The sequence below is a fragment of the Panthera uncia genome, chromosome D2 (genome assembly GCF_023721935.1).
Source record: "Panthera uncia isolate 11264 chromosome D2, Puncia_PCG_1.0, whole genome shotgun sequence".
Taxonomy (NCBI): domain Eukaryota; kingdom Metazoa; phylum Chordata; class Mammalia; order Carnivora; family Felidae; genus Panthera; species Panthera uncia.
This window is the reverse complement of record NC_064818.1, coordinates 42502847-42625774: the sequence shown is the minus strand read 5'-3', so window position 1 is coordinate 42625774 and position 122928 is coordinate 42502847. Positions and strand designations below refer to the sequence as shown.

Sequence of the window (122928 nt, the reverse complement as noted above, 5' to 3'; positions counted from 1 at the left end):
AGAGTGATTCTAAAAGCATGAAATCTACAAGGATACTGTGAAGTCTTCCAGTTAGGTTTAGAACCCTCTGGATCAGTACAGGGTATAGAAGGGAGGTAGGGGAGTATGTGTGTGTGTGCATGTGTGTGTAAACGCCTCATTTAAAAAAAATACATTCTTGGGGGTTGAAAGTGATACAACTGGGTGTGTGCTGTGCAGTCTCCAGGAAGGTGCTGGCTTGACCTGCACCAGTAGAAGCAACAGTGGTACAAAGGTTAAGGTGAAGAAGTCCCTGTCCTCCTGGCATGCTTGTCTGGCTCCCAGCCTCCACAGGTCACTGGTCCTACAACTGGAGCCACTTGAATGTGTCTGTAGATCAAGCTAGACACTGCCGGTGCTCACACTAGAAGATGGGGACTCTAGGTTAACTTGATGCTTTGTCATCTGCCTTGTCCTGTGCACCTTCACCTTTTGCCTGAGGTAAGCCCTTGCCTGATCCCTCTTCACTCCCGTGATCACTGATCTCTTCCAAACTTTTAGGACTTACCTATCTGACTTCCTGCTGTCCAGGAGGTTATGCCTGAATTAATGTTCTTCACTGAGCCTGATCCACCTTCTGTTTTTATGTGATTGCATCTAGTGTCATTTCTGATTTCTTTTTGTCCTTCACACCTCGCTCAATTTCCAACTGATGACCATATCCTGTTAATGTTTTTCTTTTAAACATTTCACACCCCATCCCTTCTGCTCCAGCCTGGTGACCTCACTCTGTTCTGGCCCTCACCACCAGCTTTCTAGACCACTGGGACTGCTTCCCAACTGATTCCCTACACTTCTCATGCTTGTGAACTTCCATGTGGCCAGTCTGGCCCATCTGGAATTCACATCGACCATATACTTCCCATCCGAATGTCCTCTCCCAGACTCCCAAGGCCTGGAGTACCATTTATTCCACCCCGTACTGTTTGCAACCTTAGTATCCTGTGAAATACCTGTATGTTCCTTGAACAAAGAAACTTAGTATTCCAGGGAGATGGGTTTGATAAACATGGGGTTCAGCCAAGTTCGATGATTTTCTGTAATATGAGGACTTTTCTGTTAGTGTGCTTTGTGGTTCTTCAAACTTTCTGATCACAATTTGTTTTCAAGACAACTTTTAGCATCAGTTTGCTAGGACTGCCGTAACGAAGTACCAAGTCGGGGTTGCTTAAACCACAAAAATATATTGTCCTATAGTTCTGGGAGCCAGAAGTCCAAGATCAAGGTGCCTGGTGGGTTGGTTTCTTTCGAGGCCTCCTTTCCTGCTTTGTAGATGGCTGTCATCTCCCCATGTCCTCACATGGCCTTTTCTCTGTGAGCATGTAACCCTGGCATCTCTTACTCTTCTTATAAGGGCACCAGTCATATTGGATTAAGCCCACCCTAATGGCCTCATTTTACCTTAATCACTACTTTAAATACCTTATCTCCAAATACAGTTATGTTCTGAGGGACTGAGGATTGGGACTTGAACATATGAATGTTCTGGAGGGTCCACAACGTAGCCCTTAAAGTTCTAAGGATGTTTCTGTTAGTGTCCTTTGCGTTTCTTCAGGGTGCAGTATATCCCACACTTTCTGAGCATAGATTTTTTTTTCTTTTACAATAGGAGAACTCTTGGAAACTCCTAAGCCTCTTCTCTTCCATAGGACACAATCTGGGGCTCCCATTTAACAGAGTAAAAGCCAGGCTCCACTGCATAGGCCCTGCTGTGTGGGACCTGGCAGTATTTCAGGTCAGAGCTCATGCCTCATGCCACTGATCCTCCCTCCTTTGATTTTCAGCCACAGAATAACCACTTGTGGGGATGCTTCATGTGCAGATTTAACTCTAGACAATAGGTACTTAGGCCAGACAATTCTCAATTGACCTCATCAATAGACAATGGACACAGTAGAGCTGGACACAGTAAAAGAAAGTGGTAGAAAGAATGCATGCATAGTGTCCAGGGCTTCTCCACATGGCCCATCTGACCTCTCTGGAATGCAGATCTCCCATCTTCACTTGTAGGGTAGGAAGAGGTTCCAAAGCTATCTGGTTCAATTGACTGGACAGAACAGCAATCTGACAGGACAGGATTGGGAGCATGGCTTTCGAGGGCTGGACAAGGGTCGAGGATGATAGTTTAGTCGATACACTCAGGGAAGAAAATGAAGCTCTAATTGAGGGTGAGAAAGAAACGTTGATTAATAAAGGTGAGGGGAATGGATCCAGGATTCTTTACACAAATTATATTTTCTGTACTACACTTTATCCATGAGCTAAGAAGTCTTCATGGCTAATTTTGATTATAATTGATTTTTGGCTCCCCTACTAACTTCAGAATCAAATTTTTATTCACAAGATGTGACTCAGCCACCATTCCCTAACCTAATGGCCCCTCTCACCTTCAGGCTTACACATGCTGTCAATTTAGACTGGGATAGCCATCTGCCCCACTACTGCCTAGCCCCAGCATGGGGACTTCTACTCTCCAGGAGGAAGTTGGTATCTCGATCCTCATTAACTGAACATTCCCCAATCACTGCAATCTCTCCTTTTATCTAGTAGAATTTTCTCTCTGGATGGGTCGTCTCTCGAAATGGGTTGGATTCACTCAAAGATAAGGCCCAAGACTCCCTTACTTCCTTTTCCAGATTGATTATAGCACCTGGCCCCTCCTAGGAGCCCAGGTACCTGGTTGTTAAATGGGTGGGTGGACCCTGCTGTTGTGTCTCTCATACCTGCTCATGGATTTTCTCAAGGTTGACACCTGCTTCTTTAACTTTTTAATCCCATGATTCCCCAAAGTGGATGAATCCAAAAAGCCTCTTTTTCACCTCTGGGCCTCCCTGAAGCCTTGCTCTTTCTCTAGATAAGGCAGATTCCTTAGGAAGCTTATAGGGACTGGGTCCCTTTCTAGCCTGAGGCCTCTTGGCTTGTGCCAGTTGTCCTCCCCCTCCCCACCCCCCCAAGCCCTGAACTGCCAGACCAGCACTGGTTGGCACTTGGCCCTTCCCTTGGGCTATAGCCAACCTGGTACTAGGAAGTACAGAGTCAAGAAACATCAAGTCTACACTGAATGACTGGAGGGGAGGGGCTGAGACCTCATGCGTCTCCCCATCCTTGGTGTCTGGTGGGACACACAGCTACTCCAGATGTGCTCACAGGCTATCTCGTGCTATCATTATTTGAGCTGTGCTCCTGAGTTCTCCAGTCTGGGCAGAGATGATGCTCTTCCTGTCTGTGAACCCAAAGAGCTAGCTATTTGGACATTTATTATTTTGTAAGCTTCACCTTCTTCTTCTTTCAAAGGGGATCATAAATGGTCACCTTTCAGGATTTGTTGCAAGAAATAGTGCCGATATAGATAGAAAACTTACATTTTGGAATAAGCACCTTGGAGGCCATGTGGAACATTTGGTCATGAAAACAAGAAAGACCAGTGTGAATCTGACATAGGAATTTGGTAGGGATGCAATAATGCCTACCCCTGGCATTTTGTGCCTGTTGTTTCATTGATCTTTTTACTTGTGCCCCATTTCCCCCTATAAGGTGTATGAAGTGGAATTATTTGTGTGTGTGTGTGTGTGTGTGTGTGTGTGTGTGTGTGTGTGTGTTTGTATATGTGTGTGCGCACATGGATGGGAGTATTTGGAGAGTTCAAGGTTTAGAGTTGCCCTGGGGGTCAGATAGGATTGCCTCCTACTCTTATGCTTGTCACCGAGATCATCAAATTAGATGAAACCAGTGTAGTGCTTCAGATCTGCAGCTCTAAGGCAAGTGTAGGACATGGTTATGGTAAGTTTTCTCACTGCTTTTTCTACTCGAGATACTGAGCCTGGAAGCCCTGTGCCCAGAGTTTTATCTCCAAGCAATGCCTCATTCATGGGTAGGGCCTTTCTAAGTGCTTTGTGCTATCCAAGGGGGTTGAGGGTGGGGTAGGTGGGCCACACCCCCCTGAGGACAAAGCTTATGTGTATTTGGCTTCTGTGTCTACCCCTTCTAGCAGCTGAATGTAGAGTTACATGGCTTTATTAATTTTTTTAATGTTTATTTATTTTTCAGGAGCAAGAGAGAGACAGTGTGTGAGTGGAGGAGGGGCAGAGAGAGGGGGAGACACAGAATCCAAAGCCAGCTCCAGACTCTGAGCTGTCAGCACAGAGCCTGATGTGGGGCTCCAACTCACTAACCATGAGATCATGACCTGAGCTGAAGTCGGATGCTCAACCGACTGAGCCACCCAGATACCCCAAGAGTTAACGTGTCTTTATTGTTGGGCCCAGAGGATTTGGGGCTAAAATTAGGTTCCTGGCCATGTCCAGGTCTGGGACCCAACTGCACAGAGGCTTTGTACTTGGAGAGAAACTGTCTCAAAGGTTGTAGAATAGTTTATATTGTGGATTCTAAAGGAAATAGATCCTCCCCTTTCTCTTTTCAGTGAATTTGCAATATCCTCTCTTCCTTACTCCCCAGGACCTCACAGCCCCGCCCATGGCCCCTTAGAAGCATTTTCACTAGGGCCAGAATGCCTGGGTAAGCTTTATGCCCCCTCTCCAATGCAGGGCACCTCCCTGGCTTTCCCATGTCACAAATCAGGGACTTGTTTCCTGACAATTCCTGAGCCAGAGAACTCCTCCCCGGCACTCTGAGGAAGAAGCAGCTCTTGTCTCCAGAACTGAAAAGAAGATATTTTTCTTTCTATTCCATTCTCCAAAAAGTCAGGCTCATAAAAAAGAATACAAATTACACCCAGCAGCTCGTATCAGCTTGGTAAAGAATTGCTACTTTCAACTTTATTGCCTTAAAAAGAATTCAAACGCTTCCATCTTTTAAAAACAATTTAGGTTGAGAAAAGGAATTAAATCCGTGTGCAGAAGCCGCTTGCCTGGCAGGATTTGAAGGGGTCACGGTATTAACCTTGAACGCTGATGCTTTAATTGAGCAGCCCCGGCAGTGTAGATATTCTCCCAGTGGATGTCTGCTGTGGGTCTGGTCTCTGGGGCTGACAGCCACACAGGGGGGCAGGTCTGTGGGGCCTTATGTGACCCAGTGGCCCTAGGAGGGAGTTTTCTGCCCCAGATGGTCCCCACCCCTTCCTTTCCTTTCATAGCCCCTCATGCTGCGAGTCCCTAGAGCCAGTCTTTGGATGCAGGCAGCACCTTCTCAAGCTCCAGCATGAACGTGTAAATACTCCTGGGAGGGAGAAGAAAACATTTTTAATCAGGTTTGGACCTTGCTTTGCTTATATCTGAAAATCACTTAAGCTAGAGCTGAACAGCAGGGCGTATGAGAAATGGCTCAGCGCAGCCACCTGCCACCCAAGAGCTGTGTCCCCTGGCCTCTGGGGGACTGCGTCACGAGATTGTTCACAGCCCGCTGCAGAGGCTGGCGGCTGTTCTCGCCAAACCGGAGTGTAAATAAGCTCAGAAGTGATTTGTTCTCTTGTACCTCTCCGTCCTCAAAAGGAATTGTGCGGTCGTGGCCATGCGGCCAATGGTGGGAATGCCCTTCTTCTCCGTGAGACAAGATCCGATAGAAAAGCCGGCTCCCGTTGCCCTCCCAGCAGGACAAAGCCTGGGTGTCTGTGAGAGTCGAACATGGGAGGGTCTTATTTGGCGTCTGTGCCCTCCAGATGGTGGGGAAATTATGGACCATTTATTAAAATCCGAGTATCCATCAGTTGCTACTTATCGGCAGCGCCTGGCTTTACTTTCTCCAAGTTGCTCTTATTAAGCAGGTCGTGCCTGTGAGCAGACTCCATTTCATTTTTCTGCTGATATTAACGTTTCCTCATAAATTGTCCACATGTAGCATATTCTCACTTTTTATTACAGTAAATTGCACTTCCAGCACAGCCCTGGAACCTGTCTCTATTTCATCTGAAGGATCCACAAATGATCTGTAATGAATCTTCATCCCCGGAGGCTGTGAGCTGGCACTTCTGCCCTCCACACAGAGTGGGAAGGCGGTTTGAAAGAGCTGTTTATCTCAAACTTGGTAAACAGTGAAGACGAAGGCCAGGGAGGTCTAATGATCGACGAGAAATTGTCCAGATCTATCAGATTTTTACATGTGTTTAGTCAATTATGCTTGCTTGCTTGCTTTTTTTTTTCAATAGCAACATAATAGTTTTTCTGAGATCAAAGCCAGTGTAAAAAACAAACAACAACAACAACGACGATACAAAAAAACCCAAAAAACCTAACAATGAGTATCCTTTCTTCAGTGTTACAGTGCTTTTAAAATGCCAGCTGATTGACCAAACTACATTACAGGGCTGTCTTTTTTTTTTTTTTTTTTTTGAGTTTAAGTCTTTCTTATTTATTTATTTATTTATTATTATTTTTTTTTTAATTTATGAAATTTATTGTCAAATTGGTTTCCATACAACACCCAGTGCTCATCCCAAAAGGTGCCCTCCTCAATACCCATCACCCACCCTCCCCTCCCTCAAATGCCATTTGATTGACCAGACTACTCCAGAACTTACTATGTTGTTAAGCAGGATATAAGGGAGCTTACATCAGGAGTTCCAGCACTCAGCCCAAATGAGGAAACAGTTATATCCCCATACAGAACTCTAAAATGTGATCATGTTTCCAAAGGTCACCATGTCTTGCATTTATCCACCTTTCAAGTTCACTTTGTTTCATTTCACCTTCTCTCAGATGTGTAGGAAAAGGGTGCTATTTTCAAATAGGCGGTACTTTTTTGACAGAACAGTGTTAACCAAAACTCAAGTGCATATCCAAATGGTGCAAAATGAGGACACAGGTCCTGGATGCATGGGTTTCTGTTAACATAGTACCATGCAAAGGAAAAAATACCTGTATGTCAGTACCCCTTCTGAGTACTGGGGGCTTCCTATTGATGTCCCTGGCCTTTGTCGTACTCAGCACCAGGGAAGTATTGCGGGAGTGTGAATCCACTTATTCATTGATTCCATGGACATCTTTCAAAGTTCATTGTCTGTCAGGTGCCATATTGGGAAGGGGCTGCATGGTATCTAGACCAGGCCTTAGCCCTTAGTGAGGGACTGGAGGCTCCTCCCCATGTACGACCAGAGGACCACGTGACCCAGGAGTTTGGAGGATCACGGCATTGACGGTGGCAGGAAACTGTAGAATCCGGGACCCAACTTTGCAGAAGTCTCTGTGGCTTCCCAGATTTCCTATCCGGGCCTCATCACTATCTGCATTGCCTTCCATCTCGACTCTTGCTTCTGTATGAAACATCCCCAAGAAGTGGCCAGAGTGAGTTTGTCCTCAAGTTGGCATGACACACTAGAAGGGCTGGTTGTGTGCCTCTGTGATGCTGACTTGCAGGGAGGCTTTGGGCAAGTTTCCCCATCTCTCTGTTCAGATCAGAAGCCACTTTCAGTGGACAGTTGTGAGGACTCATTGAAGTATTGTGTGCAGAAGGCTTAATTCAGGGTCTGGGTAGAGGGGGGTGTTCACAAAGTGCCAACAATTGCACCCAGTCTGCAGCCAGCACCTTCCCCAGACTCCCAATAGCAGGCTCAGATTTCCCTCAGCAAATGCCCTCTTAGTGTCCCCCAGAGTCGGGTTGGAAAGCCACACAGGCTTAATTCTGTCACACTTTCCCCAGATGGCCTTGTGTAGCCTGGTGCAATTGCCTTGTCTTCACCATCCTCCAGCAACCAACCTTCCCAACAACTCACACAGGCTAAACTGCCTGTCTGTGTGCTCAGGTGGCTGTGTTTCCTGCTTCCACCAAGGGTGAGGGCCCTCGGCTTCAAGAAAGCTCTAGCAGAGTGATGGGTGAGGTGGGAACAGGTAACTCCTGCTTGGTCAGGAGGAGCTGTTTCCTGGGAAGAGACTGGGAGAAGAAACTAGAAAAGAAACCCACATATGGTCCAGGATTCCCCAGTAGGACCTAGGAGTAAGGATGGAGCCAGCAGTAAGAGCCATCGACTTGGGAAGAACATTAAGGCAGTTTTCCAGTAAGAGCAAGGCCCCAGGAAGTTCTGGAAACAAGGCTAGGGTAAACAGGAGAAGTAGCTGGGCCAGCATCTCGGGCCCTTTTCTTGAGGAGGCAAGTCTCTGGAAAGCCCAGAGTGACCAGAAGTAGTTCAGCAGTGGCTGCCCTCTATGGGTTTGCTCATGGTTCTGGGCATAGCTTCTGAAGTTGGGCCACATGGTGGCTGCTTTGCTGATTTCCTTGTAAAGGGGCTCCTTGAATCATCCGTAGTCTTGTAGCCAGCTACTCCCCTTCTTTGCCGATGGGGGGCATTGCACTCCCTCATGCTCCGGAAGGGTGACATCGCACACAGAGAATTGTTCCTAAATAGCATGTTGTTGCAAAGGCAGCAGTGGGTCTTTAAAGTTAGCGTGCTATCTGTCCTTGGGAAAATGCCAGGCTGTGCGCTCCATGGAGGGAATGTTCTGAAATGTTACAAGCTGGGGTTTTAAAAAGATGCTAATTGTTGACAAGTTTTCATTATCTCAGGCTCCCAGTGTTGGGGGGTGCCTAGAGAAGAGTGGCCAACAATTAACACATACATAAATAATCGGTGGCATTTGCACTTTGTGAAATAAATCCTCAGCTATGCTGCTGGAAGGCTTCCATGTGGAGGTTTCTTTCCACTCCATTTACTATTCCTTTAGGCCAAGATAAAGTGAAACAGGCTCATACTTAAGAAATGCAAGTAGAATAATGGTCTCAGGCTTATGAGAACAAGTTAACCTGGAGAAGGAAGGCACTGCCGCTCCTAACGGTGTTTTCTCGGTTATGAGAAAAAAGATCATCTTGTCCCCATTGTCAGGGGCTGGGCACAGTCCCAAAGGCTCACATTCTTGCTCTGATAGCTATGTGGGCCTGTTGAGGAGCAGCGTGACTGATGGAAAAGAACTCAGGATTTGGAGACTGAGAGACCCGAGTTCAAATCCAGTCTCTGCCAGGTACTAGCGGAGGGACCTGTGTGAGCTACGAGGCCAGATCTAGGTCCCGGCTCCCCGCCACACAGACGGGGATGAGAACGCTGCCTGGCTCATTAGGGCGTGTGAGTAAAGGAAAGTGTGTGTGTTGTGAAGTGGGGGAGATGTAGTATCGAAGAGTCTGGTGGGGTGCTTGATTGGAGGAAATGGCCCTGACTTGGTCCTGTGCGAAAGGCTGCAGGCAGAGGCAGGGGACTGGACTGGAGGTGCTTCCTCCGGCCCCTCAGAACTGCTGTCTTCTCAGCCTCCTTAGAGGGATTTGGATATTAGAACTGATCTCCACCTGTATGTGGCCAAGACGGGCCACCCTGCATATACGATTCCCGTTAGCACTAGGGACTGCTTCCTGTCCAGAGCTTTGGGGAGCTGGGAGCAGGGGCTTTGGTCTGTATCTACTTCTCTAGGGAAACTGTGGAACCAGAGTGGCTGAATAGCCAGGACAGGATTCAAATGTCCCCTGGCCTCCAGGGGGCCTGCAGGATGGCCTGTTGGTGTCCTGCATCACCTATACGAGAGCTCTGGTGATGCGATTGGAGCAAGGTTCAGACAGGGGCTGCTGCTCATGGATGAGGGGACACTTTCTCTTCTCTAGGTGTGGGAGGGACAGATGCCTTCCACTTCCCTAAGAGGCGTGTAGCTATGACAGTGTGCTTTTCTCTCAAGAAGGTGGTGTGTGGGTGTCAGGACAAGTGTAGACACCTGGCTCTGTCTCTATAGGTGATGCCCCTCACCGCTGGCTACCTGTGTCCACCATCCCAGCCCTTTCTATGAGCTACGTGCCATGGTAAGCTCCTTGGGTCTTCTATTTAAAAGGGGCTCAGGGCACCTGGATGGCTCAGTTGGTCTAGCGTCTGACTCTTGATTTCGTCTCAGGTCATGACCTTGTGGTTGTAGGATCAAACCTTGCATTGGGCTCCATGCTGATAGCATGAAGCCTGCTTGGGATTCTCTCTCTCTCTCTCTCTCTCTCTCTCTCTCTCTCTCTCAAAATAAATGAATAAACATTTTAGAAAAATAAAAGTGTCTCAAACAGGAGTCAGCATGAGCCTTGGAAGGTTCCACCTCCTCAGCTCTTCTTCTAAAGTTCTGTGTTGGCCAAGCTACTGATGGACCACAAGAGCTGGGAAGTCGGCCACTGATGGTTTGGCCAGGCCTTGTGGGACTCACAGCAGCAACTTAACCAGGGCTGCTGGTGCTGTGTCAAGGCATCGTGACACTGCAGGGACTCCTTGGGGTCACTGCGACCTCGTTCCTGCCTCCCACAGGGTCTAGGTGGAGCTCCTACTGTTGCGCAGGACTCTATTGCCTACCATTGTGTTATTTTGAGGGTTGCCCCACAGTCCTGGTGCCCAGCTCCTGCAGAGAAGCCCAGCTGTAGGAACGTAGCCTCCCTACTTGCTGGAGACGAGTGACCAGAACCCACCCAGAGCAAATAGCCCGCTCCACTCCCTTCCCCACCCACAGAATGAAGGGCTGCCCTTTGTTTGTCTAGTCAGCTCAACACTTCTCTGCCCGTGCCGATGGTGTTTCATAGCAATGGACTCACAGCGTTGCCGAGGTGAAGGGAGGCCCCACGTTGTGCTGCCTTAAAGGGTCTGTGGATTCCTGGAGGAGAGGGCACTTATCACACTCGCCACATTGTGTTTATTGTCGGTTATCTTGGTACTGTTGGCTCCATGATGGCACGGACGAGGCTCCTGGCTCATACCCGTATTGAGGAGAGTTAGGACAATAGCTGGTGTGTGGCAGGCACAGTGTGTTGAGTGAAGGAGGGAATAGATGAGAGACTATACATGTCTACACATTCAAGAAACCATTGAACAAAGACCAGGCTGGGGTCTTGAGTGGAAGGAATGAGGACACCTTCATGTTCACTCATTATCTGTAGTGAGCAACTCTCTGGGCTGGAAGCTTCACATAATTTCATTGAATTCCCATGATAACCCCAGGGTGGGAGGTGTGTGTCTCAGGTTGGGTTCCCAGAAGCAGACTCTGGAGTGAGGATTTGTGTGACAATGATTTATTAAGAAGTGTTCCCAGGGGAATTAAAAAAAAAAAAAAAAAGAAAGAAAGAAAGACAGCAGGGGAGTGGGAATGTGGCAGGGAAATGAAGGAAGCCAGAGCTGGTGTGCTAGCAATGAGGCAGTTTGGGCTCAGTCCATGGAGAAATTCTGTAACCAGCAGAGCTCACACTTGAAGCAGTCCCCATCTGGGAACAGGGCATCTGGGACTTGTATATGTGACACTCTCTGTCCTTGCTGAGAGGTGTAAATTCCCAGGCACAGTGAGTGCTGTGCGGGGTTCCGGCAGCCTGAGCCACGGGTATCTGCTGTTGGGCGTGAATGCACACAGGGAGCCAGTGTGCTCAAAAACCCTAATGCGATTCAGGGGGAATGTGGGCAGAGCATCGATAGCACTGTTGGCATTCGAACGCCTTAAAGGCGTGGAGCTGCCACTCAGGGAGGTGGAGTAGCTCAGCCAGCAGCCCGCAACCAAGCAGTGCCAGAACTGGGATTAGAACATGCTCTGCCTGCCTGCTTCCCCCTTACCCTGCTGGCCCTGCCACGGAAGGGAGGACTCAGCTGCACCTGCTGCAGACATGGCTGAGGAGGAAGAGGAAAGGATAGCGCTTAGACGGGGAATTAGTGGTGCTGCGAGGGGCACTGCCCACTGGGCTGTGAGCATTTAGGGCTCTTCCCACAGAGCTGGCAGCTCACCAGTAACTAGGGGGTAGGGGGGGAGGTGTTCTTTCCAAATCTGCAGTAGCTTCTCCTTCTTACAGTCTAGCTCAGCTTCTGGGTGAGTTGCATCCTCTGGAAAAGGCTACAGCCAAATGCTATTTATCTCTGTGTGGGGAAAAGAGGCTTAACAAATTAGCTGAGCTTAATTGATGAGGAAAGTAGGACAGAAAAGTTGGCCAGTTGTCCTGTGGGGTTTTCTGATCAATTCTCTCCATCAATATATTTCATGTATGAGTCTGAGACCAGATAGAAAAACTCCTGAGGGTAGCCAGGGTCCCACCTGTTCCCTGGGATGTCCCAGCAGCTGTGGCAGGTCCTCTGCACTGCTGGCTCTGTGGGTACACAGAGGACCATTCTCCTGCACAGGTGCACCTGTACCTTCAGATTCACAGAACCAAACATTCTGGAGCAGTGTTCCCAGCTGCAGAGGCCAAGAGTCAGGGTCAGAGCTCTGAAATAACACAGGATTCAGGCATATCACCATTCCCAGTGAATTAGGATCCCAAGGAATTGGGCCCCAAAGTCTACATTTGTTAAAAATACATCTTTTTAAAAATTTTTAAAGGTTTTTATTTGAGAGAGAGAGAGAGAGAGAGAGAGAGAGAGAGAGACCAAGCAAGCGGGGGAGGGGGAGAGAGCGAGGGAGACAGATTACCAAGTAGGCTCCATGCTGTCAGCTCAGAGCCCCATGCTGGGCTCGAACTCATGAACTGTGAGATCATGACCTGAGCCAAAATCAAGAGTCAGATGCTTAACCAACTGAGCCACCCAGGTACCCCTCAAGGTCTTCACTTTTAAAAGCTCCCTAGGAGATTCCTACATGCAGCCAGACTTGAAAATCATTGCTTTGGAATGTCAGTGTGTGATTAAGTCTTGCCTTTTGCCCATGGTCAGCTTCTATGCTGATACTTAAATACCTTTCAGGGACACGCTGTTCACCTTCCACTAAGGCACTTCCCCTGATGAGACCTCACTGCTCCTGAGGCAGCCCCATTCCATCTTGAACTACTTGGAAAATCAGAAAATTCTGTCTTACATAGTGTTGATACCTGCCTCCCAGATTACTGGAGACCTTGGTCCTAAATAAACTCTGAGAGGCTGCAAAGAGCAATTCCAGTCTCTCTTGCCCATGACAGTTCTTCATGTGCCTAAAGACACCTATACTTTCACTGGCCTACTCCGTGACCAAGTCTAATTTGTGGTGTCCTCCATTAAGTGGTGTAGCCCAGTAGTCAACTCCCGGCCCCAGCAGTGTTTCTTCTAAGTCTCCTCTCCCCAGTTGCCCTTCTGTTCCTGGAAACCCAGAGCAGGCCTTTGAGTGCAGCCTTGTTAACCTACATCTCTTTAGATTCAGTTCAGTGTTACAGTGTTCTGGAACCTATAAGTTCCCTGATAGTTACCTCCTCTGAGGATCTGAGGCTCCTCAGAGGGCAACTGGCCCTTAAGTCCTCATAGCTTCTAGGGAGAGGGCCTGGTTTGTGGAGTTTGTAGAATGGGGAGAAAGTATCTTTGGGACATGGCCCCACAGGAGTTTGGCATCTCTGGAGATCCTTTCTTTCAGGGGCAGAACAGAGAAGACTTGGAGCCTCCTTCCTGAGGTGGGGGATGGAGCAGCCTAGGAGGGGAGAGTTTTGTGGGGGCACGGCTCATAAGGAGGAGGACTTGTGTGGCTCCAGAAGACTTCCAGGTTCCAAGAATGTGATGGATCAAGGAATAAGGGTGGAACCTACAAAAGGTGGGAGATGGCCACTTCCCTTCTCTGCTTTGTGAAAAAGGCTTGGGATTTGTATGGACGCCATTTTGTATTTGCTGCTTCTTGAGATTGAGGACTGAAGATATTGGCAGACAAGAGGAAGCAAGCGTTATATATGTCTTACAGATGAACAAACTGAGACCAGAGGGGTTAAATGACAGCTGGTGGAGGCAGTCCTTTCCAGCCCAGTCCAGACTCCCATCCTAATTTGTCTTCACAGGGGCTGGCACCCTCTCACTTCTAGGCTGGAGAAGGGGAGTTTGTGTCTTTAACCCCCAGATGGCCCAGAAAGACCCCTGTGCCCACCATTGGTGTCCTGTGGGAGCTTTCTGTAAAGGACTGGGATGCTAGAGCTGGGACACTCACACAGACTCTATTTCCACATGCTTGTTGTGCTGGCCAACAAACGTGTCCATTCTTTGTGTGGATGAAGTTTTAACAGAAGCCCGTGCACAGACAGTGCAATGATGTACCTCCCACATATAGCTGGGTTGCTGGTGCAGGCAGGCTCTTTAGTCCTCTATGCCTCATGGTTAAGGAGAAAGAGTCAGAGCTCTGTGTACTGATGAGGAAAGATATTCTTGATATATTGATAAGTAAAAAAATGATAGTTGTAACCTGATGCATATTTCGTGATCTCATTTAAATAAAAACATCTGTCTGATATGGGTACATAGATATGTACTTGCAGATGTGACCACAACCTTCTAGAAGGGGACACCTTAACAATCTCTGGAGGATAAATGCGGAGGGGTAAAAGGGACATTTCACCATTTAGCATATTTTATTTTATCTTTTAAAGTTTATTTTTTAAAGTTTGAGAGAGAGAGAGAAAGCGTGCGCATGTGAGGCAGGGGAGGGGCAGACAGAGCGGGAGAGAGAGAATCCTAAGCAAGCTCTGTGCTGCCAGCATGGAGCCTAACATGGAGCTCAAACCCACGAGCCCTGAGATCATGACCTGAGCTGAAATCAAGAGTCGGACACTTATCCGACTGAGCTACCCAGGCACCCTATTTAGCACATTGTTAAAAAGGGGGCAAGGTTATGGGATGATTTTGAACATTTTTACTTCTCTGTGTTTTTTTTCAAATAAAAAAGAGTAATAAAAATTACATCACAAAAATACACACAAAAAAGTAAAAATAAAAGAGGACTACAATCTGATAGTTCTCTCCCACGTTCATAGGTGGCCTGGCACAGTGCCTGGTACTCAGCAAGTACTTGACACATGCTAGCTGTGAGAGCTCTCACAGGACATGCTTGACAATGATCAGTTCCTTCTCTCCTTTCAATCTGATGGCTTTCCAGTTAAAGGAGGATAAAAGCACCCATAAAACATATGAGAAACGAAATAAGGAACCCTTATTTTCACCCTCTTCCACTTTCTTCACGTATTCAACAGCAATATTCACTCATATATTGAACACTATGTGCCAGTTAAAGGGTAAGGTTCTGGGATACCACACAAGATGTGGCCCCTGTCGTCATGGAGACCCCAACTTGGTGAAAGAGATAGATAGTACGAAATAAATAAGCCACTAATATTCAAGCACAGAAATAGCACGTGCTATAAAGAAACAGAACAAAGTGCTAGAAGAGAGAATGATGGGAGTAGGGTCATTGCCCAGAAGCAAGAAAGAGCCAGTTCTATGGGTCCTTTATGGGTTCTTTAGAACTGAAGGCAGCTCAGAACCCCAGCTGTGAGCTGCTGTTCTCCCAGGTGTCATTCATTGCAGCTGGACAAGCTGCCATAAATCCCTCATTCCAGATTTCGGATTTTTAGCCTCTGGCAGTAATGAGAATCATCCCCCTAAGCTCCCCTTCAGAAAAGCATTTGCAGGTACTCTTTTGAGAGGGGAGAGGAAAGCCCTCACCTTTGGTGGCCCTGTGATGCCTGTAGGAACCAGAGCTTCGACCTTGCTGAGGGCTACTGCGTAAGAGCTTGGAAAACAGCAGGAAATCAGATATCTGTGTTCAAATGATGCGTCTTGTAGCTAAGGCAGGGAAAGCTCAGGGGATGGCATGTTTTGTGAAGAAAAAAATCTCCAAGAACAATGTTTATCAAACCCCATCTCGGCAATCATCTTGCGTGTCTACCAGCTTCTGGCTTGCTTCTATTCATGTTTGTTTTCTTTTTCTTTCTGCAGGCCGTAGAGACCAATCTGGCTTCCAAGGACAGCCACTGGGTCTTTGTGAATGAGGTAAGAGCCCCAGAGTGGGAAGGGGTGCAGCCTGCACTGAGCCCCCAGCCCCTTGAGAAAGCTCAGTGGGAAGCTGTTGGGGCCAATTCTGACTTGGGATGCTGGAGTGAATTCCAGGGCCCCACCGTGCAGCACAGGGTCTCAGAGAGTTGGACCTGACCTGCCAAGATGCTCAGGGGAGCAGGTGAGAACCAGGGAAAGAGTCAAGATTGGAGTACATGAAGTCAGAAGAGAAGTGGTTTCAGGCATTAGATGTGCAGAGTGAGGAGAGACAGCTGGTCAGGGGGTTGGGGGCTGGAGAGATTGGGGCAGGTTAAAAGATGGGATGGAGAGGGAGTGGGGCAGAGGAGTGAGGGGGGATGGAGGAGGCTGCATTTCATGCAGGAGTTTGCAGTTCTGTGTGTTACGTGACTGTGAATGTGTGTATGTATGAGTGCCTGCATGTGGGAGTATATGTGAAAACACGTATGTCAGCATATGTGACAGTGTAGATGTATATGTGTGTGAGTGTGTACGTGTGTGCACACGCCCCTGGACCTAGCGGGGGCAGGAATCAGTGTAGCCATTTAAAGGGGGTAGATGAGAAGTCTCTCCCATGACAGGCCATCCCACTGCTTTGGGTGCTGGGAAGAAGGGGAACACCAAGTTTTCACTGTGGCCCGGTCCTCTCTTCACCTGTTTTACCTGCCTGGCTCTGACCTCCTCCACACTGCAGACATTCCAAGTGAGTGGTCTTTAACCACATGCCCATTCAGGAAACACCACTAGGGCAGCCTGTGTGACCCCAGCATGCTGTTAACAGAGCTGATTCTGGAAGACGGTTCCTGGTGCATGCTTTCATCAGGGCTTTGGCCTTCAGCTTCTCCTAAATTAACTGATCAATTTCTAATGGCCTCATTCTAGAAGATGCAAGGTTTATTATAGAGGTAATTTATTCTTTTATGATGTGTGTTTCTTCATTAGCTCAGTGCTCTATGGCTGGAAGAGTTTTGGGTGGCTTATTTTAATAATTTTGCAGGTAGTATCAGATAGTAACTTTTGCAAGGCCCACTTTTCATGGCTTTCCTCCATAAATTCACATCTTATTAGCTCTACCTGGGCCTGTTGGACAATGCAAGTTAACTGTCCATTTACCTCGGGTTGTGGCTGGTTGTGCTGCTAATTAGAAGGGACATGTTGGCCACCTCCCCGTTCTTCAGAGCCTGCTGGAGTCCTCCTTGGTCCTGGGAAGTTTTGATCCTCTGGGCTTTGTCATCTTCTCTATGGGTTCTTCAAAGTCTGTTTTTCTTTGTTCCAGAGAAGGGATGCATTTCATGTGCCTCTTAAGGCAAATGTCTGGTGTTAGCTTGAATATTTTGGTGACTCCTCCAAACTGAATCGTCAGTGTTCCTCTGTTGTCAGTCTTCAAAAAGCACTCCGATTTTCCATCTTTAACCTGTATGCTTTTTTCTCCGCTGCATCCTGACTCACCTCCAGGGTCCTCTGTCCCTCCTGAGCCCCTCTTCATGGCTAGGAGTGACTTCAGAATGGTTAGTGCTGAAGTGCCCGCAAGGGCATTGCTGGGGCAGCTGGACCCCAGGACTTACTTAGGGTCACCAGGAGTAGTCAGGCTGACAGATGTCAGCCACACTAGAACAGCCTCATCCAAGAGGATAGCTGTGCCCCACGACAGTCAGCAGCACATTGTGGGCTGGGGCACACATCATGTGAATATCCCCGGGCTAAGTGTATCCTCCTCCAGAAGTGATCTCCTTTCTTGGCTTTCTTTTCTATAGGAGGCTATTCTTCTTCAGAATGAAAGGGTAACACCTACCATTTCTTATTTATTTATTTTTATTTTTTATGTTTTTTTTTTACTTTTATATTTGAGAGAGAGAGAGAGAGACAGACAGACAGACACAGCATGAGTGCAGGAGGGGCAGAGAGAGAGGAAGACACAGGATCCGAAGCAGGCTCCAGGCTCTGAGCTGTCAGCATAGAGCCTGACGTGGGGCTCGAACTCACAAACCTTGAGATCGTGACCTGATCATGAGCTGAAGTTGGATGCTTAACCGACTGAGCTAGCAGGCATCCCTTACTTATTTAATTTTTAAAGTTTATTTATTTATTTTGAAGGAGAGAGAGAGAGGAAGCACACATAGGGGAGGGGCAGAGAGAAGGCTAGAGAGAGGATTCAAAGCAGGCTCTGCACTGTCAGCTTGGAGCCCGATGCAGGGCTCAATCTCATGACTGTGGGATCATGACCTGAGCTAAAATCAAGAGTCCGAAGTTTAACCAACTGAGCCACCCAGGCACTCCAACACCTACCATTTCTTGATCACCTATTATATGCCAGGCACTTGTCAGAGCGTTTTATATTTGGGACCATCCTTAGACCTCATCAACAACCCTATATGACAGTTATTATCATCCCCATTTTACAGTTGGGAAAGGGCAGGCCCAAGAGGTTAAATCACTTGCCCAAGGTCATACAATGATTAAATGGTGCATTTGGGATTCTGTATGAAGACTGACTACAAAGCCATTTCTACCAAATGATGGTATTATGCATACGGCCCTGACAAAGATCCTTAAACTATGGTCAAGGTCTAATTCAGTGAGGCCAGTAGGTAGGACTCAGGTATGCACACTTATGGAGACACTCTTGGCTTTGGTGTCAGCTCATGTACATTCTTGAAGTCTGTGATCTGGAGGTATGTCGTCCTATAAAGCTTTGACCCTTAGGTCCCAGTGTGGCCTTTGGTTAATGAGCAAGCTGTTCTCTCAATTGTATGTAGATTTACCCTTAGGATCCAGCCATATTCAGAACTGCTGTTTCCTGTTACATAATGGCCCCACTGGAAACAAAAGTCCTATTATTCTTATGATAGTTGTATCATTCTAGACTCTATCTAAATACAGAGCCACAGACAATGTTTACCAGTTGCTTTGCTGTTTGTCATATGTGATGGATAGGATAAAATAAAGTGGGAAGAAGAGAAGCAGGGGAAGGCATTTGGTGCTTCCGACATGGTCTCCAGAATTCAGCAACAGTATCGGGGCCCCATCTTCTCATTTCCTGAGCTGCTCCCTACTTCTTTAGAAGCAAGTTCAGTTTGTTTGACAAACTCAGGTTGGTGCCTCTTCCCCTCATGTCTTTCCCCCAAGGAGGCCTGCACTGTGGTCCCCAGCTCTGCCCCTGCTCACTCATTCCTCACAGGCTGTGTCTTCTAGTTTCTCCCTCTATATCTGACTTCCTTAATGAATTTTCCTGGATTCAAGAGAAACACTCAAAGGCACGTGATTTTGTTTTGTTTTGTTTTTTCCTTAATCTGGTGGTTTTCTTAATACATATACTCCTTCACTGGTGAATATTGGTGTTGTATACATGAGGTCTATTTCATTTGGAGAAGGGGTAATTGGATGCAGAGAAAGGCTTGTGAGCATGTGAGCCTCACTGATAGTTTTTAGATTTTGCAGGTCTCTGGGCTTGACTGTGGGAACACTGGCAAGCAGATGTACTTTTGGGTCTAAACTATATTTTCATTGATTATTTAAATTATATGTTAGTTTGGAGGAGGGTGGGGGATTTGAAAAAACCTGTGGAAAGCAAATTGAACCAGTTGTCAAGGTGGCCACTAGGTCATGAGTCCCTAGAAGACATGGTCAGAATTTAGCTAATCACTGAATCCTAGTGCCTTATGCAAAGAGTAGGTTCTTTTCTTTTTTAAGTTTATTTAATTATTTTGAGTGAGAGAGAGAGAGAATGATAGCACATGTATATATGCTTGAGGGGAGGTTGGGTGAGGCAGAGAGAGAGAGAGAGAGAGAGAGAGAGAGAGAGAGAGAATCCCAAGCAGTCTCCCTGGTGTCAGCACAGAGCCCTACATGGGGCTTGAATTCATGAACTGTGAGATCATGACTTGAGCCGAAATCACAACTAGGACACTTAACCAACTGAGCCACCCAAACATTCCCCAAATAATAGGTTCCTAATAAGGTTTGGTTGAAGGCAGGTTGATATACTTAGGATAAAGCAAGTTCCTTTGAAGAACATTTCTCAGTAGGCTTTCAAGGAAAGACAAAGGCAACAATTGAACTCGAGGCTTAGGGATGGAGGGGACTAGTCTGGGTCATTCACCAGAAGTTGCTAGTTGAGGACCAGTCACACATGGCTCTGGATGAGCTAGGTAGCTTCCAGAACCTCTTCACCAGCTGGTCTGGAGTGTCTCTTCTCCATATGGCTTTCAGCAGATCCCAGGTGAGCCAGTGTGCAGGACAGGTGTCCTCAATGCAAGGTGGAGTCTGAATGCAGAAGAGAATGCCCTTTCCATGAGGATATGTCTTTTGGGAACTTTTTGGAGGAAATTCTTTTATGGAATATATATATATATAATTTTCAGCATTTTCCGGAACTAAGTGTGATGGGACTTGGAGTGCTCTGTTTGTTGCTGAACAGCTCAGACTGTTAGAGTAGTTCTTCCAGACATGCACCCAAAGCATGTTTTGATGGAAATGGTTTAAGATGTTTAGAAAGCAGTTCAGAAGCTCATATGTAACCCTTGTTCTTAGGTTTCTCAGTGAGTGAGGCTCTGGGCTGTGTAGGTGGAAGAGACAGAATTGGCAGGCACCCCTGCCACATTTCCAGCAGACATCAATGACCACCACATCCCATGCCCATTTCAGAACTTGTGTCTGAGCTCCAGATCCAGAGGTCCAGATGCCTTCTAGACTCAGCTGCTTGGAAGCCTTGTGACCACTTCCAGCTCAATGCATCTCTCCCCAATGCTCCCTCACTCAGCGTTCCATTCCCAGGGGCCCATGTCTCCACCCCTCTGGTTGGCTTCCTACTCAGTGAAGAAAAGCCAACATCATGGGCCCTGCCTCAGAACCTGTCTAGGATGACCCTGACTGCACCTGTACACCTTCATGTACTTCTTACCCTTCTACTCACTCTCCCATGACTCATCCCTGCAAGCAGAGGAGTGACTTGTTTTCTCTATTTATTTTCCTTTCCTGGCTCTGTCTTTGCCAGGATCTCCATTTATACCTGGCATGCTCTTCCTGAATGTCTGATTGCCAAGGTCTTACATTCCAGCAGGGGTCTGCTAAACATCTCCTTTGCCAAAAAGTCTTCCTGGATTTCCCCATTAGAGTTATTCATTGTCTTACTGTCGTACACTCCTTGCCCCAACTATGATGCTCTGTGCCTGATTCCCTGTGCATGCAACTATGATGCATGTGCCTGATTCTCTGAACAACCTGTAAGTGGACCTCCTTTCTGTCAGGCTGCCTAGAGTTCCCAGCACAAGGGAGTCACACACAGAGAATTTGTGTGCATTAAGGCTCCTGCTGCTGGCCGGCCTCCTGCTTCCTCACCTTGACTCTGCTTGTCTAATTGCCTACATGTGGAAGAAGAGCATTTATAACTGTCCCTATCTTTCATGGACTCAGAAAGCTGTCATTCTGCTCTATGAGCTACAGCTGTCAGCACCCCCTGGTCTTGGCATCCCCTTTCCCTGCACTTATGAGTCCCATGGGGCACAAGCTCTTCCTCTGAGGCACACGCATGCTCCCTTCAGCCCCAGTCCAAGCCATTAGCCGATGGCGGAGCAGCCAGGGAGAAGGGCAGGGGAAGTGCTGGCTGGGCTTCCTACAGCAGTCTCCAAATTGCATTTGGGAGCATATGTTCTGCTAATTTGTAGGTGCTTTGTGGAAAAAGGATTCTGTGATCAAAGAGGGTGGCTAAGTTAGAGTTAAAGAGTGAGAAATGGGTGTCTCCTACAGGCATCTTCGGTCTCTGAAGCCGGCTGTGCTTTCCAAGGATGGGGCCGTGCACACTGTCACGTGCATTTGTTCCAATTGCACTCGTGCATTTTCTCTCAGTGTGCTCCCCTCTGCTCTTGAATAGGTTGTTGGCAGGTGGTGGAGTGTCAGGACCCGGAGGCTAGAGTGCACATTCTTCCACATGACTCATGAGGTTGCTCATGTGCTGACCTCAGAGCCCTCTCTGGTCTTAGTTCCAACCACCTCTTATCTTACAGGGCTGCTCTGAGTGTATCCTAAGAGATCACTACCCCAAGCACAGGGTCATCCTAAGGTCTGGACCTCTTCAGAGAGCCTCTGCCCAGAATGCTGTTGTGTTGTGACCCCTCAGGCCTCAGCCCCCACCTTATTACTTTCACTGGTTTGCCACCAACACATACTCTATGAGGATCCCTGGGTGCAGACGTCGGCTTGCCCCAAAGGCATTTCTGTCAGCAGTCCAGAAAAACGTTAGTCCAGACTTCCAAATCTTCCCCACCCACAAACACATGCTGAGTTAAAATAAATGAAAATGAGATGAGGCTATACATGAATAATGAGGGGGAAAGAAATGCTAATACACTAATTGAAGAAAACAAGAAGAAAGACCATGATATGAACATGGAATCAAATAGCTTTAAGAAATCTCTATTTGGGACACAGAGAAAGGTCGGGAGAAGATTTAATTTTTTTCTTCCTTTCATTTTGAAGATTCCAATTCTGCTTGGATATGAAGTCCCTGTACCATTTACTGTCTACAAATTTAATTTAGGAACACTCAAAACCAATTATGTTTGTTGTAATTGGGTCGCTTGTTTCTCTCCTCAGCCCCACTGAGGAGCCCTTGAGGACAGGGGCCACATCCTATCCACCTCTGAAACCCCAGCGGATCTATCAGACATTACAGATGCAGACACTTTTTTTTTTTTCATGTTTATTTATTTTTGAGAGAGGGCGAGAGAGCGTGCACAGGGGATGGGCAGAGAGAGCGGGGGCAGAAGATCTGAAGCAGGCTCCGTGCTGAGAGTAGAGAGCCCAGTTCAGGGCTTGAACTCATGAACCATGAGATCATGACCTGAGCCCAAGTCAGTCACTTAACCAACTGAGCCACCCAAGCACCCAGCACTGTTGTTTTGAGCATTCCTTTCTTCATCTATTTTTTCACTTAAATTTTACAACTTTATTGAGATTTAATTCATGTACAGTAAATGCATATATTTAAGTGTACAATTTACATTTGACATATGAGTCACCCATGAACTCTTACCACAATGAAGATAGTGAACATGTCCGTGACCCACAAAGTGCCCCTTGGTAATCCCACCTCCAGCCCCACCTTCTCCCACTCCCCAAGCAATTACTGATCTGTTCCTGGCACTTACAGATTATTCCTACTTTCCAGGGTTTTATACAAATGGAATCACACAGTATGTACTCTTTTTCCTATTTTACTATGGCTATTTCCATCCAGATAATTATTTTGAGATTCACCCATATTGCAATGTATACCAATAGTTCTTTTTTTAATTGAGGAGTATTCAAATGTATGAATTCATCACAATTTGAGTATCTGTTTGTTCACTGATGGACATTTGGGTTGTTCTAGATTTTTTAGTGATTACAAATAAGGCCGTTGTGGATGTTCATGTACAAGCCTTTGTATGGACATATGCTTTCATTTTTCTTGGGTACATATTTACAAGTGGAATTGCTGGGCCATATGGTAGATGTATGTTTAACTTTTTAAGAATCTTTCAAGTGGTATGAGAATTCCAATTGCTTCACATTATGTTAAGTAGCTGGTTTGATCAGGTTTTTGATATTAGCCATTATAGTGGTATGTAATGGTACCTCATTATGATTGTAATTTTAATTTCCCTACTAACTAATGATACTGAGCATATTTTCATGTGTCTATTTGCCATCTATATCTATGTCTCTCTTGGGGGGGGAGCTGAGATCATTGATTTGAGAACTTTTTCTTTAGTGCTATAAACTTTCCCTCAAGTGACTTAATGGCATCCCCCAAAGTTTGCTATGTTGTGTTTTCACTGTTATTCAGTTTAAAATACTTTCTATATTACCCTTTGATTTCTTCTTTGACTCATGGGTTATTTAGAAGTGTGTTATTTAGTTTCCAAATATTTGGGGATTTTTAAAGGATTTTTCTCTTATTGATTTTTAATTCAGTTCCACTGTGGTCAAAGAATATAGTTTCTCATACTTACACCTTTTAAAATTTATTGAGACTTATTTGATAGTCCAGTACACTTTCTGTCTTGATAAATGTTTTATGTGCACTTGAAAAAGATGTGTAATCTATTGTTGTTGTGTGGAATGTTCTATAAATGTCAATTAGGTCAATTTAGTTGATAGGGTTGTTTATGTCTTCTGTATCCTTGATGACTTTTTGTCTATTTGTTCTATCATTTATTGAGAGGGGAGTATCAAAATATTCAACTTTAATTGTGAGTTTGTCTGTTCTCCTTGTAGTTTTATCCGTTGTTGTTTAATGTATTTTTAAGCTTCGTTACAAGAGGCATAAATGTTTAGGATTTTATGTCCTGTTGATTAATTGATCTGTTATCATTACAAAATGACCGTCTTTATCCTTCTGCTCTGAAATGTTCTCCACTCTGAAATATAATTTGATATTACTGCAGCTATTACAGATCTATTTTGACTAGTGTTAGCCTAATATATCTTTTTCCATTCTTTTACTTTTAACCTACTTGTTTCCTTGTGCTTAAAATATAGCATGTTTCTTGAAAGCCACTCATACTTTGATATTGCTATTTTATCTGTTGTAACACTTGGCCTTTTAATTGCAGTGCTTAGATGATTTAAATTTAATGTGAATATTAATATGATTAGTATCTATGGTTTCTTTACCTGGAAGTCAAATGAAAAAAACATTTCTGAGGTGAGGGAGAGAACATTGGTGCCAAGTGCTATTGTTATGAGGATGTGATGACCTGTGGGGTCAATGGTTGGAAAGAGTTGGAGGACCAAGTCTCCATGTACCTCAACTTATATTATTCCATTTTACAGATAAGGAAACATAGGCTCAGAGAGATGGACTGACTTTTCAATGTCACTTAGGAAGTGGCAGTCAGGATATGAACTTAGGTGTAGGTGACTCCAAATTTAAGAAATAAATACCTATGCCACACTGCCCCTCTCTTACCTTTCCTCCTCATACTCAGTACTAACTAAACACTAAGTACGTGACTGAACCCCAGTAATATTAGAATGTTTTTACCATTTGGAAGTGGTAATACAGTTCTCATTTATGGAAATTTCTTCTTATAAAACCTTTATTAGAGTTCTTCCCTTTATGTTACTTTACATAGTACCACCTTTTTTTGTTTGTTTGTTTTAGATTTCCTGTGGAAATAATGAAAGAGCCCTGCAAAAGCCCATACAATTAAGCTAATACCTGTCACATGAGTAGTATCTGAAGGGAACAAACCATATTTGCTAAAAATGTACTTCCAGTCATTACTCAGAATGTACCTATTATCCTTCCTCAGCCAAAAGGAATCTATGAAATTTAACACTTATGGTTATAGATACATGAGGAAATTGTCATGTGTATAACGTTAACATCATTCTCCAGCCCTTTTCAGAGCCCCATGGGAAGAGTACTTAGAGCTGTACAGATGAGTTGGGGGATAGTACTAAGAGAGTAGTGATGTACCCTTGTGTTTTAGATCAATCTTTGGGAACACGCAATGGATACTTCCTTCCTTAAGCCTTATTTTCTTCATCTGCTCAATGGGGTTCATGATACTACCTCCTAGGAAAGTTGTGAAGATTAGGTGAGATAACTCACCAGAAGTGACCCATCACAGGGTCTGGCACACAGCAAGTACTCTTGAAGGAGCGTTCCTCTTATTAACCAATCACTAATGTCCTGCAGGGGAGTTCATCTTTGGAACTTAAGGAAATACCCAGATTTGAGGAATTGATAACAGGTCAGTGCATGTCTTCATGAGGAGTGCCAGGGGACAGAGCCATGGCTTAACTCATCGTCTGGGTGACCTCGGATTGGAACATTTCTAACTGTGCTTGGGGCTTCCTGGGGCCCTAGTTCTCCCTTTCAGACTCCTATACATCCTTTAAAACTCCATCCAATTACCCTCCCCTCACTTTGCAACACCTATGAATTTCTTCCATAACCTTTCTTTTTTCCAACTCCCCCAGAGAACTCAGGCAGTGATTCTTCATTGGTCCTTAACTTCTTCCTCCATGTCCTGTCTCCCTACCAGGATCTGCAACTCTTGACAATCTATAATTCGTTTGTCATACATGTACTGACCACCCCTGAGGCATTGGGATGCTCATGCACATTTGAGAGATATCCTCCTCACTCTCAGAGAGCTTATGGCATCATGGGTGAGAAACATGTACTCTTGGATCACAAACCTACAGCTAGGCAATGCTTGTAGGGGCCACTCCAGATCCTCTACCTTTTGCAACCAAGTTCAAGCTTCCTGCAGACAGAACGGCTCAGCTAGATTCCTGCCATTGATGTGGAATCAGACTCCATGTTTTAGATGTGAATCAATTGTCCCCAACAAGTACGTTATCCTTTTGCAGAGTTTTGACAGAAGGATGCTTGGGAAAGGGAGTACTGACACTTAGGGAGTTTTAAAAATAGCTTTACTCCCCATGTGCAGCAAATGCATCCAAAAACTAAAGGTTAGCGTCTACCTTTGTGCATTCCCATCCATTGCTCTTCTCACAAATGGGTTCTGATGGATTCTGATGAACTCACTGCTTATGCCAGAAAGATCCTATTATCTGTGCCTTCTAGTCTGTTATTACACCTCCTGTGCCAGGCTGGTTAATCACCGTGTACCACATGGAGAGGTGAGCAGCAAGCACATGCGCGCATGCTCATGCGCCACGCAGCTACCGCCTTTACGCAGCGTGGGGCGGGGGAGGGATAGGAGGCTCCTGGTGGGGTTCCCAAGGAGTGTGCTTTCAAAACTGGAACATAGAAGCAGAGGTGGAGGCAGGAGACAATTCAGAACACCAAAACTTTTTGTGAAGTGTCTTAAATAATGTTCAAGGGCTCATAAAGACAGTAGGCTTTGCTTTGGTTATTTTTTCCACTGTCTCAAACCAGAAGATGTTCTGTGGACTGGGGAAGACTGTCTCTTAAGCTGGTTGAAGAATCCCATATGAATATTGTCCAATTTCAGCAAGAGGAGGGAAGAAACCCTTTACTTGTCATTGATCAGTACTAGGCCGCAGTTTCCTGCAGCCCTGAAGACTGGCTTGCTGGCTGCCAAGGTGATGAGGGGCTGAAGAGCCAAGTGCTCCTCCTGTCCAGCTGCAGAGTGGGGCTTCTGGTCAAGAATTGCTAAAGAGCCCACCTTGTGAGGCCAGTGGGGTCTGAATGGCCTCCTTTCTTACCCTCAGATCTCTGCTTATCTGCTGTGGGGTACTGCAGGAACAGTGAGCCAAGTGGTTGCTCCCCGAAGCAGGAAACTTACATTTGAGTACCTACTATGTGCCAGGCCCTGCTTTGGATGCTTTGTAGACATTATTTCAAAACAAATTAAATTTATCCGTGAAATCCCATTTAAAGGGATGGCAAGAAATTTGAACCCATTACAACAGGATAGCTTCCTCCTTTTCCTCTTGAAGGTTGTGCAAAGGTCCTTGGATTTTGCACTGTCAAGATCAATCATAGAGAATCTGTCTAGATACTCAGGAAGTTTCAACCCACTTTGGGTCTCAAGCTTGGACATGGTGTTTTTTGTTTTGTTTTGTTTTGTTTTTTTTTCTGAGCCTGAAGGACCCCAGGCATTGGGCTCAGGCTTCCTACATGGCTACCAGCCACTCCTGTCTGATACCCCATCCTGGATTATCACGTATCAGGGAATGGGAAGACCCACAGACCCCTCTACTGTCCCCTTTCTATCTTAACTGGAAGCTTCCCAGCTGAAGCCACTTTGACTATTCCCATTCTCTAAGCCACAGAAACTTCCCAGCCAATATCATTGTCAGTTCACATCTTTGTTGAAAGAAAATATCTTGGGAGAAAGAAGAGCACAAACTTTCTAGAGTCTGTAGTATTGCTTACTTCCATGTATATATGTGGGCACATGCATGGTAGGGAGGGAAGGACACGGGTAGAAGGAAAGCAGGGGGAAATTGCTCTATTCTTTTCTGAATCTTCTACAATAGTAAAACAAAATACAAATTAAGATGCTAATGAATTATCCTTTCCAATAGCCTTATATATGTAGTTTATTTTGCCAAATTGAGGTTTCTCTGTTATGTTCAGCTTTGTATCTTATTGTTTTCAATTAAGAATGTATCATTCACAATTTATCCTGTCAGTAATTAGCATTCAGAATAATATTTAATGGTCTTGTAGTAGTCTGTCATTTGGAGGAATCATAATTTTTGCAAACCTTCTCCACTTTTGGAAACTTAGGTTGGTTAATGCTGTTGTAAATAATGCTGCAGTCAACATACTTCAACCTAGATCTGACATGTCTGATTCCTAGTGATGGTAAAAATACTGTTTCAAAGTATGGGAGCCCTCAATGAGCCTAAGCTTCTTTTATCAGAGTGCCTGTCTCGTCCCACTCTTGTGTTTTATGAACACGACTATCATTGTTTTTCATCTTTATCAATATTATAGATAAAAAGGCTCACTGCATTGTGTTAATTTGTATTTCTTTGCTTATTAGCCAAGCCAAACACTTTGGACATTTAATTTTTGATCATGCATGTTTCTAATTTTGTGACTTTAGTTGCTCATGTCTTTTGTGCAGAGATATTAGTCTTTTGTTATATGACTGACCCTTGCATCCACCTTCTGAGAGAGATGTTACTAACACTGGAATAAAGATTATAAACTTGAGGGTCAGAAAAGGACTAAGGTCTCACAACTGTATAAAGACAAGCTGGAATTTTAAGCTCAAGTTGGTCTTGTTCAATGTGGTGCTGCCTTTGAGCCAGTCCAGTCCTACCTTAAATGGAGATGCATGTTCATTTATCTTATAAGGGACAAAATTTCTGCACTGAAGAAATAAATCTTCCAATTGTTATATTGGATTAGATCAATTCCTGAATCAAAAGTTGGTTTTACAACTTAAAGTGGCATAGAATTTTCTTTTTTTTAAAAAAGTTTATTTTTGGGATGAGCACTGGGTGTTGTATGGAAACCAATTTGACAATAAATTACATATTTAAAAAAAGTTTATTTATTTATTTTGAGAGAGAGAGAGAGAGAGGGAGAGAGAAAGTGAGCAGGGGAGGGGCAGAAAGAGAAGGAGAGAGAGATTCCCAAGCAGGCTTTGCACTGTCAGCTCCGAGCCCAAGTCAGGGCTTAATCTCGGGAACGGTGAGATCATGACTTGCCAAAATCAAGAGTCTTGAGCTAAATCAAGACACTTAACTGACTGAGCCACCCAAGTACCCAGACAGAATTTTCTGTTAACCTTGGGGCACCTGGGTGGCTCAGCTGGTTAAGTGTCCAACTCTTGATTTTGGTCCAGGTCATAGTCTCACAGTTCATGAGTTCGAGCCCCACATGGGGCTCTACTCTGACAGTGCAGAGCCTACTTGGGATTCTCTTTCTCTCCCACTCTTTCTTCCCTTCCCCTGCTCGCTCTCTCTCTCTCTCTCTCTCTCTCTCTCAAAATAAATAAACTTTAAAAAAAGAATTTTCTATTAACCTTGGTTAATACACAGAAAAGTCATGAAAATTTCTCTAATTTTTATCCAATAGAAGGGAATGAGCAGCATCAGTGGGCTCATAGAAGACACATAAAGTAGCTTTTATGATTAAACTCACAGTATTGTGCTTAAGGCCCTGGCTCTGTTTTGTGAGAGTCTTCAATGGCCCCAGTGAAGCTCCCCCAAGCAGACTTGCAGTGAGGGAGCAGGCGCCCTCCTTCCTTTCATGAGGAGTGGAATCACATCCCTGTTCCCCTTTCCCCCTCAAGGAAACGTTCCTCACTAAATCATCTTTCCCTCGATTTTGACTCTTCTGGTTTTTTAGTCAAGAAATTAATTCTCATTTTCCTTGGCGAATCTGCATGTGTGCCAGGCTCTTCACTATGGAATTTCATATCATTAAAGCTTGGTGCCTCCAAGGGAAATTCCAATTTAGCATAATGGTTTCGTTTAATATGAAATGCTGTTTCCTCTTCCAGATATTGGTTTCAGGAAGAAGGGATCTATTATCCATTAAGTTTTTGTACCTCTGCTCACATAACACAGCCCAGGGAAGGATGCACCCCTCAGGTGAAAAGTAGTCACAGCAACGAGCTGTAGGCCTGGGCAGTGTGGTGAGCTTGAGGGATGAAATTATGGGTAGACCTCTAACTGGGCAGTGGTTTGGAGTGCAGCGTGCTAATATGTGAGGAGGGGCACGAGGAGATTCTGCTGAATCTGCTCCTACAAGGATTTGGGCTTTTAACCTGAGTGAGCTGAGGCGCCACTGGAGCATTTTGAGCTGAGGAGTGATGCCATCTGAGTTATGGTTTGGAAGGACCACCCTAAATTCTGTGTTGAAAATACACTGTAGGCATTAAGGTGGGAAAGGACAGAAAAAGGAAAAAGAAAGCTTAAAAATTAGTGCCTTTAATTAGCGATGATGATGGCTTGGACCAGGATGAGATAAGTGAGCAGAGGTAGTAAGATGCACTCAGATTCTGAAAGTTTGAAGACAGGGCTGACAGACACTGCTGACCAAACTGATATACACAGAGGACAAATGACTAGCCAAAGGGCAAGCATGTAGCAAGTGTTAAAGCTGAGGAAGGGAAAAGGAGGCTTTAGGGTGTTTGTGGGGGGGAGTGGTATTTTATGTAGGGTGTTCTTGATTTTAACCAGGCAGTATGACTCTAGTGCATACACTCTTATTATTTCACAAACTTTTTGAAGTGTAACTGACATTAAAGATACTGCACAGTTTGATGAGTTATGTCTTGGCGTTTTGACATATACATTTGTGAAACTATCACAGTAATCATGAAAATGCACCTTTCTATTACCCACAAAAGTTTTCTCCTGTTCCCACGTAACCAGTTTCTCTCTCTCTCCACCCAATCCCAGGTAACCTCTGATCCATTTTCTGTCAGTGTAGATTACTTTGCATTTTCTAGGATTTTAGATCAGTGGAATCATACAGTACATACTCTTTTTTGTCTAGCTTATTTCACTCAGAATAATTTTGAAATGCATTCATGTTGTTATGTATATTTGTTGGTTAATTTTTTTATATGGTGTGAAGTAAGGGCTGAGATTAATTTTTATTTTCTTCTGATTTATTTTCTGCATTAATATTTAATTTTTCCAGTACCATTTGTTGAAAATAGTACTCTTTCCCCTTTGGATCATTCATTGAGTATCAATTGGCCTTCAATGTTTGGATCTATTCCTAGGGTCTCTCTTCTATTTCATTGACCTATATGTCTATCTTCACACTGGTACCATGCTGTCTTTATGCTTGTAGCTTTATAGTTAGTATTGAAATCAAGTAGAGTAAGTTTTTCACCTTTTTCTTCTTTAAAAATGTGCTTTTACCCATCTACATCCTTCACATTTTCACAGGCCTGGGACTAGGATGAGGCAAGTGAGGCACCTAATAAGGCAAAAAATTTAAGGGGGAACTCACCCTCAAGTTTGTGCAAGTACCTCACCTTAGTTCTTGCCTTGCATCTCCATATACATTTTATTTTTAAAAAGTGTTTATTTATTTTGAGACACACACACACGTGCCCGCGTGCATGCGCGTGCGCGCACGCGCGCGCACACACACACACACACACACACACAGGGCAAGGAAGGGACAGAGAGAGAGAGAGAGCAGTGAGAAAATTCCAAGCAGGCTCCATGCTGGTGCTGGAAGCACAGAGCCCAATGTGGGGCTTGACTCATGAACCGTTAGATCAGGACCCGAGCCAAAATCAAGAGTTGAATACCTAACTGACTGAGCCACCCAGGTGCCCCGACCATATAAATTTTAGAATTAACTTGTCAGTTTGTAGAAAAGGCCTGCTAAGATTTTAATTTCAATTGTATTGAGTCTAGAGATCATTTGAGGGAGAATTGAGAGCTTCACAACATTGAGTCTTCTGATCTATGAACAAGGTATATATTTTCATTTATGTATATCCTCAATTATTTTTAGCAATGTTCTGCAATGTTAAATGCACAGGTCTTGTTAAATTCATCCCTATGTTTCTAATATTTTTGATATAATTGTAAATGGTGTTGCTTTTTCAATTTAAGTTTACAGTTGTTTCTAGCATGTAGAAAATACAAATGTCTTTTGAATATTGACCTTGCATCTGTGTCATAACCTTGCTAAACTTATACATTAGTTCTAGTGGCTTTATTTTGTAGATTTACAGTTTTCTACATAGACAATCATGTCATGTGTGAATAAAGACAGTTCTACTTCTTCCTTTCAAATCCAGATCTTTTTTATTTCTTTTCTTGCCCTACTGCATTGGCTAGAACCTCCAGCACAATGTTGAATAGAACTATTAAGACTGCACATATTTGGGGATGCCTGGGTGGCTCAGTTGGTTAAGAGTCCAACTTCAGCTCAGGTCATTATCTCACGGTTCATGAGTTTGAGCCCTGCATTGGGCTCTGTGCTGACAGCTCAGAGCCTGGAGCCTGCTTTGGACTCTTTGTCTCCCTCTCTTTCTGCCCCTCCCCCACTCACTCCCTGTCTCTGTCTCTCTCAAAAGTAAATAAACATTAGAAAATTAAACAAAAAAAGACTGCACATCTTTACTTCTTTACTGATTTTAGGGCTATACATTTAGCTTTATACCATTAATTATGATAGGTATAGGTTGATCATACATATGCTTGATAAGGTTGAAGAAGTTCTCTTTTATTATTAGTTTCCTGAAGGTTTTTAACAGAATTAGAGACTGGATTGTGCCAATTTTTTAATGCATCTATTGATATATTCACATGGTTTTCTTTTTTTATTCTGTTGATATGGAGTACTAAATTAATTCATTTTCAAATGTGAAACCAACCTTACAGACTGGAGATAAACCCCACTTGCCCTCATCATGTTTCTGGGTTTTATTTTGTTTTGTTTTAAGTTGTTGGATTTACACTTACCTAAAATATTAGCAAAGATATTTTAAGGAAGTTTTGTATCTGTGTTCATGAGGGATGTTCATCTGTAGTTTTCTTACCTTGTAAACCCTTTGTCTAGTTTTGTTATCAGGGTAGTACTAGCCTCCTGAAACAAGAATCTGTTTCGTCTCTTCAGTTTTCTGAAAGAATTTGTGTAGAATTGATATGTAGAATTCACCAGTGAAGATACCTGGGCCTTGAAATTTCCTCACCTACCCATCTACCTCCACCATGGGAAGATTTTTAACAACAAGTCCAGCTTTATTAGTAGATATATTTAGGTTATACATTTTTTTTTCTAAGTGAGGTTTGGTAGTTTGCACCTTTCAAGGAAGTTGTCCATTGTATCTAAGTTTCTCATAGTTCTGATCTGCTTCTGATAAATTCTTCACCTTCTGTTTTTCATTCCTTAAAGGTGTCATTTTACTGACTTATGGTTCACCTTGTTTCTGATGAGAAATCAGCTATCATTCTTATCTTCATTTTTCTCTGCATATTGGATCTTTTTCCTCTGGTTGTTTTAAGATTTTTCTTTTTCTCTGATTGTGTGTTTAGGTGTGGATGTCATCAAATTTAGAAACTGTTTAACCATTATTTCTCCCAATATTTTTTCTGTCTTTCCCTTTCTCTCTTTTATTTCCTGGACTTAAATGACATGTATATTAGGTTGCTTTAAATTGTTCCATTGCTCACTAATGCTCTGTTGATTTTTCCCAGTCTTTTTTTTTCCCCTCTGTGATTCATTTTGGGAGTTTTTGTTTTGGTACTTTCAGGTTCATTTATTTTTCTTCTAATCTGCTGTTGATTTCATCTAGAGTAATTTTCATTGCAGACATTGCATATTTTATTTGTAGAAATTCAATTTGCGTCTTTTATTTTTCTCCCTGTCATGTACATACTTTCCTCTATGTTCTTGAACATATGGTGTGTGTTTATACTATTTATAATATCTGTTTTAATGTCCTGTTCTACTAATTCTGCCATCTGTATTATTTCTGGGTCTGTTTCCACTGATTGATTTTTCTTCTCATTATGGAGAGTATTTTCCTATTTCTTTGCATGCCTGGTAATTTTAGATTAGATGCCAGACATTGTGAATTTTACATGGTTGGGTGCTTGATTCCTTTTCTTCTTTAAGTATGCCCCACCCCCACCTCTATTCTTCCCCCAGGACAGGGTTAAGTTATTTTGGAACATTTTGATTTTTTTGAGAATTGCTTTGAAGCCTTGTTAGGTCAAAAACAGTTTTAGTCTGTTGCTGTTGCTAATGTGACCCATCATTACGGATTGTTAAACCTGATCCTTCCAGGTGGTTCTTTCCTTAGACTCAGGTAGTTACCTCACTCACATGCACTAACCAATACTCAGCTGAAGATTCAAAGGGAACTTTCAGTAGATTTCTGGAGGGCATTTTCTGTGTAGCTCTCACTTCTCTGGAATTCTGCCTTATGAATTGCAATTGTTTTGGCTTCCTCAAAACCCAGACTCTCTCTTCAACTCATGGAGGCCATCAGGTTCTGCCTAGGTTTCCCTTTCCTTTGCTGCAACCTGGAAAGTCTCTGTTAGCATGAAGTTCAGGCTCACTTCATTTGTTTCTTTTTTTGGGGGGTAACACTTTTTAGTTATGCCTGTTGTCTAATGTCTGAAAACTGTCATTTCATGTTTTGTTTTTTATTTAAAGTGAATGGTAAGTTCAGTCCCTATGAGTCCATCATGGTCATTTAAGTACCATGCTACATACCTTCTATTCTTCCAAATTTATATTCTCAGATCTTTACATTTAAATCTACACAGTGGGCTCCAGTTCAGATGTAAGGGCTTTGATATGGTAAACATGGGGCTGTAAACTTGAGAGCCATCCAGTCCAGGGCTCTGAGTCATGAAGTCTTATTTTAAAATCATATTTGGAAATTTTTTAAGTAATATTTCAGGATTTTAAATTATAATGCAATTAACAATTATAATTTTCTATCAGCTCCTTGGGGATTAAAAAACCATGAAGTGGTAATGTGAAACATTTTCCTGGTGGTGGGGAGAGTTGTGCACAAATAAAAGCAGATTTAAATATTCTCCTGAGACAAACAAATAGGTATTGCAAACAAAATAATTGAAGTGGTTTGTAGCAAGCAAGCAAATGAATGCCATGAAGGATCAGCGGCTATTATATTTATTTTTCTGTTTGAATATTTGCCTGGGGAGTAAGCTGAAAATTGAAACCCCGATCAGCTTTTAAAAATTTAACAACAGACTGAAGAGCGTTGGCTTTATGTTAGAGAATTACTTAGGTCAGAGTTTCAAATACTAAAATTTTTGAGGGTCACTTTTGCTTCCTTTCTCTCTTCCTCCCTCCTCTCCTTCCCTCCCTCCCTTCTTCTCCCTTTTCCTCCTTCTTTCCTTCCTCCTTCTCTTCCCTTCTTTCTTCCTAAGTGTTTACCAGGCCTGGTGCTCAGTATCAGAAAGACAACAGAATATGAGAGACATACACCTTGGCCTCAAGGAGCTGGTTTTAGTTCTGAGCCCAGTGTAGATGGAGCAATGGATTAGCACCTGCAGCTTCCTTCTGGTTCTGTGGGGAACACAGAATTCACAGTGCCTCCACATCTGAATCAGGGTTGTGGGTATACAATAAAGGGCCAGAGGCTCATTATGGATTTTGGATCTAAGTTAATGGAGTTGCCTTATTCAGCTCTTGACACCCGTTTTTCCAGGTGACGTCTGTAGTGTTCTCCTGGGGGCATATGGTTGCGTGAAGGATCACTTTTCTGCCTGTGACTGCCTGCCGGGTTTGTTACCTGGAGAACTCTTACTCAGACTCTGACCTGAGTTGTTGAACTGTATAGACACTAGATTTGCTCCTCCCTCCAAATGGCAGACTAACTATTTTTAGCTTGTCCCTACAATTATTAGTGCTTTTAATACACGGGCCTAGACCCGCAGAAGAATAGGTTTCAGGCCCAATATAGAGGATATTTCAGGCATATCCCATCTGAAGAAGTGAGGGTAAGGTTAGCAGTCAGCGAACCACTTCTGGGAATTGCTTTGACCTACCTCAGATGTTCTGAGTCCCTTGGAATTAAGGGAAACTGCCTGAGCAGAGGTGAGTGATACCGGTTGTGGGAATTCAGAACTTGCAAGGTTTCTGGGAGCAGGAAGACCTGAGAAGATGGGGGCAGGGCACACAGGGAAGAAGGAAGAGTGAGATCCAGGAGAGGGAGTTGAAATGGAAAAGGAGAAAGTGGAAGTAAGAGACATGAAAGAAAAAAAAGGAGAGAGAGCAGGGGTAAATCTCACAGACAGCCCAGTCCAGCCCAGCTGTCATCCATAAATAACTTGCAGCCAGAAGCTTTACCGACTGTCTCCAGTAAATGTTGGGGACATGTGTGGGTCCCCTGGCTCATTGGAGGGCAGATGTCCACCTTGTGTTCATGGTCAAATATAATAGAATAAAATGTGATGAAATAAAAACTCAATTAAATGAAATAGAACAAAAGAGCCACTAAAAATGCAAGACCCCAGGGGACTTTTTGGTCTTCTCTGGGTGAGATTGCAGATTCTCCTGATAAGCCGGTAGGCCTGGGGAGAACCTGAGGGGACATCTGTTTCACCCTAGGGTCAAGGTTAGGGGCAGGTCTTTAGGGAACAGGGCCAGCTGCTCACTACTGGCCGTTCTGACTGGACCACTCAGGAAAATGGACTGTGATGGAGGCGGTGGGATGGGGGGAGAGCTCTGCCGCCTGTCTGGGCAGCCCTGGGTAAAAAGGGCAGGCAGAATAGGACGCTGGCTTTCCTGTGAACAGAACCCATTTGTGTCATTTATGAAAATAAAAGAAGCCATATGAATTTTCAATTAATGGGCCATTATATTTAGTGATAGGATGGCTGAGTTCTGATTTGATGTCTTGGCAGGGAGTCAAGTGAACCCCAGGATCTCTTGGAGAGGAGGGACAGGAAAGAGCTCCGTATGTGCAGATTGGGGTGGTCTGCTATGGGCTCCCTTAGGGGTGTGCATGAGGCTGCATGGGGCCATGGAGTGGAAAGAGGGGCAGAAAGAGGGCTGGTCTGTCTTCATTGAGGCCAGGCTGTGGCAGATGTTTTGCCGGCCTTCAAAGGCTGGACAGAGAGCTTTAGCTTCTGAGGTAGAAGGATAAGAAGTACTCACCGCAAGACTCTGTGCTAGACATGTTGGGTCCCATTGGATGAAAGTCTTTGAATTAAGGCAGAGCTCCTGGGGAAGTAGTTACCCCATTTCCAGATGACACTCAAAGGAATTAAGTTCCTTGTCCAAGTTCTACAACCAGGGAGAGGAGAAGCTAGGACTGGAGCCCATACACACTTGATTCCAGATTCGACACTCTTTTCACTTCACTGTATAATATAGACCAGTGCTTCTTAAATTTGAACATGCCTATGAGTCACCTGAGAATCTTGTCAAAATGCAGATTCTGGGTAGATAGGTCCAGCGTGGGGCCTGAGATTCTGCCTTTTTTTTTTTTTTAACAAACTCCCAGTTGATACTGATGCTGTTGGCTCTTGGACCACACTTTGGGGAGCAAGGGCATCCTCTATGGCAACTTTCCATATCCTGTGTAAAATAGGGAGACTGCTGCATACCCCATGAGTTTTTAGGGGATGATGAATGAGACAGGATGTCTCTGGTCAGAACCACCATGCAGAAAGTGCCCTCCTCCCACCTTCTCTGTCTTGGAAATGTAACCAGCACCAAGCTTCGGCAGCTTCCTCCCACCCTCTCCACCTCACCAGGATGTCCTAGTCTCTATGGAGCCTTAGCTTGCCTTGCCTTAAGCACTCTGTGGGGATCTGAAAACAGCAGACATTCTAAAAAGCCTGTTGACTTCAGTGGGAGGAAATCTTTAATCACGACTTTATTGAATCTTCCTTCTGTTTTTCTCAACTTCTCTCAAGCCAGCTTTGTCTGTGAAGTTTTCCTTACTATCATCAACTTTAGATTACTGGCACTATGGTTGTTAGGAGGGAAACAAACTTTATTATTTCTCCAGCAATGGAATAATGCTGGTATCACACAGATGTTTGATAGATCTAGGCCTTTCTAAAGAATAAAAGGAAATGACTAATAATGTGATTACACAGCCCTATATAAGTTTAGAGCTCTATATAAATGTTTAATAATATTTTCCCCTGGTATCAGAGGGTTCAGAAATTTTACTGAAGTCTTAAAGATCAGACAGAAACTTATTTGTGCATGAGTTTTGCATCAGGTTTGCCAAAGCGTGTATTTAGAAAAAGGAGATCCTTACCATTTTAATTGCTATTTTGAAGATTTCTCCTCATTATGAAAATTTATCCTCTTTGCTACTCAAGCAGACATGGAGTGAGGCTTCTTCAGTGATTCTCTCTGTTTTAAATAAAAATTTCCAAGAGGTACAGGGCATGATATCTAAACACCTTGTCCATCATTCAAATGTTGCCATATTTGAGATCTCAATTTTTAAGAAGCTGACCATTTCAGATATAATTGTCTATACACACTTACATTAAGTCCCATTAAATTCTGTGTCAGTCAGGTTGTTTTTTTTTTTTTTTTTTTTACCACAAGTAATAGAAAAGTATGAATCTAGTTTCGTTAAATGGTCTGAAGCTTTATCGTTTCACCTTAGAGGAGGCTCATAGGTAGGTCATGAGGTTACAGGGCAGGGTGATTCAGAAGCTAACTAGTTTCCTCAGGGGTCTGTTGTGTTCAGTGTGCTTGGCCCACCATCAAATGGAATTTCCCCATGAGTCAACCTCCAGAGGCTGAAAGGTGCTGTCTTTTCTTGGTGGTCATTTTAGGATTGAACAAACCATCTCAGAATCCTTCCAGGAGAACCCCCTTCACATCTGAACAGAAATAGAGTTGTGTCCCCTCTCCAAGGACTGCCTAAAGTAGTAGGACCATCCAGGTTGGCTCAGAGCAAGCAGGATGCACCTGTGGCTGTGGGTGCAGCGGTCATGACGTCCCACCACCCCAAATCCCATGGTGGAGGGAAGGGCAGCTGTTCACCCTAGGGTTATGGCAGCATAGGGGAGGAGGGGCAAGACTGCAAGTGAGGCAGCAAATCGGTTTGCTCTTCCCCTCTATTTCCCCTATGGCAACCATTCTCTTGAAGCTGCCATGTGTCCTTCACATTTGTTTTTACTGCATTACACATATCTCTACTATAAATGTACCGTATTTGATGTATCATTCTGTAACTTGCTCTTCCTTTTTTTCCTTTCTGGTCTGTCTTCCTTAACTCTATTATATGCATGGTGCAGGTGATACTGTAGTATTATGGGTTTACTCAGTGATTTTTATAGCTGCATCATAGTTCATCATGTAAATCCCATTGCCTCTGGTTTTTGTTATTACCTCAGAGGCCTGTGTGGAAGTGAGGAGGAAGCAGAGGAATCTGAAAGACATGAAAACTCCCAATTTTTCTGTTGATGTTTCCTCATCGTTTTTGTTCTTCCCATAGTTAGCAACAAGGGGCACTTTCAAAACCATTACTGGCTTTGGTATTGCCTGTTCCTCAGCTTTTTGGGGTCAAAGGCCTCTTTGAAAATTGAATACAGCTCATGGGCTTTCTCCACAGGAAAATTCACACATACTTGTATGCTTAACATTTTTTTTGGAATGGCAGCCCCCCCACCCTCCGCCACCCCCAGCCCCAAGCAGCCAGAGGCCCTGGCTAGAGACACAGGTTGTCTCTGAATGGAGACAATCAGGTCTCATTTGGTTCCTTATTGTGCCCTCTATGAAGGACAATTTTGCTTTCAATCAGTGAATTAAGTAATGCCTTCTGAGAGGATGTGAGGATTGGTTTTTCTTTCGAATTTGTCAGACTTTTCTTTAGTCTTACCTCTTTGTACAAGGAGATGTGTGGAGGTTTCCTGATAATTTACTTGCCTCCAAATGAAGATAGTCTAGGTTTCAGTGTGCATGTTCAGGACAAAATTAGAGGCAGTGAGTATTTTTATTATTCGGTCTCACATTTTATTGTGTTCATAGAAATCTTCCTTTAAGTATGCTACAAAGCATAAGAGTCTTTCTTCCCCGCTGATAACTTGAAGAATGGGGTGTTCACTGGCAATTCTATCCCCGTTTTCTTCCTCTGCTTGTTTTAGCTGTTACAATGTTTTTGTTATCAAACTTCAAAATTTCTTACATTGAAAAAAGATTCAGCGATCTTTGCCATCGCTCTCTTCCAATCCCATAGTCAGCATGTGCTCTAGCTTCAGCATTTAAGCTCTGTCTAAAGATGGTCCATTTGCAACAACCCTAGTCCAAGATGCCATCATCTTTCACAGAGATGATCTCTTGAGTGAGCAATATTGATGAGAGATGATTTATGGGGGGAAGCTATTAGGTTGCAGGAGGGCAAGGTAACAGTAATTTAGGGAAATGTTTCTGGAGCAAGAGACAAAATATTAATTTGGGACCTGCAGAATATTTACCTTTTTGTATGCACAATGGGAGATGATTGAAGAATACAGTTGGGATTTGAGCAAATGGAGAAGATTGCACGTGCTTCTCTTGGGTCCCTCAGAAATGGCTCTCCTTCCAATATTAATGACAAAGAACTTAGAGAAAGGCAGTCAAATGAAGTAAATAGAAATTGTATCATGATAACTGAGGTTTAGTTAGTCACACAGCCAAAACATATGAGGAGTTTGGGAGGTGGGTGTGTGTCCCAGGAAAAGGGTGGAGTCATTCTTCTAAGAAAAGAAAATTCTGTATAAAAGGATTAGTAGTATTTAGCCTGAATGATGCCCCCAAATGCAAAAGAACTAGAAAAGCAGGGTATAATATACTTTAAAAGTATTTTGAAATGGATCACTTAGCAGTCAAAAGTAATGTCTACAGAGGACTAATATGAGGTGAAAATTGAAACTTTGGGAAATACATGAGCTTCAGATTTAGTTTTGGCCTTGAATCTATTGGTCAAACTGCAGAAACCTTGAACGTTTATTTTTCTGGCTGTTTGGGGGCACAAAACACATGAGATCAGTGTAAGAACCAATCAGATGTGGGGCCTAATGAGAGATTTCCTCATAAAGCTAGAAACTTAGATCCTTGGTATACAGGCTAACTAGAAATGAACTCACTGCACAGAAGGGAATAGCAAGGAAATGTGTTCTCTTGACTTTGGAGTTGCATAATGGGAATGAATTTTCTTGACAATTGATGAGTCTCATGTGAGTTTGTGACCCAAGTCATACCACCTGTGGTGCCTAATGAAGCTCTGAAGAAGGTTTAATATTAAATTCAATGGCTGTAGGTCAGTAGTGCTCTAACCTTAGTAGATTAGGTTGTAGAAGTGAATGCAAATAAAGTAATGTGAATTCCAGTCAGACTTCAAGGAATTCATAAGGAAGTTCTAAGGAAACTAAGAGTACACACAAGAGAAGGAAAGAAAGAAAAAAAGAAAAAGAGAGAGAAAGAGAGAAGGAAGGAAAGAGGAATATAGAGACAAAGGAAAGAAAGAAGGAAACAAACCACCATGAGTGAGAGCCAGGGAGGAGAAAAGAACAGTTTAATCAGATCTCAAATAACTTTAGATATTATAACTATCTGACATAGACTATTAAGTAAGTATGCTGAAATATGTTTAAAAATAGATGCTGGAAACATAAGCAAGGAATAAAAGCTATTTAAAAATGAGGCAGAATTGAAAAATAAACAGTTTCAGGAAATTAAAAAAACTAATAGTTGATGTTAAAAAATGTGAAGGATGAATTAACTATCAAAGTGGACACATACGTAGGGAGAATTGGTGAACTGGAAAATGTGAAGACATTATTTAGAAGACATATCAGAGATACAAAGAGATGGAAAATATGAAAGGGAGATATAGACACATGGAAGATAGAATGATAATATTAGATTTCTAGTAGGAAATAGGAAATGATGGGGAAGAAATAACATGAAAGGATATTATGGTCAAGAATTCTCAGGAATTATTGACAGAAACTAAACCCCAGATCTAGGAATCCTAAGGATAAAAATAAAAGTAAAACATCCATGCCTAGAGACGTCATTAGACAGAGAAAAATCTAGAAAGCATGCAGGGAGAAAACACAGGTCTTCTTCAAAGACATGGCAGTTAAATGGATTCCTAATGTCTGGAGTTAGTGGGCTGAATAATGGCTCCCAAAGATATCCAGGGCCTAAATCCCTGGAAATTGTGTGTTACCTTACATGGCAGAAGAGATTTTGCAGAAGTGTTTAAATTAATGATCTTGAGGTAGAGAGATTATCTTGGATTATCTGAGTGGGTCCTAAATGCAATTTCAAGTGTCCTTATAAAAGGAGGCATGGGGAGATTTAAGAATACAGAAGAGAAGGCAATTGGTCACAGAGGAAGAGGCTGGAGTGATGTGGCCACAAGCCAAGCACTGCTGGAAGCCATTAGAAGCTGTGGAAGGCAGGGAACCGTCTCTTGTAGAGCCTCTGGAAGGAGCACATCCCTGCCAACATCTGATTCCAGCCCAGTGAAACAGATTTTGGACTTCTAGCCTTCAGAACTGTGTAGAATAAAATTCTGTTGTTCTGAGCTGCTAAGTCTGTGATAATTTGGTATTACAACCATAGGAAACAGATATAGTGGACAAAAATGGAAGGCAGATGATAGTGTCATATGAAATTCAGAGTGCTAAGAGAAACTAGTAATCAACTGTGATTTTTATCTTTCAAGAGTGAGATTACAAAAGGTATTTTCCAGCAAATAAAAACTAAGTTTATCACTAACAAACCGACATTAAAGGAAATTCTAAAAGTAATGGGAAATTAATAGGAATTATATGTAATAGGAAGGCATAAAGAAAGAATTAAAATGCTGGATATTATTATCACATTAGTCAGGATGATGGTGATTGGAAAGAAATGTTGAAGAGAAGAGAATAAAATACTGATTAGCCTCATGCTTTGTTCAGTATGCATTTAAAAATATCTAAGATAACCAAGAAAAAAATAATATAGAGAACAAAACTTCCAAAAGAGGGTAAAATAATGAAAATAGGGGGAAAATCATTCTAAGGGGAAGTAAAAAAACACACAAAAAAGAAACAATAAGATGTAATGTAAATAATATGGTACAAATCAATGTAAATGTATAGATAATCATAGTCCAATACAAATGGATTGAGATTTCTACTAAAAAGTCAAAGATGGATGTAAAAAACATGTAGTATATTTTGTTTATAATAGTCTCCAACTTAAGTGTGAGACAGAGAAAGATGGATGATGGCAAAGAGGCGGAAGACGTTAGAGCAGGCAGCTCGTAACCAAAATAAAACTGGTATCACTGTATTAATATTGGACACAATACAGTAGGAGGCAAGATGAATTACTAGAAATAAAGAGGATATCTAAATAATGATAAAAGATTCAATTCAGGAAGGAGTTTTAGTTCTCCACTTATGCATAACTAATAAAACACTGAGAATATGTTTTTTGAATTTTTGAAAATATAGGCTGAATACAGAAAGAAATAGACTAATTCCTAATCTAATGGACCTAAAAGTAGACCACAGAAACCAACAACAGCAGGACAGTTAATGCACATGAAACATTCATGCAGACTGACCACGTGATAAGCCACAGAGCAAAAGTTCAATACATTTTAAAAGATTAGCTTCAAACAGTCCATGTTCTCAGGGCACAATGCATTTAAATTAGAAATCAATAGGATGATATAAAAAGAATACCCTAATGTTTGGAAAATTTTGAAAAATCCCTAGTAAATTACTTATGGGTCAAAAATATATCAAAATGGGATTTTAAAATGAGTGATACAATTTGTATGTATAATTTATGGGACACAGCTAAAGCAATGTTTGGATGTAGATTTATTGTCTTAACCACTTTATTAGAAAAGAAAAAAATGTGTAAGATTCCACAGCTGAGCTGCATACCTTAACAGTTGGAGAAATAACACCTAATAAATCCAAAGAAACTAGAAAAATAATAGAGTGGAAATTAATGAAACAGAAGACTAACACATAAAAAAGTATCAGTTAAGTCAAAACTTACCTTTTAAAAAGTATTTATAAAATAAACTTCTGTCATCAGAGGGCACAAATAAATATTGTTAGCAATGGATGGGAGCACATGGCTTTGGATACATTAGAGAGTGAGGAAGTAGAGAGACATTGTGAACAACATATGCCAATCAACTGGAAAGTTTGGACAACATAGCTGAATTTTTGGAAGAAAACATGACTAAGGACAGAAGGAAAAATGAGCAAAATCCCTATATACAAAAGGAAAGTTAATGAGTAATAAAGCAACTTCCTACAAAGAACATACCAGGTTAGATGAGTTTATAGGCCAATTCTACTAAACGTTCTAGAAACTGGAGAAGATAATTATAACATGTGACAAAGAATTATCTGGAATTAAAAAAAAAAGGTCCCATGAATCCATATGCAAGAGACCCAACCCAATGGAAATTGGACAAAAACACAAATACAAGAAAAGAAACACAAATAATTCATAAACATATGAAAGATATTTAATATTATTAAGAATTAGGGAAGTAGAAATCAAAATCCAATGATGCACCAATTCATACTCACCAGGATGACAAATATTAGGAAGTCCTACAATAATGTCAGGTGCAGGGAAGGGTGCAGGAAATCTCTTTACCAGACATGATTATAAATTGGTACAATAACTTTGGAGATTTGATATTACTATGTAAATTTGAACATATTTATGTTCTCCTATTGAGGAATTCTAATTTTAGGTATATATCCTAGAGAAATTCTCATACAAGTCACCAACACACGTGCACAAGGAAAACGTGCACAGAAGCTTTGTAGTAGCAAATGGACACAAATGTTCCAATGGTAAGCAACACTCGAGTGGATTAATGGTGACAGAGGCATACAGGGCAGTAGGGTACAGCTAAGAAAACGATGAAACTAAGCTGTACCCATTGCCATGAACAGATTAGGAAAATGTTAAACCAGTGGGTTTTAAATGTTTGTTGAATATTGGAATTATCTGGAGAGCTCATGGAGAAAACAGAAAACTTTGCTGGGTGAAGAATGGGACCTGCATTTTATCAAGTTCCTGAGGTGATGCAGATACACAACAAAGTTTGAGAACCAATTGTGTCAAAACACAATCACAGGGGACCTGCAGGTGGTTTAGTTTGCACAAAGCTAAACAAAAATGTGTAAGGCAAAGTTATACGTTATTTGGGCTATACACATAACTCATCGCATGACAAAGTTAGCTGCTGGTAAGGAGGAAGGGGTAAGCATTTGGGGGGAGGGATCCAACCAAGATGCAAGGTATACTTTATTTCTTAGTTTGGCAGAAGGCACACTGATCATTTGATTATTCATACTTAATGTATGTAATGTTTGTGCCTAATATATATTTCGCGGTGTAAACTTACAAAGTCATAAAACAAAAGCAAGATTTATTTTGAGCCTGTGCACCCCAGTAGGCATCTGGGTATGACACATTATTGCTGCTACTGCAGACTTGCTGATTTTAGTGAGGGTAGTGGAGGTCACACAGTATATATATACACATTATCTTTCTTCTGCGGCTCATCACCAGCACTCTCTGGAAGGAATGTTTAACTGGGACAAAGAGAAAGTTTGTTCTCCAGGTGGGTTGTATAAAGTGACTGTGTGGATAGCCTTCTGCATCCATAGGAAGGCCCAGAGGTTGGATGTCTTCACATGGGTCCAGAGGCTGGCCCACTGGAGGCTGGGTGCAGGGAGTGAGTGAACCCCTGTCTGTACTCTGTTGGTACACAGTGGTACCAACAGCACGGGAGAGAGCCTGACACAGAGCTCCTGGAATTGACAGATGGTGTAGGGTTGGAATTCTCCAAGGGGAGGGACACATCCTTGGGAGAAGAGGTGACTCTTTTCATTGCCCTCAAGGGACCCGAGGGAGTTGCTTCTGTTCTTCTGTTCTTTTACCTGCACTTCTTACATTCTGATTGCAACTATCTCTGTGTTGGACACTAAGAATAGGCCCAGAAGGATGGGGAGGCAGGGAGGAGTACACTGGAAGATGGTGTGTGTGCTTTGACCCAGAGGGGGTGGATGAGAACTGGGCCATAGGAGATGGGGTCTGCAGAGATCCTCATTGATGCAGCTAATGGGTTGGGTTGAACTGTGCCAAGTTTGTAAGGATTTCTGGGCAGGAAGAATGGAGAAAGAACAGTATAGAGACCACAGCAGCTGGGAGCAGAAGCAAAGTCCCCCACCCCATTATGTTGGGGCTGCCCTTGGCTCACTTAGCCACTCACCCCTGATTCTGCTGCAGGTTGCCAGGGAAGATGATGGGCGTGCTTTCCAGAAAGGTATTATGTACCCTGTAAGTCAGACTCCCTACAGAGTTGCAGGGTCCCGCTTGGGGTGCAGTGTCACTGACCTACCAGGAAGTTGAGAATGCAGGAGAGGTTCAATAAAAGAGCCTCTACAATGGCTCTGCAATCAATGAGTATGTGAGAAAAACAAAAGGTATGTGACTTCCCGTTTCCTCTCCAAGGTGTGCGGGCTCTGATTAACCCTCTTATGCATAGTTCAAATTATGTTCTTCCTGACCTCATGGTTTTTTGAGTTAAAAACAATTTCCTCCCCCAATCTTCTGTATTCCTTCTCCAAGTAGAGCTAACTGGCCCATCGTTGCCCTTTCGTACGGTCCTACATACTGTTTGATCAGAATGTGATTTCCCTCACCCCACTGTTGGATGCTCAGGGCAGGGGACCTGTTAGCAAGGCAGCTATGAGCAGAGTACAAACATCCTGCTCAACTATAGTCTGTCTTCTGTTTCCTGAAGCCTAGCTGGTTCTGGGCCCATCTCACCTTTGCACTTTCCCCCACCTCTGGGCTTTTGGTCCCAATCCAACAAGATTATCTTCCCTGAAATAGTCTTTGGTCTGAAATACAAAGTTTAGTAGTTTAAACCCAGATTTACTTGAATTCTTTTGAGATTACTGCATTTCCACATCCTTGGGAACTATATCTATCGATCATTCTAAAAGGATATGACTCTCAATGTCTTACTTTCTCCCAGATCCAGCATGTTGTTTCAACTGGTCAGTCTTCATGCTTACGTCAGGTTCCTAAGAGGGTTCCTGGAACAGAGACTTTACCCCAGTTCACCCATCAACATTCTTGTTTAAGTGATTTGAACCCTCCCCATCACTAATTTCTAACCTTATTACCTCCACTTATACCAGTTCATTGCCTCAAAGCTAGAATGTGTCATCTGTAATGAGGAAGATTTAAGACCTATTTTATTTTATTTTATTTTATTTATTTTTTTTAACGTTTATTTATTTTTGAGACAGAGAGAGACAGAGCATGAATGGGGGAGGGTCAGAGAGAGGGAGACACAGAATTGAAACAGGCTCCGGGCTCTGAGCTGTCAGCACAGGGGCCCGATGCGGGGCTCAAACTCACGGACCGCGAGATCGTGACCTGAGGCGAAGTCGGCGCTCAACCGACTGAGCCACCCAGGCGCCCCAAGACCTATTTTAAAACACAGATAGTCACAGTTCAAATTTTGACTTGCAACCAACCACTGATTTAGCCATCCCTTTTGAGAGACAATAAACAAGAACTTTTCTTAACTTGACTCCACCTCTAAAACCCTTTATTTGTGTTAGTTTGTATTTTTTGTCATTCCTGTGTTGCTCCTAGCCTTGAAGCAATTCTAATTCCTTCTTGTCTTCTCATATCATTGTATGGCAAGCAGCCACAGGGTTTTGAAATGGAAATCTGAGTGTAGCTGCTTTGTACCTAAACCTTGCCAGAGCTCCTCACTGCCCTTAGCTGGGTCTATTCTCCCTTCCCCCACATCTGGCCCTGAACAGGAGCTTGAGGGTTGCGTCTGACCACTGCACCTTTCTGCCCGAGGCACTCACATGCCCTGCTGCCGCTCCAGGAATCCGGTGCCACAGGGTGTCACCCGCTGCCTCTGTCTTCAGCAGCACTGCCACCGACTCAGCTCTGAACTGCCCCTTCCCTCTACATATACTTCTGAGCACTTTGCCTAACAAGTTCATCTTTCAGGTTCAGCTTCAGTGCTAATTCCTCATCGAAGCCTCGTTCTGGAAGGAGCTCCCTGTGGCCAGCTGCCTTTACTATTTCCATGCTTGAAAGTGCTCAGTCAAAATGGGATAGTAATAGGATGTACCTCCTAGAATTCCTGAAATTGTTGTGAGCACCAAATGAGATAATGTGTGTAAAGAGCTTAGCAGACATCTAACATGGAAGCACAATGGGTTTCCTGTGCCCCTAGATTTCCTTATTGCAGCACTCAGCCTATTTCATGCTACGAAAACCTTGAGCTTTACTGGGTGGGATTAGGCCTGACTCATTCAAGGCTGTGTCCCCAGTGCTTAGTACAGAACAAACCACACAGGAGATGTTGGGCAGATTTTGTGCAATGAATGAGTGAATGAATGAGTGGATATATTTTCAAAATTTGTATGCGGATCTTAAAAAGCAAAGCTAATCATTAAAGAATTAGGGGAAACTCATGGCATTTTGGTCAGTTTTGTCTGAGAAAACCAGTTCTGTTTCTCTCAGGGAGATGACCCCCAACAGGAAGTTTAGCTTTTACTTCCAACTGATGCCTACCACGACATTGACAGCATGGGTTCTTCAGAGCTACCCCCAACAGGAAGTTTAGCTTTTACTTCCAACTGATGCCTACCACGACATTGACAGCATGGGTTCTTCAGAGCTTGACCCTATAGAAGCTAACGCACTGGTGGCTTGACCACAGACATCTTTTTCTGGTCTTCAGGACAGCTGTTGAGTAATTCTGTGTGGGTTTTGAGGGTTAGCAAGTATTATTTAAAAATAACCTATTAATGAACTGTGTGACGTGGGCCCAGTCCCTTGATCCCTTTGTCTATTTAGGCTGTTGGCCATTGATACCTCCTGATGGGCCTTTTGCAGGCACAGTTTGTGAGTCTATGGTAAGCATGGGTCTGATTATCTTCCCAGGAAATCAGCGACCCAGAGATCCTGGATCTGGTGCACAGCGCCCTTGGCAGGATGACTGTGGTCAGGCAGATCTTCCCATCTGCAAAGGACAACCAGAAATGCATGAGGAACAACCATCGCATCTCCTCCCTGCTCTGTGACCCCCAGGAAGGCTACCTCCAGATGCTGCAGGTCAGTGTTCGCCTGTCAAGCTCCCTCCAGAAGGGAGTCTCACTCATGCCCTTGGCCTGCCGCAGGTAATGGGCAAAGATGTGCCACAGCTTCAGCTGAGCACTATTGCCCACCAACTTTAATTACTGGAACCCTGTCATTTGCTGAAATTGAAACCAGTCAACTGGGCAGTGCCTCTGAGCCGCATTAGCAGGCAGTTATGCCTGTTGTCAGCAGACGGGCCATATGAGCTCACTGGGTGCCTCTTGTATTTAAAAGTTACATGTTCAGGGAGTAAAGACATTACTGTCTCTCAGGCTTCTGCGCTGACTACTTTGTGGGTGATGGGTTCGTCTGGCAGGATTGGAGATGGAGCCTTCCTGTGGGGAGTCAGCATTTTGAAACTGTTTTAGGGTCTTCCCTGTAGAAAGTCAGTAATACAGACATAGCTCTTGTGAAACAACTAGGGAGTGTCCCAGCTCATCTGCTGAGTGCTAAGGTGTAGGCCAACCAGGACATTCCTGGAGTCCCAGCTGAGCGGGGGGAGGCCCGAAGGCAGGACCATGACATGCCTAGCTCTTGTACTCCATCCAACGCAACAGGTACAGAGTGCTTCCGGTTAGTGCTTCTACCACACCTGATGCCATATATGCAATCAGTGTTAGCTTCCCCTGGGGCCAGGGAGTAGGATGGCGAGTTGTGTACCTATTGTGAGAGGTTGTCTTCCCTCTGGATGTTTGAGGATAGCAATGAAACACAGTGGAGACTGCCCATTGGCAGCTCAGAATCCACTTCTCCATTAAGACTTCCATGCATAAGGAAACTTTCGCTTGATGCTTGGTGGGAGACACATAACAGAAGGAAATTTCTCCCAGTTGGGTTTGCAGAAATTACCCAGAAGTTTGTGCATGTGATATGCTTGCCATTCAGCATTTGAAACTAGTTATACCTTCTTTACCCAGCCAGGCATGACGAGTGGAAATCAGGTTTCAGGACAGAGATATGCTGTATTTACCACCTGAGTATCTGTTGCATCCCAGGACATTTTGGTATTAACCTTATCAGGAGGCACACATTTTGGGGAGGGGGATTATTAGAATCTCTGGAGTGGTCTGGGTACATGTGTAATTTGCCAAAGCATCAAATCCATTCTATAATCTTATGTTTGGGGAGGGGGAAGGGAAACATGCCCTAAAAGATGGTAAACACTAGAAATATGTTCTTGGTTGAGGAGGGAATGTAGCAGACACAGATTTTAGCTGGAGTAATTCCCACTACCCCCATGTCCACTGCTCCCGGGAGCCACCACAACGTCTGGGGTCTTTCTAACATGGTGAAGGATTGGCCAAGAGAGCGGACCAAGGCCCCTACAGGGCTCATGGACCCGAGAGTCCTGGGCATATGGGTCAGGGGTGGAAGGTGCTTAATGCAAGATTTTATATGTTTGGATGCTGCTGGCCTGTTCTGCCTTCTTCCTTTTTTGGAGCTTGGAAGAAGAGGTCAGGACCAAGTAAGTCACCTTCACTGGGCCTCTGCATTTATCTCCACACTCTTGACATGGATGGAAGCAGAGTGAGATGATTGACTCCAGTCAGTGTGTGCCCATCCCTGTATCCTCGCCTGGGGCAGGAGGGTGCGGGGACCCCATCACTCTCTGGGTGGTCAGACCCTAGGAGGGTCTTACTCCCAGGTGTGGTCTCCCCTTGATGGGCTTCATCCTTCTCCAGCCTTGTCCCTGCTCCACGCCACCGCCGCATCAATTTTTCCCAGTTCTTGCCTGGTCACTGCACTCTTTCTACTTGAGGAGAGCAGGAGGGGCCCCTTTCCACTGCACAAGTATGTGTTGTATAGGTTGTGGGTGGTGGGAGAATGGAAGTTCTTCTTATTAAGGCCTATGATTGCTTATTTTTTCACGGACTAAAATGTGGGCTCTTTGGTGGCATACTAGATACTCTAGATGCAAAGCATGTGTCCAGGAGGACAGGAGAGAAAAGGAGACCGGCAGGCTGGATGAGGAATCTGGCAGAGAGCATACTAACATGACCCACAGCTGTGAAGAGGGTAAACAAAGGCACAGCTCCGAGGTGTGTGGCTGGTTATTATCAAATATGGTAAATGCAATATCACACCTGGAACCCTGGCCACCCTACCTCCCTCTGTCTGTTCCTGCTGATACCCAGGCACTCCATCAAGAGCAAGATGGAAGAGTGACATCAGAGACATCTTGTGGTGGTGGAAGCGACAGCAGTGGTAGTAGCAGGAGTGGTGTTAGTAGTAGCAACAGTAGTAATAACAGCAAGAGTAGTAATAGCAGTGCAGTAACAGTACTGGTAGTAATAGCAGTAGCAGCAATAATAGTAAGAGTAGCAGCCGCACAGCAGCAGCAGCTCAAGAGCCATACTGTGTGGGTTCAAATCCCAGGAACTCTAGTAACTAACGAAATATTTATTATTTACTTGTCATTTTGTGCCTCCATTTCCTGTCCCATAAATTGGAATGTAAAGTGTCTACCCCCTAGGGACATAATAAAAATTAAGTGAGGGAATGTATAGAAAGCATTTAGAATAAGACTGACCTGTTCATGTCATTACAGAGGAGGTGGTCAGGTGTGTTCGGGGTTTCCAGCAAACATGGTCTCATTTAAAAAAATAAATTTTTTAATCTTTATTTATTTTGAGACAGAGAGACAGAGCATGAGCGGGGGAGGGGCAGAGAGAGAGGGAGACACAGAATCCGAAGCAGGCTCCAGGCCCTGAGCTGTCAGCACAGAGCCCGATGCGGGGCTCAAACTCACAAACTGTGAGATCATGACCTGAGCCGAAGTCGGACACTTAAACGACTGAGCCACCCAGGCACCCCTCATTTTTTTTTTTAATTTTGTAAGGTATAATCCACTTGTCTTCCTGAGCATGCTCTTTAAAATTTATTTATTTATTTTGTGAGAGAGAGGGAGAGAGAGAGAACCCCTGGAGGTAGGGCAGAGAGAGAGGGGGACAGAGGCTCCAAAGCACTGATAGCAGAGAGACCGATGCGGGACTTGAACTCGTGAACCGTGAGATCATGACTAGAGGCTAAGTCAGAAGCTTAACTGACTGAGCCACCCAGGCACCCCCCTGAGCATGCTCTGTAAGAGCAACACAGCAGGTAGGAGAGCGTTTCCTTTGGGTCTAGACCCATATCACAGGCCTTGTGTACTGCTTTCTGTCCACACCACTCCTGCAGGCACTCAGGCAGAGCTGCCTTTTGTGGGAGAGGAGAGGCCATGTCTGGGGAGACCCATTGAGCCCTTTTTACAAGACTCTGCTCATTTGAAACCCTCAGTAAGGACTGATGGGGTGGATCTGTTAATAATGCAGATCTTAACACAAGTTAAATTGTCTCTAGAAGTCTCTTTATATATATTTATATAAATGAAAAACTTTATGAAAAGAATCTCCATCTCCATTTGTTGCCTCTGCCTCGAGAAGGGGTGTGGTGAGAGGAAAATACATGGATTTACTTTACTCACCCCGCCCAACAACCATTTGGGCAGCTCCTAGATTCATCTCATTTATAAGCCATTCTATTCGTGTTTCCCAAGTAGCTATTACCACTTCTTTATTTCTTAATGACAGTATAGAAGACAAACTAATTTCTACTAGCCTCTAGCTGTGAGATTTATCGAGAAGACTCTAACATGTTTAGAACAACTAACTCAAGAAAAAATAAAACATTTGTGTCATGGATTATTAACTTTGTCTTGATGAAATTAATGAAGATCCTTTGGGAAGTGGAGCTCTCAAGTCCATTTTTTAGTTCTTCCCCCGGACAGCTGCTCTTGGGATGATAATTCTGGGTTAGATGTTTTCAGGAGAACCATCAAGAATGGGGAGTTTTTACAAGATCGTCCATCTCTTGGCTTCTCCACTGCACTGGTCTCAGAAACTCCATCTTCTTCTATTAGTCCTGTGGTCAGAGCTTTCTGTGCTCCAGAGCCAACCAAGCACTATTATAGCAAATCAATTTGATTCCTATTTAGTACAAAGTCCCTTGGAGGAAAAATACCAAAATAAGTGACTTGTAGTAGCTCCAAAAGCTTTGCATTTGCCGGTGTGCTGTTGTTTATTTTCCCCTACAAAGCACTGTCTCATTTGGGTATTTCTCATTCTTGTTCCCTTGACAAGTTGGTTTAGAGCTTGTCTGACTCAGCCAGTAATAAAAGTGATAACCAGTCTGGAAGAACCTTGAGACTTTGCTAAGATTTCACGGGCAGCCTTGCTGAGAGGAGAATCTGTAAAGCACTCGGTCTCCATGACTGCCCTGTCCGGTGACTTCAGGGCTGCAACAGACATATTGTCACATTGTCATGTCATTTCTATTCAAATGGGCTTCCAAAGGGGGACAGACAACTGATAGAAGTTGTGTTGTCTGGTCACCATGGAGCCTGATCCTTGAATTAAGCTGTGGGGGCTAATGTGGTATTATTATAAAATGCTCCCTCGGGTTGGAATTTCTCCTCTTTGTGAATTTCTAGATTGTTGAATGGCTTGATAGATGGAATAATTCTTCCCTTGCTCAGTCTACTAAAACATGTGGAAACCCCCCCTTCCCACATGCCCCTATTTCGTTAGGGCTTTCTATATTCTTCTCTGGCTACAAGTTGTTTGTCAGCCTGCCAGTAGAATCCTTTTCTCTGGAGTAGCAGCGGGCCACCCCACACCATAGCTATCTTGGACTTTATGTCACTTTCACTGGTTTCCTTTTTTACCCTAAACACCCTGGTGGAATATGTAGCAACAGTCAGTCATGAAGCATAACAGGAGCATGGCGGGGCACGATCCTCAATGCCTTTGTCAGAGACAATTGCGCAGGTGGTCTCTCTGGCTGCAGTCGGTTGCTGTTCTGGCCACAGATGTCCACATGCACATTTGGAGGCCAGAGAGCCTCAGGTACGGACAAATGCCCTTCCCCACTCTGCCTTCCATCCCCTTGGATTCACCGATGAGCAGAGAGCCCCAGCTCCTTTGCCCTCTGCCACCATCTGCTCCCTCGCCAGGCCTGGCTGTGGTGCCCTGTCTCAGGATGGGCAGGCTGGCAGCAGTCTGGCAGAAAGGCCTCGCCTGGAGATGGATTTCTCAAGCTGCGACATCTGGGCGTCAGCTTGTCCTCCCAGCTGGACCCTCTGCCGGCTGTTTGTCTGACTTTGCTGGTTGACCAGAGCCTGTCTGAGGATCTGGTCGGAGGTCAGTTCCTGCTGTTTGCCCCTGTGAGGTCTCCCTGAACAGTCCACTTGGCTTGATTAATGATGGAGGGAAGAGAAAACTGGGCTCTTTAGAAGCCTGGAGGAAATGCAGACTTCCTTAATGAAAACATTTCTTATGTTTCTATCTTTGGTGTGGGGTGGATAATGGTCTGGTGTTATGATGCAGCTGGCTCGCGTGGCTGTGACCCTGGCCTGCCATTCATCTTCCTTTGCTTTCAAGCATGATTCTTCCCCTGATAGTGTGGCTGCACAGCAAATACCCTGGGCCCTGGAGTATAACGGAGACACGGCTGGAGCACCCTCACACTTACTACAGGGAAACATGCACGGAGCACTGGGAAGTCAAGCAGCTGGCTCCACAACGGGGCCATTGTCTTTTGGGGGCCTGTCTCTTCCAGTCTGTTGGAGGTGGACACAAGTCTTGGCCTGCAGGGTCCAAATAGGATCCGAAGAGTATAGGTCTCCTTAGCATATTTTATGAGTGGGGTGGGGGTGGGGGGCTTATCTTTTCATTACTCCTGGTCCTAGTGCTGCTTCTGGGGACTCATGTAAGTAAACAGATCATCCAGCCTTCTCATGGGGCTGCCTTCAAATTAGGGTTGACTCAGGTGTGAAACCAGCACCTTTCCTGGCTTTGCCTACAAATCTGTCTTGAATATGCTGTCACATATGGTAAGAGTCAGGGTAGGGTATTGGCATTGTAGTGGCACAGACAGCCTGTGATGTCCTCAGTCCTTTCCTGCTGAGGAATGTTCTCTGCCTGTCCCCCCACCCCGGGACCTCACACTCTCTTTCCTGCTGACTTCTCTATCCATCCTCTATTTTCTTCCTCTGGGTCTTGACTCCAAAGTAAATTCTCCTTATTTTTTCATGAAGATAAACTTAACAATCTTTCTGGTAGCCTTTGCCCCTGCTAACACAGGAATATAAAATATAACTATATAAAATATAATTACTGATGTAGTGGGGATTCTGGTGCCAACTCTTAAAAGAATAAAATCTGTTTTTCCATATCCAAGGTCCTCAGTTGGCTTCATGGGATTGGTCTTTGATCATTGGGCAGCCAAGAGGCCTACCTGGGTCTCTCAAGGGCTGCAAGCCCCAATCAAGGCCTCCTGGCCAAATTCTCTCCTCTACCTCCGAGAAATGTGTCCTCACATTTCCCATTTCCCTTCCAAAGACCCACTTCCTGCACAGGTTATTGGCTTTGGAAATACAAGTTTGCTAGGATGCTCCCATCTCCTGGAAATGCATACCCCAGATTCTGATTGGAGATGGACACTTCCCCACGGAATATATTGGTCCAGAGCTCCTATACCCTTTTCTCAGCATGGCTTGTATCCTCCATCAATGATATTCTTTTTTTTTTTAATGTTTATTATTTTTGAGAGAGAGACAGAGAGACAGAGCGTGAGCAGAGGAGGGGCAGAGAGAGGAGAAGACAGAGCATTTGAAGCAGGCTCCTGGTTCTGAGCTGTCAGCACGAAGCCTGACTCCAGGCACGAACTCATGGATTGTGAGATCGTGATCTGAGCCAAAGTCAGATGCTTAACCGATTGAGCCACCCAGGTGCCCCCTCCATCAGTCGTATTCTGAGAAGCATTCTTTTTGCAAATACCTTGGTATATCTTTACTTTGGTGTTCTTTTTCCTAAAAACAGATTTAAATCTATTCATTCAGCATTCACTAATTCCACAAACCCTCTTTATCCGCTGATTATGTGACAGTTCCTATGTTAGACATTCAAAAATGCTCTCTCTCTTAATTCCCACAAACTCTGCATAAATGGGGAAGTTTCATCTCTATTCCGTAGCAAGTACCAGTTAGGAAGAATGGCATATACAAAAGCCCAGGGGCCCAGGAGAACAGGGACAGAGTTCAGTGTGTCTGAGGCTAGAGGTGGGAGGTGGGAAATGTTGGGAATTCAGTCAGAAAGGGGGATAGCCGCCAGGGTGCCGAGGACCAGGGTGTGGCCTTTGGAGATGTGACAGGGCAGGATGTGCATCCAGGAAAGACAACTCTGTGCAGGGGTGGGGGAGGGCCCAAGGCTGGGAGACAAGGTAACCAGTAGTTACTATTTCCTCAGGGAGAAATGAGGGCACTTGAACCATGCTGTGGTTGTAGGAGATGACCACATAGACAGGACATAAGGAAGCTTCCTTGGGATTGAAGCCCCTAAGCCTGGGCGAGGGACAGGTGACAGGGCAGAGTACAGAGCATGGTGCTTCCCACAGGGCTGGGCTGGAACTGCCCCTGTTCTAGCCCTGCTTGCCTGCCTCCCTCTTTCTCCTCCATACCTGGGTGGTCTCCTGTGGTTGAGCCAGCCCTGCAGGACACATGTCAGACCTTCAACTGCAATGGGCCAAGCCACCTCCCTTTCAGGAGCCTGAGTCAGGCATAGTGAGGCCCCCACTCTGGGCCTTCCGATATTGGAACCTTTTACAGAACACCCCAGAGGCAGAGGAGTGGCTTTTCCCATAAAGGGATGCTCTGCAGCGCCTCAGCCCTTGCAGACCCGAAAGGTCTGGCTCAGGCCAGGGGGCTATGGCAGCTGTGACGGGGCTGCTGGGGCCAGGAGGAGACCAGGGACATGTGTCCAGGTGAGCAGTGTGCAGGCAGAACTGGGGATATAATGCTCAGGGGGATCTTTGCTCAGTCTTCCCAGCCACAAGCTACAAATCCAGATACAACTCCTGCTCCTCCTTGAAAAGCATTCAGGCCAAGGGGCATTGGGGAAGAGGGCGAGTGGTGTTGGCAGATACAAGTTCTTTTCCCAGTGGTTCTGAGGCTTCTGTGTCCCAGACTCATGCTGGGCTCAGAGATGGGGCACCTTGGAGGAGCTCTCAGACCATCCACATTGAAGTCAGCAGCCTGTGTAGGTCTTGTATTCCCCCTTCCATTTCTTCCTGTTTCTTCTCCTTCCTAAAATAAAGCTGCACACAAAGAAGTTAGGACAGTACTTGGCACGCATGAGTACTACAATCCCGCAGTTCTCAGGGGAGTTATTCAGGGCCACCCCTCCAGGGTGCACCTCTCCAGGGCTGCTGATCACATTGTATTTTCTTGTCATCAAGGTGAGTCTTAAGCATTAAATGACTTGTTCAACATCACTCTGCATGAGTGCAAGTGGAGATTCAATTCACTAATTCAATAAGCATTTATTGAGCACCTGCTGTCTCCATGCACTGGAGGAGGAATAGCAGTGAGCAGAGCTGGCCCAGGCTGGGATGAATCCAAAACTCTTGCTCATCCTGCAAGGCCACCCGGCTAAGCTGCACACTCAGTACAGTAAGAGTTGTGCTATACGGCAGTGAAAGAGGGATCAGGCATACACCTCTAAGGTGGCTAACTGAACCAGCTGGGTTCCATTCTAGCTCTGTCCCCACTCAGAATGGAGGCCATAGGCTCCAGCCTCAGGCCCCTTGCCTGGCTGTGGCTTTTGTCTGCCTCTGACTTTATATTGTCTGACCTGGTCCCAGGTCATTTGCTTTGCATCCAGGTCTTTATTCTGCCATGCCCTTGGCCTCAAACTTTGGTCTGTCTTTTTTTCAGGTCTACTTTCACCTGAAATGTCTTTTTTTTTTTTTTTTTTTTTTTTGGTTCCTTGTCACTTTTGTGCTGCAATGTCCCTAGGCCAGCCAGAGGGGATGAGGGTTTAAATAGTGACAGTATCTGCTCTGCTTGTCTGTCTGCTCTGAATGAACTGTGCTGTGTCTTACCTGAGAAGTGAGGGAAAAGAGGCAAGCATTCCCTCAAACCAGGCCCCTTTTCTCTGCCCTTGTGGCCTGGGGCTCCCAGCTTGGGTTGTTAGCCCCTTGAACCTGACATTGAGTGAGTGTTCATACAGTTGGGAGCCTCTCTCCTTCCAGACCACTCTTGGCTCAGGGGCTGGTCGTGACCATGCCCTGATGCTGGTCTCCACCCACCCACCCTGAGAAAAGGCTTGCCTTATATTTATCAGGACCCAGACAGAGCCCCAAGCAGAGGCTGCCTTTCTGCTATCTGCTCTTGATCTTTTCCCCTAAAGGTCCCGTCTCCAGTCTCCAGACAACAAGACTGTGAGGGTAGTGCTCTCCCTTTGCATCCCCACACATGTCTTCTCAGTGTGAGGATGCTGAAGTTGAACAGCAGAGATAGGGCCACAGATCAACACAGGGTGTTAGTGTCTGCCCACAGCAGGGAGAAGTACTGACATAGCATCTTATCAGAAGGGACAGGAGTGAGAGAAGGTGGAGCTCCAAGTGGGGATCGAGAAGACATTTTGAGCAGGCTGTAAATGAAAAGCAAGATGCTGTTTGAACAAAGGAGGTTCTCTGCCAAGTCAAAGTGGAGGCGCCCAATCTCTTCTTCCTACTGTTTTCTCTTTTGGGGAACCAAGATCATTGTGTATCCTCTTAGCGGGAGATCCATCCATCCATCCATCCATCCATCCATCCATCCACCCATCCATCTCCCCCTCTATCCTTCCATCCATCCACTCCTCCTCCCTTTCACCTACCCATCCCCTCATTCATCTATTCATTTAGCCTTCCATCCATCCATCCATCCATCCATCCATCCATCCATCAAACGTATATTAAACACCACCTGTATGCTTTGGTTGGTGCTGGATGCTGTGTTTAGAGATAGTAAGAAAAAAGTTGTATACATACATACATTATGTACACACACACACACACACACATATTTCATTTATAAAAGTTATATACGAGTTATATATGAATATATACATATTTATATAAAAGTTGTATATATGCATGTTTGAGATATATATATATATATATATATATATATATATATATTTCCAGATACATATATCTATCTGGAAAAGAACATTGCTAAAGCCTTTGAACTGAAAGCTTGTTCCTTTGAACTAAAATGTGTTCATCCTTCCCAGCAGACATACTTGTGGGAAGGCTGAGGGCTTCCTTTGGCCTTTCTGAGTCACATCCTGTTTTTGCCTCTTCATTGCCAGCCTCTTTGCATTCATTCATTTGTCAAGTACCTTAATTCCTTGTGAATAGAAGTGCTGGAGGCAAAAAGGGATTCCTTTGGGTGCTGGTCTGGGTCACAACTGGGGCTGTGCTGTTCCAAGTGGCCTAAAACAACATCTCCATTATGAGTTTGTATTCCAGAGGGGAGGTGGACTTGTCAAAAATAATTTTGCAGTGGTAGGGGCTCCTGAGGGTTGGGGATTTGACAAGCACAGAGAGTGGGTTAGTCCTTCTCAGGAGGGAAATGCTTGCTCAGGGCTCGAGCATCGAGAGGTACGGTTCTACCCTGGTGTTGCCTGTAAGGCAGGAGGTCAATTCTTCGTGATGGCAGTGACTTCTCTCTGCTGTCAGGTAAGCACACGTGTATTTCAGGGCCCCGGAAAATGTCACCAGGCACCAAAATACTTGGAGGCCTTGGTTAAGTCAGCGGTGCTCAGGTGTCCCAGACACACTCCTGCCACATCTGCAACATCGCCTGTCCATCCTCCACCCATTTCTTATGAAGGCCTTAGTGGCATACATCCCTGTGTCCACTGTAAGGACATAGGTTGAAGGTGGATAAGGCAGGGCTCTGTAGGAATGGGCAGGACACAGGGACACCCACAGAAGAAATAGCTCTGCTTGACATGGTGTAGCAGAAATGCCCCTGAGGGTTGGTTAGCATGAGTTACTGGACAGTTGTGATGGAGCAGATAGTTTTGATGTCCAGTACCGGCTCTCTTAGCCCATCTCTGATTTCACTTGTAGAAAACGGTCCATGCTACCCAAGCTCTTGCCTGGGGCTGTGCTTTGGGAGCACCCAGTCCAAGACAGGTGAGGAAAGAAACTGCAGGTGGAGAATAAGACATGTAGATACTGGGGTGTGAGGGCCATACTGGGGAGTGGTGAGGGGTAAAGTTGGAGGGCAGCAGGGGTTCGTCCTGCAGACCAAGGATCTTATTTGATTCTCCCAGGAGTCCTAAGAGGTTGACACATTTTCCTATTTATATCCAGTGATTTTGTTTTTCTGAAATATTTTTAGCAGACACCTTGCTGCTTAGGTGTGCAGAGAATCATCCCCTTGACCCACTTTGGCTGATGGTTGTTTGTGCACCAGTTACCCAGGAGGGACCACACACCTGAACAAGGGTGGACATTACCTCCTACCCATGCCCTCCCCTGACTCTCCTACCTTTGTGCTTCATGACACCTCCCTTGGAGGAGAGTGATAGTGTGCAGGTAACATCTGAGAACAGGGCTGCCTTCCACCCTACAGAGGACTCTTGATGGGCCCCTGAGAAGGCAGGTGCTGGTGTTCAGATTCATCTGGATCAGGGTCTTGAACTGTAGTCAGGAGGATGAGCTGGACCTGTCCCATCCCTGGATACCAGGGCTCTTGTACAGCTCTCCTCACCAGTGGACCAGCTTTTCCCTTGCAATCATGCTCTCAAGAGCTCTGAGATGGGCTTTGTTTCTTCTATGAGCCATCTCTACTTAGCAGCTAAGCAGAGGGATAGTTCTCATATGTGCACAGTTGAAATTCCCAAACGTATCCCCTGGCTGGCAGTGATGCCACTGCAGAGCAGGCTCTGTGTCCTCAGATATTCTATAACCACAAGCTGCCAGTGTCACTCAGGCCATCATTGACCCCAGGCCTATCTGGGGATCAGAGCAGGCTTTCCAAGGCACATATCTGATTTCTGGGCACAGATCCCACCAATGGCATCCTTCTCCCTAAAGTCACCTATGTTGTTACTCCTTAGCATGGCCCATGAGGCTCAACATGGCTAGATCCCTGATCCCTACCTCCCCCTTGATCCCACTTCATCTCTACTGTACCCATTAATACAGATATTTGGCACTGTTTTCAATCCCTCTACCCCAAGGCTTGGCCGACTGTAGTCTTCAGCTCAATCCAGCTTACTGCCTATTTTTTAAAATAAAGATTTATTGGCACATCCTTTGTTACATACTGTCTTTGGCTGCTTTTCTGCAGTAAGAGCAGAGCTGAGCATTGCAAAAGAGACTATAAGGTCCACAAAGTCTAAAATCTTTCATATCTGATCACTGCTGGTGAACCCTGCCCTATCTGACCCCACTCCTTTGTACCTTCATGTCTTTGCATAATTCTGCCTCCCTGTAATGCTCTCTACCCTTTATCCTACTAATCCTTCTAGACCAAGCTTTCTGTCTATCCTTCCCTCCATCCTGTGTTATGTGAGCAGGATGCCCCATTCCAGTCTTGCACAAAGCCTGGATGCAAGTCTCAACCATGGTGATGACCATGCTGGTTCTCATGATGTACAGATCCACTTCCCACTCTAGTTCCTGAATCAGGGCTAGTTCTTATTCTGCTTAAGACTCCAGTGCCTGGCCAGGTTTTTGGTTTTTTTGTTTAAAAATTTTTTTTAACGTTTATTTATTTTTGAGACAGAGACAGAGTGTGAATGGGAGAGGGACAGAGAGAGAGGGAGACACAGAATCAGAAGCAGGCTCCAGGCTCTGAGCTGTCAGCACAGAGCCCGACATGGGGCTTGAACTCACGAACTGCGAGATCATGACCTGAGCCAAGGTTGGTTGCTTAACGAACTGAGCCACCCAGGTGCCCCAAGGTTTTTGAATGAACAACTAGAAGCTAGAGGATTGTGGTATAGATACTGGCACCACTTGTTAGTGTTGGCATCCTGGATCACCCAAGGCCTCTGCTGCTCCCCTTCTCTGAAAATGCATCAGTGAAAAGGGTTTCACTGCCTTTGTGTTTGCAGATCTCCAACCTCTACCTGTATGACAGTGTCCTGATGCTGGCCAATGCCTTCCACCGGAAGCTGGAGGACCGGAAGTGGCATAGCATGGCGAGCCTGAACTGTATACGCAAGTCTACCAAGCCATGGAATGGAGGAAGGTCCATGCTGGACACGATCAAAAAGGTGTGTGTAAGGGGACACCCATTGGGCTAAGGCTGAAGACAGGTCCTTCCTTGCATGCACATGTGTGCAGACACACACACACACACACACACACACACACACACCCTTGAGCAGGTGGTCTGAAACTGAGCTCTTTGTGTGGTTGTCCCTGCAGGCCCCCCACAGACCTCCCTCCTTGCCACTCTTCCTTTCCCAGCATTTAGGGCTGGTGAGTTGGGCTTCATAGATTTATTATTATTGTTTTCTCTGTTTTCTACAAGGAGATTGGACTTTAGAGTTGCTTAAGCAACCAATGGAGGCAACTGCCCAGCTCCTGTGAGCCAGATACCCTACCATGCAGGTGGCCACTATTCATAAGAGAGGCTGTCTCAGTATGCAGTACACGTGCTGATCGCTAAGACTTTAGCTTGTGTGTGTTCGTGTGTATGCACATGTGTTCTGCATTTATGACCTGTCGCACACACTCAGGCATGACACCAAGTTGGAAGGCTGAATTTGAAGTGAATTAGGTAATCCATAGAAGACTTGTTAGAGTGAATTGGCTTTCAGAGGCTTCAAAAGAGCATTTAGGGAAATCTATAGTGCTAGGAATTGTAGTCACAATAAATTGTGTGTACTGTCAATAGCAGTGAACGTATTCTGGTGTTGGTTGAATCTATTGCAGCCTGAGCCAGAGCTGGGGCCCCTCTTTGGCCAGCTCAGGATCTGGGACTCTCCCAGCTCATGGTCTATGGGAGAACAAGGCTGGATGGAACTGCCACCCTAGGGAGGGGGGGTTGAAGGGAGAGGGGGTTTGCCATAGGCTCCCTCAGCCCCTCTGCCACCTGCTTCTACAGAACCCACTGAATGGCCTGAGAAGGGGGCAGGGCTTTCACACCCACCACAGCCAGTCTGTGCCAGACACCGTGCTTTGTACACATTTTATCCTTTGGCCCTTGCAGGCCCTGTGATGTGGATCTAAATAACTTCAGGCTGGAGATGATGGGAGATGGCTTGCCCAAGGTGACACAGGTGGCAAAACCAGGACTTGAGCTGGTGTTGGCCTCTAGTGCTCATGCTTTGCTGCCCAAAGGCTCTGTTGACCTTTGACTTTTCTTTTGGCTCAGGCTAAGGTGACCCATGGAGCAGGATGCACGGGAAGACTGTGAGCTCCAGGAGGGTGGAGACAGAACTGTCACTTTTTGACCTATATAGCAAGCACGATATGTGGCACAGAGCATGTGCTCTAATCATACTGACCACATGAATGTCAAGTGCAAGCCTTAGGGATTTCCCCTGTGAGCAGCGGTCTAGGAAGTGTCAATCTTGCTCTGCGGCTATAGGACTGCTAGCAGCCCGGTCCTCATTTATAGCCTGTCTGGTGCTTCCTCGAGATCTTGATTGTCCCCTTCTTGGTGACTACTTCCTTCCCTTCTTTGTCTTTGGGACTCTATCCCTTCCATCCACATTTTCCTCAATGGGTTTTCCTTCTCTCCTGCAGGGCCACATCACTGGCCTCACAGGGGTGATGGAGTTTCGGGAGGACAGCTCGAATCCCTACGTCCAGTTTGAAATCCTCGGCACAACCTATAGTGAGACCTTTGGCAAAGACATGCGGAAGGTAAGCATCAGGGCACCCTTCTCCCTCTCCTCCTGTGGCTGGGTCCCTGGCTCTGTGTTCTGAGCAGGTGTTAACCAGCACAAAAATCCCCTCTTCCTGTCTCTCTCTGATGATGCTGCCATTGATGCTGGTGTTTATGGGGCACAGTGTGGAGAAGGCTAAGAGTAGTTTTCAGCCAGGAAGTTCTGCTAATACAGTCTCTGAGTACAGCAGGGCCCCTGGCACCACCTGGTCTCACTGCTTGGCCCTGGATGGCCAACCATGCAGGCCTAGGCTGAGGCTGGAAGGGACAATGTATTTTCCCCAGAGTGGCCAAAATTAGCCCAACCGCAGGGACAGGCGTAACTGTGGCTGAGGCAGGAGTCTGCGGTTACGGCCAGTTCCCCCCCAGATCTAAGAACAGAAAAATGAGCCACAAGGAGTGTGGGAAGCAGGGAGCAGTGGAGCCCAGTGGAGGGAGATGGGAGAGGCAGACAAGCCACATAGCTCAGGGTGGGGTTAGTCTACTTTATTTGGTGCTAATGCAAGTGGCTGGCCTGGGGTCTCTTTCTGGTGATACTTTGCCTTTTTCTCTCTCCTCCTATGGGAGATTTTCAGGGCTGAAGACTTGGGGGTGAGGAAGGTAGCCTTTCCTCAGAGTTGGAACCCCAAAGTTAAGGGGAGGCTTGTGAAGTCAAGAGCCTGGTAGGTATTAGGACCAAGAAGTCAATGTAGCAAGAAAGTTATTGGAACAGTTATCCAAGAACTTCAGATGTGGTCATTGTGAGCCAGTGTGAGGCTGATGATGGGGTTGCAGGTAAAGGCCTGTGGCTGGCTGCCCAGGGCCAGGTCACCCAGCTGGCTTAGATGCACTCCTAGGAATGGTCCTCATAGAAGGCCCAGTGTTTGTTGGGCCATTAACTAGTTGGCATACACTCGGGCACAGGCTCATATAGTCACACACACATATATTTCTATACACTTGAAAGGAGGACATCTCTACTAATTAGTGCCCAAAAGATGAATAGGGCATAGTGAGCTGTCTTCAGGGCAGGATAAACCCTTGGCAATGAGCCCTCTAGCCTGGCCTCCAGCATTAGCTGGGGGTGGTGGAGGAGCAGGAAAGGCTAACGTGCTGTTGGGATATTGAGAATCTGGGTGAGGGGATTCTTTGGCTCTGGTCCTTGAGGAGCAGGTAGAAGGATACATGTATGGAATGGTGGAGGGTGTAAGGGCTAGAGGACATGCCGGGGATGGTTGTCACCACCAAGAGACTGGGATGGCTGGGGGTCCATATGTGATGTGGGAGTTGGGGGGTTTCAGCCCATCTTATGACAGAAGGTAGGGTCATAGGTTGGTCATTTAAATAATAAGAGGTTCAATAATTGGTCATGGTGCAACAGTGACAAACATGGTTTGATGATATTTTCGAGCTCAGAGGTTTGTTTGTGCCATCGTAAAGTGAGTTGGCTACTATGGTGTGATGACCATGGAGGACCAAGGTGTGATGTGGAATGTCAAGGGCATCAGGGGTGGCTTGTGATGTCTACTAGGGATGCCCAAAGCTGTGAGGCTTGGTTGGGGCCAGGGATGGGTGGTCAGCATTGGTCTGGGTCAGTCATGATGGCAACAGAAGTTGGCTTGTGTTAGGACTTCCACCTGGTGAGGAGAAACCAGCATCAGGGAGCCCTTTTAGTCACTCTGTTACAACACGGTCTTGCAGAGTGTAGCTACCTGCTGAAGCGACTATTCACATCTGCTACCATACGTGCCTTCATCCCCGTGGTCCTGAGAGGCTGGAGACACTCAGGCCCTGCCTGCTGGCTCCCTTGCTGTCCCCATCACCCTTCTTTTAGCTTAGCTTCAACAAGGTCCCACAGTAGGTGGGAACATTGGCTGTGGGGGCCCCTGCCTCATAGGGCCACACTGGCAGCTCCAGGTGCCTGAGAGACCCAGAGGCACCGTGTCCTCCACTTCCTGTTTCAGGTGTCTGGGCCTTCCATGTTGCCATGGCAACTCTCCTTCAATACCCCCGAAGCCAATGGGAGCTGGAATCTCTCAGTCTAAGGAGCTTCGGAGAGCAGGAGGCCTGAATGTAATTGAGTTGGAAGGGAAGCTGATTTTCAAGTGGGCTTTATTTTAAAATGTATCCTTTTGTCATTTTAAAATCTGACCTTAATAACTGCATATCCCAGTTGTTATCTGTCTGCCTGGCAGCTTATCTCTGCTAAGGAGAAGTTATCTGGAAAGTGGGGAATGGGATTTACCATAGCAAATGTTTGTTATTCAGGCCCAGGGTGCATTCAAACAAGGTCTGGGAGGTTTCAGGATGAAGCAAGGCAAGGGGACTGGGGCAGAGTGCTTAGGCTTAGGGCAGCATTTGAAGGCAGCTCTGGGCTATGGTTCCTGGTAGAAGACAGAGCTGTGAAGGGTAGGGCTGGGAAATTGGTGTGACCTAAAAGTAAAGTTTAGGGTGGAGAGCAGATTTGAGGGTTAGGGTCCTGAAACACACAAAGGCAGAGATCATTCATTCTAAGGAAGCAGGGGCACCTCTGAGGAGCCCCCCTCAACTGCATCTCTTTGGCCACACCCAATTCAGAATGGTTACAGGAGCCAATTGGGCTGACTGCTAGATGCTGTCATGTTAGAGCAGGGTCAGGGGTTTTCTGCAAAAATGGTGCTTATCTCAATATATGTATATATTCTATTCTCTCTCTCTACTTATATTTATATAAATTCTATATCTTATATATTCTATAAGCTGTTATTATAATAAATATATCTTAATTATATATGTATACCTATATGTACATATGTATATACAAGTATATAGGTATATATAAATACGCATATGTATTTATAACTTTAAAAATAACTGTAGCAAACAAACAAACACGGGCACAAAAACAAAAACCAAGTAGCTTCTTTAAGATTTAAACCAAGAGGAATTGTTTAAATTAGGGAACAAATGGATGTTTTCTTAAGGTAAATACTCTGGAGGGAAATCTCAGGGAGGGTGAGTCACCCAGACGTTTTAGATTAAATGGCATCAAGAGACTGTGGATTACTCAGCCCTTCAGAGGATGGAAGGGGTAGGTGATTGCCTTTCGCTGCAGGGTGCTGGACAAATACTAATTAAATTATCTCATCCAGGAAGTGCATTCTTGTTGAGGGAGTGCTGGATGGCAAAATCAAAGGTCTATGTCACGAGCCTGCTGTGTAACTCCCGGCAAACTATCAATCATCTCTGTGTTCGGCTTGGAGCTGTCTGGCATGGGTGATCACCAAGCAACCCCATGGGGAGCAGGCTTTGCTGGAAAGTCACATCAGGCTCCCACAGGACTTGGCCTGGCATTTTACCTGGAGGTGCATGCTTGTTACTATCAGAGCTCCACAGATTTCTACTTGGCTTTCTCTTTGTTCAGACAGAAATCTGCAAAGGAGAGTCCCACGCACAGGCTTACTCAGGCAAATGTCCTTAGCTTATGACATGAACTGGGTGGGATTGTGGGAAACCACCTGTCAGGAAGTTACCAAAGGTTGGGGTATGGAAAGTTGGTTAGCATAGGACAGGAGGGAACAGAGCAGGGACTATTGAACACCTACTATGAACATAGGTGCCTTACACATATGTTGTCTCACTGACTTGGGGGCCTTTGTGTCACTCCTGGATCTGCTTCTCCTGAGTTTTTGCAGCCACTTCCCTTCTCTGAACCTTCATTTTCTCAGATGGGAGGTGCAGATAATACAGGTCTCCTGGTCGAATCAGGGGGTCAGTTGGTGTAATGACCCTGATACAGCGCTGGGCAGTGAGTACTCTCCTGTGTGGTGTGGGCCATCAACTTCTGGCAGGTGGGGCCACACCCCATCTCCGAGCATTCTATCCCAGACCCCAAAAGAGCAGACACTTCTAGGCAGGCTTAGAACATGGCCTTCCATGGGGTGTCTGGGTGGCTCAGTTGGTTAAGCATCTGACTCTTGGTCTCGGTTTGGGTCATACTCCCACGGTTCATGGGATCAAGCCCTATGTCGGACTCTGTGCAGACAGTGTGGAGCCTGCTTGGCATCTCTCTTTCCCTTGCTCTCTGCCCCTCCCCCATTCATGTTGTCTCTGTCTCTCTCAAAATAAATGAACTTAAAAAAAAAAAAAAAGAACGTGGCCTTCCACCTTGAAGCTCCCTGGGCTATACCCAAAGCCTGAGGCCAGAGACAGGAGGAGGGCTCTGTGTGACCGGCACTGACCGTTCCCCCTTCCATGCATGGGACCAGATATCTACTCCTTATATAAAGACCATGAAGGAGAGTGTGCTGAGAACTTGGCCTCTGATGAAATTTTGTTTTTAGAACTGTTTTGGTGTGATTAAAGGAAGAAGGAAAACGTGGGTGTCTTTTTTTCCCACAAGTATGACACAAGCTACAGCCTTGCAGAAACATTTTTCTGTGACATGATTGCTGAGGATCTCCACCCTTTTCCATCCCAATGATACTGATGTGGGAGACACATTTCCTTCCACTAACACAAGAGTCCCTGCTGCAGTGACACCCTAGGGAAACTGCCAGCTGCCCGAAGGCCCTTTGAACTTCATTTCCCATGGGCGCTATCCACCTGATTCACTGGCTTCGTGGAGGCTGGCCTGTCTCCTTGGCCAGGAGGGTGGGAAGGTGGGCAGAAAGCATCAGGAAAGCCTATGAGTTTGCTGTATGTGTTGGCATTCCAGGACAAAGAATACTCTGGTGTGATGAGAGAGAATGGGCTGTTTCTGTTCCTTGTGACAGAGAGCCAAGAGACTGAGAAAGAATTTAGTCCAGTGTTTTCAAGCTTTACTTTGGTCCTAGAAAATCTGTTCCACAGAATCTTCTTGGAACCCAAATACATTAAATAGTTGTAGAAGCAGACATGGAGTGGTTGCCATAGATAGGGAATTGGGGTAGGGGACCCTGAGCTCCCCTGCACCATCTTTCCCATCCCCAGTATCTCTGTGGTGTTTTGAGCAGCTCCTCTTGGGAAACTGAGGCCCAGAGACTGGAAAGACTCAGTTATGTAGCACCAGCAATCATGTGACTGTGCTGGGGCTGGAGGGCAGATTACCTGAGGGTGATTGTAGCAGAAGATCTGGGGCATTTTTTCTGAACTCAGGACAATGCGGTTCCATGACCCCCTCACTCTACTTTCCACCCCATCCTCCTGTCACCCCACCCTACCCACCACCTCCAGAGCCAGCATTAGGGCCTCAGAGCCCTTTCCTGTTGGTCTAGAGCCTGCTGAAGTTCCACCAATGCCTTTGGCTCAGCCTCCTCATTCCAGTAATTACCCGAGGAAATAGGAGGCCTTCATTCTCCTTTAACCAGTTTAAGATGCTTCTTCCGTTTTCTCTGTCAATTTCCATTCTTCATGAAAGCTGGCTTTGGACAGGAATCAAATGCCCTCCTTGATATCATGTCCCTGGGAGGGTCCGTGACTGCTGATAATTCAGAGTCATAATTGCTCATCATGTAGTGATCGCCATGCCTTAGGACCCCAGCCCTCCAGGGGTTTGAACATGCATCATTAACATTCTTGCCCAGGTCTGCCACACTGTGTTAACAAATCGTCCCACATTCTCAGGGTTCAGAAGTTCTAAGCAGTGAGGCCAGGTGGAAGAGGCAGCAGCCAGTAGACAGGATAGCTCTAGTGATGAAGTAGAGACTGCCTCTTAGAGCACAGGTGGAATCCTTTACCTGGCGGCTCCAGCAGCTGGTACCAGGAGCTACATCGTAGATTGAGCAGTGAGGAAAGAGAGATGGGCAGTGGTGGGGCTGGGAGAATCCAGCCAGAGTATTGTGCAGTGTGTCTATGAAGCTGCTCTGATAGAGGCTCCCAGCTGTGCACAGAAGGGAAATAAACTTCAGTCTCGTCATGGATTAGCATTCTTGCAGCATATTTCCCGAGTAAAATGTCAACCGTTCCGAACCCTTGTGCAGAACCACTTTTGATAGAGCTGAGAACCAAAACAAACCCTGCAGCTTGATCCGAGTAAAGGGATAAGGAAAAGATACAATTAAGTATTTCATTTTAAGTACATGTATCACTTCATTTTGAAGATAGCATCAATACATGCTCATTTAGGGTAGAATGATTAGAAAATACAGATAAATGAAAAGAAGAATATAAAAGTCAGCCATGATCTCTGAATTGAGGAATAAATACTGCTGGCATTTCTGGTGCTTTTGCCTTCTTTTTTCTTTTCTTTTCTTTTTTTCCCTTGCTCTGTTCATAGCGATAGAGAAAGTGATGTGTATATTGATCAAATTGCTGTTTATTGTACATACATTTTATATCCTGACTTTCCCACTTCATGCTATATTGGAAGCATTTTCTCATTGCTTTCACTCTTCTTTACTATGATTTTTAATGGAAACACATTTCTCAGCTTACAAGGAGCCATCACTTATTTTGTCTTCCTATACGGTGAATGTTTAGGCATTTATATCATAATACTATGGAATAATGTTGGAATGGACTTCCAAAATATATGCAATTTTATTGCATCTATATTTATGTCCTTCTACTTCTTAAGGAAGGGAATTACCAAACCAAGGGTAATAATTTTTTAAAGTTCTTTATATAGTTGATACCTATTTTCAAATTGATTATAGAAAGATTTAATAATTTTCACATCCACTAGTGGTATATGGAAGTTTCTGTTGGATCCTATGCTTAAAACATTGAGTGATATATTAAACATTTTTGCCAATTTGATAGCAGCATGTAAAAATAATGTTGATAAATTTCCATTTCTTATGGAATTGTGCACTTAAAAATATAGTCATTGGTCAGTTGTATTTCATATTTTGTAAATTACACCTTAGATCCTTTGTTGTTTTATATTGGGGATGAAGTTTTTCTTGTCAGTTCCTATAACCAGTCTTTCAGAAGGGAATTGATAGTTATTTGTGTCAAATATTTTCTTCCCATTAACTGTTTGCCTCTGAAGAACATAATTTCACACAGAGACATTTAACAGTTTATGTATTGGTATTTTTTAGAAAGTCGTACCCAATTCACAGAGTAGATACTATTCACCCATACTTTCTTCTAGTATTTTTACGGTTTGATTTTATTTCCGTGTAATCTGCCATCTACTTGGGATTGATTTGGGATAAATTGTGATGTGATGACCTAACTTTTACGTTATTCAGTGTTGGTTCCTACTATTCAGGAATCCTTCCTTTCCCTGTTGACTTGAACATCACATTTATCATGTGCTCTGCTAAGTTTGCCATATCTCACCATTGACTTTTAAAACATTCTTAGACTCTTTTCTCCCTTTTTTCCCCTCTCAGGCTCAATATAATTAATCTTTGTATACTTTTAGAATGCACTTGTCTGCAGGTAACAGAATGCTCATCTCCTGTGGATTATACAATAAGGAAGACTTATTATCTCACATAAAAAGAGAACTGGTGCTAGGGTAGCTCCAGAGTTGGCCAAGGCAGACGTTCTGTGCCCAGATCAAAGGCTTGGGTCTTTTTCATCTTTCTGCTTGCCTGTCCCCAGGGTGTAGTCTGAGCTTTCTTCATAATTTCAGGATGGCTGTGGTAGTTCCAGCTGTCATACCCAGAGAGACAGTAGCAAGTGGAAGAAGAGGGTCATTTTTTTGTGTGTGTTGTTTCCTTTTTATAAATGAGGAAACCTCTCCCAGGAGTTGAGCCTGGCTACCCATTTTTATATAGTGATGGTTTTGCTTTTTTGTTATTGCTATTGAGATTTTCCACCTACATGGATATGTGACATTGACCTATAGTTTCCCTCTCAGATGCTTGTGTTCAACTTGTGTTAGGCTTGTACTCCCTGCATAACATGGGTAGAGAATCGTTCACTCTTTTGCACTTAGAGGGACAGAGCTCTGTAAAGTTGGAAAGCATTTAACTCCTAAAGTTACCTGGGCTGGTTGTTGGTCTTAGAGCTATTACTCTGATGTTTTGGAAATTCTCTTTCCTGATTTCTACATTTCTTTGAGTAATTTTTAGTAGTCTACTTTACAGAAAATCTTGTATAACACTGGTGTTTTCAAATTCATTACTAAAACTCTGTATAATATTTGCAATAATTTAGAAAGTATCTATATGTTGAAATATTTCTGTTTTCATTGCTACTGTTGTGTATTTGTGTTGTCTCCCTTTATTTCTTGGTTAGACTAGACAGAATTTCTTTATTGATCTTTTTCAAAGAACTAGGTCTAATTTGTTTAATCAATTTTGTTGTATTTTATGTTTCTCTAATTAATTGATTTGTTTTTCTTCGCGTCTCCCTGCTGCCTAGTGTTTGTCTTATTGTTGATTTTTAAACTTATTCCACGAGGTATCAGATAATTTGTTCTTTCCCGTTTTGGAATGCATTCTATTTTATTCTGAATATAATTGTGGCTGAATCTTAGTCGTTTTCCTAATGTAAACTGACATGTAACACTCGTATAGCAAAGTGCCTAAATCATGAGTAAATCACAGTGTGTTTTCAAAAAATGAACATTCTCATGCATGTCTGCATCCCCATCAAGAAACAGAACATCGTCAGTGACTACAGCATAACCCTTGTGCCTCCTTCTTGTCACTACATCCACCAGCGGAAATACTATTGACATCTAATGCACACCATACTCTTTTGTAACTGCCTTCTTTTGCTCAATGTCACATTTGTGAGTTTCATTATTATTATTGTATGTACTTTTAGTCTATTCATTCTTACTGTATTTTAAAATGTAGGTTTTGGGGCACCTGAGTGGCTCAGTCGGTTAAATATCTGATCATGATCTCGCAGTTCATGAGTTCGAGCCCCGCATCAGGCTCTGTGCTGACAGCTTGAAGCCTGGAGCCTGCTTCAGATTCTGTGTCTCCCTCTCTCTCTGCCCCTCTCCCGTTCACACTCTGTCTCTGTCTCTCGAAAATGAATAAACATTAAAAAAATTTTTTTTAAATGTAGGTTTTATTGTTAATCAAGTATGGTGAGGACACCAGATCAAGAGATGCCTACTGTTGAAAAGATAGTTTGTTAACAGTTCCCTGGAGGTGGCCAAATGTCACACCACACAGGGCTACAAAGGGAAGCACCAGAGTCAGTCAGGAGGCAAAGGGCGTGGGGGAAAATGTGGACAAGAGCCTTTATGGTGGTTTTTGCAGGAATAGTGAGACAGGGTAAGCAGAGTCAGTATTGGGTTTGAAATGACATTAGTTTCAACAGGCTCTGGGATGTAGGGGCTGCTCTGAGTTGTCTGATATTTCACCCTAGGATGAGGGCAAAGGAATAGTAGCCCAGAGTGAAAATGCTCCATAAAGCAGGTGGTTGGGGGTGGTGAGACAGGCTCTGGATTGGTTAGTTTGCATATGAAAGGCACCCCTGCAAGAGAGTCATTTACTGTCACTGGGAATTGGCTAGTCCTAGAAGGGGCTGTCTCTCTAAGGATTAGCAGGACCCTGGATAGCAAAGCATCAGAAACACAGAAAATAAAAAGACATAATTAATATATATTGATGTATAATATACCTTTTGTGACTATTTCATACTTTATTCTGTTGTTGAAGGCACTTGAGCTGTTTCCAGATTTTTCTATTACCAACAATCCCACTTTAAATATTCTTAGATGCATGTTTTTGGGGAACATACATTCTTAAGTGCATGGTTTTGTCTTTAGATGCATTATATATGTCTTTCTGTTGGGTATATATACCTGAGCATGGAATTACTAGGTCAGAAAGTATGTGTGTGATTAACAAATACTGCTAAATACTTTTCTAAAATGCTTGTTTTCAGCTTACATACCTATGGGTTTTTCCTAAGAGCGTCATCTGTCCTTCACTCACCCTCAGTGAACTAACGTGGATTGTTAGTCCTTCACATGTTAGCCATTCTGCTGGGTAGGTAATGGTTTCTCACTGGGGTTATTTCATTTCCATGATGATTAATGATGTTGAGCTTCTTCTCAAGTGTTTATTGGTCATTTGGAGATCTCCTTTGTGAGATGCCTGTTCAGGTCTTTCATGCATTTTTTTAAAAACTTGGTTTTCAGCCTTTTTCTTAGTGATTTGTAGGTGAACTAGATATGTTGTCCTTTATATATATTGGAATTGTTTTCTCACATGCTGTGCCTTGCCTCTTTAATGCTCTTAATGACATCTTTTAATGAACAGAAATTCTGAATTTTAATGTGGTTTCATTTATCTAGTTGACTATTTTTTCCCTATTTGTTTACTACATTTGGTGTGCTGTTTAAAAGATGTATACCTATTTAAGAACATGAAGCTGTCATCCTATATTTTCTTCTAAATGTTTTGTTTTACACTTCTCCTTTGTATCTCCATTACATCTGGAATCAGTCTCTGTGTATGGTGTGTTTTGGAGGCAAGATATATTAAAGAAATAATGTCAGCCTGATGCAGGGCTCAGTCTCACAAACCATAAGATCATGATGTGGGCCAAAGTCAAGAGTTGGATGCTCAGTCAACTGAGCCACCCAGGCACCCCACAAAAATCTGGGATTTTCAGTGAGATTGCATGGACTCTGGATCACCTTAGAGAGTTAACATCTTACAAATATTGAGTGAGTGATCCAGTTCGTGAACATACTATACCCCTCAATTTATTTAGATTTTTAATTTCCCTCAGGAAAGTTTTGTAGTTTTGTACTGTAGAGATCTTGAATAATTTTTGTTTGATCCCCACCCCATATTAATATTTGTGATTGTATTGTAGATAGTATATAATCAAACTTATTTTTCTACTTGTTTGTTGTATGTATATAGAAATATTGGTTTTGTATATTAAACTTGCTTCTAGTGAAGTATTCAGATTTATTCCAATAGTTTACTTACAGATTCTTAAGATTTTGTGTATACATAGTCACATCATATATGAAAAATGAGAATTTTATTTTTTCTTTCCCATTTTTATAGCTTTATTCCTTCCTGTTACCTTATCACACTACTTAGGGTCTTTAATTCAAGATGAATAAATGTAGGGATAGTGGGCATTCTTATCCTGTTCTTGGTCTCAGAGGACAGCTTTTTATAATGCACAATTTTACATTATATTTGCTGCACATTTTTAGTAGGTGTTTGTTTTAAGATTGAGAAAATTCCCCTGAGTTTCTGGTTTGCTAACAGTTTTATCAAGAAAGGAGTATTAAGGGGCACCTGGTTGGCTCAGTTGGTTGGGCGCCCGACTTCAGCTCAGGTCATGATCTCACGGTCTGTGAGTTCAAGCCCCGCGTCGTGCTCTGTGCTGTCAGTTCGGAGCCTGGAGCCTGTTTCAGATTCTGTGTCTCCCTCTCTCTCTGCCCCTCCCCCACTCACCCTCTATCTCTCTCTATGAAAAAATGAATAAACGTTAAAAAATTAAAAAAAAAAGAAAGGGGTATTAATTCAGTCAAAGGCTCTTTTACATCTACTAAGATAATTATAAAATTTATATTTTTCCTTTTTCCTGTAAATATAGTAAATCATATAGATTTTTTTCCCTTTTGGATGCTGTTTATGATTTTTCTTTTTCTTTTTTTTTTTTTTTTTAAATTTTTTTTTTTCAACATTTTTTATTTATTTTTGGGACAGAGAGAGACAGAGCATGAACGGGGGAGGGGCAGAGAGAGAGGGAGACACAGAATCGGAAACAGGCTCCAGGCTCCGAGCCATCAGCCCGGAGCCTGACGCGGGGCTCGAACTCACGGACCGCGAGATCGTGACCTGGCTGAAGTCGGACGCTTAACCGACTGCGCCACCCAGGCGCCCCTATGATTTTTCTTTTTCTATATCAATCCTATACCTTGCTGTTTGGATTATTATTTTATAATATGTTCATATTTTATAATATGTTCCAATATTTGGAAAGTTTGGTACCTTCTGATTTCTCATTCTTCTCAGAATATTCTTCTTTAAATTAAACTTTTATTTTGAGATTAACATAATTAGCATTCAATTATAAGAAATAATATAGAGAAATATAGAGATCAAGTGTACCCTTTATTAAGTTTCTCCCAGTGGTAACATCTTGTAATACTCATGTACAGCAAAGCAGCCATGATATTGACATTGATACAGTTCATGAATCTGATTCAGTTTCAGACTTCCTCAGTTTCATTTGTACGTGTGCGCACATGCGCGCATGTGACAGTCTACTCATATCAGCATTTTGTCATTTCAAGTGATGTCTGGAAATCTTCCTTTCATTTACATCCCTTCTCCCTTCTTCACTTTCAAATATCACTGTCTTGAGTAGCAGAGGGTGTTATATTTTATGTCTTAATCATCAAATATGGTTTATAAAACTTAGGAAGAGGACGGTCTATGGTATGTGTATACTCATTTCTGCTCTTTGCTGTTCTTTTTTGTATTTCTGATGCTCCAAGAATTATTTTATCCTTTCCTTTTTGTTTAATAAATGTCCTTTGGCAATCTTAAGGGTCTGCTAGCTGCACATTCTTTTAGTTTCCCTTCATATGATCATGTCTTTATTTCTTCTTCATCCCTGAAGGATAGTTTTGCCAGATACAGAATTTGTGGTTGAGAGTTCTTATTTTTCCTCTGGAGAAGTGATACGTGGAGAAGTGTTGTACCATTTTCTACTAGTCTCCATGGTTTCAGAGGAGAATGCACTGTCATTGAAATTGGTTTTCTTCTAGATAGTTTCTCTCTAGATGCTTTAAAGATTTTTTTTTTCATCTTTGATTTTCAGAAGTCTTCTCATGAGGTGTCTTGATGTGGATTTCTTTGAATTTATCCTGTTTGCATTCCTATGTTCTTGAGGCTGTATGTTTATATGTCTTTCATGAAATTCAGGAAATTGCTAACAATACTCTTTCTTTCTTTTTTTGTTTTTCTCCTTCCAGGATTTCAGTGGAATGAAGGTTAGGTCTTTTGTCCCTCAAGTCCCTAGCTGAGGTCCTATTCATCTCTTTCTCAGTCTATTTTCTCTCTGCCACTCATGTTGGATAAATTTCGTTGCTCTGTTCTCTAGTTGCCAATTCTATATCCTGCCATTTAAATTCTATGATTGATTCAACCCAGTGAGTTTTTAAATTTTTGTTATTGTATTTTTTCAGTTGCATGACTTCCATTTTGTTCTGTTTTATACTCCCTTTACTGAGATTTTCTACTTTTTTTTTTCATTTGTTTCAAAAGACTTTGTAATTGCATGTTGCAACATTTTTATGGTGACCTTTAAAATCCTTATCAGATAATTCAAACATCTGATCATCTTGGTCTTAGCATTGGTTGATTGTCTTTTCTCATCCAAATTGTTATTTGGCTGGTTCTTGGTATGATGGGTAATTTTTTTTTTTACTATATTCCGAACATTGTGGTAATTTTCTTAGGAGGCTGTGTTCTATTTAAATCTTTTATTTTAGTAGGGAGTTACCCTCTTTAGTTTTAGCACATAAGTCTGTCCTACTTTTGTCTGCTGTGTTTCCAATGACTACTTAATTTTAAGTGCTGATGTTATTTTGGTTGGCTTAGTTTATCTGGTGCTTCGGGGGTTTCTGTTGTTCCCTCTTCAGGCTTCCTGAGAGAGTGAATGCGTTTTCTCTAGGATGGGTCACCTGCTACCTCTTGTTAAAGGAAGGGAGTCTCTGGCCTATGAAGGTGAAGACCACTTCCCAAGCCTGGGCATTTGTGGTCAGATCACCCTGCCTCTGGGGAATAGAGGGCACTTCCCTGGCTGAGCCCTGATTATGGCAGGATTCACCCTGTTAATGCTACCTGGTGACTGTCAGTGAGATGGGGATTCTCAGACCTATGGAGACAATGAGGCCTAGTGGATTGGGCACTTGTAGTGGTGGAATCACCCCTGTTGGTGATTGCCCAACTGCCCAGGTGTCTCATGATGGGTCACCAGAGACTCAGGCTGATGTGGAAGAGAAGCATTTCATAGGCTGGGCCATTTGTTGCTGGAGAAGCTCCTGAGGGATTTCCCAGGCCAGTGCTTCTGGGCTGGACTGACTGGGGAAGAATTAGCCTCCTCAGGCTAGATTGGAAGTTTCCAATTCCAGGCCTGAGATGTTTTCTTCTGGTGATTGGGGGCCATAAGACACTCTGCCACTGTGTGCTTCCAGTCCTAAGGTCCCTGACCCATTTGCTGTCTGCTTCCTATCTCTCAAAGGTCTCCTTTGGTTGCCTCTTACATAATGTCCAGGGCTTTTAGTTGTATTTATTTTACTATGATTTGTTATTCTTTTCAATGGCTTCTTGATATGTTTGGTTACATAACTTAATTTTGTTTTTCTTCTTTTCTTTTAAAGCTATTAATCCCCTTCTCGGTACAGTACAATTCTCGACTTTTGATTGATGCTATTTTGTCTGTTTACATTCCAAGTAATGGCTAATCTGTTTGGGTTTATGGTCATCATTTTCTTATTCATTTTCTGTTTGATCCACATACTTCATATTCTTTGTTTTCTCTTCCTTTTTTGCCTTGAGTGGTTTACTTTTAAAATATTATTTTCTCTCTCATAACTGTTGATCTGCATGTATTTTAAAACCCTACAAGCTATTACTATTCAGTTTGTACAACGAATATTTTTGTGTCATACACCCACAAGTGCTCCCTCCATTTTCTGGAAAAGACTGTATAAAGTAGCCATTATTTCTTCCTGAAGTGTTGGGTAGATTTCATCAATGAAATCATCTATGCCTGAAATTTTCTTTTTTGAAAGGTTTTTAATTATAAATTTTATGCATTTAATATATATTTGGGATATTCTGGTTATCTATTTCTTCATGAGGGATTATGATAGTTTATGTCTTTTAAGGAACTGGTCCTTAATCATATAAGTTGTTTTTTCCTTATTATTTTATTTTATTTTATTTTATTTTATTTTATTTTATGTAACAAATTTTTAAATGTTTTATTTATTTTTGAGACAGAGACAGAGTGAATGGAAGAGGGACAGAGAGAAAGAAGGAGACACAGAATCCAAAGCAGGCTCCAGGCTCTGAGCTGTTGGCACAGAGCCCGACATGGGGCTTGAACTCACGAGCTGTGAGATCATGACCTGAGCCAAAGTCAGATGCTCAACTGACTGAGCCACCCAAGCACCCCATATTTCCTTATCATTTTAAAGTCTGTAGTGATGTCTCATTTTCACTGGGGATATTGGTGATTTGTGTCATTATTTCTTGGTCAGTCTTACTAGTTTTATCAGTCTTACTGATTTTTTCAAAAGCCAGCTTTTGATTTCATTGATTTTTCTCTATTGTTCTTCTGTTTTCAAATTCAATGATTGCTTCTCTCAACTTTATTATTCCCCTTCTTTTTTGTTTTTTTGGATTTAATTTGCTCTTTTTTTTCTCTAATTAAGGATGGAAACAGGTTACTAATTTTGTATCTTTAGTCTTTCTCTAATGTAAGCTTAAAAACTACACATTTCTCCATAAGCAGTGCTTTGGCTACATTCCATAAAACTTAATAAGTTTTGCCATTATCCACCTATTTACTTTCAATCTGTCTAGCATTTATGTTTAAATTATGACTTCTATAGGGAGCTCATAGTAAGGTGCTCCTTTTTGTCCACCCTGTCAAGATCTGTTCAGACCATTACCATCTTAGCTAATTATCGATAGAGTTGCATTTATGTCTACAATTTTGTTATTTGTTTTATTTTCTTTATATGTTGGTATTTTGTGCCCCCTTTCTTGCTTTCTTTTGGATTACATATTTGAATATTTTTAATGTTCCATTTTAGTTTATTTATTTCATTTTGGGTCTTATCTCTTTGTACCAATATTTAAGGGCCTTATTTAGGGATCTATCATTATATACCTATATGTCTGTATCTATATTTATCTGTATTTCACAGTTTACTTAGAGTTAATATTGCACTATGTTACATAAAATGTAGAAACCTTGTAACATATAGGTTCCTATAATTCTCTCAGCTTATCTCTAATTTATTATGTGTTATTATAGGAGTTATATATATCTACATACATTGGAAACCCAAGGTATACAATATAATGATTTTTTTTTAATTTCAGCAGTCATACTTGTTTAAAAGTACTTCCGGTGGGGAAAAAAATCTTTAAGTATTTACCATTTATTTTTTATTCACCTTTTACCCTGGGAGATCCACGTTTCCCTTTGAAATTGTTTTTCTTTAGCCTGTAACAATTCCTTTAGCATTATTTGTAGTGCAGGTCTTCTAGCAAAAAATTCTCCTAGTTTCCCTTTTTCTGAGAAGATCTTAATTCTTTATTCTTGGAGGATATTTTAACTTGGTATAGAATTCTAAGTTGACAGCTTTTTATCCTGACCTCTGTATTCTCTGCAAGACACCCATGGTCATCCCAAACCTGGTTCCCCTGTATGTAACGTGTTGTTTTCCTCCATCTGCAAAATTTTTTTCCTTTGGTTTTCAGCAACTTGATTAAGATGTATTGTGTATACGCTTTTGGAAGTTCATTGAATGTCTTGAATTCACAAATGTATAGCTTTTACCAATACTGGGAAATTTTCTGTAATTATTACTTTAAATGTCGTGTGTGTGTGTGTGTGTGTGTGTGTGTGTGTGTGTATGTGTCTGTGTGAAAACCTTTTTCTTTTCTTCTGGGGTTCTAATGGTACATATATCAATATTAATATTGTCCAATAGGTTCTCAGGCTCTCTCATTCTCAACCTTTTCTGCCCCTATTTGTTTCTTCAGATCGGATAATTTTTGTTTGTTCTATGTTCAGGCTCACTGAATGTAGAGCAATGACAGGTTTCCATGCTACCTTTAGGTACCATTGCTATCACCAACACCACCATGTTGATCATAATAAGAGCCCCCTAAAGGGTAAAATGGAGCAAGAATGGGGAGTGGGGTTTATATGTGTGTATATATATATATATATATAAATGTATATGTAATATATATGTATATATATTATATATACATGCATATGCATATGTGTGCAATTAAGTAATACATGTATCTCTATCTGTGTCTAGTCCATCTCTTTGTCTGTTGTCGAGAGAGAGAGAGAGAGGAAGCTCGTCTGCATGCAGTTTGCTTCCCTAACTTTGGACGCCCTTCCACATTCTGCCTACATTTTTTGTCACCTGTTAGAGTCCTCAAGTGATTGTTTTTTGCATTTTGCCAAGAAATTAGAGGTCCATCAAGCAGGAGCTATGGGCTAGAGTAGATTTATGCCAACATGAACTAGCTAGAACTCCAGTCATTGGTCTTTTAAATAAATTAAGAGAAGAAAATAACTAATAAAAGTGCTTATAATTTGCTAGCTACAAGAGGGTTTCTGCAACCATTTTATTTCATGGCCATTATCACAAGGTACCCTCATCATCATTTTTTTTTTGAAGTATATTTTCTCCAGGTATCAAAATCAGGTTTCCTGTTATTTTAAAAAATACTTTACAAATATAATTTCATTAGTCTTTTATCTACATAAATTTTATTTTGAAAAGTCAGTCACCATTCTTATTGTTGCACCTTTCCAGGGAGTATGTGTGTGTGTGTGTGTGTGTGTGTGTGTACAATTTTTTAAGCTGCTTTTAAGATTTTTTCCATCTTTGATTTTCAGAAGTTTGAGTATAATGTATCTAGGAAGGTATAGTGTTTTCCCCTTTATCCTGCTATATTCAATGGTTTGATGTATTTCATTAGATTTGAGAACTTCTCAGCTATTATTTCTTTAAATGTTGCTTATGACAGTTTCTCTCTTTTTTTCAGACAATTAAACATTTATTAGATATGTTTAACAGGAACCTATGTCTTTTGTACTGTATTTCCCCCTTTTTTTCCACTCTCTGAGCTTTATTTGAATATCAGGTATAAACATGTCTTTGAGTTAACTAGCCCCATCTTCTCTTGGGACCAGTTTTTACACTGATTCAGTGAATATCTAATTTTACATTTTTATTTTACAATTCTTGACTGTCTTTATAATTCTTTTTTTATGGATTCAGATTACCTGTATAAAAATTACAACTATCCAGACTCTTTCTCATTTCTTCTGTTTATGTTAACATATAGACATGACCTAGATGTACTATTTATGTTCAAATCTTGGTATGTTATCTCCAGTATTAATCTACTAAAGATTTATTTTTTTTGATTATTGGTTACTCTTTTTTAAACACTTATAGTAGTAATTTTTGTTTTATCTTTGACAGTATGGGATTTATGTTGTAGGATCTGGCTTATATTGTGTTTCTCTGATGGTTATGAAATGCTGTACTTGAAGACATCTGAGTAACCAACATACTATCTTAATACTATTGAGATTAGTTTTAGAATTTGTTATAATGATTCTATTGTAGTCTTTCCCTCACTCTTAGAACTGGATTCTTAGACTTAGGACATGGCCTCCTGTGGTCTCAGTTGAAAGTGATTGGTATGCATCAAGATATTTAAACTCAAGTTTTTAGCCTATGGTTTAACATGTCTCTACTATTCTGTGTCCTCTGAGAGATCTGCTCATTTCTCCATTCTCCCAGTGCATCAATCACATCCTCGTAGATTCTTTGCAAGCTGGATTCATACCTTAGGAGTCATCTACGAACATGTGCATAATTTATACAGAGGTATTTTGTACTTTGTCACTTCAGCTTCTTCCCTTTCTTAACATCCTTCAGAATTTTGTTTCACCTCAGCACTACAAACTGTTCTCTTCACCTAGTGAGATTGCCATCCCATGCCCTTGTTTGATTTCCATGCAAAATGGATGGAAAAAGTTCTTCAGGTAAGAAGATCTAGTGTGAATATCAGGCTTGTCTCATGTTTTTTGTTTTTTTTTTCATTATCTCAAACGCAGTCTTGTATTGGTTGGTATATAAAGGCCTGAAAATGGTTATTTTATGCATTTGAATAAGTTTCATGGTAGTTTACTTTACTTATTTTTATGATTTTTCACATATTTATTTGTGCCCCGCACCCTAGCTTGATGCATTGTTTAGTTTTGAACTTTCAAATAAGGGTATGATGTTATAATATTCTCTCGGTACTTAACTTTTAAATTAACATTATGTTAATGAAGTTTGTTACATGTAGACAAGTTGTTTAATGTTTACAGATGTATAATGTTTTATTTTCGGAGTATATGATTTATTTATCTATTTGCCTGGACATAGACACTTGATTTATTTCTAGTTGTTTTTTTCATTGTTATAAACCTTCTTGTTCTGAACATTATTTGGCATACATGTGGTTATGTACAAGAGTTTCCCTTGACTGTGTACAGACATGGAATTGCTGGGTTGTGAATAATTAACTAAAAAATCAACTTATAATAGTGGTTTGTTTTCCAAAGTGGCTGTATTAATTTACACTGCCAGCAGTATATATGATACCCCGTTGTCCTGCATCTTCTGAACCCTGACTATATCTTGGACTTCTTATTTTTGCTGGTCAAGACAGTATACAGCTGTTATCATGTTTCCATCTTGATCTGCATATTCCTGATCACCGTTGATCTGCATATTCCTGATCACCGTGAAGACTGTCTCTTCACATGTTTATTTAGTGTACATTTTTCCTGTTAATGTTCACTTCTCATTTTTTTCTGTTTATTATTGATTATTGGATTATTTCTGATTTTCTCACTGGTTCCTGGGAGTTCTTCAGTGTTCATCTGTTCCTGGAACTTATGCCTTTTTGGCTTTAAGTCATGCAGCTATCATCTGTCTTTAGTATCATGGGTTTTTTTCTTCCATATCTTTATGGTGTCTTTAAAATAATACATTCTTGGGGTGCCTGGGTGGCTCAGTCGGTTGAGCCTCCAACTTCAGCTTAGGTCACGATCTCATGGTTCACGGGTTCAAGACCCGCGACGGCTCTGTGCTGCAGCCTGCTTCGGATTGTGTCTCCCTCTCTCTCTGCCCTTCCCCCACTTCCACTCTGTGTCTCTCTCTCTCTTTCTCTCTCAAAAATAAACGTTAAAAAATTGTTTTAAATAATTCATTCTTAAAAATAAATAAAATAGGGGCACCTGGGTGGCTCAGTCGGTTAAGCATCTGACTTCGGCTCAGGTCATGATCTCGCGGTCCGTGAGTTCGAGCCCCGCGTCGGGCTCTGTGCTGGCAGCTCGGAGCCTGGAGCCTGTTTCAGATTCTGTCTCCCTCTCTCTCTGCCCCTCCCCCGTTCATGCCCTGTCTCTCCCTGTCTCAAAAATAAATAAACGTTAAAAAAATTTTAAAAAATAAATAAATAAAATAAATTCTTAATAAAGCGAGGCTGATTTCTCTTTACTTTTTTTTTTTAATTTTTTTTTTAACATTTATTTATTTTTGAGACAGAGAGAGACAGAGCATGAACGGGGGAGGGGCAGAGAGAGAGGGAGACACAGAACCGGAAGCAGGCTCCAGGCTCTGAGCCATCAGCCCAGAGCCTGACGCGGGGCTCGAACTCACGGACCGCGAGATCGTGACCTGAGCCGAAGTCGGACGCTCAACCGACTGAGCCACCCAGGCGCCCCTCTCTTTACTTTTAAAATTAGTATTTTTTGTCTAAATCTCAGGTAAAAAGATTTTTTCTTATATTTTCTAGTAAAAGTTTGAAAATTTAAAAAAAAATTTTCAATGTTTATTTGAGAGAGAGTGAAAGAGCATGAGCACATGCCCGCACACCTACACAGGTGAGCGGGGGAGGGGCAGAGAGAGAATCCCAAGTAGGCTCCATTCTATCAGCACACAGCCCTACATGGGGCTCCATCCCATGAACCTTGAGAACATGACCCAGCCAATTACGAATCTGATATTTAACTGACTGAGCCACCCAGGCGCCCCTCTAGTAAAAGCTTTTAAAATAAATTTTGTCGAGACATAATTTGCAGACAATAAAATGTATGCATTTTAACTGCACACTTAGATGAGTAATAGTAAATGTGTTCATCTGGAGAATCACCACTCTGTTTAAGGTGTAGAACATTTCCATACTCCTTTGAATTCAGTGCCCACCTACATTATACACAAGTGATGATCTCATATCTGTCATTACAGATTAGTTTTATCTATTTTTGGAATATGTAAGTAAAGTGCATAGTCCTCTTTCCTATCAACTTTCTTTACTTAGCCTGATGTTTGTGAGTTTTTCTGCGTTGTTTTGCATGTGAATAGTTTGTTCCTTTTTATTGATGAATTGTATTCCATTACATGAATAGGAGCACAATTTTATGGACATTTGGATTCTTTTCAATTCTGGATCATGAATAAAGCCACTAAGAACATTCACATACAATTTGTGATGTGGATGTGAACTTAACGCTTTTATTTGTCTTGGGTAAATATCTAGGGGTATGGCACTTGTGTGTCTAGCTTTCTGAGAAACTACCAAACTGTTTTCCAGATTGACTATACCATTTTTCAATGTCACCAGCAATGTGTGAAAGGTCTAGTTGTTCCACATTCTGCCAAAACTTGTTATGGCTACTAAATTTGTATCATTTTTTATCATGTAGGAGTTGTACAGTAGCATCTCTGTGTTTTCCAGTCCCTCCCCTGTAATGACTAATGATTTTGAGCATCATTTTATTTGCAGTTCCTAATGTGTTCTTTTCTGAAGTGTCTATTCAAATCTTTTGCCCATTTAAAACATTGGGTTCCTTGTCTTCTTTTATTGAGTTGTATGGTTTCTTTAATATTCTGGATACTAGTCATTTTTAGATATATGTAATATTAATATTTTTCCCAGCCTATAGTTTGCCTTTTTATTTCCTTAATGGTGTTCTTTAAAGGGGGTAAGTGTTTAATGGTGATGCAATCCAATTTGTGTATATATATATATATATATATATATATATATATATATATTTACCTACCGCAAAGCTATAAATGTTGTCCCCTACATTTTCTTCTAGAAAATTTGTAGTTTTAGGTCTTACTTTTCTGTCTGTTAACCTTTTTGAATTATTGTTTTGCATATGGTGTGAAGTAGGCATCAAGGTTATTAGGTTATTATTTATTTACATATGCTATCTAACAGTTGAAAAAGCTGCTCTAATGAATTGCTTGGGTATCTTCACTGAAAATCAATTGAGCATGTACATGTGGTTTTTTTTCCTAGACTCTATTCTGTTTCATTTTTTTATACATCTGTCCTTATGCTAATACCACACTTTATCACTGAAACTTTATGGTAAACCTTGAAATTAGGTAATAAAAATTTTGTACTTTTGTTCTCTTCAGTAAAAACTATTTTATCTATTTTAGGTCCTTTACATTTTTATAATAATAAAATTTCTTTAGAATTATAATGTCAGTTTCTCAAAATACCTGCTGGGATATTTTGGAGGATTGTCAAATCTTTTGATCAATACAGGGTTTATTAGACATCTTAATATTAAGTATTTCATCCATGAACATAGCAAATAATTTAGGTTTTATTTCATTTCTCTCAACAATATTGTGCAGTTTTTAAATTTTTTTTAAATGTTTATTTATTTTTGAGACAGAGACAGAGCATGAACAAGGGAAGGTCAGAGAGAGGGTGACACAGAATCCAAAGCAGGCTACAGGCTCCGAGCTGTCGCACAGAGCCTGACACAGGGCTCGAACTCACAGACTGTGAGATCATGACCTGAGCCGAAGTCAGACACCAACTGACTGAGCCACCCAGGCGCCCCAATATTGTGAAGTTTTTAACATATAGGTCTTACATATACTTTATTTAACTTATCTTTATGTATTTTATGTTTTGTACAGTTTCAAATGTTATTTAAATTTCACTTTTTAATTGGTAACTGCTGGTATGTAAAATACACTAGATTTTTACATATTGACATTATATACAATGATCTTGTTAAAATTATATGTCAGTTCTAGTAGTTTTTTCCTAGATTTCTACATAGATGACCAAAAAAGGCAGCCAACTTCTTTCCGCCTCCCTTATTTCCTCCCTCCTCTCTTCTTTTCCCCACCTTTCCTTTTATATCTCTAATAAGATGTCAAAAAGATATGGTGAGGGGCGCCTGGGTGGCTCAGTCGGTTGAGCGTCCAACTTCAGCTCAGGTCATGATCTCGCGGTTTGTGGGTTCGAGCCCCGCGTCAGGCTCTGTGCTGGCGGCTCAGAGCCTGGAGCCTGCTTCGGATTCTGTGTCTCCCTCTCTCTCTGCCCCTCCCCCACTCGCACTCTGTGTCTCTCTCTCCTTCAAAAGTAAGTAAACATTAAATTAAAAAAATTTAAAAAAAAAGATATGGTGAGAGTTGATATTCTTTCCTTATCCTGATCTTAGTGGGGAAGTATTCAGACTGTTACCATTAAGTATGACGTGAAATGAAAGTTTTTTCAACATGCTCTTATCCAGTTCTGACTTTGCTGAGACTTTTATCGTAAATAAACTTTGAATGTAATCAAGTTTTTTTCTGAACTTATTGTGATTATCATGTTAATTTGTGGCTTTATTCTGTTAATGTGGTGAATTATATTGATTGATTTTTGAATGGTAAGACAACTTTGGACTTGTAGGATAAATGCCCTCATTATCATGATGTATCCTTTTTTATACATAGGTGGATTTAATTTACTTTTATGAGGGATATGGATCTGTCATTTTTATTTCTTGTAAAGTCTTTATTATTAGAATGGGGATACTGCTGGCCATATCAAACGAGTTAGAAAGTATCCTTCTCTTGTCTAAAATTATTTATGTGAGGGGCACCTGGGTAGCTCAGTTGGTTGAGCACGTGATTTTTGATTTTAGCTCAAGTCATGATCCCAGGGTCATGGGATTGAGCTCTGTGTTGGGCTCTGTGCTGAGCATTGGAGCCTGTCTGGGATATTCTCCCTCTCTCTCTCTCTCTCTCTCTCCCCCTCCCCCCCCCCCCCCTTTGCCCTGCTTGTGCTCTCTCTCTCTCAAAAAAAAGCAAAAGTAAAAATTAAAAAAATTGTGTGAAATTGATATTTTTTTCTTCCTCAAAAGGAATTTTATGTTTTCTTTGTCAGAAACTTTCAAATTATGAATTTAATTTCTTTAATAGTTATGATCTATTCAGAATTCCTATTTCTTCTAATGTCAGTTTTGGTCATTTTAATCTCAAAGTGTTTTTTTCCACTTCATTTAGGCTTTCAAACTTATCAGCATATTTTATTTTTAGCATTTCTTCATTATTTCTATCTCTGTAGAATCTGTAGTGCTGTCCCCTCTTTTATTCCCTATATTGGTAATTTATACTTTCTTTCATTTTATTTCTCCCCTTGATGGGTCCAAAAGGGTTTTATCATTTTTTAATTGACATTTTCAAGAACCAATTTATGACTATATTTTTTTCCATTTCTTCAATTTCATATATTTCCCATATTAATATTTTCTGAATTCTACCTACTCTGTTTTAATTTGCTCTTCTTTTTATCTCCTTAAAGAAAAGTTTGGGCTAGTGATTTCATGCCTTCTTCTTTTTAGAGCTGCCTAAGTATTTAGAACTATGCTTTTTTGCTAAGTACTGATTTAGGTATTTCCCACAAACTTTGCTATATCGGTTGTGCATTTTGTTTTGGTTCAAAATATTTCCTAATTTTCATTGTGATTTTTTGACCCATTGTTTATTTATACATATATTTGAACATTTTCATTATTTAGACTTTTAAAAAATATTTTGTTACTATTTTTTTAACTGATTTTTGTTGGTCACAGGATATTATCTGTATGATTTCAGTTATTTTAAATTTATTGAGACTTGTTTGGTGGAAGAACAATAGTTTGTCTGGGTGAGTAGGCTTCATCTCCACTGTAGTTGTTAGATGGAGTGTCCATACATGCCTGTTAGGTCAAGTTTGTACAGAGTATTGCTTCAGTCTTCTGTGTAACTACTGATATTTTTAAAATACCAATTGCTGAGAAAAGGATATTAGAATTTTCTGTCATTTTTCGGTCCTGTATTTCAATAGTTTTTTATCAGGTGCATACATAGATGCATCATTACTTTTATTACTATAAAAAGGCCTTGAACTCAGAGCCACAACTGGTGCTCATTCCCTCACTTCTTTTCTTTTAATGTAATTTATTTATTTTTTATTTTTTTAAGTATCATTTATTATCAAATTGGCTAACATACAGTGTGTAAAGTGTGCTTTTGGTTTTTTGGGGTAGATTCCCATGGTTAATCGCTTACATACAACCCCCAGTGCTCATCCCAACAAGTGCCCTCCTCAATGCCTCTCATCCATTTTCCCCTCTCCCGCACCCCCTCATCCACCCTCAGTTTGTTTTCTGTATTTAAGAGTCTCTTATGGTTTGCTTCCCTCCCTCACTTCTTGATCCACTCTAATTCTCTTTGCCCTCGTATATCATCTCTGTTGGGCTCCACGGTTTATCTAGTGGTATGAACTAAACCCTAACCCTAAGAAGTCTGAGCTCCTAGGAATAATACTTCTCAGGCTGGGTAGCTGTACTTTGTAATTCACAGTCACAATTGGTCAAGGCAGCACCAAGAGGTACCCAAATGGATCACAGGTTTCCTCTCTGCCCCCACCATGTAAATAGTGTTATACCACCTCCCCATAAGTGTGGTGTCTTCTCTTTTTGCTTGCTGGTCCTTGGACACAGAGAGTTAAAGAGAAAGAAAGTAAGCAAGAAAGGAAGGAAAAGGAAGGCATAGGGAGGGGAGGGTAGAAAAGAGGAGAGGAGAGGAGAGGAGAGGAGAGGAGAGGAGAGGGGAGGAGAGGAGAGGAGAGAGGCAAGAGGAGAGAGAAAAGAAAAGAAAAATCCGTATTTCTTGCTCTCCAGGGTACTGGATCAGATATTAATTTAGCCACTACCCCCCACCCCTTTTATGGTTAGGGTTCGCATGGTATATCTTTTTTAATCTTTGTATTTTTAATCTGTTTCTTTCTTTATTTATTTTAATATGAAATTTATTGTCAAATTGGTTTCCATACAACACCCAATGCTCATCCCAACAGGTGCTCTCCTCAATATGTAAACACTTCTTTATTAGACAACATATTTGGCTTAAATTTATTCTAACAACCTTTACCTTTTATTTGTGTGTTTATTTTATTTGCATTTGCTGTAAGTGTTTATATGGTTAGATCTAGGTCTAAACTTACTAGGTTTAGTAAGTTTAACTTACTAAATCTAAACTAAACTAGGTCCAAACTTACAAGTTTGCCGTTTGTCTATCTGTATCATCTGGATTTTTTTGTTGTTTCTCTGTTACTATCTTCTTTTGCATTATGTCTAGTATTTCATTTTATCTCCTCTATCGGTTTATTAGATATATGTCTTTAATTTTTACATGTATTTTTAATGCTTGTTATAGGATTTATAATAATCTTCATTTTATCACCTTCTACCCTCAAATAATATTGTACCAATTCACGTACAATGTAAGAACACTTGATATACTTCCGGTTTCCACCATCCCATACTTTATTGTCATTAATTTTGTTTTTACTTACTTTTTAAAGCCACAGTTTACTGTTATTAATTTTGTTTTACACATTCAAGTGTCTTTTAAAAATGAAAAAAATTAAAAATCACATATATGTATATATCGTTTCCTTCGCCCCTTATTGATCAGATAAATCAAAGATAAAATCTATTTATAGATCCACATTTCAATGTGATATGACTTTCCAGCAGCCTGAAAATTTTCCTGTAAAAGTTTTTGTTGGGAGTTTCATTGTTTGTAAATATGCTTTACTTTTTCTTATTTTTGGAGGGATTTTATTTTTGCCGCATAGAGAATTCTACTTTGATAATTAAAAAAAAAATTCGCCACTAACAATTTTGCTTTATTATCTTCCGGCCTGTACTGGGATTGGTAAAACGTCTGCAGTAGCATTTTCATACGTTTTCCTATTCTAAATAGTATTTCTTTTTTCTATGGTTGATTTTTAAGATTTTCTCTTTCTTTTAGCGGTTGGATTATAATGTGCCTTGGTGGGACGTGTGTGTCTGTGTGTGTGTACGTGTGTGTGTACGTGTGTATGTGTGTGTGTGTGTGTGTGTTTACCCTGCTTGATTCTGTAAGGCTCTCCTCATCTGTCTCTTTCCTCTCAAGGATCATAGTTCTTCACTGCCTCTTGTCTGATATCTGAAATAGGTGTTGCATATTATTTAGTGCAACTTTTTAGTTATTTGTGTTGGAAGGGCTAATATGGTACTGATTACTCTGTTATGACTGGGATTAAGAGTACTTCTTATTAAAGTTTAAATGTTTTCCTTTGAAACTTAAGGTCTGAATTTATCAGAAAGTGATTTTTGTGCATAATACATCATGCCTCCTCTTCCCTCGTGACAAATTTCCATATATATGTGGATCTTTTTCTGGGCCTTCTATGCTGTTATGTTGGCCAGTTGGTCTATCCCTGTACTAATACTGAACTATCATAGTTTCTATGGCCTGATAATGAATCATATGAATTATACTATATTTTAAGTTGGGTCCTCTCCTTGAGTTCTTCAGAAATATCCTAGGCATTCTTAGCTCTTTATTCTTCTGAGTTCCTTGGAAAATATTGCTTTTCTGGTTAGAATTTCTTTACCTATGTAGATCAACTTAGGGATAATTGATATCTTCAGCATATTATGTCTGTCTTTCCTTCATCATGGGTTAAATATTCACTTTCTCAGTTCTTTAATGATGTTCAGTGATTTTTTTATAACTTTCTCCATATAGATCTTGTACATATTTTCATAGAATTATCTTGTAAGTGCTGTCCTTTAAATATATTTTTTTCTAATGGTTTGGTGCATAGACATGCAATTGACTTCAGATGGAATAGATTTTATAATCATTCTCCTTGCTAAATTCATCTGTTACAGCTAGTAATTTTTCTCAAGATTATTTTGTTTTATATATAAATGAATGTGTAGTCTAAAAATAATGACTCATTTCCTCATCAATAATACTTAAGTCTTTTTTTCTCTGTCTCTTATTGTATATTCTGTAATCTCTAGTATAATCTGGTAATAGTGAGCATCCTCTCATCCTTCTGATTTTAAAGTGATTGCTTTTCTGTTTTCCCATTAAAGTTGTGTTTATTAAAGGTACTTTGCAGATAGCTTTTATCAGATTAAAGAACTTTTCTTAATGTATCCTGATTGTCATCATGAATAAGTATTGAGTATCATGGAAAGCTTTTTCTGCCTCTGTGAGGTGATGACATGGCTTTTTCCATCAGCTGTTCAGAATTTTGTTTCAGATATTTTTGTTTAGGTATTTTACATCTGTGTTTATAAATGAGAAATGGCTTGGTGAAATTTTCTTGCACTATTTTTGTGTCTTTCGGGATCAGAATTATCTTGGATCAGGAGATGGGCTAGGTCTGTTCCCTCTTAGATCTTTTATAGAACAAGTGCTTTATACTCTCAACAATAGCCAAATTATGGAAAGAGCCTAAGTGTCCATCAACTGATGAATGGATAAAGAAATTGTGGTTTATATACACAATGGAGTACTACGTGGCAATGAGAAAGAATGAAATATGGCCCTTTGTAGCAACGTGGATGGAACTGGAGAGTGTGACGCTAAGTGAAATAAGCCATACAGAGAAAGACACATACCATATGCTTTCACTGTTATGTGGATCCTGAGAAACTTAACTTCCCTTCCCCATGGGGGAGGGGAAGAAAAAAGAAAGAGGTTAGAGTGGGAGAGAGCCAAAGCATAAGAGACTCTTAAAAACTGAGAACAAACTGAGGGTTGATGGGGGGTGGGAGGGAGGGGAGGGTGGGTGATGGGCATTGAGGAGGGCACCTTTTGGGATGAGCACTGGGTGTTGTATGGGAACCAATTTGACAATAAATTTCATATATTGAAAAAAAAAAGAACATGTGCTTTATAAATTTACTGTAAGTTGCCTATAAAACCGTCAAGAACTTATGTGTGGGAAAAATTTTACTGCTTTAAAATTTCTGAAAAAAAATTTCTGTAAGAGTTATAGAAACTTTCATGTATTATTTCTTCTTGGCTTATTTATGTGTTAGTTTTAACATGTTTTTTCAAATTTTTGTAAGTTATTCCCATAAAAGAGTTAATATTCTCATCTTTTTAATCTCTGCTATATTGGTAATTAGGTTACCCTTTCATTCATATTTTTTTAAGTTTATGTATTTATTTTGAGAGAGAGAGAGAGAGAGAGAGAGAGCAAGCATGAGAGAGGGAGAGAGCGAATCCCAAGCAGGCTCCACACTCAGTGCAGAGTCTGACGCGGGGCTTCATCTCATGACCCTGAGATCATGACCTGAGCTGAAATCCAGTCAGACACTCAACAAACTGAGCCACCCTGGCATCCCCATAATATTTTTTATGTGTACCTTTTCTCCCTCTCTTTCTTTTTCTTTAAAAATCAATAACACAAGAAGTGTATCTATTTTGTTATTCTTTTTTTAAAAAAATAACTTTCATCCTTGATTTGATTCTTTCTATTTTAACAAAACAAATAGCCCAGACTTTGTAGTCACATTCTGGCTATAGCAATTATTAGCTGTGTGGTCTTGTGTAAATTAATTAAGCTCTCTGTGCTTCAGTTTCCACCTTTTCCTAAAGAATATAGTTGTTATGAGGATTAGATGAGTTACTAAAATGTAAGACACTTAAAACAGTGTGTGGCAAATAGTTCTATAAAAATAATTTTTTAGTAAATAAATACACATATTTTGTTTTTTTCTGTTCTTACCTTTATGTCCTTTCTTATATGTTTTTGGGATTATTGTCATCTTCTTTCTAAATGTTCGGGTCTTTCTCTCTTTCAATATAAGAATTGGAAGCTATACATTTCCCTCATATTATCACTTGCTACATCCTATAAATTGTGTTATATGGTAGTGTTGGTGGTGATTATTTAGTGCTATATGGTTTTGAATTATCCACTGTGAGTTTTTTTTTATGATCTCTGAGTTATTTAGATGTACTTAACACACACACACACACACACACACGCACAGGAATATCTTATTTATGTTTTTATTATTAACTTATACTTTTGGTCAAAAATAATTTGTTCATGTTTAGTATGCACTGGTTTTTAAAAATATACCATTATGTATCTGAGCAGAATGTATATTTTTAAATTTTCCAGTGCGTAATTATATGTTTATTAAATTTTGCTGTTCACATCTACATTTTTGGTAATTATTTGGTCTACTTGACCAGTGATTGAAGTAGCTTCTTGGAAATTAATCACTATGTTGCTAGATTTTTACATTTCTCTTTGCAATTCTGTATATGTTCGCTTTATACATTTTGAGGCTAATTATTAGGTATATGTTTGTTTAGACATATCATATATCTTCTTGATTAAACTCTTCAACATTTTGTAGTGACTCTCTGTATTCTTTATACTTTTTGCCTTAATGTTGGTTTAATTTTTTTTCTTAATTAGTACTGCTTGGTATATATTTTTTTCTCATCCTTTTTCTTTTAAGTTCTCTGTGTCCTTTAAAACACAATTTGTAAACAACCCACAGCAGATTTTCCCCCCCAATCATTGTCTTTGAACTGAAAATAATATTTATTATGATTACTAAGAAATATGGATTTTTCTATTCTTTGAAGGTTTGATTTAAATTATTGACTTTTTCTGCCTTTTAGGGGTACCTGGGTGGCTCAGTTGGTTAAGTGTCCAACTTCGGCTCAGGTCATGATCTCACAGTTTGTGAGTTTAAGCCCTGCATTGGGCTCTGTGCTGACAGCTCAAAGCCTGGAGCCTGCTTCAGATTCTGTGTCTCCCTCACTCTTTGCCCCTTCCCTGCTCGCACTTTTTCCCTCTCTCTGTCTCTCTGAAAAAAATAAATAAACATTAAAAAAATTAAAATGTCTTTTGCCTTTTCCCAAGTGATAAATATGTAGCTACTTTGTACTATTAGCTTTTCCCATTGCCCACATCATCTTGCTATTTTCTAGAATTTTCATTTTGGTTTCTTATGGATCTACTTTGTCCTTTTCTTTTGGGGGTGCTCTTATCCTTTTGAAATACAAAAGACAATTTTACAGGTATTTCTCTCCCCTACTTTATGAATCTCTTACAACATCTTCTAGATTTGTTCCTTTTCTTATTTGAGTACTTTCTCACAGAGTCTTTTTAAAATGTGCTTTTGTGCGACAAACCTAATGAAGCTTTGTAGGTCTGACAGTTATTTTATGGTATTTGAAAGGCAATTTGGCTGGATATAAAATTTGAGATTTAATGTCCCTTTGCTTCAAAGCCTTAAGAAATATTACTCCGTTGTCTCGTGAACCCAGCGTTGCTGCTGAGAAGTCTGATGTCGAATGGTTCTGATAGGTTATTTGCTCTTTCTTTGAGGAAACAGTTCAAATATTTTCCTTTGTTTTGGGTATCCTTAAATTTCATTACAATACCGATTCGTACGTTTTGTTACTTCCCTGTATCTTAACCATGTTGTGCTTTCAATCCAGGGCATTCAGGGTCTTTATTTAAGTCTTGAAAAATTTATCTCCAGACTTCCCTCATTATTTTCTCCTCCACCATGCCCCACCCCCTCACCCCTAGACTGCTTTTTTTTCCCGTTTCTTCCTTTGCTCTTCTCCTCTCCTTTTCTGTGGTGACCAGCATGGCCCAGGAAGGCCTCTACTACCCTCCCACCCCTTGCATTCCGGTGTTCCAAATGAGGGCATTTAATATGGGTTTTGGTTTTTTGTTGTTGTTGTTTGTCTTTTGATATTCTACTTGCATGGCAGATGAAAGAGGCAAATTGGCATATAATTATCGGAAAGGCAGAGATTAAGACATATAAACTATTTGCTTCAGTTATTTCAGTGTTCAGTGTCATTGTTTTTCTACCATGATTTGCAAATCTTGATTTCTGGACTCCTGTTATCTCTTTCAGGTGGCTGGGTTATATGCTTGGAATTTTTCCAAGTATGTCACCTTTTGTTCATTTCTGAGCCTTTTATATCTGACAGTGCCCTCCTTAACCTATAATGTACTTCTTGTGTTCTTACACAAGCTGGAGACATTTACTTTTTTTGTGTTTGTAATGTAAAAAAGGGAAAATCTGAAATCAGATGCATTTTAGTCAACAGTATTTTTTTTTGTGAGAATTTATCGCAGCATATACTCTTTGTTCAATTAAAGTATTTTTTTTTACCAGAATGTGTCTAGATTTAATTGAAATGATTTCGTTTTGAGCCTTATAAATCCTTTTGATTTACCATCGATTCGTTTAAAATTCAAAAAGCATTTCTTTGTGTCTTCCTTGGTTTTGTTAACATTTGTGCATATTTGCTGGTTTGTGCATATATTCCCAAGAGTCTTCTGTAATTCTGGTGTTGCTCCTCATTCTCTATCTTCCCCCTGCTTTTCACCCTAGCCCTTGTCACCTCTGTCTGTCACGTTGCCAGGGAAAGGAGGTGTCACTGCACCCATTCTATAGCTTCTTTGTCAATTCCAGTGTAGACTTGAACACGGGGATTAGAGGTTTGGTTTTATTTGCAAGCCTTCCCTCTTTTAATTCACCAACTCCCCTCTTGAGCTCAGCTTTTATATTTGTGTCTTTTCCTGTGACTTTTTCTCTTAGCTCGTTTTCTTCTTTTGGTTCTTTGTAACAGTTTCATAAAAAAAGAAATGTCCTCGGAATTATTTTGCAGCCATTGTTTACTATATTATACGTTGTTCTATCTATGGTCATTCTCCCTGGCACTTGACACAGATTACTTGGTAATCACCACGGTGCCTGCTGTAAGATGTTAAGATTCTTTCTGAAAGTGTCTTGGCCAAATGAGCTTTGCTGGTGGGGACTACGTTTCTTGGGATACAGTGTATCCTTGCCTGTTCCCTTTCTTCTCCACTTCTTGTCCTGTAGTTCTCTGGAAACTGTTTTCCCTGAATGAATTTAGAGCGTTTTCTGAAAATATGTTTCAGGGAACAGTAGTTCTTCCGAATGTGTGTAGATGTTAAGTGGAAAGTAAAAATGCCATGAATTCAAATGCATATAATAAATATTGAACAAAATATAAAAACAAGCAGGGGGACAAAACATAAGAGACTCTTAAAATACAGAGAAAATATGGAGAATAAACTGAGTGTTACTGGAGAGGTTTGGGTCAGGGGGTGGGCTAACTGGGTAAGGGGGATTAAGGAAGACACTTGTTGGGATGAGCGCTGGGTGTTATACATAGGGGATGAATCACTGGAATCTATACCTGAAACCATTATTGTACTATGTGCTAACTAACTTGGATGTGAATTAAAAGGAAAAAAAGAAATCGAATGAAATAAACTCTATAAGACTTTTTGGTGAATGGCTTCTGAGAGCCTTTGATGGCTCATTGGGATGAGGGCTAGATGAAGCTCTTTGAGATGCCCCTTGTAAGACTGATGTTCTACAGGACACTTTCTGGTTACCTTTGCTGTCACATGTTTGGGAAAATCTAGAAAATCATCTGGCCACCCAGGAGCAGGAAGCACACATGAAGGGAATTGATGCACACTATTCAAGTTAGTGTAGACCCTGGCTCCAATCTCAAGAGCAAGCAAAGAAGTGGATGTTAGAATATCCACTGATGATGTTTCAGAAAAACGAGGCTGTCCTGTCTTTTGCAGAAAAGTATAGGCAGTCCACTGATTGTATTTCTCAATCCTTATCCATCAACCTTCTATTCAATGGAAATTTCCCCGATATTTACAATAAGATGAATTGACACCATTGTCTTCATTTTTTTCTTTGACAAATCTTTTAATGTTTATTTTTGATAGAGACAGAGTGCAAGCAAGGGAGGGACAGAGAAAGAGGGAGACACAGAATCTGAAACAGGCTCCAGGCTCTGAGCTGTCTGCACAGAGCCCGAAGTGGGAGCTCGAACTCGTGAACCACGATATCATGACCTGAGCAGAAGTCAGATGCTCAACCGATTTTTTTAAAAATCATTTCTGTGTCTTCATAAATACTTTAGTTAGATTTTGGGGGAGAATGTGCCATCTGCCATTTTAAACCCAGAGACCTAGCTAAATAGTGCAAAAGGTTGGTAAATAATCCACACTGAACTTGTTATCTCTTTGGGGGCTGGGAAAGTAATCACTTGGAAGTGTGCCAGCTTCTGCTTCTCCATGAGTGCTTGACCTCAAGGGCACAGCTATGTGGCCTCATGATTACAGCAGGCAAATGCATGGTCTTATCTCTGGCTCAGCTGCTTTCAGAGCACCTGGCTCTATTGGCACCCAGTGTAAGTACTGGCTGCACCCCAGGTACTTGTTTAGAAGTAAAACCATGAACTTGTCACTACATCTGCATCAGAGGGGGGGCGGGGGGGAGAACCGATACAGTTAGTAGATTACCTGAAAGCTCTTCACTGTATCAATCCTTTAGACATTCTAATGTTTATATTCTGAGGAAACGGACATGGAGCATGCCTCCTTTGTTGAGAGTCGCTTTCTTTCATGGACACCTATTTCGTGAAATATTTTTGGTGTGATGTCATTGGCTGTCGCTAAGGGACAGGGTTAGAAACATGCTTAAGAATTAAGGAAGTCAGGATTGACTTCTTTGTGCACATGAGCTTGAAAACTCTGTCTGACACACGTTTTCTCCGTAAACACTGACACACTGAGATTCAGTCTCCGGGATAGAAATAGCTATGCATGTCTTTGTCCTATGATATTATAAATTGTGTAAATGATTAGATTACTGATCATGTTAAGTGGTTAAAATGATGGGTGACAGAGTTGATATTCAAATCATTATGGCAGACTGGTGGAGGCTTAACCAAATAACCTCAGCAGGGGAGAATCTACAGCCTTCGTTTGGGTAAAAACAATCCACTGAAACACCTGTCCTGACAGAGAGATTAATACAGCATTTCCAAGAGTATGTTCTGAGCAACAGCACTTCAAGAAGATGCTTCCCAAAGGAAGGGGACTCTGGGGAAAGCTAAGTATGAGGAACGCTGTATGTTCAATCTATCTTATGATGATTCACAGCACACATTAGCATATTAAAAGTTTGTAGTAAAGAAATCTGTTTAATTTTCATCATGACCATTTTTTTTTCTTCCAAAGTTTATTTTTCACAGGACTTTCCTTGCTGTTGCTGCCATTACTATCCCCCACGTAGGATCCGGTACTGTTTGAGGGGTGCTCTGTAGACTGCACTTTAGAAAATGCTGGGTTAAATCATTCAACCTAAGACCTGTGGGTTTTTCCTCATACCAGGGGCTGTCTCCTAGGATAATAATGCTCTTATGTTTCAATATACTCTTCCTTATCTTCCTGGAACTTTGTTTTCTTTGCAATAGCTGTAGCAGTTACCATCTATGGGGTGTCTAGGACATGTTACGCTTTGGGCAAAGATAATATCGATTAACTTTGATATTAAACCAAAACAAGAAGCCTGGAAGACGGGGCCCTGCAGAGACCACCTTGCGCTGAGGTTGGAGAACAGCATGTGACAGCCAGCAGTCTAGAAGCAGGACTGGATTCCTTCATGCACATCTTCATTGACCTTCCAGGCCTGTGCTAGATTCTGTGAATAAAGTTATGAATAAAAGGTAGGGGTGGACTCCAAGGGCTTCACATCTGGAGTGGGGACAGATACATGAACACACAAGGGCCTGCCATGTAACAGGGGCTGGGGCAGAAGGCTCCAGAAGAGGAAGTGATTATTCGAGGTTCAGGAAAAACTTGATTGAGGAGACCACGCCTGAGTTGCTGGGTGGACGGGAGCTGCCGGGTGGTGGCAGGCTAAGGACTCCCTGCAGAGGAAGCAGGGGCCATGGGTGTGCAGCTTGAAGCACACAGGTGTGTGTCAGAAAGTGCCCTAGCTGCTGCTGCTGGGGGCAGTGGGTTCAGGGTGGCCAGACACAGAACCCTTGAGGAAAGGAAGATGGAAGATGGAAAATGGGCCTAAAGAGGCTGCTAAGGGCCATCTTCGGGTGCTGACCTACAACAGGTGGGGGTGCACCCACTTTGTGCAAGGAACACTGGAGCTGGGAGCTAACATCTGGCACTTGCCAGATGGTTCATCTTGAGAAAGCTACTTAGAGATGTGGTAAAGACCCTTTTCTTCACTTATTAAATGGGGACTTTTAAAATAAGATGGTGGGCTTAGCCCAGCGCCTGTCATATTCTCTGAGTTCCATGCAGGTTACCTGTTATATAATATCTAGGTTTCACTGTAGAAAGATCACTTTGTGTGGTGAGGGGTTGGGAGAAGAGAGCCTGGAGGCATGAGGGAAGATGTGGAGGCCGAAATAGTCTAGGAGAGAGACGTTCATCCACCAAGGCTCTGGCAGAGATGCTGGAAAGCATTGAAGGGTTTGACGGAATCCAAGAAAGGAGATGGTTCTTGAGACTGCCTGGGAGGATTAGGTGACCTTTGATAATTAAGGCCTTACCTCCTAAAAACACACATGTCCCTAGAAGTAGTCCTAGGACAGTATGTCTTAGAAACGAGGGGGAGTGTGCTCTGTGTTTTTCCAGAAGGAAGATATTATAGGAAGACAGTTTTCAACTAAAGGAAGTTTCTAACAGAGCTGTCAGAAGATAGGGGGCTGCCCTGTGAAGTAGTGAGTGTCCCATCACTGAGGGTATTCAAGTAGAGTCCAGATGCTATGAGGGGATTTCTGTTGCCAGTGGGATTTTTGGCTATTGGCCCCCAAAAGTCCATCCAATTCTAAGTTTCTGTAATTGTGAGCCTCTTCCAGATTCTGAGGTAGTCAGTGGTTCCTAAAACTAGTCATAAAGATGGAGACAGATTTAAGACCACACCGGACAAATAACAAGCAACACAGCATTTTCTTATCTGTCATGATGGAGGGTTCTGCATATTTGGATCCAGGCTGGGCAATCTCATATCCTTGATATTGGAAGCCTATTGGGAGCCTATTAATACCTGTATCAGGCCATGTGGGTGCTTGGTGGCAGGATGAGGTACCTGCTCACCATTTGTGGGATCGCAACCTCAGTGCGTGTTAGAGACCAGAGCCAGGTACGATGGGCTTTGCATACCATCTCCTTGATGCCCACATGGATGCCCTCCTTTGTGGAGTCTGAGCATCAGGCACACCATCCATCAACAGTTATCTTGTTTGAAGGTGGTAAAAAGAAAGGGGCCATATCAACAGCTTTCAGCAGGACTTGGTGGTGCCAGGGCTCCCAGAGACCTGGATATCTTGACCCATGGGGAACACCACTCTCCACGGGCAGCTCTCCTTCCTTCCTGCCGGGTGCCTGCCTTGAGTGGGAATGGGGTGGGGCGAGCGTGTGGTAGAGCCCGAGAAGCCATCTGATTAAATCTGAGCTGATCTGCAGCAGGGTCACTGTTGTGTTTTTGTTGGGCAAGGACCTGAATCGCCCTCTGCTCTGCTGGCCCGCTCTCTCAGGAGCCCTGCACTCTTGTGTGGTTTTCTTGGAAGGGACATCAGACCCAAGTCACTGATGGCTCCCCGTGCAGAACTCTGGGGTGTTATTTCTGTCATGCCACGGGGATGTCATGCAGGAGAGGCTTCCACCTTCCACTGAGAAGGCCTGGGGTGGCCCTGCCTCGGAACCTGCCCCACGGATCTAGGTGCCCAGACAGAGCTTCAGCTGTCGCTCTGTTTAGCCCATGCCAGGAGGAGGGCAGGGGGAGACTGGGGCCCGAGGCCTTCGGCAACTCTCAGCTTGGATCGTGAGCTGTATTCCAGAGTAATAAACCCTGCCTCCTGCCAGAGAACAAATCATTTCAGCAAGAAAGAGGATTCTGGCTTTCAGTGTCTGATGACTTATTATGAAGTACAGCCAAGAGGAAAAATCATTTAAAAAATATTGAAAGGCACCTCGCCAGGGCTCCCTCCACTGGTGGAAATATCAATACAAGATTTATTTGAGGCCCCGGGTCCTGTGGCATCATCCGGAGACAGGGACAACACTGTCTGCATTTCAGAACTGACAGCTACAGCTTGTTTCTCCTGCGGCAGCCTTCAGGAACTTTGCATGTCAAGATGGCTCTCCGGTGGCACTGACAGTGGGGACATCATCGTCATGATCATCCAGCAGGCTGGGCCACAGTTCCAGTGGGGGCCGAGGTCCCAGGCCTGAGGAAGGAGGGTTTGGGGAAAGGTGTGCTCTGTGACTTGGCTGGAAGTAGACAGAGAGCTTTAGTTACAGCCTAGCCCATAAATGCACCTTTCTGCTCTCTGCCCCATGGCTGGGACCTCGCAGCTGCCCTCCCTCTGCAGCCCCTGCACTGGGGCCCAGGGTCTCCCAGGCTTCTCTTTCCAGAGCCCCACCATTTCCTTTCATCATCTCTGTGGTTTTATAATCTCTCTTCCCTCTACTCTAGTCTTCCAGATTTCCTTTCCCTTTCAGAGACTGTGTTGTCTACAACGTCTCTTAGACTGGAGAGAATATTTGTCTAAACTCTTTATCCTTGTATTTGTTTTTCCTCTCCCTGAAGGATAATCCCTAGTGGTGGATTTTACATTTTTATTGTCTGCTCTTTGAGATGTTCCTTTCTTCCCCATACCTGCCCCTGCCTCCTCTGCCCATTTTGGGGGAAAATTCTGCTCATTTTTGATTCCTTCCTGGTTGTTGCCCCTCTTTGAGGGGCACCTGCTCCCTGTTAAGTGAGGGGAGGGATCGGGGTTGGGGTTGGGGGAGTTGGGGCAATGCTTGGGCTCCGTGGGAACTGGTGATGCCCTCTCACAGAGTTTGAGCTCACTTGGTGCAAGGTATGTTTGTCTCCATAATTTTAAGCATTCAAAATTTGAAGGGGCTTTCAGAATATTGCCTTCAGATCTACGTTCTCCTTGTTATGACTTGAGCTCTTTGTCCTCGACTCCTTCGCTCCACCACATCTTGAAGCATGTCTCCTGGCTGGGACTGGGAGAGGCCGCAGCATGGCCTCTCCCCTGCCCAGCCCCCTGTTGTGCTGGGGTGGGGTGGGGGGGCCTGACCTGGCCTCTTAGGTGACATTGCTCGCTTCTTCCATGGGCTCCCTGCAACACTCATGTGGGGACACCTGTGTTCTGCTCTTTAGCGTCTGTCATTTCACCCGAGTGCCACCGCCCAGCAGGTGTGCTCCAGTTACCTTGGGGTGAGCATCCCTCATCGTCTCTGGGAAAGGCAGAGTTCGAAGGAAAGCAGATTATGGAGGCAATAGAGTGTGTCCCACCCCCACCCTCCACCAGGCCCACAGAAAGACCAGAGCCACAGGCGATGAGCCTCTCATCCCTGCTTGGAAAGTGCCGGAATATGGCTAGCTGGCCTCTCAGAGGGCTTCTCTAACAGTAGAGTGAGAGCTGAGGGGCAGAAAACTCTGCGCAGGCCGTGATGAGGGCTTGGTCAGGGCAGTAGGTGGGGGGAAGGGAGGAAGGGTTTGAGGAGGAGGAATGACAAGCCAGAGATCCCTAGGACAACAAGGTGCCTGACTCTGTAAAAGCCTCATGTCTTTCAGCAGCCACCTCCATTGTCAGCCTCTGGGTGTCTATTCATCGAGTAGGGTGGTGTCTATCCCCTTGTGGCCTGATCAAGCCAGAAGACAGGTTGGACTAAGCACCTGGCCACTTCCTCCAAGGCATCTTCTGGTCTGACCCAGTGTGTGGACCCACTTAAGCCAGTGACTCCAATGTGTCCCGGTCCTCTTCCTGATGGGGCTTGAACCGTCTCCACCTTATCTCACCTGCTGCCCTCCTCTCTGCCCCACTAGCCCCATTCTCTATGACTGCTAACTTTTGGCCAGTTCCTAATCTCCCCTGTAATTCCTCTGTCTTGCTGTCCCCCCACAGACCTAGACCTTGTTTGTTTCTTGCCAGTTTCCCTTTGTCAGGGCCTGAAATGGCCCCTGAGTGTTGAACTAGGTCCCTTGAGGACAATTGCCTGGTGACAAAGTGCTGCTGCTTGGCGGAGTGTCATCTCATTTAATCATTCTGCTGCTCAATCTGTATTTATTGAGTTCCTGATATCTGCCAGTCATGGGGTTAGGTGCTAGAGAAATGGCAGGGTACAAAAGGAGACGTGGCCTTGCCCTCCCACATTTAGAGGCTGGTCCTTACCCCATCCGGTAGATGTTTCTTGTGATGCTTTAAGTGCTGTGCCTGGGGGGTGAGGGGGGGATAGGGTGCTACAGAACATACAACAGTGGTCCCAGCCCAGCTTGGGGAGGGGGGTGGCATCAAGAAAAGCTTTTGGACAAAGTAACATCTAAGCCAGGAGTCCTGGAGCCGATCCAGGCAAGGTTGTGGAAGAGGGAGAGGCCTCCCTGCAGGTGGTGGAGCAGGTGTGACTGCCTGAGAGGCACGAGAAGGGGGGTTGCTGCCATCGTGGAACCGAGGCTCCTCAGGGTGGTTGGAGCAGGAGAGCAGCAGGCCCAAACCGCTCGGCTGCTTGTAAACCACACTTGTGCATTTGGACTGTATTCCCAGGGTAGAGGGAGGCTTTGCATCTGCCACAGCGTGGGGATGTTGAGGACTGGCTGAGGCTGGGGCCTGGGCTGCTGCTGCTCCTCTGCTGTGAACCCCTGCCAGCTGGCTTGAGAGGCACCGAAATCGCGTGGGTGCCTCCGTGACTGTCACCCCGTGGGCAGGTCTGAAGTCAGCCCAAACCTCCCTCTCTGTTGTGAAACTTGAGGGTGCTTGCTGCTTTAACCTTGGCAATGGAATCCATAAGGCTGTGCTTAGAGGTCATCACCTGAAACCTACCTGTGCAGCCAGGTGAGGTATTGGATACCAGGTGCCACACTTCATCCTGGCCACTGCACCAGGAGCTGTGAAACCTTCTCTTCACCCTCAGAGACCGTCTTTGTCCCTAAGCCCCATTTTCCAGGCCAGGGAGAGATGCGACCCCCAATTATTCCTCTGGATTTGCTGTGCTGCCAGTCCCTGTGGGCTGCCCATCACTCTGGGCTACATTGGCATCTTCCCCAGACCCTTGGGGCTGGTCTCAGCCTGCACACTAGTGGCAGGGCCCTGCTGAGTGTCGGCTTTGGCAGGTGTCTTGGTCCCAGAGCCAGCTCTGTGGCTCCTGCTTACATAGCCAGAATCCTGAAATTCGAAAATAGATCATAGACATGTGGATGACCTAAATCCAAGTGGAGTGGGGCACCCTAGGGGGAAGACAGAGCTTATTTATTTATTTATATTTATTTATTTATATCCTGCCTCATGCCAAAAACGGATTAGTGGCAGCTTACAGAAATATTCATGTACAACTGGAAGTTGGTTTTTCGCCCCCATAATCAAGAAATGGGGGAAATCAGGGCAAAGAGAAATGAGGGCAGGGATGCGAGATGAAGCCAGCTGAAAACTTAGAATACAAAACGCATGCGCCCACTCTGCCTGCCACCTCCCACATTCTCTAGCCCAGTTGTATTTCCCAGGCAAGTCCTGACTTGAGCTGAAGCCTTTAAAGCTGCCCAAACCCTCTCAGATGGTGCAGTTATTAGAGGTCAGCTGCAGATACTTCTTATGTACCTGGGAGCCTGCTACTAACCACACTGAAGAAGGAAACAAGTTCCAGTCAGAGTACCAGGGTGTTCTATGGCAAAAACAAATCAGGTACCCCAGGAAGTGATGAGCTTTCCCAGATAGTCGGGATTGAAGACATCTTCAATTGATGATTTATATTTAGAAACATTTAGTGTTTGCCTTCCATCAGAGAATAAATTCATGTGACCAGCCAGCGAATTGTCACTGGCCCTCCTCTGGTCCAGCCACTGTGTCAGGTGCTGCAGAGAGGACATCAGGGAGACAGACCATAGCAAGAACACCCTAAACATAAGAATTAAAGGTCGTGATAAATGCTAAGAAGGAAACAGGAGGAGTTCTGATGGAGACAGAACTGATGGGACAGTTCTGATGGGGCAGGCTGTGCTCCCACTGGTGCTCTGCTGGGTTGTTTCTGAAGATGTAGTATACAAATGGAAGCCTAAACATTGAGTGGATGAAATCCACATAAAGAGGCTTGGGAACTATGTTGCTGGCAGAGGAAAGGAAGAGACAAAGGCACCAAGGTGTGACAAATCTTGAGAGTTCTAGGGATTGATGGAAGTTGGATGGCTTCTATGATGTCTTTGGCTTCGCAACTTCTGTTTCTACCCAAGGGCTCCAGGGACTTCTGCCTGAGAGCCTGACTTTGAGACTAGTCCAGTTGAGAGTCTGGGTCCTCTTGGAGGCATGAGGGGCTCAGGAGGATTCGATGGTTCTGCCTCTTAAAGCAGAGGGAGCTCATCTGGCTGGGTGGATGCTGGGGTACGGCAGCTATGTTTCAACAGAGGGACTTCATCTTCTCTGGTCATGATTGCCCTCCCCACCTCCGCCTCATGAGAAGAGCAAAGTGCTGGCATAGGAGCCTGCATTCCTGAGGGGGCTCTTAAGGATTTGGGGATAAGGATTTGAGTAGAGAACCAAGGCCACGGGTGTCAAACTCAGCAGTATATTTAGGACATGGAGGAAAGTGACTGACCTTGCCTTGGTCCTCCTACTAGTGAGATCTGATCATGGGCATTACATGGTACAGAAGGACCCACATCAGACTTACCTTATCAGATATTAGCTTTGAGAGAGGCCAACAGGGACATCAGGAGAATGTGGAGGGCAACCAGAGAGGCTACCTTGGGTGGGGTCTGTTCCATGGGAGGCAGGGTTCCAAGATTTTCCACTATGCAGTTATCCTTCTGAGGCTCTATATCACTGCGGATGCTCCTGGGTCAAGGTTGGTTGAATGTGTTGGAAATGCTAGCCTAAAGATGTGTGACAGTGGGAAATAGGGATGGGAGCTTGGTTGGTGAGGTGATGTGGCAGCATTGCCAATGCTCTCAGTTCATGGCTATATCAGTACTTTGTTTTTCTATTCAGAGGGCAGGGGCCAACAGGCAAAACACCGAGCCTGAAAAACTGGCCTGGTAGCCACTTGCAGATTCTCAGAAAAGCGTTTAAATTGGATTCAAGTTTTCTTGGTGAACATAAGGAGCAGAGATGATGAGCAACACAAGCCAAGCTGTACAAGCCCCATGTCAAGCCTAGGGTTTCCACCTTTACCGGGTAAGAGGAGACCATATAGAATCTCAGACCTCCTAGTTTACTTACATTGACGAAGACTGTGTCTCCAGGCCTTATGATAAGCCTGACATAGCCAAGAGTTTCCAGTGCTTTCAGACTCCGTTCAAATGTGTTATTTCTGCAGAGCGAATGGGAGTCATCCTCCTTCCTTCCTGACTTGCTGGGCCCAGTGCACCATATAGCACTGTACTCATATCACTGTCTGTCAGTGCACCATATAGTCCTGCACTGAGCACTTTCTGCCTCTGGCCAGACTCACTGAGCCTCCCTACCCCTGACTGCATTCCATAAGGAAAGTTTCCCCCAACAGAGAAGAAGTAAATGAAGAAAGTTAAAGGCTGGGAAGATTCTAGACATTAATACTTTCTTATTTTTTTTTTCATTCATTCATCAACTCTTAATTGGAGTCTACCATGTGTCAGACACTCTGCTAAGTGGTAATTAAAAGGCAAAATAACGTTTTTTTTGCATGAAGTTTATAGCCTTCTGAGGGTGACCGATGAGTAAGCAGATACTTATGATGTGATGAGCATTTTGCAGGCATAGTTGGAGATGAGGGCAGAGAGTGTAACCAGTAGCAAACCCTGTGCAGTGATTTTGGAATGGATTCTGTGAGCCATAGATCCCCTTCTCAGATCCAGGGGCAGAAATATCATGCATGGGAAGGAATTCTGGAGGGCCCTCAGCTGATGCGTGTCAGAGGCAGAGCATCAGAAAGTGTTGGGCCTTGGGGCACCTGGGTGGCTCAATGGGTTAAGGGTCCAACTTTGGCTCGGCTCAGGTCATGATCTCACGGTTCACGAGTTTGACCCTTGTGTCGGACTCTGTGCTGACAGCTCGGAGCCTGGAGCCCACTTCAGATTCTGTGTCTCCCTCTCTGTCTGCCACTCCCCTGCTCACACCCCGGTTCTCTTTCTCTCTCAAAAATAAAACATTAAAAAAAAATAAAGTGTTGGGCCTTGGCAGTAGACACACCTACTGAGGCTGACCAAAGGATGGTCTGACCTGGGAGATGGCGGGGGTCCAGCAGGTGGGGCAGTACGCTTGGCTGGGCATATGCCTGTTTCAGACAAATGGGTGGCCCTGAGTGTCCAAGTAGTGGTAAGTGTCACTGAAGCTAGGCAGGCTCTGGGAAGAGAAATAGGGTTGGTTGGGTAGGAGATACCCATGACATCAGCTCCCAGTTATCCTGACCCAGGACTCAAAATAGGGCTGTAATTCCTATAGGACAGATGAATGAGAGGGAACACTGGAGGCCAGCACCAAGGTGGATACCCAATCCATGAATAAGCCAGGAGCTGCTCAGGTGGTAGCCTTACCCACAGGACCTTTTATGAATGGGGTACAGGTGGACAGCAGAGCCATTACTCAGAGGACAATGCAGATTTCATGGCCAAGGCAACCATTGGCTGTGTTCTTCCACCCAAGGTCAGCATTGTTCAGGTCAGGAGACCAGACTGGCCCTGAGGATGACAGTCCCAGTAGATTCAATGGGGACAGGAGTGGCTGGGACAGGGGAAGGAGCAGTCACATTTACCAGACCCTTCTCCTCGCGAGGCATAGTCTGTCCTAGACATTGTATTTCTGTGATCTCACTACAACGTTGCATGAATGGGAATGGTCTCTGCATCCACCAAGAAGGACAGCAAGGCTCAGAGAGAGTCTAAGTCACTTGACAGTATTTCAGTCATTCTTGGTAGGTCTTGTGCTCTAGACAGACCTCTGTAGCCCTGATGGGAGATGGCAGACTGGAGCTGGGAGGACTCAGTCCCCGATTGCACTAGATCATGGTGCGAAGCCCAGCCATCACTCTGCCCCTCACATGGACTGCAGGGTTGGCTACGTGTGACCCCTAGGCAGCCTGGCAAGAGGACTCATTCTCTAATGGCTCATTTATTTCCACGTTAAAAGCTTCTCCCTCCCACTGCCCCTCCTCAGCCTCCCTGCCCTTTGCAGCCTGGGCCCTGGGAGGCTGTAGTGACATCCAACGCTCACAGCAGGTTTATCGCCCTCTGCACAAATCTCCTTCATATCAGCCGGTCCTGGTGGGGGGTGGGCGTGCTAATCTAATCGGCCCTTTCCCCCTCTGTAATTACTGTAATCTATAACAATAATTACAGTCCATTTTATTTTAGTGCCACTTATCTAAATGTGGATGTGCACCACTGAGATTGCCAATAGAAATAAGCCCCTGGGTGAGGTGGGAGAGTGGGAGGGATGAAGGGGAGAAGCCTGCCTCACAGCTCGTGGAGACTACCTTTGCCTTTTTGAGCTCCTTGCTACCTTCCCAGGACGCCCCCACTTTCTTCTGGAGTCCAGCGTACCTGCAGATGGGTGGCCCAATGAGCCATTGGGAAAGAGGCAGGACTGTCACATCAACTCTAGACGTGACTCCCCAGGCACAGGGTCCTTTTGGACGTGAGAGCCAGAGTTACCACTGGCTCCAGCTCCCAGGAGGTGGCCACTGTAGTCTGGTTGCGAAGTCCTCCGAGGATGGGGATGCCCTCCTCTACTCCCAGTTTCTCAAATGCCTAACGTGATGTCTGGCACATGGTAGGTGCCTAATGAGTGCTTGGCAAATGACATAAAAGCAGTATTAAAAAAATGTTATGCCACTTAGTCTGGCCATTGATCTGGACAGCTTTCTATCTGTGAGTTGGGATTCACTGCCTGTGCATTTTTGGAAAGATGATTGCTTGGTGGAAAAACTTATGAAAAACATTTCATTTTATCTAGCATTATGTAGTTTGGCCAGAAATTGTGTGTGTGTGTGTGTGTGTGTGTGTGTGTGTGTGTGTGAGCATGTGAGTATGGTGTGTTGTATGTGTATGTGTGCACTTGTTTGATGTACCTTGGTGGCTATTTTTCCTTTTCCTCCCATTGAAAGGGAGCTAATGTTCTGTCTTCAATCTTATCCTGAGCCAGACAAATTTCCCAGGGCAATTCCAGGGTTTGGAAGTCTGGGGATGATGCTGGTCGTGGTGGTAGAGTCGAGTGCCAACCATTTATTACTGGAGACTTTGCCGTTAAGTCCAATGGAGCTGCTTCTCTGGATGCACAGGCCACCAGAAACAGGGAAAAAGGAAGTCACCAGCTTTGTCCTCAAGGACTGGTGGAGACAGATTTCTTTCCACCTGCAAGCCTCAGACTCTGGAGGTCATGCTTCTATCAATATGTAAAAATGGCTGAGTCCTCATCCAGGCTGTGGTGGCAACCCCATCCCTCCCCCTGTCCACACCGGGAGCTCTGGGCCTCTCAAGGAAGCTTGCTTTGCTCCCGGTCACTGTCTTTCTCCTCTCTTCCCCACATCCGTGGATTCATCTCATGCTCATTCGATGTCCTACTGTGCATTTCTTTCCTTGGGGTTTCTCTGAACCACTGTGGAACCAGACTCTTATCCTTTGAGGTACAGAAGTGACCCGAACACAGGGCTGTTGCATTAGCAGAGTTTCAGTAAAGGTTTGGGGGTGTGCTGAGACCAGCATAGGGCATTGCCTACCTGAATATTTAGCCTTAGCATTTAAAAGCTTCTCCACCCTTGGGGTGCCTGGGTGGCTCAGTTAGTTAAGTGTCTGACTTCAGCTCAGGTCATAATCTCACTGTTTATGAGTTCGGGCCCCACGTCAGGCTCTGTGCTGACAGCTCAGAGCCTGGAGCCTGCTTTGGCTTCTGTGTCTCCCTCTCTCTCTGCCCCTCCCCTGCTCATGCTTTTTGTCTCTCTCTCTCTCTCAAAAATAAATAAATATTAAAAAAATTTAAAAATAAAAAATAAAAGCTCCTCCACCCTTGTCAAGTTTCTCATTCGTATAAAATCCACAATGGGTGTTCCTGATCACTATCATGTGTGTATGTGTATACACGTGTGCTCTTGCATGTGAGTGTCGGAGACAGAATGTGATTGGCCTCAGACTGAACAGCTTGTCCCAAAGCAATGCTTGCAGGGCAAGAGTGTCCTGTCTGCAGATGGGGGTGAGCACAAGAATCTCCGTGGAGAATTGTTGTCAGGCTTGGAAGTATTACCTGTCATATCTCACTGAGCAGAACTCAGTCACATGGCCATGCTAAGATGGAAGTGAGGCTGGAATGCAGTCCAACTGTGTGTTCAGAGAGAAAAGAATTTGGTAGTCAGTTACAACAGTGCCACCATCCGCCCTTCTGGTCACCATATAATATTTCATCTTTCTTCCCTCTTATAGCACGTACTCACTCCATCATCAAAAATGGCACTCAGGTCCCATCCAGTCTCTGGATCAGGTCCAAAGGACAGGGATTCTGGATTCCATTAGTTTATGATGAGGATCCTTGTGGTGCTGCGCCTTAGGCACTAAAACAAGCCAGCCCGTACCTCTGATTGTCTGCAGCCCTCTCCCCCAAACCCTCATCCATAGTCCTGGAATTGGGACAAGATGAATGTGATAAACACTCCCACTTAGGAGGAGGAAGAAAAGGAGCCATATAGCAGTCATCTGGAGCTACGCTGAATCCCCAGGGCAGCCCCGTGAGTTCTTTTGCCCTGGCAGTAGACAAAGCTCCTCAGTCAGAGTCCAGTTCTGCTCTCTGGGGGAACTTCCTGATTCATGTCCTCTGTGGCTCCTGACTCTCTCTCTAGAGGTTTGTCCTTTACCCATCAACCTCCATGGCCACATCCAAGGTGGGTGCTGAGGAGTATGCGTGTATGATTAGGGGCTTGAGGATCAGTTTATATAAACCAATGATCAGAGCTTGTGTTTGATGTATATACATATATTACTAGATAAGCTTGAACCCCGCTATTGAGACAAGAGTCAAACGTTCTTTAACATGGAGCTGACATGCTTTTAACATCTTGAACTGGGAGATTCCTGGTCGAGCAATAAGCCGTCCAAAAGAGTTCTTCTAAGACAAGGTCCACATTTCTTCAACTTCCCTAAAATCTACGTTTACTTTCTTTGCGACGTGTTCCCCAGCTCTTTTTCATCTGTAGCAGATTTTAGTGAACGTTTGATATGATGGAGGGCAGTTACATCACAGACCCTACGCAGGAAACCACCCAGAAATTAAACATTGCATCCTCTTGTCCTTAACAGGCCCACATCTACCCTGCCATGTCAGGGGCACCCCAATTTGAACTAGCCAACCTCTTCCACATAACATGGTCTCCTCATGTGTTCTGGTCTGGCTATCCTTTCTCAAAGGCTGCACTTCTCTGGGTGCTCTTGTGGGGGGTTATTTTGGCTCAAGCAAGTGTCTGGTGACGATGACTATATTTTTTCAGAGTAAAAGAATTCTGGTCATGTTAGATGAAATCAGTCCCTGATTGCCCAAGTGCCTATGCACGGAAGCTGACTCCCAGTAGTTTCCTGAGGTGATTCCTGGTCCCACCAGAGATAATCCTTGGCTTGCCTCAGGGCACAGGTGAGACTGTCAGTTAGCACCCATGGTTTCTACAAAAGAATGTCATCTCTACCTGGCTGTATTTCCTGCTAAGGCTTTGAGGTCACTACTTGACCAGCAAGCAGAGATCTACACTCCCAGGGTTTGTGGGCAGTGCCTGGACAGTCCAAGGTCACCCTCACTCTTTCTGTCCACAAATCAGCTGCAACCCCCCCCCCTCAGGATTACATGAATAGCAGAGGTCTCTCTCCTCAATATTATAAAATAAATTCTTTTTTTCTAAAAATTTTTAATGTTTATTTATATTTGAGAGAGAGAAACAGAGTGTAAATGGGGGAGGGGAAGAGAGAGAGAGGAAGACACAGAATCTGAAGCAGGCTCCAGGCTCTGAGCTGTCAGTGCAGAGCTCGATGTGGGACTCGAACCCATGAACTGTGAGATCATGACCTGAGCCGAAGTCGGACACTTAACCGACTGAGTCACCCAGGCGCCACTAAAATAAATTCTTAAGTCAGTGTGTGCATCTGAAGATGGCGCCCTTAAATGCCCAGTCCTCCCTGCACACTTGGCAGAACTGGTTAGGGTGCCTTCTACTTTGCCACCTAAGAAACAGGATCTGGAAAGCTTTTCATTGCGTTCATTGCAAGGAGGCTGCGACTGCTATTGGCCACTTTTTTCACAGTCTAGGATTATGATCCCCAGGAAAGTCTTTCTGATTATCATGCCGAAAATAGTCATAATCCCCAGAGCTATTTGTTTGCATGTATCTTCCGGATATGAGGAACATGGTTACTAACAGCATGCCCCTGTTCGTGCTGACTCCTAGGAGGTTGGGAGCAAAAGTGGGGCTCACCTGTTGGAGATGTGGAGACCATCTTTGATTTCTAGTCAGGGGCTGGCCCCAGTGTATTTTCATCCTTACTTACTTTCTTTCTTTTGATCCCATGTCAATGTATGCAGCGTTATTGCAGTTAGCGTTGTAAGTTGGCCTAAATCTCTCCTGGAAGAGGGTTTATACCTACCCAGATACACAGACATACACACAGGCTTGTACATGAATCTTGTCTAGGATGGCTCCCAAGACCATGGTGACTTGTCACCTCTGACCTCTTTAACACCACTACAGCTGCCCTGGCCTCCTTGTTGATCCTTACATCTATGAGGCACATACCTCCTCAGAGTTTTTGCACCTGCTGTTCCTTTAGCCTGGAATGGCTCTTCTTCCTGATATTCATTTGGCCTATTTCCTCAAATCCTTCAGGGTTTCATTTAAATATCTCCTTTTCAATGAGTCCTTTTTTTGTTCACTTCACTTAAAATGTCAACACCTGAACATTCACCATCCTTCCCCTACAACCATTTGTATTAGTCTGCTAGGGTTCTCCAGAGAAACAGAACCAACAGGAGAAATAAATAAACAGACAAATAAATATTCTGTACATGATATATATGTTATTATTAAATATATTAAATAGGAATATATTATTAAATATATATAATTATACACCTATTAAACACATATAATGTATATTATTAAGGAGGCTGACAAGTCCCAAAATATACAGGCTGTGTTGGCAAGCTGGAGACTCACGAGACCTGAAGGTATACTTCCAGTCTGAAGGCTGGCGGACTCAAGACCCAGGAGAAGCTGATGTTTTACTTTGAGTTCAAAGGCAGGAAAAAGCTGATGACCCAGTCTCAAGGCAGTCAGGCAGGAGGACTTCTCTCTTACTTGGGGAGGGTCAGCCCTTTTCATTCTATGCAAGCCTTCAACTGATTGGATGAGGCCCACCCTCACTGGGGAGAGCAATCTGCTTTACTCAGTCTATAGATATAAATGTGAACCTCATCCAGAAACACCCCTACATAAATAGAATAGTGTTTCACCAAATATTTGACCACCCTGTGGCCCAATCAAATTGACACATAAAACTAACCATCATACTCTGTAACACACTCTTTATTTTGACTTTTTTTGCTTTGCTCTTTGCCTAACTCCCTCCACTAGCCTATAGCATGCAGGAAAGCTGTGATTTTTGCTTGTTTTGTTTAGGTTTTGAACAATGTCTGGTATGCTCAATCAACATTTTCCAAATGAAGAGATTCTGTTTTCAGGCTGTCAACAGGCAATAATACTGTCCATCCCACAGAGATCTCATGAAAGACATTGGTTGCTGACAATTCAAGCATTTCTTTAGCATAATGTTATGATATAGATTCAGACTACTGTGTGCAGACACCTTTCTAATCTGAAGGTTAATTGTTAATTGTTGTAATTAGTATTGTTGCTCTCATTTTCATTTTATGCTCACTCTAGTGGTTCTCAGATCTGGTTGCCTTTTTAACATAGGAATGTCATGAAACACTTAAAAGAATATTAATTTGGATTTACTATAATTAAACTTTTAATTTATGCCCTGAGGAAGATTAATTTTTTGACAAAAGACTAACAAAAATAGGTCAAACCAATGCTATTGAGAATTCCTGGCCTCCTGAACGATTAGCAAGTTCTGTCAGACCCTGTCAGGGCTTAGTGATTAAGATCATGGCTTCTGAGACCAGACATTTCCGGATTCAAATCTAGGTCCAATCAGTCACTGACTGTGTGAGAAACTAGTCTGCACTATTTTTTGTTAATGCACAATCAATCCCTGTTTCTTTGCCAGAAAATGGAGACAGTGGCATTTACTTCACAGACTTATTGAATATGATTCTTTGTGTACAATGCCTACCACAGGGCCAGGCATGTAGTAAGTGTTCATTAAGTACAAGTTTTACTCAAGACTATTAGAGGAACAAGTTAGCATTTCCAGAGCCAAGACTCCAGAGCCAATGAGCACTCCTGCTCATTAACATCATATGAGCATTTTCTTATCTGAACTGTGTTTTATTCTGGTCAACCACCACTAGATTGTAGCTTCTGTCATCAATAGTGCCACATTTAAAAAAAGCAAAGATTATTCATTTGTCAGAGACACTATAAAAAAAAAAAACAACTGTGGATTTTAGAGGACAAAGAATTCATTTCTGGTGGTACCAGAAGTGCTTATATAGTGTAGCGGGAGCGTGTGGAGGTGTCTCAATATTTGAAGGGAAATGTTCTTCTTCAAATGATATTAGGACTCAGAAGTCTGGGGCAATTAGCTTTTGTTCCTTTCTAGAAGAGGAAAAATTATCCTTGATTTGATACTGACTTTTTAAAATTGAGCTCTGCTGCCTTCACACTCAATCTGAGAGCAGAGATTCAAATGCCAGCTCTTAATCTTGGGAGCACCTACCTTTCCGTCTCCGCTTCTGGTTGGGGTGTTAAGAAGAAGCTCCTGGCACTCAGCAGGGATGGGAGGAAACATTTCCTGTGATACAGAGAATTATTTGCTTCCCTTGCCGCCTGAGTTTCTAAGCACATGTGTACCCATATGGAACCACCCTCTGGGCCAAGCAGGGTATCCTGGTCTCTCTCAACAAGACCACATACCCTGGAAGTCGTAATACAGCAGATCTTTATTAAGCCCTTACTATGTGCCAGAAATTCTTCGAAGCACTTTATATCTAATGGCTGATTGAGTCCTCATAATCCTTCTGTGACTTAGGAACTGATGTGGGCCTGAGGCACAGGGAGGTGTAGCTCGGCCAGGATCACACAGCTCAGAAAGGGGTGGAGACAGGGCTGGACCCAGATGGTCTGCTTCCAGATGGGGTGTTAAGGAAGTTGGCGTATGAGTGTCACTGATCCATCTAATCTCTTGTCGGGCCTGCTATGTTCCCAGCACCTCATACATATCACCTCTCAGTCCTGGCAGCTACCCCCTAGGAAGGATTATCATCCACATTTTACTGCTAGGGGGACTCAGGCAGACTGAGTTTAAGTGGTGTGCCCAAGGTCACGTGGGCAGTGGCTGGCAGAGACAGGGCCTATAGCTGAGTGGGGAAGGATGAGAACCAGCCTCTTACTCTCCCTGTGACACAGGTTCTCAGTGGTTCTCCTCCAAGCACACTTGATTTCTGGGACTGAGGTGATCTGTTGGAAGTTGAAGGTCAGCATGTTCCAGACTTCCAGCTGTTGGTAGCCTCGGCTTTGAGTCCATTTGGTCTGCAGTGCCCATGGGAGGTCTAGCAGACCCTCTTTTCCACTTAGCAGATGTGCCCTGAGACCCTGGGCTGGGGTTGGGCGAGGGGCCTGTGATGCTCTTCCCACTCTGTGCAGTGCCATGAGGTAGAGCTGCTTTGCTCCCTTTATTTCACCTTGTCTTGACCTGGCCCCACCTGAGTTGTGACAGAGCACCCGGTTGGGGCTCGTGCCTGTGGAAGGTAGATAAAATCAGAATCTGCCCCAGGCTGCAGCCTGCCCTTCCCAGGCAGGCATCTTTCCATCACCCCGCCAGGCTCCTGTGTGCAAAGCCAAGCAGGTCCCGATGCTTTGTCAACATGGTGGCATCATGGGAGCCACCCATCATTTCGGCATTTAGCTTTCCTTTTCCCTTTCCACCCTTGTCTCTGCAGCTGTGAGGTTAGCTGATGTTGCCAACTGCTCACTCGGGGGCACACTGAGAGGGGAACATGCCTGGAAGGGGCAGTTAGGACCTCTTTAGATGGTGTGATTAACCTCATCACATTTCTGCTTGTAGAGCAGATAACGCTGTCAAACGTTGTCCAATCTTCCTGGTATTCAACATGTTTTAATTAAAACAGAAAAGCTCGCGCTGGGCAGGGAGAGGAGTGGCTGAGCCTGTCCTTTGGGATTTGCTGAGCAGTTTATGGTCCTGTTGGTCTCTGTCCTTCTGGAACATGGGAATAGTGTCTGCTGGGGGTGCTGGGAGCCTGGCCCCGAGTCAGTGTTTAGTAAGCATCTGAGCCCAGTGGCGGGGATGAGACCCTGGCAGGAGAACTGCAAAGCTCTTACTGGGTAACACAGTTTACACTTTCCCAAGGCAGGCTTTGGAGTCTTCTGAAAGAGTGAGGCAGGGAAACAAAAATCGAGCCTTGTTTCCATTTGATGTGTTTTGTGTGTCTGCCCTGGGAGCCTTCGTGAAGTGAGAGACACCAGCAAATGATACAAGGACGGGGGCTCGCGAGCTATGACATCTCCCTCACATGAAAGGTGTCGGAGCACCCTCACCCAACTTTTTCTCCAGCAGCAACTCGGGTGCATGAACAGCAGGAAGAAAGAAAGGCATCCTGCTTCGCCGAAAATATTTTGAAGGATGACAGCTTAAAAACATTTCTGTTTAAATAGTCGGCTCCTTGTCAGACTTTGGTGCTTTCTTCCCCTTCACACCCTTCCAAATATTGTTATGTCCCGGGGATATTGTATTGTTCCACACTCTTCCCAGTTCATGTCTGTCACGCCCCAGCTTTCAGGAGCTTTCATGTTTGTCTTCCAGCTCAGGAGTCTTTCCAAAGGTCATTGCTGAGAGAGGTCTTTCTTTCTGCTTGGAATTCTTGGTTTCCTGTTGACTATGAGTTAAACTCCCAAAATGTCAGCACAGCATGTGAGGCATGCTTGTCCCCATGCCGTGAAATTATGTCTTATGGGTTTCTCTCATCCACTGGAAAGTGAGCTTCCTGAGGTCAGGAACTGTATCTTTTTTGCCCATCATAATGTCTCAAGGACCTACAGTGACTAGCTGTGACTAGAACTACCTGCATATATGTGTATATGTACGTGTACATGTGTGGATATGCATGCATGTATGTATATATAATGGATAACTACACAATTCTTGACAACCTGGACCTGTAGTCTCATTGCCAGGTGTCATCCACTGCCACCTCATCTTGGCTTCCCTTGCTGCCTGTGTCTTACCTCATCGAGCCATTGGCTCATCACCCCATCACTCCATGCCCCTGCTCCCCTGCGTGTGAGCCCCGCTGGGTTTCCCTCCTGCCTCAGAGGATGGAATGGTGCATAGGATGTGCCCATCCCAAGAGCCTGAGCTCACAGCTAGTCTCATGTCTCTGGGGCCCCTTCTACTGGAGCTGGGGCTCCCCATGGTCCTCAGAACCTCTTCCCTCCTCCGTGATCACCCTTATCCCATTGTATCCTGCTTTCATCCTCTGTGTACTCATCTCAGGCATTCCACAGAGGGCATGGCCTCATCTGTAGATCCTGTGGACAACATGAACCTGATACTTAGATGCCCAAGAATTTGGTTGAGTGAATGTGTCTCGAGGTGGCCATGGACAGAAATACATTTGGGGTGTGGATTTGTTCTTTCCTCTATGTTTCCCATGATTTCAGGTATAAACTTTGTGTGTATCTAATGATATTAAACATCTGTCTACTACTGCTGACTGATGTCCTATCCTGTGCTACAGTGACCAACTTCCCCAGTTTGCCTGAAAGATGGGATTTGAAAAGTGATCAAACTTGCAGAGTCCTGGGGTCGTTTTGTCCTTCTATCCTGAGCTGTGGCCAATGAAGAATTCTCTTTAGTAGAAGAAAGTCAGGGTATTTGCCGTTATAATAATCTTTGCTCCTCCAGTAGTTTATAATCTCCATGAAGACAGATAATGACACCTTCAACGAAATAAAATTAGATAGCAATAGGATATGGGTTTCTGAGAGCTCTTAAAAATTCCAGTGTCCAGGTCCCACTCCATACCACTTGAATCTTAAGTCTGGGGGTGGGAGCCGGCCATTCATCTACTTTAAAGACTCCCAGGAGGTTCTCATGTTGAGCAGAGTTGGGACCGCTGGGATGTGGAATTGTGAGGACACATTTGTGAATGGGTTTGATGAGTGGACTATAGGTGGAAGGTGGGTAAAGCACCAGTAACAAAGTTACTGGCTGCCTGTGAGAAAGGAGGGGCCCAGGGCAGAATGGACCCCTGGCCTCAGGCACTCTGATCACCACTAGTGCTTGCTTGTTTGTATAGGAGGATCCAGGTATGACAGCGTGAGTTGGGGCTTGGTAGATGCCCTCCATCTAGGAATCTCCAGCTTCCCTTTGTCCCCTTGGTACTGTAAGTACCAAGTTTCACAGGCCACACCAGCTCATGCCCATGCTTTACGTAGGTGACCATCAGCTCTGCCCCAACCAAGATCCTGGACCTGTCTTGTAAAAGCATGTTTCTATTTTTTCTCATAAGTGGAGGGAGTGGAAGAGTATTATTTATTTATTTGTTAATCTTTTATATTTTGTCTTCTATCAATTGTCTCCCCTGTCCTTTGTTGAGGAAATCATGAAGTTGATCTAAGCTTCGCTTTTGTTATTTTAAAACAGAATTGTTTTGAAGGTAAGCTTCTACTTCATACACACATGTCAAGTGCTCGTTCTTGGCTGGCACTATCAGGAGCTGCTTGCTAAATCTTTATAGCCGTCCCTCAGAGCAGCAAAGTCCTTACTTACCCACTGTCTCCTCCAGCATGTAAGGCCCAGGGGTGTTGAGTGGGTTGGCCCGGAACAAGGAAGGGTTAGTGCCAAGGTCAGGAGGCACACCTAAGTCTCTCAGTCCACAGCTTCCATCTAGCCACCTCACTAACACCACCACTAACGTAAAGTATTTGCCTGTATTTCTGATGGTGTAGAACTCAGGCAAATATTACTCTAAAAGTTCATCAGGTTAGAAATTTTTTTAACTTGTGAATAGTTGATTGTGTAATACATTTACATGGTTCAAAAAATCTCTTTTTGAAAAGCGTGTAAAAGTGTAGAGTGAAAATTTCCCTCATATTAGCTCAGAAAGAACTTCTCAATTTCTATTTTTACAGGTGCATTACTGCAGATTTTTTTTCTGTTTACTGCTGCAGTACTTGCCTGTGAGTGAACGGGCCATGATTTATTTTACCAGTACTCAATAGAGGGACATTTGGGCTGTTTCCAATCTTTTGCTACTGGAAACATCATTGAATGAACAACATTGAACGTATATTAATTCAGAAGAGTGTGAGAATCACTTTAAGAGAAATACCTAGAAATAGAATTGCTGGTTAAAAGGATTATTTTGTGTGCAATTTTGCTAAATATTGCCAACTTGCCTTCCATAGGGGTCAAGTCATTTTCTACATCTACCAACAATGTATGGAGGGAGCAGTTTCCCCACAGCCTTGTTAACACAGTGCATTACCAACCTGATATGTTTGCCAATGTGACAGATGAAAATTTGTAACATAGAATAATTGGAGTTTGTATTTTTTATTATTCTCCAACAAGACTCTGTGTATCTGTCCAAGATATTTTAGAACCATTTTCTGTTAACTGCTATTCATATACATTTCCATGTTAAAAATTGGGCTTTTGATGTGTCTCACTCTTATTCATTTGTCAGTGTTTTTACACTTAAGAGAGATTACCCATGGTGTTGTGCTTTGCTAATATTTTCTTCAGAATATTGGTAGTTTATTTATTATCATTATTATTGTTGTTATTATTACCTTCTTACCACATGGAAGGTTTTTATGTAGTCCAATTACCGTTCTTTTCTCTTTATGGACTCCAGATTTAAATAATTTTCCATGTTTTCTCCCAGTATTTTTGGAGTTTTAATTTACTCCATTTGAAGCTTTGATCCTTTTGGAATTCACTGTGGTGTGTTGTGTGCCTAGTGTAAAGAATGGATCCCACTTAATATTTTTCCAGATGGCCACCTGGTTGTCCCAATACCGTTTATTGAATAATTCATATTTCCTGTACTTTCTTAGGGTTTGGTTAAGGGCAAAACATTCTCAACTTTCATCCTGCCTTAATGGATTTTAGCCTGGGATTTCCTAGGAAGGTGATAAATCTTTTTGTCAGGGCTTCTGGTGTTTGCATTTCCTGTTCTGTCCGGGATTACTCTGCACTCCTCAACTTCATCACCTGCTGGGTTTCCAAGCCTTTGTGGTTGCCTGCCTGGGCCACAATCTTCTTTTCATACAAAAAAATCACCTTAAATGCTCCATGTGTCTAATGTGCCTTCATGGTGGCTACAGCACCAGTACCAGCCACAGCCATTTGCTAGCAGAGAGCTCTCGGCAAATACTCCATGGCTTGTTGATTTCTACCAAGTAATTCTGTCTCAGGATAGGATGGGTGCTGCCAGCCCAAAGAAATATCCACAGGTGGAATAGAGGCTCCATTTGGAAAGTGAGAGCATAAAGGTGGAGGAAAATGTCAGCTGTCAAGCATATGAAAAGATAACAGAAGGAATGCCCAGTCCCTTCCCTGAACGCCACCTCGCCCTTATCCGTCCCCAGGTCTAAAACTCTTGCTGATGGAATGATTAACAATGAGCTGAAAACTCCAGCAAAATGCAGATGACTCAGGACTTCTGGGTCCTGTTTGTCTACTTATGCATCTCTGTATAAAGTTTATTGCCCCCTTGTAAAGATAAGTTTGCTTCTTGTATATAGATATGCTTTTTAACTTATGTGCACTTTTCATGAATCTGATTCACTAAAGAAGAGGAAGCAGCTAAAGAGAGTTAAAAAAAAGATAAGAGTAGTTGGTGGAATTAGAGCCAAGATCATGAAGGACAAAAGATTAATAAAGCCGGGGGTGGAGGATGGTGGCGTGTGAGGAGGGTAGAGTCACAGAAATGTGGATTATACAAGTTCATTCACCTGCTACCTTGCACACAGATTTGGCTCTGGCAGGCAAAGCTAAAATGGAAATACTAGTTACAACCTTTACAATAAGATAAAGAACTGTGGGTGAGGAGTCCAGCTTGCCTTGATACCAAGGCCTGGGACCTAGTTCTCTCTCAGGTCCAAAAGCTCATTATAAAGGAATTCTAGAGCTCGGGATTGACAATCACGTATGTGGATTTGCTTACAGGAAACAGGAGGAGTGTAGATGTATCCTTACCCCGTGAAGGAAAGATTCTTCACTTCTAGTTAGCTTCGCAGGCCGGGGAGGTCCCCGTTTTGTGAGACATGAAGCGTATGCAACATCAAAGGATTGTTTTTTAAGGAAAAGGACATGAACTTGTGAATATAAAATCAGGTGTGAAATTGAATATTTATACACCGAGAATATAAATCATAACACAAATCATAAAAGACATGAAAAAATTGACAAATACAAGAAAATCACATACACACACACACACACACACACACACACACACACTCTGCCTGGTGCACAGTTCTATAATACTTTTTCCCCTTTCTTTTTTTGGCTAATGTTTGATTTTACCTTCATATGATGATCTTTTTAAATTTATTTGTCTATAGCAAGGATAGAAAGATAATTAAATCTTTTCTCTGGTACGGTTGATTGAAAGTTTTTTATATTAGTATTTATTTAGAAAAGTTTTATTTAGCTTCCCATCATTGTTGCAGTTCTATAAATTTAAGATTACTGTCAAATTTGGGGTTTTTATATGTGAGTTGTAAGATCTGGAACATTTTTCCATTTTTCTGATTTCAAACCTAGTTTCTCCACCACTGCCACATACTTCTGGTGGCCAGGGCTGGACATGACCTCACTTGTGCACCTTGGTGTTATGAGGCCAGATGAGTCAGCACACAGCATGGCTAAAAGTAATTCTGGATTGCCACCCTGAGTCAGATGGCAATAAGTTAACTCTGCACCGAAGTGACATTAGACCACACAAATATGTCCCACTAAACTCAAACCAAATGTACTGAAACTTGGCTTCCCCAAATTTTTATCATGTGCTCCACCAGCAGTAGATGTAAGAGCAAGTGACTAAAGAGAGTTGGAGAGAACAGTGGTCTTAATTGATTTCAGTTAAACATATTAACTGTTGCACATTTTATAAAACCAAAAGGGCAGGGGGGAACATAGCTGGCCCCCCTCCCCCTGCCCCCAGCAGTTGGTCAGGCCAGACCAACAGAAGAGCCATGGGCCCAAGTAGTTCCCTTTAGTTAAATCTCCCTCCTCATGCAGAACTCCATGGGGGGTAGCCACGATCGCTTCCTGTGCACTCTGAGGGGTTTAACATAAGGGATTTGGAGGCAGACACCAGATCCCAATATGTTGCCGTGTGACCGTGGGATAGTTATTTCACTTCGCTGGGCCTCAGTTCATCAGCTTAAAAATTGAGATCATCATAATCATATGAATGTATGAGGTTGAGGATTAAATGAGACATATGTCGGTTGCTTTGTGTAGCACATCATAAGCTCTAAATTAATACCATGTATGAAGATACACCAGGCATTTCGAAAGAGACCATTTAACCATTACTACTTTGGCCTCCATGGGACCAGGAAAAATGCCTGGTGCATCTGTGCTTTATAGTCAAACTACCCTTTAATATTCTAGAACCATAGAGGTCTTGCCTTC

The 122928-nt window shown here is 43.2% G+C and overlaps 1 protein-coding gene across 1 annotated transcript; it reads left to right on the top strand.

Annotated features, from left to right (window-relative positions):
* The first annotated feature begins 2104 nt into the window (after nt 1-2104).
* Nucleotides 2105-65621, top strand: GRID1 (glutamate ionotropic receptor delta type subunit 1). Its single transcript, XM_049645993.1, has 9 exons — nt 2105-2213; nt 9426-9497; nt 9675-9741; nt 15352-15385; nt 15599-15652; nt 48564-48734; nt 61694-61855; nt 63336-63455; nt 65421-65621. Exons 1-9 carry the CDS (start codon nt 2105-2107, stop codon nt 65499-65501), a joined length of 870 nt encoding a protein of 289 aa, XP_049501950.1. The 3' UTR covers nt 65502-65621.
* The last annotated feature ends 57307 nt before the right edge of the window (nt 65622-122928 follow it).

Coding starts and splice junctions, on each gene's coding strand:
- GRID1 (XM_049645993.1), top strand. CDS start 2,105: ATGGCTTTCGAGGGCTGGACAAGGGTCGAGGATGATAGTTTAGTCGAT. Junction 9,498..9,674: donor GGTGATGCGATTGGAGCAAG/GTTCAGACAGGG, acceptor CTGTCTCTATAG/GTGATGCCCCTCACCGCTGG. Junction 61,856..63,335: donor TGCTGGACACGATCAAAAAG/GTGTGTGTAAGG, acceptor TCTCTCCTGCAG/GGCCACATCACTGGCCTCAC.